Source organism: Poecile atricapillus, chromosome 18 (assembly GCF_030490865.1).
Source record: "Poecile atricapillus isolate bPoeAtr1 chromosome 18, bPoeAtr1.hap1, whole genome shotgun sequence".
Lineage (NCBI taxonomy): Eukaryota > Metazoa > Chordata > Aves > Passeriformes > Paridae > Poecile > Poecile atricapillus.
In genome coordinates, this window is record NC_081266.1 from 10,668,569 (window position 1) to 10,804,108 (window position 135,540).

General features: G+C 39.2%; 2 protein-coding genes across 2 annotated transcripts; both read left to right on the top strand.

The window, feature by feature from the left end:
* Window positions 1-28,674: 28,674 nt before the first annotated feature.
* Window positions 28,675-30,753, top strand: LOC131586212 (uncharacterized). Its single transcript, XM_058853101.1, has 2 exons — window positions 28,675-29,391; window positions 29,656-30,753. Exon 2 carries the CDS (start codon window positions 29,721-29,723, stop codon window positions 30,672-30,674), a length of 954 nt encoding a protein of 317 aa, XP_058709084.1. The 5' UTR covers window positions 28,675-29,391; window positions 29,656-29,720; the 3' UTR covers window positions 30,675-30,753.
* Window positions 30,754-47,180: 16,427 nt separating this feature from the next.
* On the top strand, window positions 47,181-106,668 carry LOC131586215 (pleckstrin homology domain-containing family A member 5-like). Its single transcript, XM_058853104.1, is given in 4 exon segments — window positions 47,181-47,303; window positions 47,306-47,399; window positions 50,246-50,303; window positions 106,427-106,668. Coding segments are annotated over 4 exon segments (369 nt in total). The 5' UTR covers window positions 47,181-47,216; the 3' UTR covers window positions 106,557-106,668.
* Window positions 106,669-135,540: the final 28,872 nt, after the last annotated feature.

Consider the following 135,540-nt stretch of genomic DNA (forward strand, 5'->3'; position numbering starts at 1 on the left):
AGGAGAGGACAAGAGCAGGACAGGGAGTGCCCAGGTGTCAGCTGAGGATGAAAGGGACAGGCGGGAACCCTCCTGCTACCCTGGGGAACAGTCCTGGTACTCCCTGAAAAGCCTCCTGTGGCAGTGCATGACCCTGGCGCGTGGTGGCTCTTCTTACGTTCTCATCATCCTTTCCCACTGCCTCTGCTTCTCAGAAGATGTGATTCTATTTAAAGAATTAATTACCACTCTATTGTCTTGTCTTGTGTTGTTATGTCACCCTGCAGCAGGTTCAGGGCTGCTGTGTCAGTGACAGATCCCAAGGTGCAGGATGGAGAGCAGCACTTCTCTGTCTCAGGTCTCTGTTTTAACAGGGAGCAGGGAGAGCAGAGCCCAGCTCATGAGACATCCTTGTTGTGTTGTAAGCCTTGCAGGATTGAGTTACTTTTTTGGGTAAATTGTGGTTGTAATACAGCTTTGGTCTAGTTAAATGTAGCCCTATTTGCCTGAATAAAACCAGGCAACTTCACACGGGCAGTGTCTGGGCTGTCCTCGCTGACCAGGTGGTGCAAAATGGCTCAAGCCCAGCTCCTCATCCCCTGCTCAGGTGAAACACCACAAAATAAGGAGGTCAGATGGATATTGAGGAGAGGTTTTGCTCACCATTACCTGATTTACAGTGGTAAAAGGCATCTTTTCCCTGCTGTGATTCCCTGCTGTCTCTGCAGGGCAGGTAAACCACATTACCAGCTTCAAGGACACACCTTTCTGGCACTGAAGACAGCTGCCTCAGTGCCTCCAGCAGAAAGATGGAGCAGGATTTGCTTAGTCATTTCTTCCACGTTATGAGACTGATTCTTCTTGCTTGGAAAATGAAAAATAGCTTTTTTTCAGTGGGAATTGTATCAGACTCCTAAAGTGCATCTTAGTAGAAAAATCTATGAAAGCAATGGGTTGCATGAAAACCAACTTGGAATACATAAAGTAGAGAAAGAGGAAGAGGGAATTTATATGTGATGTTGTTTCTCTAACTTGTTTTGGAGCTGGTCAGGAAACTTGCTCTTTTTTCCCTTTGTTATTTTTCCCTTTCTCTTGGAAACTGGAGGAAAAAAAAAATAAAATCCAGTGTTTTTGACCAGACAGAACTGCAACAATAGTGAATAGTGTCATCAGTGACTGCCAAAAAAAAAACACCCCAATTATTTGTCACTCAAGCATTAATTTGCCACTGAATTTCAGACTGATGGCAATTAGTAAACAGAAAATCTCACTGGCAGTTAACAAACAGGAAGGAAAATGAGCACTGCATGTCAGACCACTTTCTTCCATCACACTCCTTATCCGTGTTTTTTAATTTCATCCCTGATTTAAGCATGGAGCAGGTTTTAATATGTTAGCTAACATGTATTTCAATATTTTACAGATCTGCTTCCTCTAAGTTGTTAACTAAAAATAATCAAGCTGTCTGGCTTTTTTTAGGTCCTCAGTCAGCTGGTCACAATCCTGGAGTACAATTGGTCATATCCTACGAGAACAGCCGTCTGACAATAATGCTGAAACACATGAGGAACCTTGTGAGTATTTTTATCAGAATGTGTAACCTGTAAGTCCTTGCATTTGCAGAGTACTGTGAAAACATTAATCTTCAAACAGCCTTTCTGGGAGAACTAATTTCAACTCAAAGTAGTGATAGTGCTGCTCTGTCATGATTTAACAATTGGTTTTTCCCTTTGAGATCACTCAGTATGGTTACAGGTGTGAGACAGATACAGAAACTGGGTTTCCTTAATGGCTGGTAATGGCCTTTTCCAAGAAAACCAATTTTGATACTGTTTTGGCCCTCTCAGCAGACACATTTTGTCAGACATAAGGCATGGTGCAGCAGCATGACTTTTTGCAGCACCTCAGCCTGGAGCTCTGGGTTGATTATCCAGACATTGCTTTCTAGTCCAGCCTGTCTATGAAGAGGGAAGAGCTCAGCAGAGGGAGCAGTGGTGAATTTTAAGGAGCAATGTCATTTGGAGGTGTGATGCTCAGCTTTGTAACACTGTCAGGAGGCTGAGAGGTAAATGTTGAGTGCTCCTGGAGCCAGGCTACGGGAGGGGAAGCTGGCAGTGCTCCTGCAGCACAGAATTCCTGCAGGTGGAATTGGCTGCTGAGGGTGACTTCAGAGATGGAGCTGGGGCTGTGTGTGAAGTGTGATCTCTCGGTGCAGGAGCGTGTCAGCTGCTCCATAATGAATTCCCTGCCTAGATGTGCTCTCGAATTCCCATGGCTCACGTCTCCAGCAATATCTGTGGCAAGAGAGCCTTTACTTGTCTAGCCTGGGGATTAGAGCAGTTATGAGCTATTGTGGGTTCTCAGTGCATACTCTATTCCACCTCCATCCCAAACTGGATTACAATCCTTTTCCTAAATGGGGCCAGATTGAGGGGCTTATGTGGGCACCAGCCAGAAATAAAACGAGGCTGATGGTTTAATTAGTGGGATGAAGCACATGAGGCTTACATAGCTCTGACTGTTTTCTGCTGGCCACTCTGGCTTCTCATTTGCAATTCAAGCATCTCCATTCTGGTCTGTAACATTCAATACTTCTCTGTCCTGAGGCTTGTTTTCTGTGTCCTGTGTGTCACTTTGACAGGTGAGATCAGCCTCTGCTGACAGGCCCAATTTATACAAACTTTACCTTCAGGATGTAGCATAAGACCCTCTTTATTTTTTGTGTTGAGCTTTCTAAATCTAAGTGACTTTGATAAACTTCTGATAAAGTTCTAATTGGTGAGAGGGGCATATCAAAGTGATTGCCATGCTGATGATATCATTGAGATTTCAAGCAGGTGGTGTGGAGATGCACACAATTTGCAGGTGTTGGAATTAGTCTTTGTTTCTCCTTGTTTCCATCTTTGTAAATGTGTAGGTTCCTAACTGTGTTCTTAGGAAGTTCTGGTCATTTAATTAAATGAAAGTAAATTACAGCATAGATAGCTGTGTAGTGCAAACATAAAATCCAGGGTTCAGTTCACTTCATTATGGAAAGGGTGCTGTGGATAGACAGGGAAAGCCGATCGGAAGATCTCGCGTTGTACGCGAAGATAGGGCCCCTCCTTCTACAATGTTCTATAACCCATAATACTACGGTGATTACGTCATCATATCTCGGTGCTATAAAAACCTAGCTCACCGGAAATAACGGCTTTTTCACCGTCCACCAGATTGGTGTTAGCGCGTGATTTGCCAGACAGGCCTGTAAGTTCAGCCGTCGTGTCACCCACGAACCGGGTCGCTACGCCTCACCCCGAGGCGACAAGTGCTGCCGAAACCCGGGACCGCTCCCCGATACACGCGGGTTCGAGCGGCCGGAGTTCAGGAGTCTCGCCGGACGCTGAGTGACGGCTGGAGCGGCAGGACCGACTCCAGCGGGGAGGACGCTCCCGTACCGCCGAGATGCAGTCGATCAGCAAGGTAGATTCGCAGCTGCATAAGCAGAGCGGTATAGACTGCAAAAAATCAAGGAATTTTGAATGCGTGGTTGTCAGATTGTTAGAATCGTGTTACCGATGATCCCGTAGATATTATTCTCCCAGATTGCTGGGATAGGTGTTCCGAGGCGCTCACAAATGACGTCTTGCGCATTAAGTCCAGCAAGTGCCTTAAAAGCTGGGTGAGAGTTACGCAAGCGCTGAGAAAAGCGCTTCACGAGCAGAAAGTTTGCAAGGCAGCTCAAAGCTGTTTAAGGGTTACACCACGGGTGGGGGTAGGAGCTGCCACTCAGACCACGTGTATTGATTACCCCACCGATTTTAACGAGCCATCTAATGATGACGGCCGACCCAAGTCGCCGTCCCGCCTGCCCGGTCCTAATGCAGGTTTGGCCGCGGAACACACTTTGCCGCCGGGGCGTACCGATGCCACGGAGCCACGGGGCGCACCCGACACCGCGGGCCCTGGAGATGTCGGGGAAAGGCCCCCGCCATATGCGCCGCGAAATGGCGCCGGGGACACGAGCAAGGGGCGGAGCGAAGGGTGCGTAACACACGCGGACATACGCGATCGGGAGTCTAAGGGGAGGCGGGCGGACAGCGCCGAGAGTGAAGGGGAGGAGAGCTCACGGTCCAACCGGAGAGCATGCTCTAGAGTGTCTCCTAGTAAGGAAAAGAGCCCGCTGGAAGGAAGGCGGAGAAAGGGAGGGGACAAACCCGTCCCTGGAAAAGGGAGAGGGCGAAGCCCAACAAAAAGGCACCGCAGCCTGGAAACCTCGAGTCAGTCAACTTCCGGCACTGATCCAGACACCGGTCAGAGCAAGCGGTCAAGTGACGAGCCCACAGCGCAGGCTTGCAACCGCAGTAAACTAAGCCCTTGTATTTACACCCAAGGCTTTGGCTCCTCTGCTGACTCTGTTGGGAGATCCACGTCCCTTGTAGAGGGAATTCCCTGAAGGGAATTTGCCCATTCACGTGGGGTGTCCTAGAGAAAAAGCCTTTGGATCCGTCACATCCACACGTGCCAGATTTGCTGCTGATGCACAACTCTCACCCCTGGATCAGCTTCAGAGTGTCCTCTCCCTCACTGCTGCAACATTTCAGTCATGTGTGAAAAAAGCCAGTCCTGACTGAGGGAAACTCTACCAAAATTTCTGCAAAGACAAACAACGGAGAACAGCCCTATGGATTTTGTGACTGGAAAGGACCATTAATCTGATCTAACCCTCTGCAAAGTAAGAGCTGTATTTTTTCACTAAGGCAATACTTGCAGCCAAGGAAACTGTTTGAACACAGAGATGTTAAGACTGGTTGGTAATGTTTGCCTACAGTTTAAGGCTGTGGGTGCACAATGAAGACAAGTTCTGTTAAACAGATATTTAGAAGATACTAAAAATGTTTCAGTCTCAAGATTTCCCTCAGCAATTCATAGGTTCATTTGAATCCTGAGATTCTGTAAGTCAGATGGCTCACTGCTTCTGCTTATGATTTGAATGGCATCACCACGATTGCTGAGGAAAATAACTTTAAATTCCATTTTCAAATATAGAAAAGCCATGATGCCAATAAAATGCAATTTTCCAAGCGTGTATTACATAACTTGAAGTCAGCTTATTGGGGCACTGCTCGCTCCTCTCAAATACAAACAGTGCAACACTGGGCACTTTATGCATAGGGTTTACAGTCAATATTGCCTTAATAAAGTGAGGCTGGGCTAGAAGGAAACATTTGTGTAGGGGTGAAAACCCTGGAGGCCTGGAGATTTTGCCTCTGGAGTCATGGAGGATGTGGCAGGTGGAGGGGTGAGACAGGGCAGGTTTATTTTTTAAAGACAATAGCACAGTACCTGGCAAAGTGCACTGAATGGTCTTAGGAGGAATATAAAGGAGCCCCAGAGGAGGTTTTTTTTTGCCTCTGAAAGAATTTGTTAGCTTAGAACAAGAATAGTCCGACTGTGGCAGCACAATACCCAGAAAAGCAGCAGTAGGCAGGAACAGAACACAGGGGGAATGCTGCTCTACTGTAAAAATGTAGGCTTGTGCAGATGTGGAGATGAATTTATGAACACTGAAATACATGTAGGTTTTGAACTTGAACAAGTCCAGTTCTGTTCACCTTCATTAACCAACACAGAGAGTGGGAGCTATCCAGAGCCCACCAGGTCTCACACAGGGCTGGCTATGGGCTGGTTTAGCTCCTCACAGGCAGAAACAGCCAGGCTTCCTACTGCTGGGCTTGCTCACTCCTCAAAAAATACCAGAGACAAGAGAAACAGCCATTGCTGACATCCAGAGAGAGGTTTCTAGCATATTTCCTTGCCTGCTTCACGGAGAAGAAAAGGGAACAGTGGCTCAGCATTGGCTCAGGAGGAAGCCTGTTTTTGCCACTGACTTCATTGCCATGACTTCAGGCATGCCCTGTTTTCCTAGATAAGCAGCTAAACTTTCAGTCCTCACTGATAAACATTTTTGCCCATTACTTCTTGTGGACAGAGTAACTCCTCAGGGGTAGAGGGGAGGAGAAACAAAGCCAAGTTATCCTGAACGTCATGCCAGTAAATGTAAAATATTACTAGAATTCAGGAAAGCGTGCGTGGGCGATGAATTCAGAACCAATTTTACAGGGGGAAAATTTGCTGCAAGAAAAAGAAACTCCTACAGTTCTGTGCAAAAGTACTTCCAGCTTTCCTTTTATAAAAGCTCTGAAGCTGTCATGTACCACTCCTGGTGATTAATGATTCTGGGATAGCTGATATGTGGGTGACAAATGAGTAATCAGCTTTAGGCTTACACAGACATCCAGCCTCTTTCCATTTCGTGTCCTATGCCGTGAGAGTACAAATTGCTTTCAAAAATGTTTGTGAGATGCGATGGTTTAAATGTGCTGGGACGAAAGGTGGAAGCCAATCTTTCCCCAATCCAAAGGGATGAAGTCTAAGCCTGCAGCACAGGGCTATAGGGATGTTCCCACCTACAGTACAGGTGGATTCTCTGCTGCCTTTTCTGGGATTTCTTTCAGCTTGAGCTGGGAAAGGGTTGGAGATCGTTGTTCAGTCTTAGCTGGTTCCCATCGTTCCTCTCATGGGCTCCCTAACTTTTACACTTTATGATTATCCTGATATAGATTTAAATGGAAAATATAGAATACCTGCCAACAACGCAGTGCCTGCCAGTGAAATAAAAAGCCACATTATCCTTTCAGAATATTATGAATGTGTACTGCTTTCCTTACTGCAGCCAACAGGGATGGGAATGGAGGTGCACAGGTAGGCAAGGCAGGGATGGAAAACAAGTGGGAAAAATATCACTTTGAGCTGAACAAAGTTATCCAGAGAGTATCAGTAGCAGAATTAAATCAGCAGCTTGGCTGACAGAGGGGAGGTAACATTCAGGTGAAGTTCTCCTTAGTCTGGCACAGGAAAACAAAACAAAAAGCCATAGGAAAAAAGCTCTCATACTAACTATAGCTTATAAAGCATTTGTATTTAATTTTATATTCATAGAAAATTCTTTTGAAGTGAAAGGAAATTAGCTCTGATAAGCTATGTTCTCCTTGAGACTCAAAATTAGCTGAACACCTCTAAACAAAGGGTACTACAACTCAGCAGTAGTTTAAATTGGAAAGAGATGAGGTCTGTTCTTGTGGCACAGGGATTACTGTTGGATTCAAACATATTTGTTTTGAAAGGTGTTTGACAAATATGTTGTACAGAAAGTTCTGTTATTATTTCTTGTTAAACACTTTAATCTGTCACAGTCACAGTACTGCCTCAGCTCTAAATTCTAACTGCTCATTTTTAAATAAGTAATTCCCTACATAGTTGATATGTGTTGAATAAGAAAAAAAAAAAAAAAAAAGACAAGACAACAAACAGTGAGTTCTGTTTAATGATAGGAGTGATCTGGGAGATGAAGGTGAACAAAAATTAGATTTGCCACTGGTTGCAAATGAAGAAAACATTAAAAATAATAGTGCAGACAGAGCAAGATCAAGAGAATAAAAATAATTTCCAGAACCCTACGACCGGCTTAGACAAATGAAAAATATTTCCTCAGGGAGGGAGAGATCTATATCCCAGAGAAATGGGAAGATAAAACAAGCCCATGGTGAGACATGAGGTTGCTACAAGAGATGCCAATGAGAAAGGCCAGATCCTGGTGTCATGGGGCAGAAATGAAGTAGTTCATCTTTATAAGGCTTTGATAATAAACTATTTCTCTCAGGATGTTTTCTTAACTAGAATACAAGTTCAAAGAACAGTTCTCAGTAGGGTTGCTGGGGAGTGATTGATTCTTCAGGAGTGATTTATTGTTACTAAAACTTAGTTAAGGACAGACTAACAAGGACACGAGTCAATTGTGCAAATATTTAAGGGAGAAGACAGGAAGGTTCAAGAGGAATTATTTAGAACATTGAGCAAGAGTGTAAGTAGAAGTAATGAGAGCTAATTAAGGAGCAGAAATTGCAAGCCTCATATAATGAAATGCTTTCTTACACAGGGAGATGGCATGCTGTAGAATAATTGAAGGAAAAGTGCAGAGAGATTGTACAGTTGGAGAAATTAAAGATAGGCACATACAGACTTTAGTAACTAATTAAGAAATTGAGAAGAAAAATAGTGCAGAATGAAGACACAGATCACAATCTCACTGTTTCTTTACACATTTTTATATTCACTTACTATCTGGGCCCAGGCAAGGAGAGAAAAGAATTTGTATGTGGCAGAGAGATAGAAACAGAACAACAGCCTCTGCTTGTGTTTCTTTTCTCAAAGGCTAATTTATTTTCATGCCCTCTAACAGGCAGCAGTGCTCTTAATCCTGAGTGATTTCAAAAAGAAAGTGAAACGGGGATTTGTCTAAAGTATTTGTTCTCCTTTGTGTTTTATTCAAAAGAAGAAATTCTGGGATCTATGTTTCTAAGGGTCAAAACAAGATCATTCTTATCTCAGCCAGTGTCATAGACTTTGTGACTAAATGTTCATCTGAAAGTAACATGTTCCAAGCACAGCAGTAATACAAGGCTGAAAGCAGTGGAATTTAGTTTCCTTATGGGCTTGGTGGTGATTCTGAAATAAAAGCTTCTAAGACTTCTTTATGAAATCTACTCTCTGCATTCTTCACCCTGCACCAACATTGCTGATCCACAGGATAATAGAGCATGACTGAGCCTTGATTCTTGATTTCTCTCACCTATTAGAAAAAAACCCAAACCAGTGGAGTTAATTGTCTCAAAGATAGCAATGCAAACACATTGCCTTTTCTTTCAGGAAAAAAAAAATCTATGTGATTCTCACTCAGCTCTTTCACTGGGAGTTGTACGTTTATTCCATACATTCCCACTTCTGTTTTATATTCTTTTTTTCAGCCTTGGTAACTTTTTTATGCCCTCATGGTGCCACGTGGAGCACACAGTGATCGAGTCCCAGGCATCAGTGAAGATCCTGTGGATGTACAGACTCTTCCCCATTCCATTCCATTCTATTATTATATATATATATATATATATATATATATATATATATATATTTATATATTTATATTTATATTTATATTTATATTTTATTGACATTATATCAAGTTGGGGTTGTGTCTCTCCTTATCTCTTTGTGGATCATCAGGACAATAAATTATTCTTTTTAAATGGGTCATCAGAGATACATTTCAGTGCATTTCTTCAACTTTCTGGTTTCAGAGCACCATAGAAATAAAGGCTTGAATAAAGGGAGAGAAACCCATGTGAGCTTCTGGGTATCCTAGGCCAGCTTTCATTTTATATAATTCATTTAAGCAGAGGTAGATGGGCTGTCCTCTATAAATGACTGAAGCAGATGAGAAGCATTTTGCATAATTCTTATAAAACTCTGGGTCTTTTGGGATCCAGTCCATTTTCCAGAACCATCTCCTTTAAAAAAATTAAAAAAACAAAACCAAAAATTTGTTTTTTTAAAATATTTAACAAATAATTCCTGCTCATTTTGAAAATCCCAGTATCTCTGTGCCTTGGGCTCAGTTTGAAACTGAGATGCGCTGGAATCACATTTCCATCTCATTGTGATGGATCACCTGCCTGACCACGGCTGTTTTGAACACCATGAATTATCTTGCCTAACCTCCAGTGGTCACCCCAGAATGGACCATTTTCCCTCCAGTTTCTGGTTCCATACACACATTTTGTCACTGGTGATGATACAAAGCAGCAGGATCAGCACAAACCAGCTGGGGCCAGGCACCAATGTGGGGGCAATTCAACCAAGCCAAGCCAGGAGATGTCCCCAATATGACAGAGTGAACCTCTTGCTGGTTTCCCCCTTGACAGGGCTACTTTTTCCCCATTTGACAGCCAGGACCCCTTGGAAATTGTTGGTTGACTTTTTAGAAATTTTGTGTCTCAGGACAGCTCTAACCCTATTTTTGCCAGCACAATTGTTCCCCCTCAGGAATGCTGCATAAGCAGCTGTTCCAGCCAGGCTGCTCCAGTCCTGGCCACTCTGCTACAGGCAGGTTGATGAGGATGCTGAAGGTATTGGACATAAGCTATATTTGGATATTCACATCAATAACGTGCATAGAGCATCTTTACATTTTTAGCATGGTAAATGACAAAGCCATCTGGAGGCTCGCTCCACAGACGCTGTCAGATTTCTGAAAGGTAGAAAATGCCTGCTCAAAAAAATGCTCTCCAGAATTTCCCTGACAGCAAAATATTTCTATTGTCCTGCATTAAGTTGAGATAAATGCAATTTCTTCTTTGGTTGCCTTGCCACTGACCTCCATGGCAGTGATCTCTGTCAGTGTGTCTTCTGTCTTCATGCACATACCCAGATAACCCAAAAAAAATTGGATCAGGAAATGTAACAAAAAAAGAAACTGCTGCTGAAGAGAAGCAGTTAAATATTTTCAAATTTTAGGTAAAAAAGGCAGTTGTTTGGGGGAAGAAAAATGCCATATTTCTGCAATCACTTTTGGCCAGTTGTCTTCCAGTTTTGTCTTGCCGATAGCAGACAGTGCAGGGTGTACCGTAGTGACAGAGTGGGTTATCTTCTTTTGTAATTATTATTGAATTACTGCGATTGGGATTTTATTTTTAATTTTCTTCGAAGCAATTTGGGTCTATTCTGCAAGAGGAAAATGAAAGTAGCAGGGTTGAAGAGAGGTGTTCATGCCTTGGTATATGCTCAAAGGAAGAAGAAGGAAGGGTCTTGGTACCACATTAATATTTGGGAAGCAACCATAACCACCCATTTTTCCTAAAGTTTATATATCCTGCTTTTGAAGGAGCCTCTTGCTTTGTAATACTAATTTCTCAGCTCTGCAAGCTTAGAAGTAGCCCAGAGGATGTTCTCTTTTTCCTGAGGCAGAGGCTGTATTTGCTAATTAAGCTGCAGCTTTGACAGACAGGGTTTAGCCTTCCTCTGCTCAGTTACACAGGGACTCAGAGGAAGTGAAAAGCAGCAGCAGTGATGGCTCTTCCACGTTCCTTACTGGTTTTAATTTAGTCTAGAGGCAGCCAGTAATTTACAGAGGTTGCTGCAGTGCAAGGATGATTTCTTCTGTGGATTTTTTTTCCTAATCCTCCTTTATTGGATAATAATCAAATCCAACTAATGTCTGTATATAATATATAGATATTTTGTCTTGTTGAAGGTTTTTTCCTAACCACTTACTATATTGATTTGCTTTCAAAAGGTGTATGAATATCTTGATATTAAAAATTAAGAAATATTTTGTAGTCCTTTCTTCGCTATGTAAATAAAGTCTTACAGCAGTGTATGTAAGAGAAGAACATAAGGATGGTAAAGGATAGGAAGACTAAGAGAACTACTGAACAAAGTGAATTATTTTTATTTGAGGACAGGAGCTGAAATGGGAGTCTTTCTAATGTCTGGATATATATATCCATATATATATATCTATCTTTATATAGATATATATTATTTCTTTTTCCATTGAAGAAAAGGAAGAGAGAAACTGAGATTTAAAAATGTCAGGGAAATTAATTTTTCAGGGAAGAAAAGTAGTTATTTATAGAGGAGGAAAGATGTCATTGGTTAATACAAGTTGATCATTTGTTTTTACTGTCAAAATTGTTGAAAATGAAAAATGGGAAAAAGAGAACAGCAGCTGGAACTATCAAATGTTCAGGAGCCACCAATCTCTAGGACAAAAGGTGATCTGCATGTCTAACACTAACAGAAACTGATGACATGATTTAAATTTGAGGCAAAAGTCTCCTAAAAAGAAAATTTTACGTTGCTTAGGAAGACGTGAGTTTTAAAAAGTTTTACAATAAATAATCCTTAAAATGCATATTTTAAAAATCATGTGAGTATGGCTCAATATTCATATTGGGTGCTAAATCACTTAATAGTTGAATATGTGGCAAATTTTTCAGTAGTTATGCCTATAGTAATGCTAACAAAGAATGCTTATGTTAGGAGAGCTGAGGATCATTAGTAATGATCATGGGAGAAAAGTCATTAGGATAAAATATTTCTTGTGGAAAAATTAATTGAATTTCATCCATTATATCCCAGCCACAGCTACTATTTTTAAAATTAAGTTATATAGGATGTAACCTATCTGTGTGGATTTCTGTAAGCAAATATCAACATTTTTTGGTTTTGGAAAATAAAACTGGAGTGGAAAATGGAACAGTCATAACAGATGCAGGCTCTGTATTTTAGGTTTTCAGTATTGAATTAGACATATGAAAAGAAGCAAATCCAGAGTATTATTTTCTCTCCCTCATTCTCCCTCATTCTTAAAGATTTTCAGCACCTTCTGCCTGACTTTAGAAGAAAATAATGTTTCCAAAGTAAATTCGTTTTTTCACATAAATACAGGCAGTTGTAACTGAGTTCCTTAAAAAACATCTGTCATTATCAAGGTCAAGTAGGCTGGTCATTCTCTGAGAAGACAGTTCAATCATCACCTGGCTGTTGAAGAAAGAAAATACAGTCAGTTTCTAAATTCAATTTGAGCCAACTTCTAAATTCAGGTTTTTTTATTGGCAGATCAAAATCATCAGTTTTGTGGGAGTTTTGTCCCTAAGCATATCAAGAGAACCTATGGCATTTTTGGTGGGAGCTTGGTGTTACACCTTTACAGTCTTGCAGATTTTTATAGCTTGGATTTATTTGCAAACTAACACAATGAAAGTTTTAAGACAGTAATTTAAATTGGGAATAACTTCTCCTTAAGGAAGTAAAAGCCTTTATTTTTGGGTTAATGAAATTACTTCAGAATTAAACACAAATAGAATTCATTTTAAAACTTTAGGATTTTTCTGTTACCTTGATCACAAGTCCATTCAAGCCATAAAGGTTTTGTAAAGTGCAAAATTACTTTCCCAAGGTACCCTTTGATTTTCCATCTGCCCTGGACTATGGACAAAAATAATTGATTTTTTAAAAACTTTTAATAAGAGGGAATTTGCTGGATTTCAGAACTACTTATGAGTCTGCTAGAAATCTTACTCTGTTTCTGTCATGAACTATCAGAGCAGGTACTCTTTGCTGCAAAGAGAGAAGTTCCACCTGAATATGAGGAAGAATTTCTTTCCTGTGTGGGTGACCAGAGTCTGGAACAGATTGCCCAGAGAGGGTGTGGAGAATCCCTCACTGGAGATGTTCCAGAACCATCTGGATGCAATGCTGTGCCATATGCTCTGGGATGACCCTGCTGGAGCAGGGAAGTGGGGCCAGATGACCGCTGTGGGCCCTTCCAGCCTGACCCCATCTGGGATTCTGTGGTTTTGGTCAGGTATTCCTCATGTTAACCTAAATTTATAAATAAGCCAGGGCAGACTGAGTTAGAAGTGATCACTAAATGTGATACTGTAATATGACAGAAGTCATAATCCTTAGTAAGAAAAATATTTCTGATGTTTCCTCCATTTTTCCTTTATTCTCCATTCTCCTTTATTTATAACTCAGAAACCCTAGGAGAGGATTCGTTTGCCCAAAACTTGGGGGTTTTTTGCCTGCTATGTCTGTTGTCTTAATAAAGCAGTTTACTTCAAATTCCACCTACTCATGATTTTAAAAGAGATTTTTTTGCCACGTTAATCCAAGCCTTGTTTTTGCACTATTACAGTCAAACTGCCACTATCACTCCTTGTTCCTGCTAGGAAGTGTCTAGCAAAGTACAACTCTTTCCATTGCAAGTCTTGCCTCAAGAAATCCTATGGTTAAACAGGCTTTTCACAAGAAAAGAAATTCAGCTCTTGTGCCAATCAAAAGAGAAACCGACATAAACTCATCATATGAGCTTTTTTGATTGTTTGGTGGCATAACAGTGCCTCTGCAGATGGAAAACTGGGACAATAGTGGGATTTGGAGCAGCCTGTTTGCCTTTCCTCAGCAAGGGAGGAGGAAGGGGGGAAATGTCACCTTTAAAGTGGGGGAGAAAAAAACCAATAATCAGAACTACAATGTCTACTTGGAATTCAGGTGGCTGGACATCAAATTACCTCTAACAGTCTGACTGCTGATTGCTACTATTCATGAAAAGGGGCTTTATTTTAGTTCTGAAATAATCCAGAGCAACAGCTCCCCCGTCGAGTTTTCCCGTCTGAATCTCTAAAATGTTCTCTTTTTTAATTTTCTCTCTTGACCCTCTCCTCCCACTCACCTCTTTGAACACAGATTTAAATACATTCAAAGAGATAGTGAGGAAGTAGTTTTCAGTCCTGTAGGAGACCCTTTCTGGGGACGGTGTGAGACACGACAAAGACCTCTATAAGCGAGTTAGGGGTTAGAAGTTTATTTCAGGGCGTGGGATAGGGAGAGAGAGGGAGCCTGCTATGAGCCAGCAGATAGAGCTCAAAGCGGGCTCAGAGAGAGCAATACAAAATAGGGTAAGATACGAATACATGAGTTTAAGACTTAAGATTGCTAAGAAATAGAGTAACAGAACAGAACAGGAGTGAGAGAGCCGGGAAAAAGAGAGAGCTAAGAAAGACCAAGAGCTAAGAGAACAAAGAGTTAAGAGTTACCAAGAGAGGCCAAGAGAGAGACTAAAAGTTAAGAGTGAAGAGTGAAGAGTTACCAAGAGAGAGACTAAAAGTTAAGAGTGAAGAGTTACCAAGAGAGAGCGAACTCTCTTTTACAATTACTTATATAACCTATACATATGAATATTCTATTCCTTTACCAACCAATCTTTCTAAGTATACTAACACAGTAACATTTGTGTGCAACCTATAGAAATTGCTATTTTTGCATATTTTTAGTTATCTCAGGGTCCTTCAGACCTTTCCTTATAAGGCTAGGAAGAGGGGTCTCAGCTTGGTTTTATTGCAGGAAAGAATGTGTTCTGGCATACCAGCCCGGTTTCTTTGAATTATTCAAACCATGCTATCATTTGTATTTCTTCCTTAGCCTTTCTGGCTACAGAGTCATATTTATAATTTCTTTCTAATTCTACCTTCCCAACAAGTCCATCTCATACAGCCAAAACACTGCTGCAAAGTGCCTCCCTTAAATTTTGGGAGGAATCAGCTGACAGAGGAAGGTTAGTTGGCTGAAGGCAAGGTAACATGAGAAAGAGCAGTTCAAAAGCACAGTGACAGTTTTACCTGACTCCTTTTCAGTTAATCACATCCACTTCTGGACACCCATGTCCTGTTAAACCACATTACCTTTGGAGCCTGTCACCTCAGCCTGGTTCCTTCCTTTGTCTGAAACAACTAAAATCAGTTGACCTTCAAGTTACAGTGATGTTTACCTATTCATTGAGAAGTGGAGATCTAGATTGCACTTAGGATCCTGGTTCCTTGGACTGGGACTTAGGGCTGCATTTCATTCTCCCTCCTGATTTTTAAGAGATGCTCTGTTTACTGTTACTTGTAATCCTCAATTGAAGTTTTAGTACAGTCCTAAATCAACAGAGGTGGGTTTTCAAGTGGACAGTGTAAATTATAAATCCTGCATTAACAATGTGGCCACATTGGAAAATACCCTTTAGTTCCATTGCCCTTTAATGGCTCTCTTATGTTGGCTATTGAATCCCATCTATCTAAATCCCATGGGAATTTTAAATCAGATGTGCTTTGGGGAACTTAGCAATAGCAATATTAATCACTCCCATAGTGCTGACAATATGTAATGGTTTGAGTGGGGCATCCTTTGATGCTGTATGATGTTAATGGTAGCAAGAATCAGCTTTGCAGTAGACCACATCATTTGCCTTGAAGGATCACTTCAGATAACAAAAACCAGAGGTTTGTTGTGCAAGAACTGGTTGTTCACACACACAAGCACTGTTTTCCTTCCCAACAGAGAAATTATTTATTGCTAGGAGACAGCAGTTTCTTCTATCCCAGGGATATGATGTTGGTAATGCTGTAGAAAGCCCCACATTTCCAGACACATACTGTGAATAATCAAAATCTGAGAAATTTCTTCATCCTGAGCCAGGTGTAAAACTACAACAGGAGATAGAAATGCAAGTGCCTGTATAATCCTTTGGGTTCATTGGCTCCAAATGTTTTAAGTTCTCTTCTTTTTGCCTGTATTCTCATTTGCATCATGTCACTGCATTGCTTGGGTGCTGACAGGCAAACTTCCTGTCTAAAATGCTGATCATATGATCAAAATTACTGATATTTTGATACACTCCATTTTGTGCTTTCTGACTGTATACTGTGTAACCAACACAAGGGTTTGTATTTAATTATAAGCCAAGCATTAAATGGCACGTGCTTGCTCCGTAGTTTTTAATTTTTATGTTTCTTGTGTGTTCTTTTGAAGCCTCAAGTAATATCATGTGTTTCCTGAGTAATTGTAATCTGCTTTAGGAATGACTTTACAGCTCCTCAGAAGTTATCAGAAAATTCTCCACCCACCAGCACTGGCTGGTGTTGATGACTGAGCCTGGTTAATAGATTGTCTCTGATCTCGAGTTGCTGCCGTATAAGATGGAATATCTGGAATATCATTCAGTAACCTGAACTGGAAAATTAGAGATTGCAGCTGTGTGATGGGCGAGATCAGAAAGGCTGCTGTAAGAATCCTGTTCTGCCCATATTGCTGCAGGAAATGCTCCTGGCTCTTCTATAGCAATATGTTTTACAAAACACCCTTAGAAACCATCGGTCTCCCCAATATCAGCACAGATACTTGGGGGTTAAAATCAGTAGGAGCTTGCCATCTAAAATCCAGTTCCTATGCCTTGCTCTGGAAAGTGGAAAGGCCAGACTTTGTATCAGATTAAGATGAGTTAGAGTAGATTGAGGCTTAAGGATTTTTTCCATCAGAATGAAAATATTAAAGACAGATAATTTTACCTTGTCTTTGTGTTATTTAATTTTTATTTTCCTGATTCCATTTTAAGCTGAATTCTACTAATGCTTGTTATTCCACTGGCGCTCCAGTGGAATACTGAATACTGAAAATGCAACATGTTTTTATGTCTGCTAAAAACACAGATTTCATTTGGTACTTTTTATTTGTTTTCTTTGCTAGAACATGGACACTCATATTTATGACCTTCTTGTTTTCCAGCACCTCCCAGATGGCTCTGCCCCAAGTGCACACGCTGAATTTTATCTTCTGCCAGATCCTTATGAGGTCAGTCGAAGGAAAACAAGAACAGCTCCAAGAGGCTCTGACCCTACTTACAATGAACTTGTGAGTACCATTCACTTTCTTCCACCCCTTCTTGTTTCATGGAATCATGGAAGGGGTCAGGCTGGAAGGGCCCACAGTGGTCATCTGGTGCCACCTCCCAGCTCCAGCAGGGCCATCCCAGAGCACGTGGCACAGGATTGTGTCCAGATGGTTCTGGGATATCACCGGTGAGGGATTCTCCACAGCCTCTCTGGGCAATCTGCTCCAGTGCTCAATCACTGCACAAGGAAGTTCTTCCTCCCATTCAGGTGGAACTTCCTGGGTATCTGTTCCTCCTGTTGCCTCTTGTCCCATTTCTGGGCCTCATGGAGCAGATCCTGGTACATTCCCTGACCTCTTCCTGCAGATGCTGACAGACATGGATGAGGTCCCCTCTCAGCTGTCTCTTTTCCAGGGTGAGCCCAGCTCACTCAGAGTTTTCTCATGAGAGGGATGCCCCAGTCTCCTCACCATCTCCATAGCCCTTCACTGGACTCACTCCAGTGGTTCCCTGCTTTTCTTCATCTGCTGAGCTTGGAACTGAACACAGCACTCCAGATGTGCCTCACTAGGGCTGAGTAAAAAGGCAGGGTCACCTCCCTCAACCTCCTCTCAGTGCTTTTCTTGATGCACCCCAGGATCCCTTTTTGGCCATGAGGGCACACTGCAGGCTCATATTGTCCACCAGAACCCCCAGGTCCTTCTCTGCAGAGCTCCTTCCCAGCAGGTCACCTACAACCCACACAGGTGCAATTTGTTCTATTTGCTTTGCCCTCTCTTGAAACAAAACAACAATACAACATTTTTAGAGCCGTTGCAATGAGGGTGACCAAGAAGAAGGAATGTACCATAAGGAGAACCACAAATGGTGATGACTGTCTGCTTTGCATCTTTCTCAGAAGTGAAACAGTGTCTTTTATGTCTCTCTGTTCAGGAAAACAGTTGGATTTTTCACAGTGCCCTGTCTTACCCCATAACCACAGTTACACGTTAGCCAAATGAGATCAAGCATCATTGCACCATAACCCAGCAGTTCTGAATGAAGATATGCACAATAGCATGAAAAGTATTAATTGAATGGATGCTGTTATTCAAATTAACATTTGAAAATTGGCTGTCACTGTCCTAAATGATAACACAAGAATGAATAGCCAGGTTCTTTTCATGTTAAAATGCCATTAGTTCACAGCTATATATGATTCTTTCACACACCACTGAAGTGCTCATGCCTCTGGGGTGAAAGGAAACATTTGTATGGAGAAGCATTTATGGCAGAATGGGAAGTGGTATAAACTGTGTTCATTTGTAAGGGCAGATGAGATTGAAACAGTAGGTGGGATTGGAGATTATAATTATTACATGTAACAAATCTCCTAAAGATCTCAAAGCAATTTACAAATGCTCTTTCAGCAGGCTATAAAGTAGAAGGTGTGGAAAATATTACCACTCCACCCTGTTCCATAGATAAGATATGATGAAGGTTAGGTTAGTCAGCAGAGTCTCAGTGCTTATCTCTTCGTTTCTCAGTCCTGGAGTTGTAATATTTCTCTTTTCCCACATCTGTTAATTACAAAAGTTGCCTGCTTACACTGATGACTTCCAGCGTTCTGTAAGAAGGCTCCCTGAGTAGTATTGCTGCTCACAGCTGAGACAAATTTCCCTCCCTACAGTACTGCAGTGGAATAACAAGAAACTAGGCTTTATTTTTTCTGTTCTTTCCTTCTTTTTTCGCTATCAGAGTGGAATAAATCTAATTAATCTGTCTAAAGAAATTCCTTTACATTTGAAAGATATTTAAAGCAAACGAACATAATATGATTATATCATTACATTCATTGTAAGGTATCCAAAACGGACAACAGATAAGAGCCAGCCAGCAACACTGGAAGACAATTATCTTTCAAATTGCTCTTAGAAACCTTTGAATGCAAGGAAATCCAAAATCCCGTCTGCAGTTAGTCACTAGTCACTGGGAGGAGATTTAATTGTGGTTCACGAGTATTCCGCTGCCGTTAAAAGAAATCCCGTGAAAGCTTTAATGTCCTTAATCAAAACGGAGAGCCTTCTTCCCAGATGCTCAATCTTTTTCACTGGGAAGTGCTAATCACAGTGGGGACATATGGTTCCACTGAACTTGGCCCCTTCCAACCCGATGCCTGTGCTTTAGCAGCTCTGCTCCTCCATATGTGATGTCATTCTGGATGCATTTTTTTGTCCAAGGCTGGTAGACTGAGGCAGAAGCCGCCCCAGGGAAGCAAAACTACTAAAAATATAAGTCAGCTGTCTCTTAAGTTAGTTGCTGTCCAAAACACTGTGTACAGAAATGTAGTAGCCTTTTTTATGAGTTCATAAGTTTTTATTAAAGCCAAATGGCTGGAAGGAAGCTGTATATTAATTTCCTTCTTTGTTCCAGACTGAGAAAAATCTGAAATGTGCTTCTCTTGGGTATTTTTGATTCTAGTTTTGTACTTCTATTGCTTATGACTGCCTACAGCAAATTATCAACCTTGCAAAACTGCTTTTTATGTTTGATTTTTACTCGGGTGTGAGAGTGAAGATGTGAAAGTCCAGGAGGGCTGACAATAAAATGAGTTACAGCAAATGTTGTGGAGCTGCTTTTAGCAAACAAATCCTTCTTTTCTCTTGTGCCTGTGTTTGGATTTTGGAATTTGTGGCACTCATAGCAGTTAATGTTATATTGCATTAAGAAATGGTGGTAGAGAAGAGGAGAAGGAACACAGAAAAGTGGAATGCAGTGTAAAGAGAAAAGGAAGGCAGAGCAGCCCCAGCCAGTCTGATGAAAGGGGAGGAGGGGAACTGCACCAGGAGCCACGGCTGCTCCCTCCAGCACCATGCATCAAAACTGCCTTGGATTAATTACCAAATCTAGGAACTGTGCCATGGCTACCTATGGAGAAGCAACTGTCCCTCATTTGTGATTAAAATGTCATTAGACTCCTGTAGGTCAACAGTGTTTCTCTTTTTGCAGCCAGCAATAGTTGAATTCCAGCCCTAACTGTCCCACTGATTTGCTGCATGGCCACATATAACTCACCTCCATCGGATCTGTCTGTGTAAAAGGCAGGCAAATATTCTCACAGCACAATCATTTCAGGATTTAACTGTTCCCAAATTCTGGAACGTGTCATTTGTTTTATCCACACCCTTATTCAGCTTTCTCCAGACCTTTCTTCTGTCCCTACATCCTGATAATAATCCTTACTCCAGCTGAATTTGCAATACCATTTTAGAAACAGTTTACTGGGAGAATTTGAAAACCACCTACCCTGCACTGCAAAAGTCTGTCATTGCTCAAAGATGAAAGCCTATTTTTGGCCAAAGATTGAAAGTTGCTCATTACCCCAGTTCAGTTTCTTAACATTTACAGCTGATATGTGTAGGTTTTGGTGATTTAAAGCAACAGCTGGTACCTTTAATACATTGGCAAAGAAACAAGGCAGCTTTCTTTGATAGCATTAGCATCACCTCAGCATCAGATCACAGACTTACTCTAAATTATATTCTGCTTACTGTGCCTGTCCTTGCTTTTCAGATTTTCTTCATCATCTCACTTTTATTTTGGTGAGGAAAAGAGAAGCTGTGGAATCTGTAATTCATGGGCAATCTGGCAAATTAGGCACAGTAAACATGAAAACCAAAAAGCACCAGGTGCAAATTTCATGACAGCCATCGCAATCTATTATTTCCAAAGGCTTCTAAATGGAAAAGGGAATTTTAACCCCCTGGTAAGACCTTTCTTGGTGTCCTGTTGGTGCTTTCTGTGAGGGTCACCTGATGTCCTGTCCATTCCATGAATGCAATTGCAAGTGGAAATACAGAGAGGGTTTATCAGTCCAGCCCACAGAGGTCCAAGCCAGAGGGGCTCAGTCTGCCTCTCCTTTCCCTCAGCAGTGCCATAGGTAACAGCCTGCATTCAGATTCCATGGAAAATCCAAGCAGGCAAATGACTTTAAGGCAGTTTCAGTTTTCCATTCTCCTGAAGTGAGAGAATGTCGCCACGTTTGCTTTTTAAATGGCATAGAGAGATTAAAATTTAAAGCATTTTTCCACTGCAAGTGAAATAGCAAAAACATTTCCAGCCATACAAATTTTAGATCAAATGAGCTTCTCTTAAGCAAACTTACCTTTCAGGCCCGCTCTGAGAGCATTTTCCTTCATATTTTTATCAGCCCACATGCAGTTTGCTCAACAGTTTTTGATTAATGCAGGGACTGAAGCATGGGAATTTGTTCTAAGTGCAATTTATTCTTGTTAGGCTATTGCTCCAGATTATTTGGGGTTTTTTTAAAATTCAGAAACTACACCATTATAATTTCATACTTTATCCCTGTGTGTTCTCACAATATTAAGGTAATTTAAAAGCTATTTTAAATCTATAGACATTAATAATTGTTTAAGACATGCTAAACTACCATCTCATTTATTTGGAGAAGTATCAACAGCACATCTGGAGTATCAGATATATCTAAATTTAGTAACTTCCATTTGCTCAACTGGGTCCAATCTTTCCCAGTTTTCACAGGGAAAATTATGAATACTGTTTTGTTTTTTTCCTCAAGCATTGTTCAAGACAGGTTTCAAATTTATTTTAAAATGGTAATCAGATTTCACGAGCTTAAGCTCATGATTCTAAGATAGAATCTCTTTATATAAACTAGATAAGGTCAAATGTATTTCTGAGGTAAATTCACTAAGTTAAGTGAATTTGGCTCATGGTTAATAGCTTACTATTCTGGATGGAAGTTTAAAGCAATTATCACAAAGTTGGATTAATCATCATCCTATTTGAAGTGCTTTGCCTGTCAAATAGATTAACAAACTTGTATTTTTTTTTTCTATTTCACTATATATTATTGCAGATTGTATATGACAGAGTCCCAGAGCTCCAAGGCCGTGTACTGAAGCTTGTTGTGAAAAGCAAAGGAACATTTGTGGGAGCTGTTAACATTCAGCTGAGCAGTGTCCAGTTCAATGAAGAAAAGTGGTACTCCCTGGGAAACAGTGTAATTTAAATGCTCTCCGAGATGATTCAATTATTTGCCCACTCACTAATGTTTCTTTATCCCATTTCCCACGGTACATTTTGTCTCAGTTGCCCTTGAGAATAGGCAGTCATCTGCTGAGCACATATCCTAACATTTCATAATGCTGTTGTCTTAAATGTGCTACCATGTTCCTGCCACAGATTCCTGACAGCGTGAGTTTAAGGAATCACGTGCTAAGGACTTGTAGCAATATGCAGAAGTTCTTATGACAGCAATGAAGGGCTTGGTTTTGTTAATATTAAATAGTACAGTAAAAATACTAAATTCTCAGTGTGTGGGGCCGCATTCTTTGCCCATTAATTCCACTGATGGTGTTGAAACAATGCTGGTAATGATGTAATTTATCATCATTGCATGTGATGAGTTCACCAGAGGACCACGGGATGGTTCCCTGACAATACATTTCCCTACAGATGTCCAGCAAATTTCACATTAAATCTTATCCAATCAATACTTTGGGTTTTTTAAAGAATGTTAGAAGTTTTGATACAATGTCACATTTAATCCAGGACATTAATTTGTCAACAATATGTATCATTGTTTCTTTTATTCTGACATCCAAGAGGCAGATATAACTGGTCATTTGTGTGAAGAGAGGAGGGAGAAGCTGATGTTCATGAATAAAGAGAATATATTGAGTGTGAGCTTTCAGGGGGGATTTATTTAAGCTCATGATGCCACAGATATTTGTTCAGCAGTCTTCCCACATTGCACTCCTATGCTGCATAAGGGGTTCAAGTCAATACATGCATTGAATAGACTTAGAGCTATAAATATATATTTATATATTAAATAATTAACATGAGTGGTTCCTTTAAGTTCACAGATGCTAATTATGATCATTTTCATGACCCTCCTCTAGACTCTCTCCAAAAGATCAACCTCTTTCTTGTGTTGGAGGCCCCAAAGCTAAATGCAACTTCCCAAGTGGGACCTCCTGAGAGCAGACTAGGAGGGTAAAATCACCTCCCTCAACGCTGATTTTGATAGCAGATGTGGGCTATGTTTCCACTTTTTCCATCAGTGGGAACTTCCCCAACCTGCCCTGACTTCCCAAGTGAGGGATCGCGGCTCAGGCCAGTTTCCTCAGGACCTGTGGATGTTTCTCATCACGTCCCATGGACCTGTGCACCTCAAGGCTCCTTAGGTTTTCTCAGACCCAGTCTTCTCCTACAGAAAAACAGCAGTAGGGCCAAGGACAGCAGCCCTTATTTGGGATACCCCCTCCATAATATTCCCTCTGGCTTCACAAAATCATTGTGAATGTGCCTCTCTGGGAATCAGGCCACTGGGGCTGTTGCAAAGCCACAGATGTTATTTTATTGGAGCAGGGGGCAATCCTCCAGAATTTTGCAGAACATCACTGATAATATGAAATATGAATAAAGAGTGATGCAGGTTCCAGCTTGGTGCCTTCTTTGGATATCAACGGAATGTTACGGTAACCTGTAAATATAATGACACCTTTATTAGTGTATTAACCACAAGCACAAATATTATGATGGAGTGTTTTTATGATCACCAATGCAAACAAGGCATAATTTATGATTCTGTAAGTAGCTCTTTAAAATAAAATGAAATTATACTAGAACTGAATATCATTTGTGCTGGTTTTTCTCATTTATATATATATAGTATTTCAATTCTGGTATTTTTGGTGTCAGAGTGAAAAAGCCCAGTGTTTTGCAGGATGTGATATTTTTTCAAATGGAAGACTTTCAGCCCAGTGATATTTAAACATGGGCAAACTTACATTGTAACATCCCAGGTTATGTGCTGCACACATTGTTTTGAGAGCAAATGAAAGAACTTGTGAATCAGCAGTGATAGCACCTACAGAACGGTGCTGCAGCAGCCATGCACTGTGCAGCTGAGGCAGAAAAAAGTGAAGTGTAAGACTTCCTACCATGACTTCTTAAATGTTAATTTCATATGAGTAATTCACTTTATCAGAGATAAGTCATGCCATCATGAAACTATGTGTTCATCTGGTTGTTGAAGCATTTGGAAAAGCCATAGTTCTCAATTTCAAACATAATTCACTTACCTGCTTAGAAAACAAAACAACTTTTTCTTAAAAATCCCGGCCTGTACTGCTTTATATGACTAAATGTCCCTTATTTAATAACAAGTGACAATGTCACTTATGGTTAAAAAAAATTCTGTATTTTTTCTATGTATATATGTAAATAATTCCAGCTATTTAAGTAAGTCTGTTTTGTAGAAGTATCCATGTTCTGAACAGTAGTTTTCAAAATCCCTCTTTAGGTGTGTGTGGATGCCTGTGGAGTCTTTGGGAGCCACATTTACCTGGGTTTGGAATTTCTTGCTTCTTTCATACAGAATCATAGAATTGTTTAGATTGGAAAAGAGCTCTAAGATCATCAAGTCCAGCCTTTGACTGAACACCTCCTTGTGAACCAGGGCATGGCACTGAGTGCCACATCCAATTGTTTCTTGAGCACCTTCAGAGATGGTGGTTCCACCTCCTGTCTGAGCAGCTCTTTCTAATAATGGACAACCCTACCAGTGACAAAATTCTCCCTGATGTCCAACTGAACCTTCCCTGGCACAGCTTGAGCCATTTCCCCTTGTTCTGTCACACTACACATAAGTTCCTCTGGTATTTAAGGTTCAGATTCTAGGCAGCAAATATTAAAGCTGGTTGTAGGCAATTTACATTTGAGATCAGTTTTTAAGGCATGCACACAATATGTGGAAGGCTTGGTTGATTTCCTATCCAAAGATACACTTCAAAGACTAAGACTAATTTCTGAAGACTTGTGTTCTAGCCCCTACCTACTGAAGATTCTACAAAGTTTCCTGAGAGAAGTAAAACTTCTTTTTTGTTATTGAAATTGCCCCAATTTGCATTAAATGATTAACTACTCTTGGATCCCATGATAATAGAGTTAAAAATTGAATTCCTGTCCTGTATTAGTATTCACCATGGCAGATTCATTGGCACAGGGACTGTAAGAGAGGACTCCCCCCTCCTATTTGCCTTTAACCACCCAGGTAGAGAATTTTTCTCAATTTCAGCCCCTCTGAGTATAGCTACAGAATCACTACATGGAAAATCAAATTCTGCTGCAGCTGGACAGCGAGCATTCCTCCCCAGTGGAGTCTACAGGTAGTTGGGAGTCTGCTGCTGGGGAAAGGAAGGCAGTGTGGATATAGATTTGAATCCTTTCAAAAGAAAATGCAGAGGAGGGAGGAAATGGCACAACTTTGCCCCTCTGGCTGTCAAAGAAAATAAAAGATGTAAGCACTGCTCAGCTTTTGGAAGCAACTTGCCCTCAGGGATATGAATCCTAGGGACCTGGGGACAGTCCTGTAGTACAGATTTAAGCAATTGGAATGCTGAAGACTAAGACTGAAATCCATGCTCACTCTCCAGCATATTAGGCAGTTCTTGCCTTGTCTTCTGCTTGTTGTGGCTCCCTCTGCAAGAACATTATTTTCCTATTTCACTGTTTAGAGAGTACTTGGGTACCTAAAGCAAAACCATCGTTCCAGACCTGCTTTCAGAGATCTCAATGTTAAGCATTGCAATGAATGCTTGTAATAAATTTTGAAATTATTTATCACTTTACCTCTTAGAAGCATTTTATTTATGGCCTCTGGGCATTCTGTCAGCAAATTACTTTTTTTATATTGTGTTAAGTGGGGATTGGGGTAATTTGTTTGGCATCATTTATAATTTTTGTACCTAGACTCACTCCCTAGAATTTTAATTATTGCACTGAAAATGTTTCCTCAGAAATCTACTGCTCTTACTTTTCCAAAATATGAATCCCTCATTTGTAACCAAAATTATAATATATATAATATATATATATAATATATAATATATAATATATACATTAAGCCTCACTGAAAATTTGTATCTAAAAAAGCCTCAATCAATAATTTTGCAAGTACTTGTAAGCAGCAGTGCCTGATATTTGAATTTGTCTCAGATATTGCGAATTGTTAGGTTGAGTGTTCTTTCATTATCCTGAAGTATACAAATAAAAGGAAACGAAAAGGTTATCAGTGTAAAAATTCATGTTGTAGAAAAACAACTGAGCTCTAAGAGTAATGTCATTTTTTTGTATAACTCCTCAGCCTCAACTAAGAATCACAAGCAGCTTTATGACTTCCAAACATGAGGGAAAAAAAATGCACCATTTCAAATCCTGTTAAGCTTAATAAAAAAGGTGTGGTGCCTGTTGCCAGCTCCAGTGTTTTGCCTTGCCGTCTTTATTCACTAATAAAAGCTGTTTGTTTTGTCAGAAATGGCTTTGGAAAGCCAGTGTAGTAAACAGCCATTTTACATAAGCCTTTCTCCTTGGCCTATTGGCTTCTGTGTCTGCTCTTTATGAGCAGCCTTTTCATTACAAAAGTTCCAGGAACTCTACTGGCTTAACAAAAGAAACTCCAGCAAGAAAAATACCATGAATATTTTGCCCTATTTTTAACCATTGTGCTCCACTCTGAAAAGCTGCAGATAGGTTACCTGAGGGGGTTTTGGTGGTTGATTTTGTTTTAATTTGGTATTGGGTTTTGAACTTATCTAAGTGCACAAAACCACTGTCTTCATAGCAGCTCTGACTAGTCTCACTTCTTGCAATGAATTAAAATACCACCTGAGCAGTTTCCATCTAGAATGGAACACTGCAGTGGGAAGAATCACCTGCCATTAATATTGTTCTGATTTCAACATCATGGATTTGCATTCAGAGAATATGTTTATTTCAAAAACAGAGAGTGCCATTTATTCATTTTGTTACAAAATCGTGCTCTAGAAAATAAACATAGTGCTGAAGTCTCTCAATGCTACAGTAACAAAAAAAGCCTGGAATGTTGCAGATTTTTTTGAGCTGTTATAGGTGGTTGACATAAAAATATTACCTGTATTGAGGCTCGTCACAGGTAAAGTGTATTGGCCAAGGAATTCGTTGTTACACAGAGAAATCTCATCCTGAACGCAGAAGCGTATCATTGCCAGTTCTGGAACTTGGATGTTAAAAGAGAATGTTTCATTCCATTTAGGGCTCAAAGCTAATTAAAGGAGAAAAGAAACAGGATTAAAATATGATTTCTTTTTTTTCTACTCTATAACTAAGCTGCTATCACTAGTTTGAACTGGTAAAGAGTTTCTTTTATCCTAGGTATCTGTGCCCATTTAAACAAATAACTAAACTCCCACTGACTGTAGTGGGGCAAAAGCCTAAGATAGTTGGTGTCATCCCTTAAAAGAGAGAAAAATGAGACAAGGATAGCCAGGTTAAGAACTTCTGCTCAGCTTAAATTTTCCTATAGCCATACCAGTTTCATGCTTTTGTCAAAGTTTCTCCTTTCACAGTGTTGGAAATGAATAAGTTCAGGTAGTAGAACGTTCACTTGACTAGAAATACAAAAAGAGAATGTGGAACAGGAGGGGTTTCCCTGGTCTTTAGCAATGTTCATACCGGGAAAAGAAATTCAGGGGCTGATTTTAAACAGCAGCTATCTATAAAAAAGAAAAAGGAAGCATAGAAGACAGAGGCACAGACAAAATGAGATCACAGAAAGCTTGTAGTCTGAGACATCAAGAAGATCTGTATTATAAAGATAAGGGAGTGCTCACAGACAGCTACAAAGAGTACACACTTCACCTGTCAAGCAATTAAGGGATTACTCCTACCAGAGACTTCAAATGAGACGAGTGATGAAGTTACAGCAATTTCTTAAGAAAACCTCGTCATTAAGTTAAGTGGTTAAGGCTGGGATAGGGTTAACTTTCTTCATGTCAACCCCTATGGTGCTGCATTTTGGATTTTTGACTCAAACAGCACTGACTACACCCCAGTGTTTGAGCTATTGCTGAACAGGGCTTCCACAGTGTCGAGATTTCTGTCTTTCTCACTGCAGAGCAGCCTCCCCATCCCAGTGAGGGGGCTGGGGGTACCCAGGAAGTTGGGAGGAGGCACAAGTGGTACAGCTGACCCCAGCTGGCCAAGGGGATGTTCCTTACAAATGGTGTCATGCTCACAGCTGGGGGGAAGGAGGAAGGGAGGGCATTCAGAATTGCAGTGTCTGTCTTCCCAAGTAACCTCAGAGCTCCAAAATGAAGCCTTGTTTCCCTGGGAATGGCTCTACACCTGCCTGCCCATGGGAAGTGGTGAATGAATTCCTTATTTTGCTTTGCTTGTGTGGGCAGCTTTTGCTTTATCTATCAAACTGTCTTCTTCTCTACCCGAGGGTTTTCTCATTTTGGCCTTTCCAGCCCTCTTCCCATCCAACTAGAGGAGAACAAGCAAGCAGCTCTTTGGAGCTGAGCTGCTGTCCAGGATGAGCCCACAGCAGTGTGAAAAAAAAAACAATTCCACCTTCCTTTATGTTGGAGTCTGAGATACAGACTGTGTGCCCTTGCTTTTAATATTTAGTTCCAGGATTCAAAGAAACACTGAATTTCATATAATATGAAATTCATGTGCATGTTTTCATGGTGATACATGAAAACAAATGTTAAAGTTAGATAGGAAATGTGTAAATGTGTAGATTAGAAAGTTTCTTAAATCACTGGGTGAAAAAGTAGTTTAGAGAACAGGAGACAAGATGGAGGATTTAGGGTGTTGTCTCTTGTCCTTCTTCTTCCTTCTTCATGTTCTTCTCCTAGGGGTTTTTGGGTAGTAGTAAGTGATTGGGTAGAAAATGTCACAGTGCAGCACACAGGTGTTGGGTCATTGGGTCACTAAGAAAAATAGCTTAGTTGGCATCTGTTAATTGGGTAAATGGACATATAAAAGACCTTGAAGAAGATCTTTGTTAGCCATTTTACCCCTTTTCTATCATAGTGCACATAGCTCCTTGTACCTTGTAATGCTGATAAGAAAAAATAAACAACTGAGACCGAACGAGAGAAAAAAAAACCGCCTCCCTCTCATCAATCTTCAGTTCAAAGGGAAAAAGAACCCAAATCTAAAAGTCCCCTAAACAGACAAATGGCTCCCAAACTTGGGGCTCTTTGAACTGAAGGCTCCAGTAAAAAAAGAAAAAAAAAGAGAGAAGAAGAGAAGACAGCGAAAAGCTGGAAAAAAGGAGAAGACAGCGAAAAGCTGGAAAAAAGGAGAAGACAGCGGAAAGCTGGAAAACTCCCTGGAAAGGGGAAAAAGAAGATCTCAGTAATCCCGGTGCTGGTGAGAGCGGACAAGCCAAGCCAGACGTCTGTGAGCTGTGGAACGGATCACGGATAGAGGAGCTGAGAGAAAGCTGACCCTGAGGTCAGGTAAGCCGTCAAAAGGGAGCAAAAATATGAAAAACATGTCCCAACCTGAGGGGGAGGTTTTGGCTACCTTGGAAGCTATGGTAAAAGAGCACCCACTCTCTGTATCCACGGATGAGTTTAAAAGCCTTATATCCTGGGTACGAGTAGAATTCCCTAATGTGAATTCAGAGAATATTTTTACCCCAAGCCTGTGGGAGAAGATAAACGTAACAGTATATGAAAGAACCACTCTTAGAGACGAGGTAGCAGCTGAACTTCTAACAGCTTCTGCAGTGACTTATGAAGTCATCGCCTGTAAATGGGAGTTTGAAACTCAGGCAAAGGACACTATGGGTCCAGAAAAACAGAAGGGTTTGTTTCAGCCAGATCCGGAATGCTTATTACCGCATGCTGTAAAGTCTGTATTAGACTTCCTGAAATCTACCTCAGGAATGTCTAAGCCTGTTGAAAGCCCAGAGAAACAACTATACAGAGACGAGGAGGAGATTCAAAAATGCGGGCAGAATTTGCAAAAAGGGGTCTTAGAGCTTTCGCAAGAGTGTCTGGGTTCTCTTGGAGCTGTTCCAGCAGCCGGTATGCTGGTGCCGGCAGAAGAGGGAGGGGAAACTTCCTTGGCCGCCTGCGTGCCGGCAGCCGAGTCCCTTTCCGGCCCTAGGGGGGTGGAGGGGACAGCCCTGTCCCCCCTGGGAGGGTACGGGAGGGTTCGGCCCGACCCAGAGCGGTCCGGGACCTCCACGGGCACGGCGGCCCTTGCGCCCCGCCTTCCAGGGGTGGGCTTGGAGCCACAGCTGTCAGTCAACGTGACGTCAGCAGTGACGCAACCACAGCCGCAGCTCCAGACCCCGCCTGCGGCACCGCCCCCAGGCCAGCCCTCATCAGGGGCGCCCGTGACGTCACAGGGAGGCGTGGTCCCGTCCCTCCATGCCCAGCCCGGAGCCAGGGGACAGGCGGGGGGAGAAACCGAGCCTTGGCCTGCACCGAGCGCTGCGGCGGCACTTTTAAAATTGAATTCGCTTTGCAATACAGCTGCGGCAGAGCAACAACAGCCTGAAAAAACAACGGCTTCACCACCGCAGATAGATTTACTGGACACCACACAAAGCCAAGAGTCTTTTGAGCATAGCCGTGGTAATGCACAGTTCTGTCAATCTACAAATCCTCCCACAGACATGGACACAGGGTTACGAGACATATCAGTACAAAGTCCAACATCTCTGGAATGGTTTCAGAAAAATAGCCGAAAAGCAAAAATCAAAAGCATTGTAAGATGCATTGCTAGCTGATCTGCAAATTAGAGCAGTCACAAGCTTCAGAAAGAAGCCCTTATTAAAGTGCCTTCAAAAATGGATCAAAAAGTTTAAAAATGTTGCATAATAGAATGCATATGGATGTTGTATTTCTAATGATATCTGTTGATTTTGTTTTTACAGAATAACGTAGAAAAACATGATATTTATACATCCCAAGAAATTTAAAAGATTTTTCTTCAGATTCAGTATTCTCAATACATGAAGGTTTTGAAAATGTTATCTTCTCTATATATCTACTGATAATGTAGTATTGTATGATATAGAGTGATCAAGCAGTATTACTGAAATTACAGTTAATTTCTGCAAGATGCATTTCTTTAAAATTAAGTTGAAAAATCATATGATTAATCCTACAGAAAAAGGATTTAATGACAGGTTTCTTTCATTTTTAACATTTCATTTGAATAAGTGTATTGTAGATTTAGTTCAATACAGTTTTCAGTAATCTGAAAGTCATATTAACCATACAATACCCATTTGCTTGGTATTTTTTTTTTACAGTTTTAATAAAGAAATTTTAATGTGAGTCTTTTTGTTATAATAAAAAACCTGTATAACAGCATATATACCAATTTAGATTTTAGTTAAAAAAGTTAATGTTTCTGAAAAATACTGCAAAAGCTAAATTGCAAATTATCAAATCTGTAGTGTTGTATTTTTTCTCTAGTAAAACTGCATTCTAAAAATCCTAACAAATTTAAGCATATACCAAGCAAATTCTTGTTACAAATGGTATTTTTAATAACATCTACAGTTATTATAAGTTATTCTCAAAACCAGATAGCATAGAATGGTGATAAATTTGTTGCATCCCTATAATCTCTATAGTGAATCAATATTCCCGTTATATTGTGTTCAAAGAAGTGTATACCAAACTTTTAATTGCCTTTTTTTATAGTAACAGAGTAAGATTAAGTTGTATTTTCATCTAATATAGATTGTGTTAATAAGATTAATCAAAGTTAAATTTCACTATGTTTAAGTTTAAGTGTTTTTTACTTAAGTTATAACTTTAGTACTTTTTAATTTTAGGTTTTATTACTTCCTTTTATCATAATTAATTTCTAACAGGTTTAAATTTAAATTGCTTCATGTCTTATTGAAGACATTTGTTTAAACTACATAGTTATTTTCCTATAAAGATGAAGATAATTACAAATATTTTTAATTTATTATCCTGATTTCCTCAGACATTCACTGATGACATATTCATTCTATAATGTAAATTTATAGATTTCTATGATGAGCATTATCTATGGAGTGTCATTGTGTTTGCAGCCGGTGTTGTGCATATTTTGATGTGTCTTTGTGTAATTACCTTTTAAACACGTGTCATTTGAGATTTTTTTGTTTTCTCACTACAGATGCATCTTGGTAAATAAGTTATGCAGCTGCTCTATACAGAGTTTTTTTGTCTTGGTTTTTACTCTTTTCCTTGTTTAAAAAGATTTGCATTTGCCTAATCCAATGTATCTTTATTATTTTAGTTTCCAAAATTCTAAGAAAATGTATCATGGTTGAAAGTCAAGGGTTAAGAAAGAAACTTCAGATTGAATTGACTACTGAATGGTTTAATTAGTCAATTGCCTAAGACATCTGATCATTGTTTTATACAAATGCTTTTTAAAAGTTTGCTGTGTTTTAAGCATCTTATAGTTGTTATTTTTAAACCCCTTGCTTTGAAAATGAGTTAGGAGACATCTTTCCAGATGAAGCCTAAGGCTCTGGCCAAGCCTTGACTTTACCTGGATGGAGAATTTACCAATAAACCCAGAAGTTTTCTGCATCAAAACAATATTCAGGTCAATTTGACTTAGCAATTAGTGACTTAATATAGCAGCTGGATTTTACAGTGAGCTTGGAAAATTGTTATCCGGACATGATTTTCCAATCTTCCATTGATTTATCAGCTGTGGCAGACTCTGGGATGAGAGTATATATTTAGTACATTCAGCAATTCATACTATAGATTATTTAGATAAATTTAATCTCGCATAATATTAATTATGCATCTTCTTAATAAGTTTTTGATTTCTGTAAAAGTGTTAATTCCTATGTGTATACATGTGCAAGTGTTTTAATTTGATGGTTTTTCATTTTCATAACAAAAAAACAAATACCTTACTTAATTATATAAAGAAAAAGGGGGGGACCAAGGCTATGCCTCGGAAGTATAAAAACCTTATATATCTTAAATTTTTGAAAAAAGTATAAAGATCTTATATCTATTGCAAATAATTCTTAAACAGTCCTTTTTAGACAAGTCTTTTACAAAGCCAATTCCATCAATTACCAGGTATTGTTCTAACAAGTACTCAAGCAAAGTTAAGAGAGAATTCTTTGCGTCTAGTCAAAGGTTCAAAAACAAGATTAAAAAATTCATTTCAATTAATAATTTGGAGGAAAGTCTATGTTTGTGTATTCACAGGTTTAAAGCAGAAGTAACTTCCTAGAGAAGAACATGGAAACTCATCAGCTGCAGAGACAAGCAGACAGCCTAAAGAGCAGAAGAGCGAGCATGCTGATGTGAACTGTATCAAAACCACAGTTGACAGCAGAACAGCTTGAATCCAACATGCAAGAACAATGGACTTTGGGTTTCAAGTGAAAAAGTGGGAAAATTAATATTGTAAAGCCTCATTTGTTAAAACATGAGTGAAAGAAAAATAACCTTTCTTGAAAAGTAATCCAAGAAAAGATTTAGGTTGATTTTTTTTTAATTTTTTTTTAAAAAAGAGAGGGGCAGATGTTGGAGTCTGAGATACAGACTGTGTGCCCTTGCTTTTAATATTTAGTTCCAGGATTCAAAGAAACACTGAATTTCATATAATATGAAATTCATGTGCATGTTTTCATGGTGATACATGAAAACAAATGTTAAAGTTAAATAGGAAATGTGTAAATGTGTAGATTAGAAAGTTTCTTAAATCACTGGGTGAAAAAGTAGTTTAGAGAACAGGAGACAAGATGGAGGATTTAGGGTGTTGTCTCTTGTCCTTCTTCTTTCTCCTTCATGTTCCTCTCCTAGGGGTTTTTGGGTAGTAGTAAGTGATTGGGTAGAAAATGTCACAGTGCAGCACACAGGTGTTGGGTCATTGGGTCACTAAGAAAAATAGCTTAGTTGGCATCTGTTAATTGGGTAAATAGACATATAAAAGACCTTGAAGAAGATCTTTGTTAGCCATTTTACCCCTTTTCTATCATAGTGCACATAGCTCCTTGTACCTTGTAATGCTGATAAGAAAAAATAAACAACTGAGACCGAACGAGAGAAAAAACCGCCTCCCTCTCATCAATCTTCAGTTCAAAGGGAAAAAGAACCCAAATCTAAAAGTCCCTAAACAGACAGGCAAACAGCTTCAGGAGAATCAGTTTCCACCCATGAGGGGAATAAAATTGTGCCAGGTCATAGCTCAGTCTTAGGTGGGAGAGGAATGAAGCCTGCCCAGATGGACGAGGTGGAGTTCATAGTGGAGAACTTAATGGTCACAGTCCCACAAGTGCTGGCCAGGGGGGAGGTCTTCAGACACTCCACCAATACTGAGCAGATTGTTTCCAGCTTTAGGAAGAATATCCCCTGAAATTGCATCTACATGACACTGAGCAGGCAGAAAACCTCTCCTTTTTTTTCTTTTTGGTACTCCTTTGACAGCGAGCTGCACAGCCTAGAGAAGCGGGAATTAAGTGAATTATGGTGCACAGGGGTAAAAAGCTTGTGAAGGATAAAAGAGGGATGACTAGAGACCAGAAGTTAAAACAAGGGGAGATGGAAAAGGACTGGAAGAAAATGGATTTTGTAGAAGCAGACTTGCCCATAGCTCTGGAAGAGTACTCTGCATTTTGCTGTGGTTCAGCTTTGAATTTATTCTGCTGATTCTATATAATTCTAAAATTCAATTCATAATAACCTCCTATTCACTATAACCACCTTTCTTATGGGTATCTCCTTGTGTCAATACTATCTCCATATGTCAATTTGCTATGACATTTTCCTTGGTTTATCAAAGCGACAGACATTGCACTCTGCTTCAAAATGATCTACTCTTATGAATAAAGAAATACCGATATTTTCCAAGGTTTCAGAATTCTTGTTTTGATCCATTGCTCTTTAAAAATTGTGTCTAAATTTTCTATTCAACGAAAAATATGTTGAAAGCAAAGCAGTGAGATGTTTACCTTTATGTATTTCTACTTTCTGATACACTCTTTAACTGCTCAATCACACATTAGTTATTTTCTGCTTGCTTGGCTGGTGTGTTGCTTAGCTTGGTTTGCACAAATGTTCTCTTTTTTCATTAACTTATTTCATTCACATGGATGAATTTGGGATACAGTTTACACTTTCTCTTCCTTTTGACATGTTAAGAAAAAGAAGAAATAACTTCGTTTTGAGGTGGGCCACTTTTAAAATAGATTAAAGAGATTGTTATTGCTGTACAGCACAACAGAATAGCACAACTTCGCATCTCTGACTTCATCAGCAGACTATCCACCCCAATTCACTACATGTGACTGTTTATGTCGTTGTGTATTTGAATGGTCACTGCAAATTTTCATTTCTGTCATCAATTAAATGGAATATTGCAGATGGAAAAGAAATGAAGTTAAACCACTAGACTTTCAGAAGCTCACACTCTCAGCTTTTAAGTTATTGGATGTTGGTTTCCAGTCTCAAGAAGATGGACTATGTTTCAGGAAATCGATTTTGTTCTCATTTAAGCCAAAGGACCTTGCTATTGCTGCATATCCTGCTCCTTCTTCAGAAAGATTTATTACAAAAGATGTAGAAATTCTGATGAGTTTCCCTGAAAATCTAGATTATTTGAAGGCAAACTCTGTAGTGTATAACCTCACTGTTGTGCCAGTGTCTTATCACAGAAATCCCTAAATGTTGCTGCATGTCTCCTCTGTATTAGTGGGGTCTGTATTAGGGCATTCACAGAATTGTGGAATCTTCTGCTGTACTGACTGTGGCTTTGGCTAAACTAGAAAAATCTATATTCCCTCTAGAGATTAAAATCTAAAACCTGTAAAGACTGAAACATCTATTTTACACAGTGTTAAAAACCACACATAAACTTCACAGATTGTTAGGTCATGCACTACAGCAGAGAAGCAATAAGTTCCCTCTTCTCTTTTAAACAGGTGAGCTAAGTAAAACAAATTTTATCACCACTATATGCCTTGCTATGCTGCCAAATATATCCATTTAGGGACATGGAGGGAAGGAACTAGAGGTGAAGCTACACTCTTTACACAGAATAGCACGGAGGCAAAAGTTATCACAAAGAAAGCAGGGGTGCAGCCCCTGGCCCCAGGTCATGCTCTGAATTGCTGTGAAGCTCACTCTGAACTGATCAGCAAGCTGCACATGTCCACCCTGTGCACCTCTCCTGCTTTGCCAGCTCCTAAAGGGGGAAGCAAATGCATGAACTCTGACCCCAGCATCGCTTTCTGCTGCTGTTTCTCTGCCCAGAAAGTAAACAAGGAGTAGGAGTGCTCACAGAACCTGTCCATGGGATTTGATTATATACTGGAGGTACAGCTGAGAAGTCTCCATTACTGTTTGGGAAAGGTCAGCAGTAATCAAAGCTCAGAACTCTTAAGGTAGGAATATATTAAAATTTTTCCTCCCCTTTTCCCTCCCCTTTTCCTTCCCTTCTTTCCTCATACTGGATACAGCCTATAACCACAACCTCTTCTACAGTTCATTATTTCATTTCCTTCATAAAGGTATTCTGCTGTGGGCATTTCTACTGCACTATAATTATTATTACACTGGCAATCTGACTTTCTCTTTTTTTTTTTTTTTCACTTTTATTTTTACCTCATAGTGTTACTGGAAATGTTTTATCTTCTGCTGGTTTACATGATCTTTTCAGCAGTGGTCAACAACACGGAAGAACTTTTTCCCTGGGATAGCTGAACTGGTAAAACTTTTCTTCACCACCACATAAACAGCACTGAACAACTCTTGTTAAAAAAATAATATATCCTTTCTTCTGCTTGTTTTTCTGTTGCAGCAGGCAATCTTTGTAAGTGGTGCTAGACACAAACTCTGTCTGTCATCGAGAAGAAATCAAGCACATCCCTTTCCTTGCAAACCTTCTCCTTTCCTCACATTAGCACAGGGACACACAGATGGTAACAATTGCATTGTCCCATCTCCTACCACACACATTAGGGCATTTATCTGACGAGTCTTGTGGCTCCTTGGCAGGCAGGTTAACACACCCAGGAGGGTTTGCACAACTCCTCGAGCAGGGTGGCCATGTGGCCTCTGCTGCAGCTTGTCGTGAAGCACCAGCAGCCTTTGGGCCTCTGGCGTGCTGCTGCTCACTCCTGCTTTTGATTGAGCAGGGTTGCTTCATTTGTCAGAGCTTTTGCAATCCCCTCTGCAGTTGTCTTTGTTACAGGCTCTGTTTAAAAGCCCTCCCCCTGCTCTTGCTGAAGAATTCTGGTTTTCTTTTTTTCATTTCAAAGATTCAGGATTACTTAATTTCTTTTAGTTCCAGAGAGCTCCTGGTTTTCTTTCAAGCTTTTCCCAGCAGCCTGATCTCACAGAGATTTTTCTTACTCTCTTCCTAGTACGACAGTAGTATCCTTTCTTTTTTGCTTCAAGATGTTTTAAGAATAATGGCAAAGCTTGGATGTTAACCTCTTCAAGCTGCAAGGCTGACACATGCCTCCTTGACCTCTCGAAAACCTGAAAAATTAAAAGAGTTACATGTTTAACGATGTCAGTAGCTTGGTTGATGAAATTACCATGAGCATACTGAAATGTCATGAAGAAAGCAAAACAAACAGGGCTTATCTGGAGAAATAAAGCAGCTGATCTAGCAGAGCAGCAGAGATTTCAGTCCAGAAAATGAAATCATCAGCTCTGGGAAGCAAAAATGGAACGCCAGGAGCCAGTTGTAACGGAAGGCTGAGTACAAGAGAGAGAAGAATGGTGTCACATGGGCATTAAACATAGAAAATGAGTGGGCAGGGAGGAAAAAACAGAAGTGATAGTCAGAACAGACTGGAGGGAGGGAAGCCTCGTTATTCACAGCACGAATCTGGGTCCTCTGGGGACCAGCTGGAGGAGCAGAGTTCTGCAGAAATTATCACAAGAGAGGACAGGTGCGCAGCCAGCCTTGGAGAGAAGATGCAGCCTTCGGGGAAAGGCAGGCGCAGGGGACAGGTCACCCTGTCACAGCTTTTACCTGTTTCTGTCCTCTGGAGAAGGAGCAGAAGTGTAAATGGAGGAAGAGAGTGGATGAGTTAAAGGGGAACGCCAGGAAATGCAAAGATAAGGAGGAGGAAGTAGGGTTCAAGGTGGAATATGGGGAGCGCCATTTCAGAGGAAGATAAAGAAGAAGTTGAGAAAGGAAAGCAAAATGGGAAGGTAAAAGCTGGTGGGAGCAGCAGAAGAAGGTAGAAAGGAAATAGAATCAGAAAATCATACAATTGTTTAGATTGGGAAAGACAAGATATTCTCCATATGCAGAAATCTGTATAAAAAATTTGAGATGAAAGTTCCTCAGTACAGAAAATATAATTTCAGAAAATTAAAAGCATAAAGATTAAAGGCAACTACTACAAATCAAGCTGGCTTAACCTTTGCTACAAGCTGGGACAAATGGAAATAGCTGGGGAAAAAAAGAGATGCATTAACAGCAATATTTAACCAGGGAATTACAGCCTGTGTGTGATGTGTGAACCACAAAGTGTTTAATGAAAGATAACCTTGTTTTCAGCTAATACAACCCTGCCACACAGGGCTCCTGCTTCTCCTGGAGAAGAGAAATCCACAAAAATAAAAATGAAGATTGGAAACCATTTGAATGACAATAGGATATGAGAAAATAAAATGTATGACAGAACTATACAAGCATAAAACCAAGCACAGATGAGCAGCTGAGATTATGGCAAGACAAATGACAGTGGGTTTCTGGCTATAACAAAGTGACCCATTGCCTTAGAGGCTGGAACACTCCCCAGTTCAGCAACTGCTGTCAGTGATACTTGGTGACAGAAACTGGCTCAGTGGAACATTTTTAGTTTCTCCTTCACAAGTTCTTTCCTCTCTTGTATGTTTATTACTTATATATATATATATACATTTGCATGTGTCCCTTTTTTTCTATGAGAAATGCCTTTTTTATCACTAATCTGGCATTTTCTTTGATGTAACTTAACATGTGGCAGAGTACAAACAAAAGATGACATGGAGCAATAAAAAAGACCAGAAGGAGTGGTAAGGGGAGAACACTGGAGCAGAAACTAAAAAAATTCAAAGCATATTAAATTCTCCTGAAATGGGGGATATGGTTGAAGTAGGTTCAATAAAGTAACACAATTTTTCTTTAAAAAGGAGACAGGGCTGATGAAAAGAAAGATGAATTAAGGTAACTCTGAGTACTGCAGGACCAGAAGCACCAGATTGCTAATGAGAAATCCTGTGCTATAGCTTTGAGAAAATATTGTGCTCTTGGAAATACTGAAATATTTGAGACATGGCCACTGTATAACTGAAACCAAGAAGAAATCTTTCCAAATACTTATAATGTTTGAAAGCACTGATGATTGTGTAATTTTCAAAATCAAATCTGAGATCAGAATACTATAGGGACCAAGAGACCCTCAGAAGTTGGTTGCTAGAAGTGCACAGCTTTAGCTTGCTAAAGGTTGTCAGAATTGGCTGCAGAACAGAGCTAGATCTGATTACAAGTCTTGAAAATGAAACCAGCTGATGCTACAGAACCTCATCACAAAATGAAGAAGCAGAACAGGTCTGAATAGTCAGAGATGAAGTCTAAAAACTGCAGTCAACCAGCGTGAAGTTTCATGAAGCAATGGAAGAAACTGGTTGGAAGAAAATGCACAGTTAAATTAAATAAGAATAAAAACATCTTGTAAAAGCTTTCCAAGAGTGACTACAGTTGTCTTTGAAAGAAATACTCTGTATGGGAGGCTCTTTGTGGGGACTGTCCAAATGGCAGCTGTGTTTCAGGTGGGATTTGTCTCCTCTGACTACAGCAGTTTACAGTAAAGGTCTCTGCTCCTGCCTGGGAAGGAATCCCACCACTGTTAACAGAGTCAGTGTAGCCAGAACAGCTCAAGGTGTGATTCAAGTGAGTGGATATAGGTCCCTACATCAGAATAAGAACTGCTCCATAGTCTACATTAACTGTATTGACTATCTAGACCAGCCCACTGCTGCTGTAAAAGAGGCCTTGGAAGACACCTTCCTTTTCTCAGGAAAATCCAGCCCCAGTACCTGAAATCCAAAGAGTTTGAGCTGGACACAATTTTGCAAGCCAAGTTGCAGAAACTTTTTTTTTTTTTTTTCAGTTAAATAACTATTCAGCACGAGTAGGTAAAAGTCATGTCATGCAGTGAACAAAATATTCTTACTGTGAGTAAAATGTAAATCAGATGTAAGGGAAACAAATGTGAAAGAACAAAACTATGTCTTACCTCCCGTTGGGAGAGCTGAAACTATGGAAGAACAGCAGTTCATGAAGATAAAATGAAAAAGATGTGCACAGAAAAGCTGAAGTATACAAAAAATACAACAAAAAAAAAGAATAGAACTTCTAGTAAATAGATTAGGCCAGATAGAACCTGCTGAGATGATAAAAGGTGAGTGCTGTTAACAACAAAACAAGCCTTGAAACAGATACCAGCCCATATCTAAATATAGCCAAGGAAATTTTAGATCAACAAGTTAAGATATGGCTTGGATTTGCTTATGTTGCAGGGAAAATTACAGGCTAAAAATAGATTACTTTTCTTGTTCTGCTGTAACACTATTAAAGAACATCACTGGTAATCTTATGTCTAGTCCATAAAGACTGACACACGTATTACACCAACTGTGGTAATTACAGAAAATGGCCCATGATTTGATTAAGATGTTAAATGGCTTGCAAAAATAGTATCACTTAAAGCACTTCATGGCCAAGGTATCCACAACATCATGATTTTATGGAAAATGTCATCCAGATTGCAACAAGGGTGCCTACCAAAATCTCAAGGGTGAAACACAGTATTATTTCACCCTGCTCTGGAAACTGCTGAAAGTTGAATGGGAATAGCTTAAAATTCATTATATAGTTGGTATTAAACACAAACATACTTCAAGTTCTTACTAGCCCCACTGAAAAAAAAAAAAAAAAGAGGGAGGGGGAGAATGAATGCATATGAGGAAAGGTATGAAAAAAGACCACATAAAAGACCACATAAATAAAACCTTTGCAGCCACAGGGCCCTGTATATCTCACATAATGCAAACCACAGGTGAAGCTCTTCCAGATATTCCACATGAAGCTCATTCTTATTTGTTCAAGCAATTACTGAACAAACAAAGGCAATTCTTTGGCAGAAACTCAGGTCATCTTCTTCTAGAGCAGAGAAAGCTTCTTCATCTCCTACTGTTTGAAACAGAGCAGGTTTTTGTGCAACTGGACAGCAGCAGTGAAAAGAACTGTGTGAAGAAAAGCAGATGCTGAAGTCTACCAGATACTGAAGAGATCTGTGAAACAGAGAAGCCAGCTGAGAGACAGGGAATTTATTTGTGTTGCACTGTATATGATTTCCATCTAGATGATTCAAGTGAGAGGGTTATTTGAGAGATGAAATACCCTGGCTTAAGTCAAATGGAGCTAGCAATGGCCAGTTGGAGGAAAAGTAACATATTGAGATCACCTCACTTCCCTCACAAATTATTTCCTTCTTAATACTATTTTAAACTAATCCTGGCAATAAACATGATATTAAAATGTCATTTTTAACACTCTGTGAACATCACAGGCAACTATTGTTATAGTAGGCTTGAGGGCTTCCTAAGCAAGAAGGCTGTGAAATGGTGTGAAAATAATGAAGAAGGTTCCAGAAAAGTAGCTGCTCATCTTGAAAAGTAGCATCTTCAATCCTTTTTGAAACACTGAATATCATAGCATCAGTAAAAGAAACCTGAATGTCCCAAAGAGGGCATCCATCATTTCAGGCTGGAAGATTCTCATGTAACCTCACACATGACATGGACCATACAGTGAATGAGTCTCTGAAAAAAGGCTTGCAACAAAAAAGTGTATAGACTTTTTTCAAAATTACACTGAACAGGCAAGATGATTCTGGCAAGATGGTGCTGGTTCAGAGAATAATAACCCCTTTTTCTTTTCTGGTGTTGTCTGCCAGGGAAAGGCAAAATTCACACTTTGGCTTTGGAGTTTGTTTTGTATTAGTCTGACTGAATGTTTCAAAGAAAATGGCCTCATATTAGGATTCACTGCCATGAAGGAAACAAAAATTCTACACAGCACAGCTAGACCTGGAAATCATTAGTTGCAGATAAAAAAAAAATAGTTTTGAGATGAGAACAACTGCTTTTCCTGTCAAGCACAGATTGCAAAACTTATGAAGCTGTAAGATACCACTCGTTTCTACTGCCTGAGTGTGCACAGGCTTTGGTTGTGCATCTCCCAGTGTGTGAGGATATCTGGTGCTGATGGCAGGCAGGCTAATGACCCAATGCTTGTTCAGTCACATTGATGCTTTAACCCAGAGGAGGACTCCTGTGCCACTGGTACCAATGACCCCCCGAAAAACTTTCAGCCTCCAGAGCAACCAGACAGGAGCCCTGGACAGTCGTCAGGCTCTTTATTTGGAGTAAAAGAGAGGATCCATTCTAGCAACAGAGCTGTCTGCAGAGGCTGTGTTCAACAGCTTTTTTCCTCTTTCTTATTTCCTCTGACCTAGGCTAATTGCTTCTTTCATCTGCACAGAGATATCCTGACTCCAGAGAACGTTAATTAGCAGATTGTTGATTTTTTTCCCCCCTCCTCATCACTGAAGAATGTAGCCTAAAGGAGTGGTTCTTCTCTTCTCACCCCATGTGTTGGATCTAGTTATCAAGTGACCTCAGGATGTGTTAGATCAGCTTATTGATCTGATAGGAAACTAATTATTTGAGAGGATTTGTGATTTATTTTCTAACAGATCAGCAAACTGATGTAATTCACCATGGTCTGCAGTATTGCTACAAAGGCAAGAAAAACTAATGTTTGGGGATGGGGTAAAAGGGAACCCACCCTTCAGAAGTAGAGCAGTGCACATTCCCTCGTGAGAATGTGTAATATAAAACTGCACCTCCAGCAATGGCCTTTCCTCACATTTAAAGGGTTATATTGTCTCACTAGTTAAACAACATAAAAAATGTAAAGTCACAGACTCCATGAAATAACCTCATCCAGTTTGATTCACGTTGACAGAACACACAGAATCAATCGTGATGAACACAGTTCTGCAGAGAGGTTTTAGGTGGAGTGTCTGCACTGGGATGGGGCAGCCCTGGCTGTATGGACAGACTGGGGTCTGGAGTGCTGGAAATGGACCAGCAATGGAATTCTATGGAATGCTGGGGTCTGGAGTGCCAGGGAAAGGGACCTGGGGGTGCTGGTCGAGGGCAAGCTGGACATGAGGCAGCAGTGTCCTGGCAGCCAGGAGGGACATCCCTGTCCTGGGGGTATCAGGGACAGCATCTCCAGCTGGGCAAGGGAGGGGATTGTCCTGCTCTGCTCGGGGCTGGGATGGCCTCACCTCGAGTTTTGGGGGCAGTTCTGGGTGCCACAATATAAAAAGGACATGAAGCTGTTAGACAGTGTCCAAAGGAGGCCACAAGGAAGGTGAAGGGCCTTGAGGGGAAGCCGTGTGAGGAGCAGCTGAGGGCACTGGGTCTGCTCAGGCTGGAGGAGACTGAGGGGACACCTCACTGCAGTCACAGCATCCTTGTGAGGGGAAGAGGAGGGGCAGGCACTGCTCTCTTCGCTCTCATGACCAGTGGCAGGACCCAAGGGAATGGCCTGAAGTTCCATCAGGGGAGGGTTAGGTTGGATGTTAGGATAAGGTGTTTCCCCCAGAGGGTGGTGGGGCACTGGAACAGGCTCCCCAGGGAAGTGGTCATGGCCCCAAGCCTGGCAGAGTTTAAGAAAGGTTTGGAAAACTCCCTCAGGCACGTGGTGTGACTGTGCAGGGCCAGGAGTTGGACTTTGATGACCCTTGTGGGTCTCTTCCAGCTCAGGATGTTCTGTGATTCTCTGACTGCAGTCCACTCCCTGCTTCAGAGGCTTTGTCAGATGCTATGCTTAGGGTCTAGCCCTCTCTACTCAGCTCATTGTGTTTGTTGTCACCTCAGACCTGTTGGGAGAGGTGTGGATGGAATTCTCTGAGTCTTATTCAATGAATGTTCTCTCAACACTGTTTTTAATTAATCTCATTTAAAGGGATTCATTGTTTTGTGGGCAGGGTTCCTTTGCCCCAGGAATTTTAAGTATTTTGATTATGAATACATTATTGAACCAAAATTATTTTCTTAAAACATCAATAGTCTTACTTCTCCCTTAGTACTCCCTGGCCTGGAGGGATTTGCTAGGAAAGGTTCTGTCGTGTGGAGGTGAAAGAGGAAGAGAAGAAGCCTGGATCAAGATGGAGAAACACGGGAAAAGTCTCAGTGGAGCTGGGTTTTTGCTTCATCCCATGCTCCCAGGGCTGGGGGTACTGATGGGAGGGCTCTGTCTCACAGATTAACATCCTGCTCCACATCCTCTTCCCGTCGGTGACAGGAGCAGCAGATAAATAAGGCCATACATGCAGAGAGCAGAGAACAGCTGTGCCAGTGGTGGTCACCACTCCAACAGTCTGTCTTCAACTCTTCTGGGAAAAAAAATAAACCAAAAAAACCCCATTGGGCAGATGGGAACATTCTGATGGATTTCTCTGAGCTTTACAAATCACACTGACCAGTTTCACATTTGGAATCATTAGCTCTTTTTTATAGTAAAAGGAATGATGTGAAAGGTACAATATGTAGTGTCTTGAATTATGCATGCAGTTTTTATAGTGATATAAACCCTTTTCAAAGACAAGTTTTACTCCCCCTAGAGATAAATCTTTTTTTTCCCTGAATGTTGTTCTCGAGTCCCTCTTTTAAGAGCATTCATGCACTTATCTGACTGTAGAAAAAAATGTATCATTACTGAACCTTGCAAAAAAACTCCATGTGTGATTTGTTTTGATCAAACTTTTAGACCAACTTTGAAGCCAAAGTTTTAACTGTGGAACCTACAGCAGCCTTCAGAAAGACAAGCTGCCAGCACCAGCCTGCACAAGTGGTGCAGATGTGCTTTCCCCCATACCCTTTGCTCCACAAAATGGCAACATTTCGGGCTCCCAGGAATCACTGTGAGTTCAGGGTGCATAGCACCTGGCAGGATAAGCATCTGCAAATACATTTTATTTGATGGCTACTTAACATAAAATACTTGAGTCCCTGAACCCAATGTCCCTGGGTGAAGTAGAACCAGGGTCTTCCATCACTCCCTGGCTGAGCTTCCTACTCATGAAACCAGCAAGTCATGCCACCACCCTATAACCCAATAATTACATTTGCAAAATAATGTGAGGGGGAGGAGGAGCACCTTCAGTATCCTCATAGAATAGTCTCAGCTTCAGAACACCGTATAGCTTGGAGCAAAAACATTTTCCTGGGAATAGAGTGGCATGGTTTTGAATGCCCTTCATCCTTGAGGCTGAATATGCTCCCCGTAGTGCTCATGGTGATGACTCTGCTGCCAGCCTGTTTGCTGTGAGTTATTCAGAAATGAAACTTGTCTTTCTTAGGTGTGGCCTGAACACGGCCGATTTATCCAGCCTCTGTGGCATCTGGGGCAGTAATGTCTTGCCTGAGAATTTGGGCATATTTTAAGTACCATGATCCTGGTTTTACCAAGATGGCAGCAATTCTAAGCACAAGCAAAACAGAAAGAGGCTGCAAAGCAAGGGACTGGCAGAACCTGGTGGCCTGAGGAAGCCATTTGGCAAAGCACATGCTGGGACTGGGCAGGATTTATGCACCTAAATTCTACCTAAATACCTAATTTATGGATCTAGGCCAATATAAGTCTAGCTGTGCTGCATGCATTTCTCTGCTTGTGAAAAAAATTGATTCTGCATACTGGAAGGTATCCACTGTTCGGGGGATTAAGAGCACTTGCTCTACGCTTTACTTAGGCTGTGTGGGGAAATATTAGGGCATGAGCACCTCAGGAGCCCCAAATGCACAGGATTCCCACCTTGCTGTTGTCAGGCAGCTTTCCACAGCCCTTCACAGGAAGAGCCATTACTCACTTCACTCATCATCTAAGGGCTCTTTCTCTTAGGAGAGAAGGGAACTGTTTATAGAATAACTTGTGTTTTCCCCAGAGTATTGTTCCTCTGGTAGTCTATAAATCTCAGGTGCTGTCAGTGCTGAGTGGAAATGAAAGGTATTGCTGGACAGGGAGGAATTCTTATCTTGCATCCAGTTACTTAAAGATAACTCCAGATCTTCTCATATGGCTGCTCTTCGTATCTGGAATATCTTGTGTGGGACAACAGGGATTTAAAGTTTTGACCACATGGCACGATGGGGACCAAACAACAAAACACAATTTTAGTTTTCCTAAGGTGTTCAAAATGGGAAAGGGGGCAAAACTGCCTGTGCAAAATACCGTGAATTACAGATGTGGACATGGGAATGCTGCAAGACTTCCCAGCTTTAGTGCTTATTCAGAAAGTGGTATTGCAAGGCAAGGTTCCCTTAGAAATATCATGGCCAGGGCACAGTGTTTTTTTAATTTACATTTGTCATGTATAAGTTAAATCGAAGGGGTGCATGGCTATAATACACGTGCAGTAGGGTAATTTACGTGCATTAAACTATACACAAGGGCACAGAGAGTCATTTCTGCAGTGGGTTTTACCTGAATTACTGCCACTTCCCTGAAGCACTGAAAACACGCACCCATGCCATATCCCAGAGCTCTTTCGCAAGTGGGGCACAAAGCACAGATAGCACGGTTTGCGTGAAGGAAAAATATGCCACTTCTTTATACTTTGAGCCTTTACGTAAGAAATTTCAAAAACGCCTGAAGCGGAGGGTGTGAGAAGAGCGCGTTCACCCGGGGAGGAAATAGGACAAAACTTTCAATTTCCTTTGTCCTTACGGACCCGATGAGGGGCTGCCAGGGGCGCAGCCACGATTCTGGAGTTGGCAGCGCTGGGGTGCGAACGAGCGGAGCCGGGCCCGAGGAGCCGTGCCCTCCTCTGGCAGCCGCGCTCCGACCGGCCGCAGCTCCCTCCCTCCCTCCCTCCGTCCGTCCGTCCGTCCGTCCGTCCCTCCTCCCCGGCTGCCGGCCGCACATCGCCTCCCGGCCCCGCGGGACGGCCCCGGCCGCCTCCCGGCGCTCCGTCCATCCCCGCGGCTCCCTCCCCACACGCCGGAACCCGCCCCCGCCGGCCGGGCGCGCCCCCGCGGCCAGCGCGCCCCCGCGGCGGGCGGGGCGGGGCGGGGCGGGGCGGGGCGGGGCGGGCGCTGCTCCCGCCCCTCCCCAAGGTGTTGGCGGCGGCGGGGACGCGCTCGCTGCTCGTGCCCGCGCCGCCCCCCCGCCCGCGCTCCCCTCGGCTCTCCCCGGCTGCGGCTGCTCGGCCATGGCGGAGCTGAGCACGGAGCGGCTGCGGGCGCTGCCCGGCAGCTGGAGTTACGGGATCAGCCAGGGCGGCCGCGTCTTCTGTGTCCGTGTGTCCGTCCCCGCAGCGAGGAGGCGAAGAGCACGACCTGGCTGCACCCGCTCACCGGCGAGGCCGTGATCACCGGGCACCGCCGCAGCGCAGGTAGGACCCTGCCCGGAGCCCTGCCCGGAGCCCTGCCCGGGGCCCCCGGCCCTGCCCCGGCTCGGCCGCCCCCGCCCGCCCCTGGCCCGGGCGGGCTCAGCCCGGGGTCCCCGCGGAGCCGCCGCAGCCCCCCGGGACAAGTCCCGATCCCGCTTTCCCCGCACTTCGCGCAGTTGTTCCCCCGGGGTGAGCAGCGCTGCAGCCGCCGGGCGCTCCTGCGTGTCCAGCCTGCTCGCCAGTTTCTTCGAGCGCCTTCTCCCCCTGCCCCCGAGTTGTGCCTGTGTAATGTATCTGTCTCCGCTTTCCCTCCGTTGCCTTGTATCACCCCTGCGAGGCTGTGTAGTTACCATTAGAGACCGCCTCGTTCCTCTCGTGCTCCTTGCTGGCTACCCCGGTTATCCACCTGCATAGCATCCTTCCTCACTTGAGCACGAAACCTTTCGCCGTATTTCTGTTTCCAGCGGTACCTAGATTGAACCACGATAGGTGTACTAGAAATGGAGAGGCTGATTTCGCTAGTCACCTAGAAACCCTTTTTCTCCCTGCGCTTCCATCTAGGCTGAGAGTCTGTGTGGTTTCCAAGTGACTGTGAGAGGTGGAATAGGTAGGAGGAAAAGGGACTTGAAACATTAGAAATAACTTGGAGGGAGGAGGGTGGAATCAAGTCTTTGCTTCTGCTGTTTGCTCCACTCTGGAGAAGTAGCAGCAGGAGGTGCTGGAGGAGGAGGATTTACAGCAGACACTCTGGAGACCCGGAGCCAACTCTTGACTGCTGGAATTGCACACAGGCTGCATATGCCACTGGGAGGTGGTGGAGTGTAGTAATACGTGCAGTTGTTTTTATGTGTATAATCACTTGGATAATCACGGGGAAATAATCTGCAAGTGAATTGGTCTGTATCAGATTATCTGCTTTCATGTTTGGTTAATACTTATGCATTAAGGAATCAGAAACAGCCTTTTAGAAAACTGTGGACAGCCTTTCTTTTTTTTTTCTTTTTTTTTTTGTAGTTTTTGAGTTGGGAATAGTTTAAAAACCACAGGGTTCTGTTTATTAGAACTCTACAGTTTGATTTGCAGCAAAGGTTCTGTTGTTTAAAAGAAGTCATTTAATGCTTGGGAGTAGAACTACTGATTGCTGTCAGGCTCCTCTTCCTCCTGCTCTCAGTGCTCAGAGAGAGTGGCCTTCATCTACAGCAATATGCATGGGGGCAGATGTGTGTGAAGTGCTTTTCTCATTCAACACTGGCATTAGCTGAGTATTAATTCTTTTTTTAAACTATTCCCACTGTCTCTGTTGACTGATGATGATTTCCCGGTAATTTTCCAAGTGTCTCATTTGTTTCTGCTGTTAAGTGCCTTCGAAAGGAAATGCAGTTTGCTTTTGAGTGTCTGGAGTATTGTGTATAACAGAGTAGAGTTATCATCAGGTAAATTAAACTTATTTTTGAACACAAGACTGAGACATGACCTTGGATACATTGGCCATAATTCATCAATCAGATACCAAAGTGTCTAAAAACCAGATCTGTTCCTAATGTTTTCCTCATTCACAAGTATGTAAATGAATCTCTCCATACACAGATATAATCAAACAGAATTATTCTGAGGTTTATCTCTTCTTTTGCTCTGACCATTGTTTTGGAACCTAGTCAAAATATGTTCAAAATGCATCTATCTTCTCTTAAACAATTTTTGAGTGAATGGCACTTCTTTTGCAGATGTATATTATTGCAAAGCTCTCTGTTAAATAATTCTGTGAGGCATGTTCTAGACGGTGAGGAGAGCTTTGTCCTCCATTATGAATTGAAGTGCTTTTTATTCTTGCAGCTATTCAGCACTGGAAGGGTATTTTTTGCAAAGTTCTTATAGCAACCATAAATACTTCTGCTGGAGAGACTTCCTGTTTGCTGTACTTTGCCCCATTGTCGAAATACACCTTGATTTTTTGTTCTGCAGAAGACGGGAGCGAAAAAAAAAAAGCAGCCAGAGCAAATAAATAATAAGGAGGATGAAAACCACCACATAACCCAGACTGATTGCTTTCTTTTTCTTTAGGAATGCATTCTTGCTTTTATAATTCAATGAGAGAGCTCTATGTATCAATCATTATTTTTATTGACAGGGGCAAGCTTTTAAGGGTGGTGGTGCATCTAGAGGTGCAATATCTCCAGAGCTTCAATCACACCAGGAAACTGTTAGTTGAGAGATTTTGACCATTAGTGGTATGGGTTTTTTTTATATCTGGACTCCTGACTCCAAAGAGTGGTAAAAGAAAGGAAGAGATATGCCCACATTCTCTACTAGATTTACATGGAAAATGATTTTCATGTAAAATGCAATAGAGTTGTAAACACTGCAGGAACACTTGTTAGTCACAAGAGCGGTGGAATTATGCTAATACAATGCTAATGCTCTGGTATAGTTGATATCGTGCCTCTTCAGGAGCTTCTGACTTGCATGGAACTCAGTTAGGTGGATTTTTGTTTAGATCTCTGCCTGCCAGGTAATCTGATGCTGCTCAAGTTCAAGGCAGGGAGATGTGGCGATGACCCCGAGTTGCTGGGCAAAGGGACCTTAAACAAGGGCACACTGAAGCCATCCTTGGTATTATTTGAGAACAAGAAAGCCCAATCAGATTTTCAGGTGTGCAGCTTCTCTTGGCTCACAGAATTCACACTTAGGCAGTTTTGTGAGTCAATTCTGAAATACTTGTTTCTGGGACTAAAGGTTTCGACGTGTGGAATCAGACACCGTATTTCAACTCCCTCAGTGTTAGGGAGTAGACCAGTATGGCTAGCATCATTTCAGAAGGTAATTGGAATGTTTTGCTGCTTGTTTTCCAGACTTGCCCACAGGTTGGGAGGAAGCATATACTTTTGAAGGTGCAAGATATTATGTAAAGTAAGTTGAATGTTTGTCACATTACTATAATTTTCAATTAGTTTGTCTAAATGTCACTGTAATTTTGAATGCGTTCCCAACTGAACTTGAGTGTTGTGCTGTCAATCCAAAAGGTGCATTTAAATTTGTCATAGGGTATGTAGCCCTTTTTTTACTGAATTCTGCACAGCTAAAACAATTTCTTGACTTTTTGTGTTTATTAAAGCTGTTTGAGGATGCAGATTCAAATGCAGTTTCTGCTATGAATGTAACCATCTGACAACAAATGTCCTTGCAATTCAAGAATACCTGGAATTTGTCTGTTTGCTTGACATTTGTGTGCGTACCCTCTTGTGCCATAAATGCTTTCACAAAGGCAAGATTTTACTTCATCACTGGGAGAAGAGTTGATTTCAGCCCTGTTGGCTAATTACATTGTTTAAAGCCACACTGAAGGTTTAATTTGGCCATTTTCTTTGCAGACCTCCTGCTTCTGCTTCTAGCATTGATTTCCATTATTTCTTTCTTTTTTCTTCTGGTTTCAGTATGTTTTGAGGAGCACGTTCACTGTGGTAGCCTTGCTGTGTGTATTGTCTTCTTGGATGAGAGACATGAAAATCAAGCTCTTGTGTAGAAATCCAGGGGGTGTATTGGTTGGATCTGTACAAATTTCTTACAAGCTTTTCCCCTCCAGATAGTTAGTCCATTATTCCTTATCTGGAAAATTTTTAAGTGGCTAAAAATACACTATGTATATTTGGTTAATATGCTTCTTTTTCTTCTATTTAACAATTCACAGGCTTTTCTCAAATCATTCAGGAGTTTTTGCTCACTGCACTGTGTTTGGTTTGCTGTCTTTAAGTTAGTAATGTCATTAGTGGGGTAACTTTTATGAGTGAACTTTACAGATAGAGTTTATAGGCTGCAGGTAGGTTTTTCCTGTGTTGTAGTGTTGAGCACAAGGTTGCTGCTCTGTGTAAGAGGCATTGTAGGCAGCGTGAGGTGGCTGTTACATGTGTGTTTCATGGTTGATTTTATATGAGTGTGTTTGATTTGGTCCTAAACAAAAGTTAAAATAGAGAGCATACAATAGAGCATAATGCTCCCAAAAATCTGACCAGAATAGGCACTGTGCTGTCTACGAGGGCAGATTATTTGTTAATAAGCAAGTTGTTTTTCTGTTCTATTCCGCCTTCTTGCAATTTACATTGCAGGAGTGTTGTGTAGCAGTTGACAAGAAATACACCAATCTGAGGACAAGGATCCATTAAAAATTTCACCTCAGGAGTACTGTGCAGATTGTTAAATGATGACAAGTGAGAATTAAAGAAAGCTGTGTTTGTGTGTGTATACAATATGAAAAAAAAAATATTCTTCTGGACTTTGAGATGGAACCTTTTCTTGTAGAATAAACCCATGAACAGAGTGTTGGCTAGCTGTAGTAACTGGAAAATAGCAACTTGAGTTTTCCTGAATAAACAAGTGTGTGAACAGCTGTTGTACAGTAACTGATGCTCTTCTGGCCAGATTTACTGAGTGCTGAGTTGGTTGTGCACCCTTGTCCTTCCAAGATCTTGTGTTCAAGGTGCTGCCATAACTGTGAGGATGTGCATGGAGCTGATTGTCTTGCTGACAGCCAACAGAAAATAGCTCTGTTTGTGTTTGGAAGTTGTGCTGCCTTTGAAAACATGTTGCACAAACACTTCTGTGTGGTTTGAGAGCTGTAGGAGGATAGCAGGGATGGTGCTGTCAGGCCTGCTGAAAGGTTCACGTGGTCTGACCAGTTTGGCATCCTAAGTTAAATACTGGTTTGTTGTGTAGTGTCTCAGGCTGAATTTGAATTCCTGCCCGGTGATAGCTTCTTCTAAAGCTGTCTCGCATTCCCTCTCTGTGCTGGTGCTAGAGAGGATGTGAGAGCTAACGAAGACAGGGTGACAACGTTATAATCACTGTCTTCTAATCCCAGGCACTGTAACTCTGGGTGATGTGTTGATTATAATAATTCTGGTTGTCTGAATTTTAACTACTGTGGGGCTTCTGCATGAGGGGCAAACAGCACGGGCTGTTGTGACCTTCTGCTATACAAACACCCCCACATGTGGATTTTTAACCATAACCTGCTGATTTGTGTGTACTGATTTGCTGAATGTTATTAATACCCAATTACGGCGTAATAAAGCTATGTTAAAAACTAAAAATATTGAAATCTTGTTTGTGGTTCTGGAAGAAACAGATCGTTTTATGTTCCATATGAGTTACAAAGTTACAATGAAATGAATTTTAATGTCATGCTTTTGGTGCTTCATCCGCTGAAACCTGTCTGTTGGATTGCTGCAATGTTTCCAGTCAGAGTTAGACAAGAAGGATAGTCAAGTTTCCTGATCACATAAATAATTTGACCTAAGTTCTGAGGCACAGCTTCAAATATGTGGGTTGAATAGAAATGTTTAACAACCTTCCTTTGTGGTAAGTTCTTATGCTAGACTGTGTTTGAAAATAAAAACCTTTTGAAAATTATTCCTCTGGTTCTTTAATAATAGGTCTTCAGTGTTCCAAGTGGGTGTGTTGCTGAATCTATTACTGTGCTTTTTTTGGCTTTGATGTAGTAAACACTGTATAATCAAATTGGGATAATGTCGAGGAGATAATCGTCAGCTAAATCTTAGCATTCCTTGGACTGGCATTTCAAACAAATGACTCAGTTTACAGACTGCATTGAAATGTGATTATTTTTAAAGGACACTCTATTTTTCTTGGGATGTGTGCACTCGGTTTCAGAATAAGTAAATACCAAACGGTGACTATTTGACACTTTTTTTTTCCTCTCCCATGGCATTGAATTTGTTCTAGTTTTAAGCTGGAAAGATACACTATAACAGGGAGAGATAAGGGGTTTTTCCCTTTGTATACTGTGGTTTTCTTTTGGTGTAGGGTTGTCTTAATAAGTTGATGCTAGCTAGGACTTTGACCTTTTTTGCATGTTATTTTTTGGGTTTTTTCGAGTAGTAGAATATTTGCTAATGACAGAACCATTTCCCCACATCCTCCTCACCTCTAGTAAACCTGAATGACAAAAGGTGTAGTTTGCTATTTGGAGTTAAAAAGAATGTGCAATGTGGTGATACCTTGTGTATGTTCTCAGGAGAGTGGTTGTATTGTTTAGGGGTTTTGTCCCTTTCAGAGTGAGAAGTCTGGGTTTGTTTAATTTACATTAGACCTGTGCACTGACAGCCCTTCACTGGCACTTGGTGGGAACTCCAGCAATAAATTTTGCTGAAGTAGTGCTTGGTTTGGTATTTATACAACTAAACTTTTACCCAGAATATAGGTCCCCTGACTGTAGAACCAAGACATTCAATTACAACATTTGTTGTTTTCAGTTAAGTATTGAATCTTCTGAAGTAAAACTCATGTGTCTCTTTAGGGGACTTTTAGATTTGGGTTCTTTTTCCCTTTGAACTGAAGATTGATGAGAGGGAGGCGATTTTTTTTTCTCGTTCGGTCTCAGTTGTTTATTTTTTCTTATCAGCATTACAAGGTACAAGGAGCTATGTGCACTATGATAGAAAAGGGGTAAAATGGCTAACAAAGATCTTCTTCAAGGTCTTTTATATGTCCATTTACCCAATTAACAGATGCCAACTAAGCTATTTTTCTTAGTGACCCAATGACCCAACACCTGTGTGCTGCACTGTGACATTTTCTACCCAATCACTTACTACTACCCAAAAACCCCTAGGAGAAGAACATGAAGAAGGAAGAAGAAGGACAAGAGACAACACCCTAAATCCTCCATCTTGTCTCCTGTTCTCTAAACTACTTTTTCACCCAGTGATTTAAGAAACTTTCTAATCTACACATTTACACATTTCCTATCTAACTTTAACATTTGTTTTCATGTATCACCATGAAAACATGCACATGAATTTCATATTATATGAAATTCAGTGTTTCTTTGAATCTTGGAACTAAATATTAAAAGCAAGGGCACACAGTCTGTATCTCAGACTCCAACACTCATGGGGCTTGAAAATTGTGATGCAGCAAACTTGATATTCCTTTTGTCCTGCTTTGGGTCTCTCACTGGCCTGGTTAATTGTGCTGAGTGTATTGTGCACTTTGAGCTCTGGAAAGTTAAGGGCTTTACTCCCAAAACACATCTAAGCTGGAGAGTAGTATGGGGAGCTTAAGTTACTTATGTTATTTATAAGTGCCTAAGGAAAAGGACCCCATGGGACAATCCCATTGTGATCCTTCCCAGTGGAGAAGACAGACCTGGTCACGGGCCACAGACTCCTCATCTAGTAAGATCATTGAGAATTTCCAGCTTGATCTTTTTAGGATTTTGTGATGACTTCATAATCTTTAGGCACCGAAGCACTGGGTTTGAGTACTATAAAATTACATAACTGTGTATGTGCATTTATGTATTTGCATAAGAAACCCCTTTTGGTGGTTAAAACGACCCAATGATCTAAACTCAGGCACTTGCTTCCTGTTCTTGCAGTTTTGGTTCTCATTGCAATAGTTCTGAATACATGTTCAATATTTATGTAATTTTTTGTTTTCCTTTCCAAACAAGGGTTATATTATATTATTTAAATTGCTAATTTGTCAAATAAGGTTGTTCTAAAAATCAATCCAAATACAATATTTGTGGAATTTTGCATCAGTTTGCCTAGGTTGGCTTGTACAGAAGTACTATTAGGTAAGCTGTTTGGATGTTAGAATTTGATTTTTCTCAACTTTGCTGTAGGACTGACACTTTTTGGGCAGTAAAAAAGCTGACTGCAGAAGTTCTTAAAAACTCAAAGAATTAAGAGGGTTGAAGTTTCATTTTTAGGGTTTGCTCTTGAAGTTTACCTTTTTCTGTATTCATCAGAACAGTTTTTTCCTGTTGCTAGCTGAATCAAGGCATTGGCAAACCCTGGCCACAGCCAAGGTGAATGCACTGTTGCATCAAACAGAGGTTTTGTGTGCTTTTATAGAGGCTTTTTGTCAGTGCAGGTTTGTTTATTGTAGACATGTAGCTTGAAAATTGGGAAGGCAAGAAAAATTTATTAAGTGATTAAAAGGGATAAGATCTCGTTCAGCTCTGAGTTTCTATTGTTTACTAAAATAAACCTATGCTCATTGAGAATTCAGCTTTCATTTGAACCTTTGTCTTTTATGTGCATTCTAAAGACCCTTTCCCATTCAGATGAGACTTTCTCCAGAAAAATCAAAGAACAACCAGTAGTGTTTGCAGAAAAGCCCTTTCTTGAAAGGAAATTGGACTTTGAGAAAAATATGAACAGATCAAAGAGTTTTTCTCCAGGACTAAAAAATCGCAGTGTTCCTCCTGGAAATTTAGTTCTTGTTACCTCTAACCTTTATTTTACTAAAATGAAGAATAAACTCAATTCTTTTTCTTACATGGTATGATCTGTAGGTCAAATAATGGTGTGTGGGTGAACTGGGACGTAGCTACAAGCTATCCTGTGCCTTTTGTAGTGAGCAAAGCTGTTCAGATAAGGAGAACTTTTTTGGGAATGCCTGCACATTTATTATCTGTTTTAACATTTGCTTCTTTCTTCCACTGAAATATTTTGAGAACCAAAAATACTGCAAAGCTCAAGCTGGGTGTGGAGGTGGAAGGATTCTAGGCACAGGAAGAGATGGGTGTGGGTCAGAGGAGAGGTGGGACTGCATCCAAAAAGCAGCTTCTTATGGGTTGGATGTGGAAGGACAAGGCTGTAGGTAGTGCTGTAGTGCAGGGGAAGGCTAAAAGGGTGGGAGAAGTTGCAGAAAGGGAAAGAGTGGAGAGACAAGCAGGCAGGAAGGAGCGGTGGCAAGTCAGGAAAAGGAGTGGGAGCTGATTTCCTAGGAGCAAACTTAATGGGATTTCTCCCAGAGGGAAGGGTGGCAAAAGTTCACCCTGCAAAAACAGGTTGTCTGACTCGTGTGCAGGTCTGGAAGGGCCCATTATCCCTGGCTTAGGAGTCTGTTTCAAAGTTAGTCTGGGAGGTGGAATACCAAATGTGAACGTTAGGAATTGCTGTGCTTCTAAAGGATCTTTTTGCCTATGACGTCTGTGGTTGATATTTGGAGCTGTCTCTTTCCTGCAGTGTGTTTCTAAATTGGGCAATACCTTAAATGCTTCAGTTTCACTGAGAAAGACTTGAAAGCATAAGAAAACTTACTGATTTTTTTAAAATCTTTACCAAGTTTTTCAACACTTGTAAGAATTGACAAGTAATTATTTAAAAATACAAAAATACCTATACATGAGTAGTCACATGAGATACTGAAGTCCATGAGAAAGATATTGAAGACACTCAAACTTTTTTGATATTTGTTAACAAATTAGTAAATTGGTCTCTAGCTTTAGATCCTTGTTTTTGAAGTGGAAAGATCTTTTCCCTAGCTTTGGTCTTTTTTTGGTGATTAAGTACTACTGGCAGATAAAGTGGATATACTCTACATTTATTACAGTGAAGTGAATTCTTGCATGGTCTTTCATGTGTGAAGGATGGCAAAAAGCAGAGGAAATGCTCATCAGTCAAAACTTTCATGTAGGTGGTTGCTGCAGTGTTTAATAAATACAGTAGTACATTTTTTTTCCCCAAGCCCTCCCCCCTTTGCAAAAAAAAAAAAGATAACTGATGTGCCTTCTTCAGACTGATTTTGGGGCACATACCTGTATTTCATCTTCCTGTTGTGTCTGGGTGCTGCACAGGTTCTTTTTCTCTTCCTCACCTTGGTACCATATCCTGCAGCACCCGGAGCTGAGGGACACTTCCATAAACCTCACCTGGTGCCTTGTGAACTACTCGTTGTAGCTCTGTTTGCTAGAGCTTTTACAGGTCCAAATTTTACCTGGTGCCTTTTATGTTCTGCTTTTGCTTTAAAGGAGTTGCGCCCACTTTTCTTTTTTAACCCTGTGGTCTGACGGAGTTTTGTTGTGCTGATCAAACCCGGTGTCTGTTGTGGTGTTGCGCCAAGCCTGTTTTTCCTGCACATGTTTATGTTACCCCAGCTCTTATTCTAATGAATTAGACTTCATGAAACCTGAGATACACTCGGGCTGGCAGTGCAGAGCACTCCTCAGTTCGCTTCTGTGTGCTTGTGAGAGGGGGAGAAGGCTCTTGTGGAGCTTCAGGCAAAGAAATCCTTGCTGGAAGCAAAGCTCCACAGCCCTGACTGCTGGGATTCCTGCCAGCGTGGTGCCTGGATATGTGTTCTTTTCTGTGTTTCAGTAAGTAAATACCTAAATTTAAACTCTTTCCCCTTCTCTCTCTCCCTCCTCCCTTGCCTTCTTTCTTTGGAATGTGTGAGATAACCATGCCTTGCAGCTCTCTCCTTGCATTTGCTTGAAGGTGAGGTGTTCTCTGACAGTGATGGTGAGGAGGGAAGAAGCTGCATCAGTGGTGGCCATCAGAAGTAGAAATTTGGGGATGGGAACTTGACAGCAGAGGCACTCCAGTAAAACTCTGCTTCCCAGTGCTGGGTAGGACAGGGAGGTCTGGTTAAATGCTTGGTTGAGAAGTTTCATCTCTTCTTCATCTCTGCTCCAGACCTATGAAACTTGAATACTTATTTGAAATCTATGGGATGGGGAAAAAAGGGTTTTTAAGACAGTATTTTGAATTTCTGTGCGGCCTGTGATTGTCTTGAAGCTTTATAGAAGCAATTAAAAAAATACTTGCATATTCAGGAGGTTCCACAAACTTAATTCTTCATGGCTTTCTCCACTGTGATTTAGTAAGAACAATTATTTGTAAGGAAAGGTACATTGCCAAGCAACCTAACCTTTAAAATTGGCTCTCTGTTTTTACTTCTTCCAGAATCTATAAAAAATCATGTTTAATAGAAACAAGTGCTTTAAAAATAAATCTTGTGTTTTATTAACTGGAAATGTTTCAGTGTGTCAGACCATGCAAGAGAGGTCCTACTAGGAAAAGGTATTTGGAAGCAAAATGCCTGGTGAAAGCTCCAATTTTTAAATGTCATCTTTGCCATCTTTCCACTCCAGTATTTCCTGGAAGCTTTTATCATCTACTCCCTGAATAAGTAGGATACCGTAATTGCACAAATCCTGCAAAAATACAGCTTTGGATTTTGTTCTGAGCTGTACTACTAGCAAAATTCTGTCATTTTGGATTTTTTTTTATTCCCTATTTTTTTATTTAATCCTGAAGATTATGCAGCTCCTGACCAACGTCTGTAAGATTTATCATTTTTGAGACTATTTTTGAGATGAGTAAAAACATGTGATGTATAATCTAAAAATTTTTTTCAGTGAACTTGGTTTATAAAAAGGACAGAAATCTCTCTTTTAAATAAAATTTTGTGAGCAACAAGAATAAACACGTGATGCTCTCAAATGCTTACAGTGAAAAACAAAACCTTTTAATCTTATTTACTTGAATGCCTGAAAGAGTAACTTGGTTTCCTCTTGGCTAAGACTGTGAGGTGGAGGGTTTTGTTGTGGATTTTAAATTTTGTTCGCACCATTTTGTAGGGTTACTTTTGTCTTTTTTGATGTATAAGGAAAATCCTCTAGATGAATATAAAACTCTTTGGTTGGAATTTTTTGTAAGGTTTGATGCAAAGGTTGACAAAGAAAGTTGCAAACAAAAATACATGTTTGAGCAATCAATGTCGTAAGATCAAGTGTTCATTTAATGATGAATTTTAATCAGAAGAATGATGCAAGCTAAACCTCATTAGATATTCATATCATCTGTTCTGATCTGAAATCTCTCTTGTGGTACAAACTCATCTTCTCTGCTTGATGTGGGGATCCGTTGCTTACATGGTCTGAAACACTGAAATATTTTCAGTTGGTAAAGCACCCAAATGTTACTATTTTTTTTTTTCAATTAATAGCATTTCAGCTTGTGCTGATTGATCCATCTTCTTTGTTGTATCAGCAGAGTTAAAATAATTTGATTTTTGAATCAATAAAATTTTAACTTGTTTAATTGAAACCTGAAAATATCCCTATTACAGTGAATTTTGGAGGAATATGGCACTAAAGTTACCCTAACCCACCTCAACCTTGCCTTGAAATGCTGTGAGGATGAGGCTGGAAGGAGGCAGAGTGTGAATTTTGCTAACCCTGCTGCAAAAAGTGTTTTATTTCCTTGGTACTCCTCTTCCTCTTGTATTTCTTCATCTGCAGCTCCTGTCTGTCTGACGATTCAATAACTAAATGAAAGGGTTTTTTCCTGTAAACTGAATTTAAAAGTTTCCCAGGTTTAGGATTGCCACATTAGTGATTGCCACAAGGAGGAGGGTTAAAGGAAAGTTTTTTGTTCTTTAGAGCAGATAAAGTGACAACAAAACCATTAAATTTGCCTACTTTCCTAGCTGAATATACTGCACAGTGCATAGTACACAGCATAAAAAGTGTCATTTTAGCATTATTTAGATGAGTGATGCCTAGTAGTATGGTAAAGTGACTTCTGTTTAAATGCAAATCTAATGAAAGGGTATCCTTTTGGTCTTCCTGTTACCACTAGTGTTTATATCTTACATCTATATGTATATATATACACACATATATATATACAGAACACATTGTTCTTTATGCCTCTTTTACAGATCACCCACTCCCAAGTTTCTTACCTGGAACATTTGCATTTTACTTCACTTTCAAGGTATAATAAATATCTGAACCTTTTCCTGAAGTGCTCTTTATTCTTGCATTCGAAGCTACACACTTTGCAATGTGCTTCAGAACTGAGCTCACCCTGTGGTTTTCATCCAACTTCAGGTGAAAAGTGCCAAACCTGTCTAACAAGAAATTCGGGATTTCTGGTGCCTCTGATTGCTCATTTTGTGGTTCAAAACAACAAAAAGTGCTATCAAATTCAGCAATTCAAATACCAGTCTTTTATCCTGTTCATTATAATCTTTTGTTTGGGTGACTGCTGCCTCAAAACATTTTTGAGTTCAGATATGTAAGTTCCTTGAAAATCTTGCTGTTTGGTTGCTGAAAGAGAACTAGAAGTGAGACATAAATAGAAAACAGTCTGTTGATTAAAGTGGTGATGTCCTATTAGGCTCTAAGTGGGGTTTCGCAGCCCTCGATGATTTAAGCAAAGATTGCATCAGGCTGAGGAGTTGGAATTATCAGCATCCTGGTTTTAAATAAGAGGGGGAGGAAGTCTTTTGCTCAGTAATGGAGTTGTTTTTTCTTTCTGACTTTTAGTGATGCTGTTTTTATGTCATTAGTGCAGACAGAGACTTCTCAAACTTTTAATGAGGATTGAAGGTACCATCATTTTTGTCAAGTATTGCAACCATTAACTTACACAAGAGCTCTTGCTTTTATTATTTTCCGTGAAAAACTGCATTGTGCAATTTGAAACAGGGTTTTAAAAGGCGTTCTGGTAACTTAAGGCTTTTATTTATTTTTTCAAGGAGCTGAAGAACTGAATCTGGCTCTGGTTCAGGACCTGTGTGTCTCATACACTTTCACCAGGCCTGATATACAGGAGATTATGTTGCTGGCAGAGTGAATCTGTAAAGAACAAACAAAATTTTTCACTTGTTTGAAGATGGGTTAAGCACCTCTAAGAAATATTGGAGTAGAATTTGTGGAAAATTGGCTCCTGTATTCCTGTCTAATTTCTTTGCAGCAGTAGGAACCTGAATTGCAGTGAATGGAGGTGAGCAGGTTTTGGATTTAACAGCTGGGTTCACCACGTGTCTCTGTTAGGAGTGGAGAGGGGATGGTCAAAAGCAGAGCTTATGGAGGATTTTATGGTCTGGGTTGTTTTTTTCTGTCCAAATTTGACATAGACATGTCAACCACAACAAAAAATTCAACACAATGCAGACAAAGCTACAGTTGGCAGCTGTTAATTTGTTTTGATCAGAGGCAAATATTTCAAGTCTTCTGATCAGTTTATTTTCCTTGAGCTAAAGTAATTTGGTTTTTTAGTAGTCTGAAAGCCTCTCTGCACCATTGGTTTGGAAAAAAAAATAAGGATTTATTTATATCAGAAAAACAACTGTCTCCAAGTCTTTGTCTCTTCAGTTCTTCTCCTCTTCTGCTGTTTGACCTTCTCTTTCTCTTCCTTTTTATTTTATTTCTGTGTACATGCCCTTACTGTTCACCCTACTATTTTCACTGTTACTCTGCTTGCTTCTAGCACTGGTAGCTCAAGTAGTGTTAGACATGATCTTCCCCAGTTGGACTGCATGCCAGATTTTCCTGAGGGGAATGTAAATACTGCGAGGTCAGTGCAGTATCAAATGCCTGCAGCCTGAAATGAACCCAGCAAGATTTTCTGCTGTTCAGTCAAAATTAAAGCCTGCTCAGGATACGCTGCTAAATGTTGAAGAGTTGAGACTTTGAATTGTATATTCAACTTTACAGATTTTTAATTTTATTTTTTTTTATTTTAATTAAGCTTACTTTTTTCCCCTAAAGTAAGTGTGCACTAGGGACTACTCACTAGAATTGTGGTAATTAACAGATATGTTTAGAAATCTCTCTCTGTAAATTGATGGATTAGATTACTTGATTTATTTCTGAAAATGAGGAAGAGGTGTATGTATGTGCATGCTCACCTGCAACATATTTAATACAGTGACACTTAAACATTCAACTAATGTGCTGTTAATAGCAAATAAAATCTTCAGCCCATCTATTCCTCTGTTTTTCCCCTCACCTCCTTCACTCTTCCCTTTCTCCCTGGACAAGGATGGAGAGGGGTAAACTCACGTGGCAGAGCAAAAACAAATCGTTCTTTATGACTTTCTCCTGTACTTCAAACAACCTGCTGGTCATTCTTTCCAGGGAGAATTGCACCCTGTGATTCCTTCAGATCAGTGATGCTCTTTAATTTGCCATATGATAGTTTGAATTGCTTGCTAGGGGCCAGTACTTCTCGTTTTACAAGGAGTGGAAGTGGAGATTAACAATTGAACTTGAGGGGTTTTTGCTTTGTAGGGCTGCTGTCATTAGACTGACATACTTTAATTCTATTTGTCTTCCAGACTGTTGTCTGTGAAAGACTGGCTGCTATGAGTTTGGGGAAGAATCTGTCTAATTGAAGAAATTAGAAGAAAATAACCTCTGAAGGTTAATAGACAAGCCAGGGGTTGAGTTGTGTTTTGGTATTTTCTGTTGGCACACCATGGCAAGACTGATTCTTTCTCCATTTCTCTCCAGGTCTCTTAGATGTCTTGGTAATGTCACTGTGATAACAGAAAAATACGATTTGTGGTCAGGGAATTTTTGTTGTTTTTTTTTTAAATCAAAGCTGTTTTCTTTTTGGGAGGAGATAAATAGTGTTGTAGTCATTAGATAAGTCCTTACTGCTTCACAATGTTTTTGTTATGTTCCTGGTAGAGTTTCATGTTTTTGTCTTGGAGACTTCATGATGCTCAGATGAAGGAATATTTGGTTATTAAATACAACACTTTGATTTTCTCAGTGGATTGAAGTGGGTATTGAAAATAACTGTTAGAGGTATTGATGAAAAACTACAGTGCTGAACACAGAATAAAACAGATTTTAAAATGAAAAGCATTAGTAGCTGTCATGTAAGCAAAGTAGTGTTAAGTTCAAATGAATACATTAGGAAATACTCCTTCTGAAGCAAAGATGAATGCATTATGGAGTGTAAAACTATCTTTCAAGAATAGCACTAAAATACGTTCCTTGAACAGCTTTATTAATACTTAGTTTTGTGCCATTGGACAGCAGCATTTTTTCCTAGAAATGATTTACTTGGGAGATCAACATTTCATACCTTTTCTCTCTAAAAATTAAAAGATAAAACACCTGTGTGCTGATAGACCCTTGCTTAAAATATTCAAGTGAAAACTCAGGCTATTAGATGTGAAGGAGTAGGAACAGCTCATCTATCAGTTCTTTCTTTTAAAATAAAATTAAAAGCTATTGATGGTGCTTAATAGAAGAATATATATGTGGTGTTTTTGTTGTTGTTTATGTAATGATATAATAGGAATTCCCAATGTCCATTTGAAAACGATGGGAATTTCATCAGCAGGATGACAAGAAGTCTGGCATGTGGCTGGCTGGGATTTGTGAGGTTGGTTGGTTTGTTTTTTACAACACTGTTGAATTGGGTTTTGGAAACACCAGTAAGTGCCTGACTTCACTATCTGGATTGGCTGAGGTTTGGGTTTTGCCTGAGTGAACACCACGATGTCCCTTCAGCTCATCACTGCATCACTGATTTCCCTGGTCTGATTCTGTAACCCCAGCGTTTCTTTTGGGAAAGATCCAATATTGTTGGCTGAGATGTCTACAAGGGAATGTAGTTTCCAATGTTTGTTTGGTTTTTTGGGTTTTTTTTTCAATCAAGTAGAACATTGATCTTTTTTAGAGGCTTCTTTTGAAGTGTTTAATGATTCCTCCTCATGAGGTGTGATGATTAAACATAGCATCCCTGTGCATCATTAAAACTTGAAAAAAAAGTGCTGATACTTGTTTTTCATTTCAGTAGGAAAGGGTGGTTGCATCTGCTGTCTTTTGTACAGCTCTGTGCCATGCAAGGCACGGTTTCTTCTCATTGCTGAGTGAAAAATACCTGGTGAAAGGCTCTGAGAACAACAGGGGTTCCGTCAGCGCGTCCACTGAGCGGGCTTTGGGATGACTTTGGAGCATCACCTCTGTGGTTTTGCCTCTCTGCAAACCACTGGCAGCTCTGAATGCTCTGAAATCTGTGTTTAAGCAATTTGTCTGCACCCCTTTTCTGTAGGTTAAGCTTTTCCTGGTCAGTGAAGATGAATTCTGAGAGTTTTGGGAGGAAATTCTCATTCTCGAGAAGGTGGCTGCAGCACCTCTACTCCAGGTGCACTTTCAAGTTGCATCTGTTAGATTTTGTCATCTTAAATAATTGAATCCAAAAGGAGAAGAGTTCTTTAGCATCCCTAAAATTATCTGGAGCTTATTGGCAAGTACTTTCCTCATATACAGTTTTTTAATAACTATAAACCCAGCTTTTTCTTTGGATGGGGAGAGTAAACTGAAAGCAGATAATTGTTTCAAATCCTGATCACACCGCAGGCAGTAAAATCTTATGTCTAAGCAACCACTAGAATATCATCATGGAAAAATTAAAGTTACAGGAAATTATGTTGCTGTGGAAAAAATAATTTACTTTATTCCCACAGGCACTAATTATCAGGGCTCTAAACTGAAACTTGTACTTTTCTGCAAAGGATCATTGTAAGGAAAACATAATCGAGAGCCACTAAAATCTCTGGTCTTGTTTTAAGAGATAAGTTGTGCCATTTCACTGGTTGCTTTCCAAGTTATGTATTGAAATGGTAAAACAAAGCAAAAAATTTTTGCTTGACTGAATTCCACATAATGGTACATTCTTAACACCCAGCACTCAAATAAAAGAGGTGGAAATGGAGAAGAATGTAATTTCATAATAATTTCCATAATTTAGCAACTTGAGTTTACTATGTTTTTAAATATTTGATTTTTTTTTTTAATTTGCATACGAAACCACTGCTCGTGTTTGCTCACTTATCAAAGCATCTCAGCTTTTCATGCTCTTTAGGCCATGTTTTGTATTGCACAAAATACCATGGAAATGTTAGTTCTAGAGTTCTCTGGTGACACTGCTTTGAGCTATTTCTGATTGCTGTTCTGGTGATTCTTTGGACCACCAAAAATTATGTAAGACCATTGCTAGTTTGTAAGTTATCCTTGGATGTTTAATAAATTTATATATATATATATATTTATTTATTTATTTACTTGCTTGAGGCGTAATAAAGAAGAGTATATAAATATTGTGTGTGGAATGAATGATCTTTGAAGCTAGGATTTTGTTTTCAGTAATTTGCTATACTCTTCCAGTGCTCTTACTTTGATTCACCTGGTGCTAATGGCCAGGGTAATAATTTGGGGAGAGCTGACTCATGTAAAGCTGAGGAGGTGCAGCTCCCAAAAAAAAAGAGAATGGTATAGAGTAGGAGCTGATGTGCATTGGTAACTTTAGAGATGTAAATATTTTGTGAGTTACAGCAGTAAACAGGGAGCTCTTGGGGAAGAGGCAGCATCCCTCTGAATGGAGACATTTCTTCAAAATAAAACTTATAATGGAGGAAAGAAAATATCTACAAGAAAGATTGTTTCTCCAAATGCTCAGGAGTAGGATTGATGAGCAGTCCTGGCAGCTGAGGAGAGAGTGATGAACACCCTACATGAAATTAGGACAGGAATTTACATACAGGAGCTGTTTCCTTTAAGCTGAGAAGAACAGCAGTGTTTTCAAGATATGACCTGTCTTGGCAGTAGATGAACTAAATAGTGTGAATTCATCAAAAGTTTATGTATCTTTGTAACCTGTTTTGAGGCTGCTGAAGTGGTTGATGTTAAATATTTTACATGGCTCAGCTCTCCCTTTTAAAGGATTTTATTTTTATCTAACCAAAATTAACCATCTGCTTGTCAGAGATTGTTTTGCCACAAAAACAGATTAAAGCTTTTCATTGTGGTGCAAGATTAATAGGTGGAAGAATATGAAGTTAGAGGCCAATTAAAATATTTTCTTGGTTACCCTGTATAGGTAGTCAGCATTAAAAAAAAAATAAAAAGAGATGTGTAATGACATTCTAGAGAGAATTTATTTTGGTAAATGTTTTTTCCTCTTTATATACTTGTTCATTTTGACTACTTAATTGATTTTCTTCTATTTTCTTTATTTTTATTTTATTTTCCCATTTGCCTGGGGGGAGGGACTTTTTGAAATTAAAATAATAGCCAAAAAAAGCACATCTATGTAGTGTTAATACTGGTTCAAGGTTTTTCTCTATAGCTGACACGTAGGGTTCATTCTTTAGGTACTGACTTGAACACTGAAATCCCTTTCTTTGCAGATTTTACCACTGGTTTCTTTAGAAAAAGAATTAAAAAAATATAAGAATCTGTTTCTTATTTAAGATAACTAGGAAGAAAACTGGCCTCTCACTTTAAATGTGTCAAGGTGAATACTGAGTTCAGCAGTAACACAGAGTACAGAGGAGTATCAGCTCCATATTCTTTCAGACTTTCAAATTTTTCAAATATATCCCAACTGTTGTCAATTGTGGTACAGATTTTTTTGTGAAGCAGGCACTAAAATTAAAATTTAATTTTGAGTTAAACAACAGCTTGTGCTTGTTTTTGGGTTTTTTTGGGTTTTTTTTTGTTTGTTTTTGCCTGATGTGATTTGAACCTCTTGAAAGGCAACCTGCAGATAATAGATGCTATTTTATCACTTCAGCTTATGGAGCCACCAGGTCTTAAATTTTAGTGATGACTTTCCAAAGGTGGATGAGTTGGAGTTTGTGTTTTTCTTTTCTTCTTTATGTCTCCTTTTGAGCCGGTATCTTAATTGAATCTTTCATTTCTACTTTGCTAAAATTAACTTGGAGCAAATGTTGCTTCTTTAATGGCTACTCCTCTGGTTTGAGCGAGGAAATTCTGCATGCATTTAAAAAAAAACTTTACATGCAATTATATCAATTTGTTGCCTTATTGGTATTTCTAGTTCTTAGAGAGTCCTAAGCTATTCAGATGAGTGGGGATTTTTAATAATTTCATTTGAGAAGTAAAAAGTGCTTTTTGATTCTTAGGTGTGCTCTTTTTTGTCACAATGCCACTGCTTTTCACTGACCTTTTCAAGCAAGGATTTCTGGCTCTTTTTAACAAGATTTCCTTTTCCTATTTGAAAGGCAGCACTACTTGCTCAAATTCGATTGATATCTTCGTGATGCTAAGCTTATGAATTGACAGAATTGCATGCCCTCAGGATAGGAAAAAATGTAATCTATTGATATTTGGATGATATTTTATCACTTTCATTTAGGAGAAGAAGCAGAAGCTATGGCCTTCATCCACAGTGCAGAGAGAAAACAGGCTTCTTAAAATCAGACTCCAGCTGGAAAAGCCATGTGGCTGTAAAGGCCTGACATCTGAAATAATATTGTTCCAGTTCAGCGAGCTTAGTTTTATGCTAAAGTAGTACTGGTTTAACAGGAAAATGATATAACAGGACTGGAGACCCAGAGGAGTTTGACAAGGGTGATCAAAGATGGAAGAGCTTCATTTGAGGAATGCCTGCAATTCCTCACTGAGGGCTGATGTGGAGAGTGCAGGTCTTCAAAGTTAGAAATAGTAAAGTGAAGAACAAGTAAAGAACATGTTTGCTGTGTGTTCCACTAAGAGAGCTACCAGGAGGAATCACAAATCAAGAAGAGCTGGCCCTTGTGGCTGGTGTTCCAAAGGTCTGAAAGAAATGCCTGTCATTCAGGAAAGTGGCTGAAAACACGTGGAAAGTGTAGCTGGGGATGGTGTAGGCTGGAAGTCTTCAGTCATGGAATCCTGTGGTCACTCCTTTCGTTTGGTGTCCCACTTGTGAACATTGGAATTGCCAAAACAAGGCATCCCTGTGCATCCCTCCCATCCTGATGGGCTGTCCCAGGTGTTTGCTGCTGATCACAGCACTGCTGTGTGGATCTAACCTAGTTCAGCAGCTCTGGAGAGCAGTGTTAATTACCAGGGTATAAATATTAATTTACTAGGAGTAAATGAGAGGAATGTTGTTTTAATTATGGCGCTGCAGGTACTTAGAAATGGTCTTGCAGAGTATCTCTGGCTGGTATCTTATCACTAAAGCTTTGATGGATGCTGTGTGTGCACAAAGCATGGCTGCATGCTTAATAGTTTGCTTATAGTAATGTTTTGGCTTTAACTTGTTTTGAAAATAAACTGTGTAAACATGAAAACCTTACTGATCTTCCTACTGAAGCTTTACTACACACACAGATTTAATGAGAGAAACATAAAAGTTATGAAATCATTAGATACTGTCTGCTGGCTGAGTATTGATTCAGACTGGTGTAATTGACTTTTTGCACAAAGGGGTTTGGGTGAATGAGTTGGAACCTGGCAAAAAGGTTTTAAAGCTGAATTGTTTTTCAGATTATAAATGGATTTGAAGTATTAAACTTGTACCTGCTTTCAGAAATCCTATGAGATCATTTTAGAGATAGTAGGAGATTAATTTAGATGATACAAGCTTGGGGTGTGTAGAGTAAGATGCTTACAACAGTCTAAATGATGAAATATTTACTTACTTGAAAAGAAAATCTTCTCTTTTTCTCTCCCTTTCTTCCCAAAAGATCCATTTTATCAAAGCACATGGGCATCTGAAGAATGATTTTTCTTCAACTCTAGATCAGTACTTGGATTATTAGGAAGTAACTATCTTTTCTATATTATTCTCTAAAGAAATAAATTGTTTGGAAAATGTAACAAGTGGGATATAAATGTTGTAGAGGTTTAATCATAATTTAGACAACATTTTTCTCTGAAGTTATGGATTTGGATTTTTTTCCTTATAGCTAGTGAAGCTATGAATTTATTTGAGTAATGAATCCAGAAGCTTTTTTACATATGGATCTCAATGTTGGTCAGCTCTGAAAATGAATTTCTGTTTTCCTAAGAAAATAGTGTCAGAATACAAAGTTGCATATTCCTAAAATCTGACAGCCAAATACTTACCTTAGTATTGCTAATAGTAAATCACTGTGGGTTGTATACACACAACTCCAAAAGGGTTTGGAGGACAAGAACCCTCTGTTAGAAGGTTCTGTGAAAGGTTTGATGCTTTGGGCTCAATATTATTTCATGTTATCAAACAGAACAGAAAACCTGTGGTGTTTTTTCCTATTTAGATGTTTGGAAGAGTGGAAATACAGATTACTGGTCTGACACAGATTATGGGTTTTGTTGTTAAACTGTATTTGTGGGGATAGACTTGTAAACTTTCTCAAAGGATGGGAATCAATTCCTAAATTTGCTGGATGTGCCACTGGAATATCTTTAAAATATGAAGAAAATGCTATGAAGAGAATTTAGCTGGTAAAAGCTGCTTAGTGTACCACCAGCTGGATTCCCACTGTAGGGTTTATGTGCTTTTAATGATTTCTCATTTGGGTTGGGAGGAGCAAGATTAGGAGCAAGTATCTAAGAGTACTGGAAACCTGGGTTCTCATGTGATCTAGTAAACGAGAGAACTGAGTAACAAGAATATTGGAAACGAATACTTTTTAATTCAAGTTTGTTTCTTTAAGTTGTTCATCAGCAGAAATTAGGTTGTGAAGCTTCTACCAACACTGCCTGAATTAAATCCTACCAGGTATTCAGCAAAGCTTTTAAAGCCATTTGGTGGCTTTTTTTGCATGGTTGTCCATTTCTGAAGAGAGAATAAGAAAATAACAAAACTGAAGAATAGCCGAGTGAGTTTCCAAATGCTGATAAAGATCTTGCCATGCTTTCCCAATTTTCAGGCTCTTTAATTTGGACTGGTTTGTGACTACTCCTTATCCAAAAAGAAGCCTGTTTAAATCCTGAGGAACAACAGAAGAATTGTTTGGCAGAGAAGCCAGCAGCCAGTATCTTGGCACTACCTTCAGCTTTTTAAGCCAGGTTGCTGACAGCAAAAGCACGAACAGAACTTTGAAAAAAAAAGTTAAAAGATCTCCAGTCTTCCAGAAGCAAGTCTAAATGGAAAATGGACTCCACTCTAGAGAGACTACAGCTTTCTATGCAGTTACTTTAAAATTCTTCTGCATAAAATAATGACACTTGAAAAGTATTTTTATCTAAAAATAGTTTTTGTTTTATGTGCAAGCTTTTCAGCTCACATAATTGCTTGCACCTAATCTAATGTGATGGCCTGTCTGCATCAAAAATTATTGGGGTGCGGCTTTCTAATTTTCATTCTCTACAAAAAACTCTTGGGACCTAACTCTTTCAGAACTCTTTGTAATAGCTGAAGAAATTGGAATGCAGGAAACAACACAAGGAATTTGACATAACTTAGAAGTTATGTCAAGAGCTGCATTTGTCAAAGCAGCATTTGCTTTCTGCCACTGTTTGATGTGTAATTTTTGAGCAAGCTTGAAGCAATGGTGAATTGAGGCCACTTTAATTGCTGACAGTATGAAATGTATAATCATATTGAAAGACCCCCGAGCTGTTCACCAGTCTTCACAGAAGTAATTGTGAATGCCGTTTATTTCTGTCTTTAGCACACCTTTTATAGGGTTCTACAGGGTCTGCAGGCAGAGCAAGCTACTATTGGCTAACACACACAGTTTACATTTTTTCTCTTACACACAGGGATATTGTTTTGCTTTACTCTCTCTTCTGCATGAAGGTTTCAAGGACTTTAGCCCTTAATATCACGACTTATTTCAAAGGCTGGTTTGTGCATACAGGCCTTTACTAATATATAAAATATAGCAACATAATCAGAATAGGGGAAAGATGATAATGGATCTTCTTCAGGCTCTGCTGTACAATTATGTATTGTAGAATGGCTTGGGTTGGGAGGGACCTTAAAGACCATCCATGGCAGGGACACCTTCCACTGTCCCAGGTAGCTCAGGACTCCATCCAACCTGGCCTTGGACACTTCCAGGGATGGGGCAGCCACAGCTTCTCTGGGAACCCTGTGCCAGGGCCTCACCACCCTCATAGTAGAGAATTTTTTCCTAATATCCAATCTAAACCTACTCTCTGTCAGTCTGAAGCCATTCCCTCTTGTCCTGTCCCTCCAGGCCCTCCATCTTTCCTGTGGGCTCCCTTCCTGTACTGGAAGGCCACAATTCGGTCACACCTAAGCCTTCTCTTTTCCAGGCTGAACACTTCAAACTGCAGTCAGAGAAATAAATAGAGTGGATGTGGCTTTGCCAGGCTCAGGGTTAATGGCTCAGTCCAAGGGTAAAAGGTGTTCAGGGGTTTTTATTTGCTTGTATTTTCACTGTACCTTTGGAGCACTTTGCCAGGATTGGTTCATCTTGGCTGAGATTGGCTTGAAGCTATAAAAGTTATCAGTGCCACAGATTCCTTTTCCTGTGGTCATGAAGTCTTTCCTCTCTTGCAATAATTTTTGCAATCATGCAGCCACAGGGCAAGTCTCATCAAAATGAAAATGTGTCATTTGTAGTTTACAGTGAGATATGAGCTGATGTGGACCTGTATCACTTTCCAGAAGAGCTGCTGCAAATACCAGCTCCTCAGACAGTTTCAGCTATTCAGGGAAAAGACTTTTGTGCTGGCATAGGCTCCATCTGCCTAAAGAAGGTTTGTTAATGCTGAAATGTTTCTCACCAAATATCATGCTGCCTGGTAATGCTCTATGGGGGGAAAAAAATCTGACATGTAGATTTGCTTATAGTTTTTATACAGTATTTTTATGTGCATACTTAAGTGATGCCAGCTCAGTATTTCCCTGCAGTTCACTGGTGTTTCTATTTATGCTTACAGTTTTCTTTGATTAACTAAAACAGTAAGTAGGTGCTATTTCTAGCATAGAAGGCATATTGAAATAAAGATGTGGAGATATTCTTTGAAGTCTGCCTCCAAAATCAGCAGAAACTTTAGAACCCAGCAAAATTGCTAATACTGCTTATTGGGTTGAGCGACTTGCCTGTCCACAGAAGTTTGAAAAAGAATGTTGTTGGGTACAGCTGAAATGGAAGCTGAATCAAGTTAAAAAGTAACTGTACTGACAGGAATGAATCAGAACTGTAGAATTAGCTGCTCTGGCTTAGCAGTGTGTGTTGAGATCTTAAATAACTAGAACTCTCTGAAACGAGTGTAAAACCTGTGGATTACACTTGCCAGGTGCAAGTCTAAACTTCTAGGTGCTTTCAAAAGTGAACTTTGGCACTGGGGGAAGGCTGATTCCCCTGTGTGTTTTCTCTTGGCTGTCACGTGTGTGCACGTGTGTTTGTATGCACATGAAACAAACTTTGGTATTTAGTATAGTTTCCTGCCAGTTTCAATATCAAAAATTCAGGTCCTCTCTTGGACTTACAGATCATATCTAGAGACTAAACTATTGAAGTTAACATAGGAAAATGAGTGCCAAGCTGACTGAGCAGGTAAAGATTTGTTTTTCAATCAAGGAGGGAAGCACCAAATATAAAATAATGGCAAAAGGAGTGTTTACCTTGGCAACAAGTTTCAGGGGGAATTTGAATCTTTAAGTTGTCTTTGATTCATTACTATATTTGATTAAAACTAAACAAAACAAAACCCCAAAATAACAAAAGAAGTTGACTTCAGAAGTGATTCAGCAAGTCATTTATCATGTTGATAAAATAAGGGAAAAGACCATTCATTTAGCTGACTTGTTCGTAAGCACTGTGTTTTCTCCATGGATTATTTGATGTGTCTGCTGCTTTTAAAGGCAGAAAACGTATTCTGCATTTGACCCACCTGTTATCGCAGCATAGCAGTAAATATATGGACCTCTATGCCATGAAATAGAGGAGGTATTTCTGACCGAATACCCAGAGTTCTGTCAGTTTTGGCAAGATGACTTCAGGAAATGGTTGTGCTTTGAAAAATACTGTCAGAAACAGTTTTCAGTGCAGAAACTCTGTTATTGGGCATTGACAGCTGCTGCTGCTGTTGCTGCTAACTCTTCCAGTGCTATTTGACATAGTAATATTAATATCATTTTGTCAGCAATGGCAGGGGCTTTTGCCAGCTCTTGATGATAAGGAAATGTAATTATCCTTGAGAGGAGCATAATCTGTGACCTGCTTCATCTCAGCTTTAGACCAGAGGGGCCGTGGGGTCTCTGTCTTTGAAGATTGTTGAAACTTGACTGCACAAGGTTCTAATTAACCTGAACGAGGTTTGAGGCTGTTCCTGCTTGGAGCACGGGGTCAGAATAAATGAGCTCCAGAGGTGGCTCCCAGCCTAAATCATTGGGTGATGTTTTGTCAGTGAAGCAGTGGCTCTTCCATAAGATGATAACATTACAGTATTTTTTCCCCATGGACATCAGCTTGTGGCTGAGATATGGAAGCACTAAGAATAAATGTGAGTGCAAACACAGATCTCAGTTCTGAGAAGTGAGTGATATCAGGGTGAGCAGAGATGGGGATTTTTGATGCTTTTGTGGTCGCCAGTATAGTTGTAGGTTACAGAGAGCTGGAAATGTCTCTGAAATTGCAGTTTGTTCAGTAATGATAAAAACTGAGCACCTTTGTGGATCTCACTACCAATGAGAGGTGACTTTCAGTTTAGCCCCCTGAACTAAAAAATCAAGACACACCTTAAATGTAGACTTTAAAGTCTTGGCTGTGTGTACCTGGGAGGGAACTGAAGCTCAAACTGAGGTGGTTGACTCAGTTCTGAGCTGCCTGATGTGATGCAGTCTGGACTGGGATGAATACTGGGAGCAAGCACCATGCCCAGGCTTCTCACAAAAGCTGCATTTTGACTTTGTTTGCAGTGTTGGGGTTGGCTGTGATGTTAAGAGAAAGCTTAAAGACCCCCCCTCATATCCCAGTGGATGCAATGAAAGATTAATATTTGAAATACAGAATAAAAGTTAATGGAAGTGGGTTAAGGCACCGGCTTGTCCTGAGCTTGGTGAACTGTGAAGGAGAAATTTATGGTGCTTTTACTGTGTTTAGTGTTTTTAGTGGGTTTTATTATGCTTGTGGATTTTCTTTTATTTTTTTTTTGGTAGCAAGGATTATTTCTACTTCATATTAATTTGTATATTTTGTTTGGAAGGGCTACAGTAATTATTAAGGAAAATCTTCTCTATATCACATTGAATTTGGAACGTAGCACTTTTCAGTTTATAAAAAAATGTTGAAATGAGTCTTAGTAATCAAATTACCTCTTCTTCCAGGATGCAGATGTGTCTAGGACAAGGCATTTTTCCTGCCTTGTGCTTTAATGGCATCTCAGGAATAAATAAAACAGTAGAGGGAGCTTGGTAGTGTCTTTGAATTGTCTAAAAACAGCAGCAGCCAAACAAAACAATCCAACACTTGTGTACCTTCTTGGGATAGCTTTGTGGTACACAAATGAAAATATGCAGGAAGATTGCAGAGCAGTGTTGTAAGTTGCTTCATTTCTGGTTTGGTCCAGTAAAATATTACTTCATAAGAGAGAGGAAAATCTCTTTTCAATCCCATGGATGATGATAATGATAAAGTGTTTCTCAGTTTGGTTCATGTTGTTTTTTTTACTTCTGGGTAGACAGCAAAAGAACTCAAATATTAAAGTTTGTTCTTTTACGTGTTTTTTTTTAAACTTGTAATTTGTTTCTGTGCTTTTATATGGGCTTGTCCATGAAGAATTTGATGCTAAATCATTTAAAATTAAATTGGAGGATAATTGAGTGTGACAGCATTTCTGGGTGTTATCACACAAAATAAGTTTGATTTGATAAAGCATAAATCAAATAAGTTGTTTGATATTTGTTGTTCTTGTTTGGTTGTTATTTTTAGTTTTGTTTTAAATTCAGTGGCAATTGAATATTTACTTGTAATTGTTATAGGCACAATGCTTGCCTAGACGTTTCTGGTTTGCTATGTGTAAAATAAGTAGCACTGCTAGTAAGAGTAGGGCTCCAAGCACAAGTGCAGATGTAAGCTACCATTATATGTTTATTTTTTGAATTGACTCTTGATAGAGTACATTCAAACAAACTGTATGTTATGAAGTCTCAGGAATGTGTAGGTTTTTAGGTACCAAACATCTCTCTCCATAATATGATTGTACTATATATCTGTATTTATATATATATATTTATATATATATACACCTATAGATGTGATACATAGGTGCTTTCATTTTTTTTCTTTCTTTTCTTTATTTTCTAGACCAAGAAGTCTAGAAACCAGGACAGTCTTATTTTTTACATTTTGCATGCCTGTTTTTGCATTAGTTTTAATTTATGTAGTGTAACTGTGAATGTTACTTGTAAATATGATAAAAAGAGGCAGAACTTCCTTAAATTTGGGGAGCCTAAATTTATAAATAACAACTAAAGTTGTTAGTACTTGCACTATTGAGGGGTTTTTTGGTGGTTTGAGTCTGTTGCAGTGTGTTACAAATAATCCTGGTTTAATTTATGCTTCAAATCTAATTTAAAAATTTTACAATTCCCTCTATTAAGTGGGAATCCAAAATGGGAAGAGAGAAACAGGGACTTTTGTAGAAATTACAGACTCATCTTTATTTTTTTTTTGTTTGTTCTAGAGCATCTGTTGTGGAAATTTGATAACAAATGTGCTTATTTGGGGAGTTTTGGGGTTTTTTTTAATTTTTGCTGTCTTTTGTAACTACTGCCTTTTCATGCCAGTAGATGAATTTCCTAATCTTATTTCACTGGGACGTGTTTCTTGAAGAAATAATTGCAGGGAGAAGCTTTGGCCTTGTGACTGTGATCCCACACAGACTTGTAACTCGGTTGAGGTCACTTTTTTGGATTGACTGGGTTTATGCACTCTCTGGAAGCATCAATTAGTGCAACTTTGCCGTGGCAAATGCAGATGACCTGAGAGAAAAACAGCTTTGCCTCTTTATGTGGGAGAAAAGCACCAAGTATGGGGTACAGCTACCCTCGGAAACTTTTGTCCTCTCATTGTCTCTGTTTTCCTTGGTGGTCTCTCTTGCCACTGCGTTTAAAACCTCAAACCTTGTAGCTGTTGTCACCTGGGCAAGGTCATTGTGTCAGCTTGAGAGCACTGTGGGGTTCTTAGTGGGATGTTGATTTAGGTGGTGTTATCCTCATCCTTGATTTTCAGCCCAGGGGAAGCCAAGCTAACAGGCACAGGGTTCAAATGTGACTGTGAAGAGATGAATTTCTACATGTTTATAAAGGCATTTATCTACTGTAAGTAATTTCAAACATGCCTGGTGTGGGTTAGAGCTCAAACATGATTAATCCCTACAAGGTTTTGTGTAAACAGATAGAAGCATTTATTCTGTGTGGAGAAAATATAATGGAGAACTTCAGAAATTAATTTCTGTGTGATACGCTATAGAATCCACTACTTAAATCAAGAAATCTTTCCTGAGTGAATTTTCTGGAGCATAAAAAGATTTTCAGATTGTTTGTTTTTCATCTCTGGCATACTTCTGTGCTAGTTCCAGACCAAAGCAGCATTGCTGCATAGTTCTGTGTTGTGTGCAAGTATTTCCAGTTTGATGGCTGTTAGAGATTTCCACTGTGCTTTCACATCTTTAACGTGTCCTACATTTCTTGACATTCCCTGGTAGAGCAGAGAGAAGGCTGCCTAACCAGATGCCTTCCAAAGTGTGGTGTTTTCCAGCCTTCAGAAAATAGAGCAAGCATGAACTTTGGGCACCTCCTTGAGTGAGTCTGTGTTGGTGAGATCATCGCTGCAGTTAATTTTAGTTCATGTGTCTGGAAAAAAAAAACAAAACTTGGAAGCAGGGATGAAGAAGTGGTACAATGAGGAGCAGACTGGAGGAAATGATAACTTTTAGGGTGCATGGAGTGAAGCTTCATGTTTTTGTGCAGGCAACCCCCAACTTCCTACCCCATCATGGCAGTGTAGGGGGAAATAAGTTGTAAAAGACACTGGGAAGATTCTATTTGACTGCTGTGGTTTCATCTGGACAGGAGAAACTATTTGCAAGAGTAACAAGGATTCTGTAAGCAGCTCATTTGTGGAGCAGGATATTGAGAACACCCTACCTGTTGAGTCTGCAACTTCTTCACTCAGTCAAACCTGTTTCTTTAAGAAGCAGAATGAATGTGAGTCATGGCTGCAGTTGTGTCACCTCATATGAGAAGCTTTGATCTTTTATCTAAATCATGCTAATTTCTTTGACAGTGGTTTTTAAAGCCAAATCAGTGTACATTTGTTGTGGGGTTTAGGGATAGGTGTTTCTCGTGGTGGGTTTTTTTTGAGTATTCAAATAGTGCCTTTCTATTAGAAATATTATTTAGGAAGAAAACTGCAGTAGTTAAAGCAGAGGGCAAGGAACCACTAATACTGTACTTAAAGGCTGTAAATGATGCAGGGTTATTGAGGCTTAATGGGCTCAGAACCTTTCTTCTAGACACAGAGATTGTAAAATGAGGTTGCAGCCGCCTGTTCCTGGTGTGAGTGATGTCCCTGTACTAAAATAATGATCCAGTTCTGACTGTATTGGTTTGGGTTTGCTTACCTAGAGACTACTCTTAACTTTGCAGCTTGACTGCTCAGGAGGGCACTAATTGCCAGGATCAGAACTCTGAGCAAGAGTAATTTGGGAATTTAGGACACAGATTGTTTTTTGACTCGTAGAAGCAGAAGAGAAACAGAACTCGAGCTTCTTGTTGAAGTGACCCACATGTTAAACTATAGCCCTCACCTTTTCTCTCCTAGGGCTGACATAGGTTAAAAGGAAGTGGAATAAACACTTGTATTTTAGACTAATAATATGCTTCAAAGCATAAAGCAAGACTTTTCATCTACGGGAGAAGGAGTCCTGTTATTAAGTCTGTTGTGGCAATGTGTGAAAGTGCCTAATTTTTTTGAGCTTCAGAGAGCTATCTTGTAATATTTTCCTCTATTTTTTTATAGCATCTGGATGTTTAATCACTTTCCCAAATTAAGAGAAATTCCCCCAGATATCATTCTTAGACACCTCTCAAAAATGAGCAATCCTGTGTCCAAAACCTCAGTATCTTTCTCATCTGACATCATGAAATAGCAAGTGCCTGTAAAACGTCTTCCATAGGTGCTTAGCATCCCTTTGGATCCCTTATTTGCTCCAACATGAAAACCTCATCTTTGGGAGCAAGAAAAGAAGTCAGTTGCTTCTGTGGGAGTCCTTTTGCCAGAACCACATCAAACAATGGACAACATTCATCAGCAAAGTTAATTTATTGCTTTTAAGACCCACAATATTGTAGCTATCAGAAATTACCCAATGCAAGCTGTGGTGAACGTGGGGTTGAGTGAGTTTTGTATGAAGTTTATTAAGTGTGTTGCACAACGTTGTCCATGTGATTTTGGCTCTCCTGGGCGGTGGTGCAGGTGATGAACTTAGAGTTTACAACAGTTTACAACCAGTTTAGGACCTCGTCTTTCAAGTGTAGTTGAACAGGTAATAGCAATAAAATGCTGGCTTAGGTGTTTGTGTTGCTTTGATTTGAACACAGTGTCTCTTAAGCTTTTCACTGTTTTGTTCCACTTCTAGCTTGAAACACATGAGTAATGCTGGGGTGGAGGAGCTTTGGCAATTAATTATCTTACCTCGATTATAAATGATCAAGGACTAACACAGAAGGAAAAAAAAAACATCCTTTCTGTGCACCACTGCTTAATTGGAGTGTGTTCTTCCATGTTAAACTATGAACTTTATGGTTGGTGTGGTCAACAAGAAAAACTTGTTTTAGGCCCCAGGGTGAGTAACTGATGAGTGCTGTGAAGCTCTTGAGGGTTTTCTTTTCTTATTTCTTTATTTTTTTTTTCTCCATTTTCAAATAATTTAGGATTACACAAACTTTAATGCTGGTGTTGACTTTTTTGCTTCATTGAGAAATAGTGTGTTATGCCAGTATGAAAGAGTAAAAATCTGTAGGACTTCACAAACACAGCTTTGTATAAGTGGGATTTATAATTTTCAGGCCAAAATATTTAAATAAATTTGGCTTAGGGAGATTAAAGTTTAATCTTTTAGGAAGAAGATTCAACAGTAAGATATAACAAAAATCCCTCAAGGCAGGAAGTAGTTTCATGAATGTGAATGTGTGTTGATTTTTAACATGGAAAATGGTGTATCACATTGGTACCTACCAAAAAAATTATAAGTTGAATTTATTGCATGACAACTCATAAATTAAACTAAATGAAAACAGCAACAACAAAACTAAGAGAAGAGCAAGAGCAGAAGGAATGACTCAATACAGTGCTAATAAAAGTTGTTCAGCATTAAGGATTTTTAGATTTTGAGTTTGTTGCCTGGGCAATGGGGCAGAGTCAAGCATCTCCCAAGGCTTTTGGTGGTTAGAATTCACCAGCAGCAGTGATAAGAACATCAGAACTTCTGAACTAATGAAGTTGAATAGCTGTCACAAGTGGTAGGTACTTCAGGACTATTTGAAGTCGTTCTTCTGGGTGAGAAGGTGCTTGAAGTGGCAGATGCATCCTGAAACCCTCAGTGCAATCTGAATATGGCAGAAAATGGACTACACTATATATGTTACATAAATAAGTGTAAAGAACCAAGGTAGGGGAATAATGATTGGAAACTTGCAAGATGTGGAAGCTGAGCTGATCCTTTAATGAGTCTACTTTCATATAGACTTCAGCATTTTACAGTGGTTTAAGCGGTTTCCTTGCTTAGATGTTAAATTTAAGAGGCTGCTTTACTTCTACACTTTTACCAAAGGTATTTTTGTGTCATTCTCTTAGGAGAGTCAATGCAGCAAGAGATGTTCCTGTTATTTATAGCACATCATAAAGAAAATCTATAGCTTACAGTCCACAAATTAGCATGTATTTTAATGTGTCTTAGTTCTTGAATTGCCAGAGTGCATCCCTGAGCTGTCAGGTTATCAATTTTTAGATATTTTGGGAGGAGGGGATGCACAGAAGTGTATTTGAAAGTCTTCCCATAACCTCAAGTAACCCTATGGAACTAATAGTTTCTTTTTTTTCCAAAAGTAGACAGGCATTAATTGTGTATATAATATATGAGAGGATTTTTCTCATTTGTATTTTATCTTTAGTAGATATCAACTGGCATCTTAATCAATTAGTTACAGATCCTTATCAGCCCTTGATTCAAGTAGCTCTTACATGTGAAAATACTGAAGTGTCTCGCTTTTTCTTCTGAGAAATGTTAGGAACATAATTTTGCTTCTGCAAGAATTTCAAGTGCTAAAAAAATATAAAATCCTGGTAATTTTAAAACTGGTAGCTGCAATATGCATGCATGTTATGGATATGATTAACAGCCACCTTCTTCTTATCTTCCCATCGACTTGAAAGAGAATCTCTTGGAAGTCTTCTGTCTGTCAAAAAGTAATTTATAAATGAAGCCAGGATACTGAAGTCTGCATTTGAATTTTACTGCACCTTGGGGGCAAGAGGAAGAGCCCTTTTAATTTAAATCCACATCAAAGAGTTCTTTCACAAATTGTCCGGAGTCAGGATGGTCACAGCTTGACATTCACACTTGTGACAATGAATAATTCGCTCGTGTGGTTTCATATGGAATTATGGAAAAGGATAAGATTTAGCAGTGCTGTGGATTTTTAGCAGCTTTTAAACCCAGAAAAAAATTATCTTTTTTTCTTTTTTTTTTTTTCCAAATTAGTGGAATCACTGTGAGATGATTTTCAGCTTCTCTGCCTGCTGGGCAATAAGGGTGTCCCCTCTGCTGGTCTGTTCATGACCTGTAAGCAGCCTACTAATTGGAATAGATTACAAATTTTTTTTAATTTTTTTTTTTTTAAGTGATCATATTCAACTGAAATGTCTCAAATAAAACCAAACATCTTGCCACTTGCTTGCCTTAGAATCTTCTGTTTGTTGGATTTTTTATGAGATAATGTGACATTCCCCCATTTTTATATAGCCTGGCTGCTGGCATGTTTAAATTCTGCTTCCTACAGAAGTGAGAATAAGTTATTCCGTGTGGTTGGTTTACCTCTGAGTTTTATTTTGAGACCAGCAAGACTACCATGCAAGTTTGGCCAGCTCCCTCTGTTGGAAACTGGGGAGATTTCTGTGCTGAGCATCTCTGTGAGCATCCTTTCTTCCACAGATCATCCCTCCAGGAAAATGTGGGCCTGCAGCTCTACTCTGTCAGCCAAGAGAGGCCATGGAAGCAGAAATAGTAGCTTAAATTTTCCTTTTCCTGTGCTCTGTTTCAGGTGATAACCTATGGGAGTAATTTGTAGCTCCTCAGGAGTGTTTGAAACCAAAACCAAACCTAATGTGTAGTGTCCTTGGCACCAAGGGTTTTGCTTTTAAAGTTCTGTTCCTGTTTCTTCTACTTGTTTCTGTAGTCAATGACTGTAAAATGTGCTTGTTATGATCTGTTAATTGCTCACATGGTTTTAAAACAGGCTATTACTTATTTATCAGCAGGAAATGGACAATATTCAAAATAGTATAATCAGTTTCTGATGTATTTCCCTGCTTGTTTTCCCATCTGTTGAAAAGTTTTTATGGATTGTGTCTGCTCAGGATTTTAAACGTTTTGTGATGTGCCTTCTATCAATTAGTGAATCTTTTAATTGACACTTCTTTCCTTTTAGAAAAATCTGATAGTCTTTGGTCTTGGAAGAGTGCCTTCCATTATGTAATCCTTTGCTGCTGCTTTCTGCTCAGAAATCTCCAAGTTTTGAAATGCCAATTAAGGCAGCAAAGTAAAAATTCTTAGTTTTTTAAACGTTTACCTTGCACACCATTAAAAATGGTCATGAAGGCCTATTTTTCTTGCCTTTCCTGTTTTAATGAATCCTAGAAACCTTTTCAGCAAAGAGAGTCACACAGGATGCATTGCAGTTATACAATTGTTATATTAAACACTTAATATCCGTAATCTATAAATTTTATGCAACCTCTGGCTGAGCATAGGTGCTTAATTTGTACGGGCTTCATTTGAATATTTCATGTAGAAATGGAAAAATAATTCACTATCTTTTATTTTAGCGCATAAAGACTGCCAACATTAGTTTTAATTGTAACTTTTACAGCAAAAGTGACTATTGTGGCACAGACAGCTGTAAAAATACAGAACAAAAATATGAAATACGTCATATTTTTCTCACTTCATTATGAAGCAAATTGCTATGTCCATGGTATAGTCCATAATATCTGTGTTTTCACAAAGCAAACTGACTTTTCTTTAAGGAAGAATTTACTGCAGGCAGAGGAGTTGTATTTAAACAGAGATGCAACCAAACTTTGGCTGCTGAGTTCCTTAAAAGATTGTGATGTGAGCCCCAAGGTACTGGCAGGAAGGGCTTAGCTGAATTACTGTGTAGGAAAAGGGGTCCCTGCAGGTGTGAAATACAAGTTCCAGCTGTCACACAGGCAGGTGTTGGTTTGAATTTGCAGTGTCTGCGTTCTGCTGCAGCAGAATCACTGAACTGAAATGATTTGGACCCTGGACACAAACTCCCTGGCCAGTTAGATATTACTGGGAAACTCGCAGAGGCAAGAGGAATACACAGTTGTGTTTTGCAGGAAGCACATGGAACGTGTTTCACAGTAGAAAATATTTCTTTGAACCTTTCAATTTTGTAAATGGGAAAATGGTTCTGGTTTCAACTTCCTCAGTACAGGAACTGAACTGAAATAAATCCAGAAGGGAAACTTGTACATTATAGCCCAACTAATGCATTTCCACCAAAAAGTTGCTTGTACTGTGTGCTTAGCAATTACTCTGTGTTTAAGTTTTCCTTGGAAACATTTGGATTCAGTAACTCTTCTGATGGGAGCAGTATTTTGATCTCATCAGAAGTCCAAAACAGCTTAAAAATAACAATACTGTTAAAAAGAAATCTGTTTTGCTAAAGGTATAGTCAAGGTGCGTAATCCTGAGATCACGAGAACTGATTGAAGCTGCATTGTTCTCTGGGGATATTATTCTTTTCTTTTTTTCTGCACAGGAATTAAAACAGGTCTGAAACAGCTTAAATATGAAGAGTTTCTTAAGAAAAGTACTAATGCATTGAGATCTCTTCTTGCCTAAAGCATGCAGAAAGTTGATCGCTATGGATCCTATAACTTGTGGAAATTTACAATTTTACTGAAAAAATGGTTCCCTCTAAAGAAAAATAAGAAGCGCCTTTGTTTGTACTTCTGATCTTCATCTTCAGATGTATTTCATGTGCAGATTTTAACATTTTAGACTTGGAAGGTAGTCGTAAATGGAAATGTAAAGACATTCTGCAACCACATGTAGAATACTTCGATTTTTTTTTAAAGCTTGAATATTCCTGCCAGGTGTTCATCTCTACTTTATATCCTCAGTTATCCTCCTATGGTTTCCTATTCCCATTCTAAGCATTTCTCACATTTCCTTACCTCATGTGAGTGCATTCATTTCCCTACGACCCCCCACATCTCCATATGAAAAGACTGGCAAGAATGTTAATAGTTGTTTAAGCAATAAGCAATTTATGAGGGTCACCCCATCCCTCAGTATTTCAGTTTTTATTCTTGCCAGTAAAATGTTTTTTGTTAACTTCTTTTCCTTTTTTGTTTGTTGAGAAACAAATGATGGAGAATCACACATGAAAATGTCATTGTTTGGAGGGTTGGACTGTCAGTGTGTTTGAGTGTTAAACAACTCTGGTTTGTTATAAATGGAAATTCAAAAGAAGTGATAAACTTAAAATGCATAGCAACTCGTAGTTGCCATGGTGCTTCAACTTGAAGTAATTTTCTTCAATATTAAAATGCTTTTGGGGTATCGCTTTTGCTTTTAAGTAGTCACTCTTTAAGAAGGAAATGGCTCTGGGGAGAAGTAACGGGAAATTATTTCGGAATATTTGATGTGACAACCAATGAAGAAGTGTCAAGAAAATTCCTCAGTGTTCTAGAATGTTTGGGACCTGTGTTTTTTTGGCAATGGAGGCTTTTATGGCACAACTTCACAAAACTAAAGACATTAGTTCTAGACATTAGGTGGGTTAGCGCATTCTTGCTCCCAGTTAGGGAGAGGGTCATGAGTCAGTTCTTCACGAAACAAATACGAAGTTGAGTTTGTCAAATTCAGGAACCTCAGTCCCCAGTGTGTCCTGTCCCTTTGTGTCAGTCAGTGGATGAGCGCTTGTCCTTCTCCTCCCTTCCATCCGCGATGTTCGCCTACCTGCAGCGCTTCCTTCTGCGGTAATCAGAAAGATGATTTGTCTGGATGTGCCACTTTGGAAAGACTTTAAACTTCTCCCAGAGCTGTGATGATGTCTCACCTCGGGAATATTCGGTGCCAGAGCTATTGAAGTGTTAGGCTTGGGTCCCCCATGTGGACCCGAGCTGCACTACGGCTCCAGCTGCTGGATTTACTCTTTATTTTTCCTGCCTCTCTTTGTTTCAAATGAGCACCTTCCATATGTTCTTCTTGCACGAGACCTTTGACTTCTTAACAAGATATAAATAATGAAGAATTCTATCAGTTACTAATCATTTTATTGTGTTCTTGGAAACAACAAAGGCGTGCAAAAGCCTCCAAAGTGGTGCATGACTTTGATACATAAGTAGTTATAATCCCAAACTGGCAGTGTAGAAACTGGCTGTAAATGAATTTGCATTGAATTTCATTTAAGGAGTTCTAATACTGAGCATTTCTCTCTGACTCTTTAGCTTCATTGCATGTAAAAATCAGTAAAAGTGTCTCAGGAAATAACTGCAGGAAGTTGTTGGTTTTCATCTTTCTTCCATAAAATACTTTCTATTTTAAAGGCATAACATTTGATTTTTAAAAAATAGAGTTTAAATCTGCTCCTTTGCTGTAGTCACACAAAGACTGCAGCTGGTGGAATCTTCCTGTACAGTGAACAGGCCAATTAATACAAGTTGCATAATATAAACTTCAGATTGCAGCACTGGCTTCTTTAAAGAGCTTGCATCATGTTCATTCAAATGATCAATGCTGTGTGAACCAAACATGTCAGTTAACTCAACATGACCATGTTCAGAGTTAATTTGGGCCTCTGTATTTTGACTCCTGCTGTATAGCTTGGAAACTCAAGAAAAAAAAAAACCACTGCAGCTTGTAGCTTAAAAGTCTTTAGTTAGGGTTCACTCTGCTTCTTAGGGAACCATCAGTAGAGAAGTAAAATAACTTGTTTTTCTAGGAGTAAAAAAAAATGTTGCCTTGGGTGTATTTTAGAGTATTTTGGTTTTTGGTTGGGGTTTTATTGGCTTGTAAACAACAAGCATCTTTCTTTTCTAATTAGTCACTGAAAACATAACAAACTAAATATAAACAGAACAAACTAAATATAGCATGTTTTGAATGCCATTATTTCAGGCTGAGGCATAACAGGGCAGTGATTTTCTTAACACTAAAAGATGACCTCTCCAAAAAAAGCAGCATTCTGCAGCTGTTCAAAGCAACCTAATGGGTAAAGCTGAAATTCGTATGCAGCTTTATCCAGGACAGTAGGGCAGTGAGTGGTTATTTACTCTTGCTAGAAAGCTCTGTGCGTTCCAGCAAGGTTTTAAACAATTTCCTCTCAAAAACAAGCAATAAAATTTTGCATATTTTACATCTCCACGTTGGGTTCAGAGCTGAGAAATTATCTGGGAAGCAGTCAGAAAAGCCGTAGTGCACACTGCCTTCTAAAGAATGCCTTTCTGACCCTGTCACATCCCTGCAGCGGCTTGTGATGAGAACCAGAATGTTTACGTTCTGCTTCTCAGTCTAATGCTCCACCAGCTCAGGAGCTCTGTCCTCGTTTCCAGAGTCAGGAATAAATCACATCACTTCAGAGAGCAGGTCGGTTTTTGAAATGTGCCTTCAGATTAGTCTTTCTGTCTGTCAGCAGTCAGCACAACTTAAGTTGCTTTTTACTCAATTAAGGTGACGTAACCCAGCAGTGCGGTGGACGTAGCTGAGCAGTCTGAGAAGTTTGAGGTAATTTGCCTGCCAGCAAATCCTGCTGGAACCTCCACATCAACAATACTCGAGTTGTTATTGTGAATGGGATAGTGTTTTGAGTTAGAATTCCTAAGGGATTTAATCTTGTAGCTTCAGGCACCTCAGAAGTTATTTCAAAAAGGTTGCCTGTGTTGGCACTTACACTGTGTCCTAGTGATTTCTGGGCTGACTTTTTAGACTTTCCTTACACACCAAAAGTGGTTAAACCAGAGAGAAAGATAGAACTTGACATGTTTTTGAAGCTTTCTTCCCAATGCCTCTGCTCTGCTTTCACCTCAAAATTCCCTCTGCAGTTCCTCACTGGTAATTCCTATGCTTTTATAGTTTCAAGTGTGTTACCTCTATTGTGTCAGATTTTAGGAAAGGGAATACAAGGCTCTTCTGTGCTGCTGCTGTTCCAGTGAAGCTCATAGTTATAAGAACATTTAGCAGCTCCTTCATTACCCATCTGAAGTTGTGTATTCTGTCCTGTTCAATTCCAAATGCTTCCATAGCTTTTAGCAAGACGGCTTTGTGTTTTGTGCAGTAGAACTGTAAATTAAATAATCTCATTCATGTAGCTTCTCTAGTCGAATACCAGATGCTTCCAAAAGGTGCTGTTGCTCAAGGAGCTTCTTACAATGAGAATTTTTCAATTTATCTCTTGTTCCTGCTTGCCAGCAGATATCAGTGATGACAAACACAACCTAAAACTGTGAGAGTTGCTACCAGATTGACACCACCGGAAAGCAGTAGATTTTTACCTAAAGAAATGTCAGCTAGGACATTAAATCCTGTGACTTCACTGTAGCTGCTGTGTGGAGCCCGTGGATCTCATTGTCCTAACAGCTGAGTCTGTAATACCCTCATGATTGGGTGTTCTTTACCAAAACAATCTGCAGTGTTAAGTGCAGCATGTGGTTGTGTTGCTGCTTTAAAAACAGGCAGAATTCAGTTCAGGACATCTTCACATCAGCATCAGAATCACCATCAGTTTCAGGCTTCTGTTTTTATCTGCTCTGTGGATCCCTGTGGCACTCTGGTGTAACTTTGTGCAGACAGAAGCCTGTTTCCACATCTCCTAAGTGTGTTCCAGCTGGCTTTTGAAATAAAACTGATGCCTTGAGGAAGCTGCTACCAGTGCCTTTAGGCTGTCACCTTGGATTCGTTCCATATGAAGTAAGACCTTGTGTCTTGACTTTGGTTGGTTTTTGTTTGGTGTTTGTGTGTTTTTGAGGTCCCACTGAGAAAAGATGCCAGAGACTTCTTAATGTCAGGGGAGGGGTGGGGGATGGTGTTTATGAAAGGAGTTTCATTTCTCAAGTCAGAAGTAATCATGATCTCTTAAGAAGTGTGTGAGGAGTAATAAATCTTAATTTGTGTGAGATGAGAGGCAGTTTTGGATGTACTCCAAGGAAAAATGGTACCTTTAAAATGAAATATTTACTTCTAATCTTTATTTTCTTTGCAAGGAACCTGTAGAGGTTGTTTGGATTCTTAATTTTTAATATTAGGGTGGTATCAAGAGGACTGAACCTGCTCTAAAAGGGGGTGAAGTGAGAAGAGGCAAGTTAATACAACTGTTTGTCTGACACAAAAAGGGATGCCCTAACTAGGAGAGTTAAAACAGTCGTAGAGACATGAAATGAAAAGTGAGAATTCAGCATATAAGAAGAGAGAGTGGAGAAATCCAGAAGGGAAATAGGAATACATGTTATTTTGTTAAGGTGACTCTTACAGGATATGTATAACAAGCATTTAATATCTAATGTAGTATTGGTAGGGGAACCCTGGACAAGGAAGTCTCTAAGTCTGGGAAAGGTCTTTGAAGCGTGAAATAATTGGGTAGTTTGGCTGGGGGAGCTCCAGAGTGTTTTGACAGCCTAATGCAGTCTGAACTAATTGGTAGTTTATGAGCTTGATCCTTGTTCCATTTGAGAGGAGGGACTGGCATTGAGTGAATTGTCTTTGGTAGTGCTTTGAACTGCCTCTATGACTTGTTGGAGTTCTTCCAAGTTATCTCCAGCTTATTTCTTTATAAATACGGCTCATTTTGTCATACTTGATGTCCTCCTCTGAGAGTGTATGCATTCTTGTTATGAGATTTGGTGCCTCAACTTGGAATTAGTGGCAAGGCCAGATTTGCCACTGGTGTAGTCTGGCACATAACCCATTCTTCTTTCTTTGTATTCATTTTATTCTTCTCTTGCTCTCCCTGCCTGGCATGTCAGGCAGGAGAAGGGCAGGAAAGCTTTCAGATGCAATGGATTGCTTCAACTCCAGTAGGGCCATAATGTTTGGTCTTTTGGAAGACTTTTGAGTCTGTTTCCTTGCTGAAGCTGCTCCTCTGTCATTCTTAGGAGCATCCTGGAAATGGACTTCTCTGGTCAGCCTTGGTTGCTGTAGAAGCTCATATCCAGTCAATTGATACTCAAGTCCTATTAAAACCAGTCCTGTCTGAAGTGCTTTTGGCAGCAAAGAATCTCTGAGTGCTGCAGGGGTTGGTACTGAAGATTTCTGTGTCTAATTTTTCCCTGTATTCTGGAATTATGAAGCACTCACATAAATATGCAAGTATACATAGGTAAGCTGTAAAATATTCCAGTAAAGAGGAAATAACTCCTTATTTAAATTGCAACATTATCTTATTAATAATTTATTCATTACATGTAAATTGATCCTATATTATAACTCTCTCCATGGACAAACTGTTCTCTTCCTTTTTGTTCCAAAATTAATTTTTTTTTTTCAATACTGAGGCACTGGTAAAATGGACAAGTTGGATCAGTACCCCTGTTGCTCCTTTCCAAAAATACTATGCCTACAAATTAATATTGGAAAAGCTTTTTTTGTCTAGTGCTCATTACAGTTACTTAGTTCAGGATTGACAGTGGTTATATGGGGGAAATTATTTGGTATTAAAATGTGCAATTACTGTAAGTTCTTATTAAAAATATACACAGGATGAGTAAAGAAATAGATATAATTAGATATTCAATCCAGTTAATGTTTTTGATGCCACAGTTATGAAGCAAAGCCCATTTGGGTATGGACCATTCCCAGTCCATCACGGTGGCTTGTTTTCAGTTCTCCTACAGTTTTATGGTTTCTTCATTCTCAGAAAACAGCAAGGAAGGAACCTCAAAAAACACTCTATCTGCCTCATTAATGGAAAGATTTGAGCCGTGACAAAAGTGGTGCAGATGAGGAGGCTGTTTTAGATGTTCATGCAACGATTGTTGCTTTGGAAGGAAACTCTGAGGCAGATTTTTGGGGCTTGAAGGATAAAGTAAGTATTTCTGTACAAAAGGGAAGTTTATTCCCAAGTTGTAAGTACTGTGGTGACATGTTTGCTTTGTTTAAAAGAAAGTGTTGGTATTATTCTAAGATCAACATGAGATTTCTCTGTAATACTCTATCCAGTAAGATTTCCTTGTTGCAAGATCACTTTCAAGCCCACATGTAATTAACTGGCTTACAAAAGCATCTTGATTTCCCTGTCAGCAATGCAGTAGTTTTATGATAAGAGCTTGCTAATTCTTATGTCCTTGCTGGAGGACAATCTTGTTCTTGCATTCTCTCTTGCCAGGATTTGGTCATCCTGGATAGAACTGGTAACTGAATCTTAGGGGTTGCTCTACAATTGATCTGTTTTATTGTGAGAGTGCTGCAGAGGTGCATCCTCAGCCATAGAGATCAACTAAAAATACCCCCAAATACTTAAATACTGAAGATATGGAGTGTGCCTGTTGAGGATGAGCAGGGCTGGTGATTTCATCCATACTAGGAATTTTGGATTGTGAAAGCCCGGTGTCCCCAGTTCCATTTATTAGAGTGGAAACCTGGTTAGGGTGAATGAGCCCCTGTTAAAAGCAGTAGTGGATTTCAGAACATGCACATTTCCACTTTCTTCAACTGTCACACATCAAATGTACTGCAAAAAATAGTGAAAAGGTTGTAAATCCATGGGTGTACCACATTTAAGCAATAATCCGGTAAAATCACATCCAGCGGGTGCAGACTTTGAGATAACAAAAACTGTGCAAAGCGATCAGAGAGTCAGGGAAACACAACCTGTAAGGAGAGATTATGTAGCCTACAGAAGAGGGAGCTGGAAGGAACTCCAGAAATACACTAATAATAGCTGCAGCAAAGTGAGAGCAATTGGTTTTCTGTGTCTGGTAGCTGGGACAAGTACTAATGCTCTGAAGCTGGAGCTGGGAAATAAACAACGTAAAAAGAAGAATATTCCTGATAGTTTCAAAAGCCTTGGTGGGACAAATTACAGTTGCAGTCTGTGTTTGTAGTCATGGTGTTAACACACATCCAAATGATTGTTTTGTTTATTAAGCATGTGATCAAAGCATTCAAATATCTAGCTATAGCCTAGATTTATTGGCTAAGAATGTGCTCTGCATGAGCATTTTTGTTTTTATTTTGAAATTATTATGTCACTAATAAGTTGACATGTGTTAAACTTTCACATTTATTTTTGAATCAGTGTTTGTTCAGTCTTGAGATTTTTTTTTTGTTTGTTTGTTTTTTTGGTGCTGCAGTCTGCATTGTGAAAGACTTTACAGACGCGTATTACTTTTAGGATGGATTTATTAGCTTTCCAGTAGTAATTAATCAGGTACATTCTGTTGCATATTGTCTGCATTTTTTGGTCTATTTTTCCCCTCTCTGAATGTAAATCTCATTGAAGTTTCATTCTGTGCTTATATGGATGATAAGATATTAATCCTTGACTGAGTTTTCCTTTATCATGTGTAGCGCACAAATCAAAATACCACTTGGTTTCTGGGCTAAGAAGGGGATTTTCTCAGGTAAAGCTGAGGCAGCTGTATGTGTTTATAATGGTACCAGGTATCAGAGCAGCTGTATTATGTGGTAGCTGTGTTCTGTGGTATCTATTCAATGGTTATTAAAGTGGTTATTATATAAATACTGGAACCAGTATTATGTACTATAACCCACTGTCTGTTACCTTTAGGAATCTGCCTTGCTTTGCATGCTAAACCAAGTGCTTTCTTTGGGGAGCCAAATTTTTTTTATTTTCCTTTGTTCATCTAGTTACCAAGATTTTACAAGTAAATGCTCCTGCAGGGAAATTAATTTTGTCTTTTGGGAGTTAATGCTGTGTTTCTTAAAAATATGTGTGTAGCAATGGCTGAATGGACTGCCTGGGAAACGAGTAAAGAGTCTTTTAGTGCTTTAGCACTCAAGAGTTGTTTTCTGTGATTGCTGGCAAAATTCTTGATGGAAGGTGAAGTCAGTTCACCTGAGTTAGGATGTTAACCTTGCTGTGATGTAATGTGGGGATAAAAGGGTTAGGCTTGAAGTTTGGGTTGATGCCTGAAGTGCCATTAGTAATTAAATTTGTGGTGCAGTGTGAAAATATTGTTGTTGGGAACAATAGATTTTTTTTTATTTGTTAATAAACTAGTTAACTGGGAGTGCAGGTTCTGTGCTCTGGCATTAATATTGATTAAACATATTATTTTCTAATAAGTGGAGGGGAGAAAAGCCCCACAAGCATCAGTTTGTTCTCATAAAGGATTATATACCTGTTTCAGAACAATTCTAATGCATTCCCTAAGTGCATATTCAGGGTAGGATTTTATTGTAATCTTAAATGTTCTATTTTGTTATTACGCTGATACCCATGTTCCTATGCAAAAAAGCATTAAGGCTGCCTTTGGGATGTTTTGTCAAAGTGGTTGAATTTTATAGCTCAGTTTTAATTGTCTAGGAAATGGGGGGTTGCTTTTGTTTTTGTTTTAATCAATGGTCATCTAGAGTATAACCTCAGAATGGTTGTACTAGGCAGACAGACCTAAAAGACCTGTGTGTGATGAATGTTAAGACCTTGAGGAAAAAATACAATGAAAATAGGGTATCTACTGGGTGTGTGGGTGTAGCTAAATGCTGCACCAAAGCATGTTGTGGTATTTTAGTACTTTTAGTCTGCATATGCATGTGGGTTTTTTTGCTCTCTAGGATACTTTATGATGGAAGATAAAGAATGTGTTCCATTTGTTTCTTTTGATGAGCAAAACTTGCTTTTCAGTGAAGCTGCTCATCCGTCCCATCCGTCCCATCCGTCCCATCCGTCCCATCCATCCATCCATCCATCCCTCCCTCCATCCCTCCATCCCTCCATCCATCCCTCCATCCATCCCTCCATCCATCCCTCCATCCATCCATCCATCCATCCATCCATCCATCCATCCATCCATCCATCCATCCATCCATCCATCCATCCATCATGATGAATGATGATGAGTGCAGAAGGAATTTTCAGTATCACTTTTCAGTGTGGCTCCCCAGTTTGTCTTTCTGCTTTGTCTGTGCCATTTCTCTCGTGTGCCTCCTCCCCATTCTCTGTGCTTGAGTGCAGGTGACCGCGGGCTCTCAGAGACCCTCCGTGTTCATTGCTGTCCCTGGGGCTGGAGTAGGGCACAATGCTGCATCTCCATGGCCCCTGGAGTTCCATGGTGACAGGGTTGGCTGCTGTTCCATGTTTGCTTTTTGACTGCCTCTGGGCTTTTCTTTTCCAGCCCTTTTCTGAGAGGCAGCACCTAATCCAAGCCTGATGCCTGGCTGCGCTTCTGTTCCCTGTAAGAATCCCTTTTCAATTAATGCACCCCTTTCAATTGCTATCTTGTATCTCAGGCACAGGCTATTGTGGGTTTTCTCAGCAGCCCTCTTCAATCAAATTTCCCTGTCCTGAATAATTTTATATCAAGTGCAAGTTATTCCTGTGCACTTCACTTGCTTTTTCAGGGAGTTTATGAATATCTTGAGTATAATGGGTCCCGTATTCTGCATATTCCTACCTGTACATACACGGGGCTCAGGTTTTGTTTCATTACTGTGAGACTTCTTTAAGAGATCTGAGTGAAGGACTTAAAAAAAATAAAAATCACATTTTTACAGATAACCATGTGGCTCTGATTAATATGATTCCATTACAATAAATGTGAGAGGCTTTCCCCTGCAGAGGTGATACTAATTTTCTTCACGGTATACTCTATACATTGAAATTTCTATTAATTATGTTCTTCTCTGAATACCTGATAATTATATTCTTCTTAATACCCGATAACCACCCAATAGAGGCTGAACTGGGAAAAAAGCAGAGAAGTGAATAAGCAGACAGGATCACCCTTTGGTATCCACATTCTTTGGATAAAACCATCCTCTTACATGTGAAGAGCAGCCATTATGTCATATTACTAATTCTTCTCCTTATTTCCTTAGAATAATTAATATTACTTTAAAGTAATATTTTTTTTTAAAATACTAATTTAACCAGGTGGTTTTATTGCAGTTCACTTATGAGTTCTCCAAAATAAAACTTCCTTAGTGACATGCTTTGGGACGCTTTATAACTCTCTTGCCTATAAAGAAATGCTTCAGTGCTTCTAAGGGGAACTTGGTTTCTCCAGTGAGAAAAACGTGTTTTACTGTGGTTTTGCCTGTCTTAAATGTATTTTCTGCCTCCTCAGATCAAACCTCTTCTTAAGATTCTAAGAGAATTTTGTCTGTTTGGAGCAAGCCTCTGTTCGATTTTTGTGCCATATGCCAGAGGCAATTTTTCTTGGCCTGCTGAAATGCAGCTTTACGTTTTTGCTTTCCATACTTGGACCGGGTTCCACCTTTTGGAGGGTCTTTTTTTTCTTGTGGATTTTATTTAGTGGCTTTTATGTTTTAAAGATTACGACTGAATAAGAATTGGCTGCTGTGTTTACCCAGCAGCTCCTCTGCCTTCCCCCCAGCTCCCTGCTTTCTTACTTGCAGCTGAAACAGAAAACTCCTGACTTTCTGGTAGATGGCAGCATTTACTGCCTGTTCTCCTGCCCATCCCAGTGCTTGCTGGAGGAGCTGGATTCACTTAATATGTGGGCAAACACGTTAAAGCCAAGAGGGAGGAGGGGGGGAGATTCTTGTCAGCTTTTTCCCAGACTTGGAGCAAGGATGCCATCCATACCTTTTGGAACGTGGCTTATGCTGAGCAGCTTGGCTCAGGAGAGGTTTTTCTTTTTCAGATCCTGGTTGTGTGGAATTTCTCAGAGGAGATTGAGTAGCTCAGCCTCTGAGTAAGAGGTGATGCTTCTCTGTTGCACAAGTCTGAGTACTGGATGCACAACCTATAAATACAGGGTATATAAATAGTATATGTTAAAGATTACTTAAGGTGAATTTGAACATAAAGACTAGGATTATTCTAGAAAGAAATCTGTCATTAATGTTGCCTGGCTTTAATAGCAGAGATTATTCAGGCTGTTTAAATCAGGTGGTATTTCCAGTCTTTCTTTCAAGCTCTCAATATTCTCTTCTCTTTGCAAATTTTCTGTGAGAACACACTTGATGTCCAGTTTAACATTTTACTTTGGCATAAATTTAGAAGTGAACTGAGAGGACAAAAAAGCAGTGTTGGAGTAGGATGTGGAATAAAATGCAATGGGGACACAAATGAGGATGATGTGGGAAAAGTAGGTATGTCAGGGGTAAATAGAATTGCAATATTTGGTGTTTTCATCCTTCCTGTGGAAAAAAAAAGCATGACTGGCTTCATTGGGTAACTGTGCTTTCAACCAGTTAGTGTATATATATCTAAAGGGGAGGCAAGTGTCAAAATATTTTTAAATCTTGCTTTTTATGTCCTTGAAATGATTGAATGTAGGGGAGGGAATGGAAATAGTTCATTGCATTATGGAAGTGTTGACTTTTGTGTCCAAACCAATTCAAGGAACATATTGAAAATGCAGTTATAATCTGTTTATCATGTTCCTCCTGTTAACAAAAACATTTGGATATTTTTTGCCAATCATATCAGACACTTTAAAATCATCAGAGTATAGATGGAAATATCTTCTGAAGAATATGTAACTCACAGACTGGTAAAAATATTAGCCTTTATGGAAGAACTTCATAATACCTGTGCTGTGAATGTTAAATAATATAGCACTTTTCTAATGAAATCTCTAACTCACTGCATTTTTGGGCTGTAAATCTGCTGGAGCTGACTAAATCCTTATGTGTCTTGAAGGCCCAGGTCACTGGTGGGTTACAGGTGTATCAGTGTGACTAAATCAAATTATTGATTCAGAAGAAGAAAGAATGACTTTTGTAATGATACAAGATTTAAAAGGTAGAGTAATTCTGTTATTGCTAGGAACAGAAATTTTTGACTGTTTAATCCATTCTGGCTCTTTCCTTCTCCCTCCTTTCTGTCCCAGACTGAGTAGATAGCCCAGAGGAAAGAAGTCTCTTTCTCCAGGAAACCTACTATTTTTATTTTCCATGCTCTGAAGGCGAATTCTGTTCTTCGTATAAAAATTTATGTAAAGGATTTTTGGGGATAAACCACAGCAGTCCTTTCTCAGCATCTTTGAAACTTGAGATGAAGTCTAAACCAAACAAACGTGAGACTGTTTGGGGGGTTTGGTTTTTGGTTTGTTTTTTTTTTTCTGAAGGAATTTACCTCATGTCTCTTTTACTACTTAAAAGGCTTTTGCTTAGGGTAAGACCCATTCTTGTAGCAACCTTCCTGCTCTTGCTGTTCAAGCCAGGAAGAACATTTGAGGCTCATTTTAATAAATGTAGACTGTCTTATGTTGTGAGATTCATTTTGTTGGGACAAGCTAAATACTTGGATAGGATTTAGTTTTTATTTGGTGGGGTATTGTTATTTTTTTTAAAGTTGCATTTGTATATTAGCTTATGCTGCAGATCAGGTTACTTCTTTCACATGCTTCTGTGAATAAGCTGTGCATGTTCCACATTAAAATATTAATGCAGGACATATTTGACTCCTTGGCACAAGAATAAGATTTTCCAGGTGAAGTGACTTGAGGTTGTAAAAACCATGCCAAGTACTGCAGTGCCAAAGAGCACTAGTTTATATGTAATTATTCTCAGATGTACTTCATACAATTAATAATTATATTGTACTTAGCATCATGAATAAAACCTGTTTTTCCAACTGTTTAGGTTATTCATATCTGAATCACTTCAACATGGGTTATTCTGGGGAAGGAAGTTGGCACTAAGTAGAATTTCTTAATGTTTCCAAGAGTGAAGAGGAATTTGGGACTGATTTTTAGAATGGACCTGTTGCCACACTAACCTGTGTTCATCCACAAACAGGCATAAATGTTCTGTACACAATTTAAACCAGAAAGCTGCTGTGAGAGGATACCAGTCAGGTCATCTTTCTAAAGCTGCTTCCAAACTTTAAAACTTGGATGAAGTATTTGAGGGTTAATGCTACTTTTGAGTTAATAAAATCAAAAGCTTTGGAGGAAATATGTGTTACAGGCAAGCATAAATGCTGACACTTTGTTTGGAGGATCTCTTACCAGGTCTTAAAAGAGCAGAAATGCTTGGTCTGGTCTTTAAAATAAAAATTTAGGGTTTAAAATTCATATCCAGAAGGAATAAATGTGATAATCATCAAAGGTAACTTCTGTCTTCACACTCAAAAGGAAATTCAAATGCCTCTAAGTCAACTTGCACTCAAGTCAAATTTCTCAAGCACACAAAATCTAAAACAGTTTGTCTAAAGAGAATAAAAAGGAAAAATGTAGTAGGCCACAATGTAGCTCTAAAGAATCAAAATACCCCTGTATGAAAGTAAAACAAGTCACTTTGACATTCTTTAATACACTCAGGACATTCTTTATCACATTTGAAATGTGAAGTGGTGATGTAATTTTGATTGATCATACAATAATGACACTGAAAATATCTCTATGTGTGCAGTTCAGATATTGGTATTTCTAAGAAGCTTTTGGTAGCATTTTTTATCTGAATGTGCTCTTTGGACGGTTCCTATTTCCGTGGGTTGGCAGTGGAGTACTAGATTATTGCTTGTGGAGATTGATTTTTTTTTTTTTTTTACCTCCTGATATAAAAACTAAAGGAAATTGTAACTCTAAAATCTGGGAGCAGTAAGTAAAGGATTTCTTTGAATATTAACTTATTACAAGCTATAAAAAAAATAAATAAAAACCCAACCAAACAAAACCAACCCAGAAAACAAAGCAACAAAACCCCAGCACAAACACACCCTGCAATTCCTATATTTAACAGAATTTAGTAATACAATGTGTAATACTTACCTGAACAAAAAGTTACTTTCAGACTATGGTAGTATTTTCCCTTAAATACATTTAGTAGGAGCACCTGTTTTAAAACTTACAGCAGAATTAACTTTTTTAATACTGTTCATAGATTGTTTTTGATGTTTTGGTGCAGTAAGAACACTGTATCTTATTTAATTTAATCTTAAAAAATAATACAAGTGTGAGGACACCTTGTGTCAGAGAGAGAGAGAGATTAGGGTTTTAGCACATTAATTGAAACCTACTTTTTGGGAAAGCACTTTTTTCTTTGTCTGTCAAACTTCCAGTTCTAAACAAATTACTGAACTTCAGACCCTGGGTTTTCTTGAGCAGGGAGTGTTTGGGTGAGGAGTTTAGAACAGGAGTTGTGTTTTATTTGTTTGCTTTACACATTGAATGAATTATTCAAAACAGGGGAAAGATGTCAGTGAATCTTCAAGTACTGCTGTGCAATCCTGTGTATCCCAGCACATCCTGATGGGCTGTGGTGTGACTTCCTGGGAGCTGGAAGCTGCAAGTATGTGCCTCAGGAGCTGTCCTGGTGTAGGTGGACAAATAAAAAAATCCTGTCATACTCAATTAATAATCCTCAATTAATAGCTGGGGGTTAGTTGATGCTGCTGTCTCATTAGCCCTTGCAAGTACAAGATTTGGCAGATGTCAACACCTGTAAGGCACCCTTTGCTATGGAAATACAACAAATTCTTGTTTTTCTCTAGTGGCAGGATGTTGCCAACCTATTTCAGCTCTGTTGGCATCGCTCTGCAGTTGAGAGCACAATGATTCATTTGGTAGTACTATAATATCTCAGCATTATAGTCTCAGCAGCTAAGGATTTACCAAGAAACAGTATTAATCCATAATTAATGCTCTTTTATAATTATTCTGCAATGCTACATGTTTATATACAGAGTAAATTAGATTATTATTTCGAAGGTTTTCAGATATAATTTGCTATTTGAACTGCAGCATAGGATATTGCCTTGTAGCTCTATGTAAATTGTTTAAAGGCACCTAACACAATAGATATTTTTTCAGATGAAGGAATTAATGTGATAAAAATGTTAAACTTTTATTTGTCTGGAGATGGTTGCTGGAGAGTTTTGTAGCTGACAATAAAGATGGTCCAGGAGGGTTTGCTCTGTGCATGGTTGAGTTGTGTAGGTCAAACGTGGTGATTTTTGTCTACAGAATCATTGTCTGTCAAACTGCACATTGCAGTTACAGATTTCTTTGGGTACAATCCACTGCAGAAGACAGAGCTGCTGTTGGGCGGAGAAACTTGGAGACAAGTTGGAATAAACACATTTACAGGTTTTGTCCGTTTATGCTGTTTGCACACTCACAATGTGCCTGAACTTGAACTGTACAAACTTCTCTTTTTCAAACTGGATTACTGAAAGTAATTCAGTCTTTTTATATATATCTTTTATATATATATCTTTTTATATATATTTTCTTCCTTTTCAGTTAAGAACAAAACCAGTTTGTCATATTTTCTTATTTTATTTGAATTTATGCAATTGTTTAGGGATTTTTTTCTGAGTTTCAAGCAGTTTGCTTTGAAATCTTGGGTCACAAATGGCTTAAAAGGTGCAGAATCAGCAGCAGTTTCGAAACACATGCAAATTTTGATTTGTTCTTTTCATCTCTTCAGCAGAGGATTAAAGTAATCATGTTCTCATGTAATAATCAGTGTATAATAAAGCATTTGATCTTTCTTTTATTTTTCTGGTTTTCGAGTAGGATGTCAGAACATTTTTTTTAAATTTTCACTTTCAGTGCTGCTTTATGACTGTTTGTATTTCAGTGTTTGTGTGGATATTTCTAAGTAATACCTTAGCCTTAAGAAAAGCCCATCAGAGGCTGATGAAAAGAACAAGTAAAGCTGTGAATGAATTGCCTCTGGCTTTCACTGAAGGCTGTCTTGCTCATTAATTTTTCTCTTTTCTTTTTTGGGCTAACTGGGTTTTTGTACTTTGGTTTCAGCATGTAATATACCGTACAGTTTACCTCTCAAATTTCCTGTGATTTTTCTTTTTTTTAAGTTCTTTGGATGATAAGGAGCTTTTTTACTTACAGGAAGCCAAAACTCCAGTATTTACTATTCTATTCTTAAAGGTATTGTAAATACACATCAATGTACATCAGTGTTAGTAATTTTAAAGATGGGTATTCTAAGAAAATATAATCACTAAATATTCTTGGTGTATACTACCTTAAAAGAATTTGTACTGGAAGATTCAAAGCTGAAGAGACTTTTATTAGTCATGTAAATCCAATTGAATTGTTGATTTTCTTGTGGTTTTGTTTTTAGTTTATTTCCTGTGAATCATGTTTGAATAGTATCCTGAGAATAAATTGTGTACTTTTTGAAGGACATGAAATATTGGAGTGGTAATGAAACTTCGTCCCTGGGCTGTTGTCCTGAAAGCAAAAGTCAATTAAAAAAAGCATTTTCAAGTGTTGCTCCCTCTAGTTTTTATTGATGTATGTAGGCTTTTTCCTATTGAGGAGAGTATAAAGCTCATTAAATCAGTTAAATCTGTTTTAACGAGAGGGAAAGGCAGAATGTGATGATTTTCATCTGTGCTGGTTTTATTTGAACTGTCACTGAGATTAGATTTGCTTGCAGCAGCTTTAGGAGGTTGGTGTCTGACGTGGAGTTCTTGGGGAGGGTAATGCTGAGCTGGTGGCAGCTTGGACAGAAGGAAAGCCTGTGCTATTAGGGGCTAATCCACTCTGCTGGATCCTGTGATTCAGCTGACAACAAAATTAAACAGCTACACCCTGGCTGGTGAATTTTGTTGTCTGAATATAATAAATAGTATCCCTGTTTCAGGCATCTGTCTGTGAAACCCCCCTAACACAGACTCGTATCAAGTATCTGATGGAAATTTATAATTACAGACCTGTGTTGTGTAGGGAAGTTCAACTGCAAATTAGCTGTGGATCGTTCAGAGTTTAATTATCCTGTTCACTGGTTTCATAATCTTTCAGTGTCTGTGGCTTGAGAATTACTCTACTCTCCCTTCCACAATCCATGCTGCATCAGTTTCCAGGGAAACAGGGAACAGAGGGTAAAGCTCTGGCCTGCTGGAGGGAGATGTTCTTATTTGGCAGGCTTGTGTAATAGGCAGTGAAAGTCAACTCTGTGTCACAAGTGGGTGGATCACGTCCTGCCTTGTTGAAAAGGTGAAGAAGCCAGGGGAATAGAAAAAACTGTTGGAAGTTAGTTTTAAAGTTTGAAAATACAAAACCCTGGTTTCTAATCCATTGATGCTGTATCATCATTCCCACTGGGCTTCATGTAACTGTGAAAAGCAGCCAAATGTAGGAGAGATTATCTCCCCTACATTTATTATTATATTATATTATTATCCAGCAGTTTGGCATGTGCTGTGTTCAAGGTTTTTTGAACAGTGTATTTAGTGGTTTTTGCAGCATTTGACAGAAACAGATTGCCAGAGGTGAGGATTTGTTTTGGAGGTTTTTTGGAGAACCTGCACAAGAATTCCTGGCCAGCAGCTGTCTGTGGTTCAGTGACTTCAAGAGTCAGAGCTGATATCTTTGTGTTTAACTGCACCTGATGGGTTTCTGTGTTCACCCCTGACCCCACACCAACTCTCCACAAGTTGTTTTAAAAACTAATTAAAAGCTCTGTGTTGTTTCATACATGCACACAAAACTTTCAGTGAATTCTCTGAGATGACCAGTCTATGAAATGGTATCTATTACTAGATTATATTACTGTTACTGCTAAGGTTTTATTCCATAGTAGAAATGGTCGTCTCAGAGCCCCCTCTTGGATTTTTCAGAATCATGGAATGGTTTGGCTTGGAAGGGGATTTAAAGATCATCTTGCTGCCATGGGCAGGGACACCTTCCACAGGACCAGGTTGTTCAAAGCCCCATCCAACCTGGCCTTGAACACCTCCAGGGAAGGGATGTCCAAAGCTTCTCTTGTCTGTCTTGTTCCAGTGTCTCACCACTCTCATAGTAAAGATTTTTTTCCAATATCTAATGTAACTCTACACTCTTTCAGTTGGCAGCCATTCCCTCTTGTCCTGTGTAAAATAGAGAGGGTTTTTTTTCATTAGTACCACTATGAAATACCACTTGCTATTTTACTGCTTGTGTTCCTAATCTTGTGTAAATCTTCTGTGATCCTTCAGCTGGGCCCTTCTTGTCATCCTGAATGGCACCCATGGTTCTGGGAATACTGCTAAGGTTTAACTTGTGTATTCACTCCCTCTTTGAAATCAGGGTGAAGAGTTTGTGAGCTCAAGTCCTTGCAGGTTTGTTAATTTGCATCCTTTCATTGTTGTGAACCACTACCATCTCTTCATTTCTGGCACCTTAGTTTCTTTCAGCAGCTTTAACAAGTGACCTTATAGGGTACTTTCAGGAGAACCAGATTCTCTGTGAGCTGAAAGGCCTGTTAGATGTTTTTATTATTATTTTTTGGTTTTGTTCATTTTTTCCCTTATTTGGTTTATGGGGTTCTTTTTGTTGTTGTTAGCTTGTTTTACCCAATAGTTCTCTGTGCTATGGCATTCATTTTCAAAAGCTGTTGTGAATGTTTTTATTTCTTTTTTAATTCATTGGGGCTTTTTTTTGGTTGAAAAGCTTTCTGATTTTGAAGTTTGAAATATGAGCTGTGTTAGGTTTGAGATATAGGCCTGTCTCTCCCCTTTTTACTCTACACATTTGCAAGTGATTCCTCAGAGCCTGCAATGTATTTATATTTAGACTTGTGACTTTTCATTGAATTTTGTATTCCTTTTTCCATTTGATCACTTTGAGAATTTTTCTTTGTTCAGTACTTCTCTTACTTTGCTATTAGTGATGCTGATCTCTGTTTTGTTTTAATTAATTTGGAGTGCTAGTCACGTTTCCCTTGCAATATATTAAACTTCCTCTAATGCAGACGAGTTTTGCTGCCACTGTTTTATCACTGTTATTTCATCAACTTAATTTTTGCATATTGAGAGACTTGAGAGATGAGGCAGAGATCTTGTGCTTCTTCAGATTGGTTCAGCCAGTGCTCATGGTTGTAATTCTGCACTGGCTACACAGTCAGCAAGTTGTCAGAATAGCATGTTCTTCTAAGTAGTTAATTTTAAATTCATTAAATTTGTTTTTATAAACTGATAACTCTACAAAAGGGTATTGTAATTTCTCTTTCTTTGCCTCCCTTGGGCTCTATTCTCTGTGTCTACAACTTTTCTCTAGTCTCCCAGCCTTCTTTGGGCTGAATTCTTTTGGGATCCTCCCTTGTGGGGAGTTCCACTTATCTCAGTCTTTATGATTCGAAGAAAACTCCTGAGCTTGTTAGAATCTTGTTTCTCGTGTTTATTGAAGGATCCTTACAAAACTTAACAGGTCTCTCCAGGCTGGTTACAAGGTTAATCTTTGCAATCTGGTACATTTCTTTCTTCTGATGGTACAAACAAGGCCTTGTGGCACACTTCGTGTCTGATACACAAAATGGCCCCGAACTCCGCAGTTCTTTTATCTTTATACCTATTTTTACCCAATTAACAATAGACACGTATATTATTTTTCTTAATGACCCAATGACCCATCACCTCTGTGATGCACTGCGGCATTTTCTATCCAATCACTAACTATTACCCAAAAACCTCCAGGAGCAGAACATGAAGAAGAAAGAAGAAAGGACAAGGGACAACACCCTAAATCCTCCATCTTGTCTCCTGTTCTCTAAACTATTTTTTTTCACCCAGTGATTTAAGAAACTTTCTAATCTACACACCTACACTTTTAGCTTTTTTCATCTAACTTTATCATTTGTTTTCATGTATCACCATGAAAACATGCTCATGAATTTCATATAATATGAAATTCAGTATTCTCTTGAATCCCAGAACTAAAAATTAAAAACAAGGGCACACAGTCTGTATCTCAGACTCCAACATTGGTGTTACACCTTTACAGTCTTGCAGATTTTTATAGCTTGGATTTATTTGCAAACAAACACAATGAAAGATTTAAGACAGTAATTTAAATTGGGAGTAGCTTCTTCTTAAGGAAGTAAAAGCCTTTATTTTTGGGTTAATAAAATTACTTCAGAATTAAACACAAATAGAATTCATTTTAAAACTTTAGGATTTTTCTGTTACCTTGATCACAAGTCCATTCAAGCCATAAAGGTTTTGTAAAGTGCAAAATGACTTTCCCAAGGTACCCTTTGATTTTCCTTCTGCCCTGGACTATGGACAAAAATAATTGATTTTTTAAAAACTTTTAATAAGAATAAAGAGGGAGTTTGCTGGATTTCAGAACTACTTATGAGTCTGCTAGAAATCTTACTCTGTTTCTATCCTGAACTATCAGAGCAGGTACTCTTTGCTGCAAAGAGAGAAGTTCCACCTGAATATGAGGAAGAATTTCTTTCCTGTGTGGGTGACCAGAGTCTGGAACAGATTGCCCAGAGAGGGTGTGGAGAATCCCTCACTGGAGATGTTCCAGAACCATCTGGATGCAATGCTGTGCCATATGCTCTGGGATGACCCTGCTGGAGCAGGGAAGTGGGGCCAGATGACCGCTGTGGGCCCTTCCAGCCTGACCCCATCTGGGATTCTGTGGTTTTGGTCAGGTATTCCTCATGTTAACCTAAATTTATAAATAAGCCAGGGCAGACTGAGTTAGAAGTGATCACTAAATGTGATACTGTAATATGACAGAAGTCATAATCCTTAGTAAGAAAAATATTTCTGATGTTTCCTCCATTCTTTATTTCAGTGCTCAACTCAGAAACCCTAGGAGAGGATTCGTTTGCCCAAAACTTGGGGGTTTTTTGCCTGCTATGTCTGTTGTCTTAATAAAACAGTTTACTTCAAATTCCACCTACTCATGATTTTAAAAGAGATTTTTTGCCACGTTAATCCAAGCCTTGTTTTTGCACTATTACAGTCAAACTGCCACTATCACTCCTTGTTCCTGCTAGGAAGTGTCTAGCAAAGTACAACTCTTTCCATTGCAAGTCTTGCCTCAAGAAATCCTATGGTTAAACAGGCTTTTCACAAGAAAAGAAATTCAGCTCTTGTGCCAATCAAAAGAGAAACCGACATAAACTCATCATATGAGCTTTTTTGATTGTTTGGTGGCATAACAGTGCCTCTGCAGATGGAAAACTGGGACAATAGTGGGATTTGGAGCAGCCTGTTTGCCTTTCCTCAGCAAGGGAGGAGGAAGGAGGGAAATGTCACCTCTAAAGTGGGGGAGAAAAAAACCAATAATCAGAACTACAATGTCTACTTGGAATTCAGGTGGCTGGACATCAAATTACCTCTAACAGTCTGACTGCTGATTGCTACTATTCATGAAAAGGGGCTTTATTTTAGTTCTGAAATAATCCAGAGCAACAGCTCCCCCGTCGAGTTTTCCCGTCTGAATCTCTAAAATGTTCTCTTTTTTAATTTTCTCTCTTGACCCTCTCCTCCCACTCACCTCTTTGAACACAGATTTAAATACATTCAAAGAGATAGTGAGGAAGTAGTTTTCAGTCCATCTCATACAGCCAAAACACTGCTGCAAAGTGCCTCCCTTAAATTTTGAGAGGAATCAGCTGACAGAGGAAGGTTAGTTGGCTGAAGGCAAGGTAACATGAGAAAGAGCAGTCCAAAAGCACAGTGACAGTTTTACCTGACTCCTTTTCAGTTAATCACATCCACTTCTGGACACCCATGTCCTGTTAAACTACATTACCTTTGGAGCCTGTCACCTCAGCCTGGTTCCTTCCTTTGTCTGAAACAACTAAAATCAGTTGACCTTCAAGTTACAGTGATGTTTACCTATTCATTGAGAAGTGGAGATCTAGATTGCACTTAGGATCCTGGTTCCTTGGACTGGGACTTAGGGCTGCATTTCATTCTCCCTCCTGATTTTTAAGAGATGCTCTGTTTACTGTTACTTGTAATCCTCAATGAAGTTTTAGTACAGTCCTAAATCAACAGAGGTGGGTTTTCAAGTGGACAGTGTAAATTATAAATCCTGCATTAACAATGTGGCCACATTGGAAAATACCCTTTAGTTCCATTGCCCTTTAATGGCTCTCTTATGTTGGCTATTGAATCCCATCTATCTAAATCCCATGGGAATTTTAAATCAGATGTGCTTTGGGGAACTTAGCAATAGCAATATTAATCACTCCCATAGTGCTGACAATATGTAATGGTTTGAGTGGGGCATCCTTTGATGCTGTATGATGTTAATGGTAGCAAGAATCAGCTTTGCAGTAGACCACATCATTTGCCTTGAAGGATCATTTCAGATAACAAAAACCAGAGGTTTGTTGTGCAAGAACTGGTTGTTCACACACACAAGCACTGTTTTCCTTCCCAACAGAGAAATTATTTATTGCTAGGAGACAGCAGTTTCTTCTATCCCAGGGATATGTTGTTGATAATGCTGTAGAAAGCCCCACATTTCCAGACACATACTGTGAATAATCAAAATCTGAGAAATTTCTTCATCCTGAGCCAGGTGTAAAACTACAACAGGAGATAGAAATGCAAGTGCCTGTATAATCCTTTGGGTTCATTGGCTCCAAATGTTTTAAGTTCTCTTCTTTTTGCCTGTATTCTCATTTGCATCATGTCACTGCATTGCTTGGGTGCTGACAGGCAAACTTCCTGTCTAAAATGCTGATTATATGATCAAAATTATTGATATTTTGATACACTCCATTTTGTGCTTTCTGACTGTATACTGTGTAACCAACACAAGGGTTTGTATTTAATTATAAGCCAAGCATTAAGTGACACGTGCCTGCTCCGTAGTTTTTAATTTTTATGTTTCTTGTGTGTTCTTTTGAAGCCTCAAGTAATAGAATGTGTTTCCTGAGTAATTGTAATCTGCTTTAGGAATGACTTTACAGCTCCTCAGAAGTTATCAGAAAATTCTCCACCCACCAGCACTGGCTGGTGTTGATGACTGAGCCTGGTTAATAGATTGTCTCTGATCTCGAGTTGCTGCCGTATAAGATGGAATATCTGGAATATCATTCAGTAACCTGAACTGGAAAATTAGAGATTGCAGCTGTGTGATGGGCGAGATCAGAAAGGCTGCTGTAAGAATCCTGTTCTGCCCATATTGCTGCAGGAAATGCTCCTGGCTCTTCTATAGCAATATGTTTTACAAAACACCCTTAGAAACCATCGGTCTCCCCAATATCAGCACAGATACTTGGGGGTTAAAATCAGTAGGAGCTTGCCATCTAAAATCCAGTTCCTATGCCTTGCTCTGGAAAGTGGAAAGGCCAGACTTTGTATCAGATTAAGATGAGTTAGAGTAGATTGAGGCTTAAGGATTTTTTCCATCAGAATGAAAATATTAAAGACAGATAATTTTACCTTGTCTCTGTGTTATTTAATTTTTATTTTCCTGATTCCATTTTAAGCTGAATTCTACTAATGCTTGTTATTCCACTGGCACTCCAGTTTAGCCCAGAGAATACTGAAAATGCAACATGTTTTTATGTCTGCTAAAAACACAGATTTCATTTGGTACTTTTTATTTGTTTTCTTTGCTAGAACATGGACACTCATATTTATGACCTTCTTGTTTTCCAGCACCTCCCAGATGGCTCTGCCCCAAGTGCACACGCTGAATTTTATCTTCTGCCAGATCCTTATGAGGTCAGTCGAAGGAAAACAAGAACAGCTCCAAGAGGCTCTGACCCTACTTACAATGAACTTGTGAGTACCATTCACTTTCTTCCACCCCTTCTTGTTTCATGGAATCATGGAATGGGTCAGGCTGGAAGGGCCCACAGTGGTCATCTGGTGCCACCTCCCAGCTCCAGCAGGGCCATCCCAGAGCACGTGGCACAGGATTGTGTCCAGATGGTTCTGGGATATCACCGGTGAGGGATGCTCCACAGCCTCTCTGGGCAATCTGCTCCAGTGCTCAATCACTGCACAAGGAAGTTCTTCCTCCCATTCAGGTGGAGCTTCCTGGGTATCTGTTCCTCCTGTTGCCTCTTGTCCCATTTCTGGGCCTCACGGAGCAGATCCTGGTACATTCCCTGACCTCTTCCTGCAGATGCTGACAGACATGGATGAGGTCCCCTCTCAGCTGTCTCTTTTCCAGGGTGAGCCCAGCTCACTCAAAGTTTTCTCATGAGAGGGATGCCCCAGTCTCCTCACCATCTCCATAGCCCTTCACTGGACTCACTCCAGTGGTTCCCTGCTTTTCTTCATCTGCTGAGCTTGGAACTGAACACAGCACTCCAGATGTGCCTCACTAGGGCTGAGTAAAAAGGCAGGGTCACCTCCCTCAACCTCCTGTCAATACTTTTCTTGATGCACCCCAGGGTCCCTTTTTGGCCATGAGGGCACACTGCAGGCTCATATTGTCCACCAGAACCCCCAGGTCCTTCTCTGCAGAGCTCCTTCCCAGCAGGTCACCTACAACCCACACAGGTGCAATTTGTTCTATTTGCTTTGCCCTCTCTTGAAACAAAACAACAATACAACATTTTTAGAGCCGTTGCAATGAGGGTGACCAAGAAGAAGGAATGTACCATAAGGAGAACCACAAATGGTGATGACTGTCTGCTTTGCATCTTTCTCAGAAGTGAAACAGCGTCTTTTATGTCTCTCTGTTCAGGAAAACAGTTGGATTTTTCACAGTGCCCTGTCTTACCCCATAACCACAGTTACACGTTAGCCAAATGAGATCAAGCATCATTGCACCATAACCCAGCAGTTCTGAATGAAGTTATGCACAGTAGCATGAAAAGTATTAATTGAATGGATGCTGTTATTCAAATTAACATTTGAAAATTGGCTGTCACTGTCCTAAATGATAACACAAGAATGAATAGCCAGGTTCTTTTCATGTTAAAATGCCATTAGTTCACAGCTATATATGATTATTTCACACACCACTGAAGTGCTCATGCCTCTGGGGTGAAAGGAAACATTTGTATGGAGAAGCATTTATGGCAGAATGGGAAGTGGTATAAGCTGTGTTCGTTTGTAAGGGCAGGTGAGATTGAAACAGTAGGTGGGATTGGAGATTATAATTATTACATGTAACAAATCTCCTAAAGATCTCAAAGCAATTTACAAATGCTCTTTCAGCAGGCTATAAAGTAGAAGGTGTGGAAAATATTACCACTCCACCCTGTTCCATAGATAAGATATGATGAAGGTTAGGTTAGTCAGCAGAGTCTCAGTGCTTATCTCTTCGTTTCTCAGTCCTGGAGTTGTAATATTTCTCTTTTCCCACATCTGTTAATTACAAAAGTTGCCTGCTTACACTGATGACTTCCAGCGTTCTGTAAGAAGGCTCCCTGAGTAGTATTGCTGCTCACAGCTGAGACAAATTTCCCTCCCTACAGTACTGCAGTGGAATAACAAGAAACTAGGCTTTATTTTTTCTGTTCTTTCCTTCTTTTTTCGCTATCAGAGTGGAATAAATCTAATTAATCTGTCTAAAGAAATTCCTTTACATTTGAAAGATATTTAAAGCAAACAAACATAATATGATTATATCATTACATTCATTGTAAGGTATCCAAAATGGACAACAGATAAGAGCCAGCCAGCAACACTGGAAGACAATTACCTTTCAAATTGCTCTTAGAAACCTTTGAATGCAAGGAAATCCAAAATCCCGTCTGCAGTTAGTCACTAGTCACTGGGAGGAGATTTAATTGTGGTTCACGAGTATTCCGCTGCTGTTAAAAGAAATCCCGTGAAAGCTTTAATGTCCTTAATCAAAACGGAGAGCCTTCTTCCCAGATGCTCAATCTTTTTCACTGGGAAGTGCTAATCACAGTGGGGACATATGGTTCCACTGAACTTGGCCCCTTCCAACCCGATGCCTGTGCTTTAGCAGCTCTGCTCCTCCATATGTGATGTCATTCTGGATGCATTTTTTTGTCCAAGGCTGGTAGACTGAGGCAGAAGCCGCCCCAGGGAAGCAAAACTACTAAAAATATAAGTCAGCTGTCTCTTAAGTTAGTTGCTGTCCAAAACACCGTGTACAGAAAAGTAGTAGCCTTTTTTATGAGTTCATAAGTTTTTATTAAAGCCAAATGGCTGGAAGGAAGCTGTATATTAATTTCCTTCTTTGTTCCAGACTGAGAAAAATCTGAAATGTGCTTCTCTTGGGTATTTTTGATTCTAGTTTTGTACTTCTATTGCTTATGACTGCCTACAGCAAATTATCAACCTTGCAAAACTGCTTTTTATGTTTGATTTTTACTCGGGTGTGAGAGTGAAGATGTGAAAGTCCAGGAGGGCTGACAATAAAATGAGTTACAGCAAATGTTGTGGAGCTGCTTTTAGCAAACAAATCCTTCTTTTCTCTTGTGCCTGTGTTTGGATTTTGGAATTTGTGGCACTCATAGCAGTTAATGTTATATTGCATTAAGAAATGGTGGTAGAGAAGAGGAGAAGGAACACAGAAAAGTGGAATGCAGTGTAAAGAGAAAAGGAAGGCAGAGCAGCCCCAGCCAGTCTGATGAAAGGGGAGGAGGGGAACTGCACCAGGAGCCACGGCTGCTCCCTCCAGCACCATGCATCAAAACTGCCTTGGATTAATTACCAAATCTAGGAACTGTGCCATGGCTACCTATGGAGAAGCAACTGTCCCTCATTTGTGATTAAAATGTCATTAGACTCCTGTAGGTCAACAGTGTTTCTCTTTTTGCAGCCAGCAATAGTTGAATTCCAGCCCTAACTGTCCCACTGATTTGCTGCATGGCCACATATAACTCACCTCCATCGGATCTGTCTGTGTAAAAGGCAGGCAAATATTCTCACAGCACAATCATTTCAGGATTTAACTGTTCCCAAATTCTGGAACGTGTCATTTGTTTTATCCACACCCTTATTCAGCTTTCTCCAGACCTTTCTTCTGTCCCTACATCCTGATAATAATCCTTACTCCAGCTGAATTTGCAATACCATTTTAGAAACAGTTTACTGGGAGAATTTGAAAACCACCTACCCTGCACTGCAAAAGTCTGTCATTGCTCAAAGACGAAAGCCTATTTTTGGCCAAAGATTGAAAGTTGCTCATTACCCCAGTTCAGTTGCTTAACATTTACAGCTGATATGTGTAGGTTTTGGTGATTTAAAGCAACAGCTGGTACCTTTAATACATTGGCAAAGAAACAAGGCAGCTTTCTTTGATAGCATTAGCATCACCTCAGCATCAGATCACAGACTTACTCTAAATTATATTCTGCTTACTGTGCCTGTCCTTGCTTTTCAGATTTTCTTCATCATCTCACTTTTATTTTGGTGAGGAAAAGAGAAGCTGTGGAATCTGTAATTCATGGGCAATCTGGCAAATTAGGCACAGTAAACATGAAAACCAAAAAGCACCAGGTGCAAATTTCATGACAGCCATCCCAATCTATTATTTCCAAAGGCTTCTAAATGGAAAAGGGAATTTTAACCCCCTGGTAAGACCTTTCTTGGTGTCCTGTTGGTGCTTTCTGTGAGGGTCACCTGATGTCCTGTCCATTCCATGAATGCAATTGCAAGTGGAAATACAGAGAGGGTTTATCAGTCCAGCCCACAGAGGTCCAAGCCAGAGGGGCTCAGTCTGCCTCTCCTTTCCCTCAGCAGTGCCATAGGTAACAGCCTGCATTCAGATTCCATGGAAAATCCAAGCAGGCAAATGACTTTAAGGCAGTTTCAGTTTTCCATTCTCCTGAAGTGAGAGAATGTCGCCACGTTTGCTTTTTAAATGGCATAGAGAGATTAAAATTTAAAGCATTTTTCCACTGCAAGTGAAATAGCAAAAACATTTCCAGCCATACCAATTTTAGATTAAATGAGCTTCTCTTAAGCAAACTTACCTTTCAGGCCCGCTCTGAGAGCATTTTCCTTCATATTTTTATCAGCCCACATGCAGTTTGCTCAACAGTTTTTGATTAATGCAGGGACTGAAGCATGGGAATTTGTTCTAAGTGCAATTTATTCTTGTTAGGCTATTGCTCCAGATTATTTGGGGTTTTTTTAAAATTCAGAAACTACACCATTATAATTTCATACTTTATCCCTGTGTGTTCTCACAATATTAAGGTAATTTAAAAGCTATTTTAAATCTATAGACATTAATAATTGTTTAAGACATGCTAAACTACCATCTCATTTATTTGGAGAAGTATCAACAGCACATCTGGAGTATCAGATATATCTAAATTTAGTAACTTCCATTTGCTCAACTGGGTCCAATCTTTCCCAGTTTTCACAGGGAAAATTATGAATACTGGTTTTTTTTTTTCTCAAGCATTGTTCAAGACAGGTTTCAAATTTATTTTAAAATGGTAATCAGATTTCACGAGCTTAAGCTCGTGATTCTAAGGTAGAATCTCTTTATATAAACTAGATAAGGTCAAATGTATTTCTGAGGTAAATTCACTAAGTTAAGTGAATTTGGCTCATGGTTAATAGCTTACTATTCTGGATGGAAGTTTAAAGCAATTATCACAAAGTTGGATTAATCATCATCCTATTTGAAGTGCTTTGCCTGTCAAATAGATTAACAAACTTGTATTTTTTTTTTCTATTTCACTAGATATTATTGCAGATTGTATATGACAGAGTCCCAGAGCTCCAAGGCCCTGTACTGAAGCTTGTTGTGAAAAGCAAAGGAACATTTGTGGGAGCTGTTAACATTCAGCTGAGCAGTGTCCAGTTCAATGAAGAAAAGTGGTACTCCCTGGGAAACAGTGTAATTTAAATGCTCTCCGAGATGATTCAATTATTTGCCCACTCACTAATGTTTCTTTATCCCATTTCCCACGGTACATTTTGTCTCAGTTGCCCTTGAGAATAGGCAGTCATCTGCTGAGCACATATCCTAACATTTCATAATGCTATTGTCTTAAATGTGCTACCATGTTCCTGCCACAGATTCCTGACAGCGTGAGTTTAAGGAATCACGTGCTAAGGACTTGTAGCAATATGCAGAAGTTCTTATGACAGCAATGAAGAGCTTGGTTTTGTTAATATTAAATAGTACAGTAAAAATACTAAATTCTCAGTGTTTGGGGCCGCATTCTTTGCCCATTAATTCCACTGATGGTGTTGAAACAATGCTGGTAATGATGTAATTTATCATCATTGCATGTGATGAGTTCACCAGAGGACCATGGGATGGTTCCCTGCCAATACATTTCCCTGCAGATGTCCAGCAAATTTCATATTAAATCTTATCCAATCAATACTTTGGGTTTTTTAAAGAATGTTAGAAGTTTTGATACAATGTCACATTTAATCCAGGACATTAATTTGTCAACAATATGTATCATTGTTTTTTTATTCTGACATCCAAGAGGCAGATATAACTGGTCATTTGTGTGAAGAGAGGAGGGAGAAGCTGATGTTCATGAATAAAGAGATTATACTGAGTGTGAGCTTTCAGGGGGGATTTATTTAAGCTCATGATGCCACAGATATTTGTTCAGCAGTCTTCCCACATTGCACTCCTATGCTGCATAAGGGGTTCAAGTCAATACATGCATTGAATAGATTTAGAGTATTTATATATTAAATAATGAACATGAGTGGTTCCTTTAAGTTCACAGATGCTAATTATGGGCCCTGTTTTTCTCTAATTTGAGGAAGCACTTAAACACCTCTTTAAGCATTTGGCATATGAGCAGCCACAATGAGCTGTCCATTACTGCCAGACTCTTGCACACACCCACTGACCATGTAAATAAACCTTTCCAGGGCCAGGGGCACAGTTTTAAGGCACAGGAGATGTGTTGATTTGTGGTCTGATCTGCTGTAAATTTTAAGTTCCCTTATACTGGGCAGATCTGACATTTGTCCTACCAGGTGGAAAAGTGGTCAACAGAGGGGTAATAATCCCAGAAGTGAAGATAATTGCCTTCTTCTCCCAAAGGACACCCACAGCAGTCGTCAGAATAGAAAGTTGTATAAAGCTCCTGAAGTGGGACTTGGAGTGTTAGGAAATAAAATAAGCTGGAGTTTTTCTCAGCATCAAACAAATGGACTTGATCAGGTTTTATCTAAAAATACTTTCCCTAGTCAAACTGATGTACTAAGCTCCTCCTCAGTAAGGGGAGGTCAGGGGAACTCTGTTTGGATATTAATATTATTCATCTATTCAGAGCTGTGAGAAACTGTAAAATATTCGCCACATGCAAAGGATATTGGCTGGCACACAGAATATCATCACTACAAAGATCAGGACACCAAACATTTTTGTACTATAGGGTCTCATGGGAGACAAATCAAGTGCCTTGTCATTCAAGCACAGAAAACACACTGAGACCAGCTTACAAAGTTATGGAATCACCTGACCTTACATTCCAATATTGATTTTAGATTCCTCTTAGTCTACTGTCTCAGTTTCCTTATTAAAACTATAATGCAATTTTCTAACAGTGTTATTTCCTGTGACATTTTCTAACACTTGTTTACCACATGCCCTGATTTTCCATCTTAGAGCAACATTTAATGAAACAGCATTAGAATAACAATAAAGAAAAAGAGCATTAAAATCTATCATCAGAACTGTCTGTAAACTTAAGCAATATTATTTGCTATTAAAGAAACTTGTTGATATAACATCCTTTTTTAAAAAAAAATCATATTTGAGTGACAAATCTGCCATTAGTTGTGTAACTGTAGTCCTGTGGAAGGTCAACAATGCTTCAGTTCTGAAAGGAAGATGGGAAAATTGTGTCTTATGGGTAAGATCTACACTGATGTTAAGCAAGTAGTTGTCCTCCTAGATTTCACACACATAATCAACCCTTGATTTTTCTAAAACTCTCCAGTTCTCCTCGGAATACTGTGTTTCCAACTTCCTGAGTTCCCGGTAAGATGTATCCTGAGCTCCCTGCTCCTATGAGGAATATGGTTCTTTACAAACTCTCCATGAATTTTTTTATCTTGCTTTAGCAGCAGAACATTCAAGACTAAGCTAAGGAAAGGTACCAATACTAGCATATGATTTTTTTATGATTTTAATTTTTTTCTGAAAACTGTTTTTTCAGGTAAGAAAATGACAGTGGGCACTAAAGAGGAATAATTCAGTCAGAGCCCACTTTTTCCAAATTTAAAGGGAACATTGTATGTATAATTTTTCCTGTCCCCTTGAAAAGCTACAATGGTAAGAGATGTTGTTCAATACAAATAAAAAGGCCAAATTCACATGCTTATATCCTAAAAAATTAGCATGATCTCTTATATGTATTGGATTATTATTCTCACTCAATAATTAATCATAAATTTGAAATTAGCTTCAACTGACATTAACTCAATTTTTAAAATATTCAAAAGCATTCAGTGTTTATTAATTGTTTCTAAACATTCATAGAATAATTGAATCACAGAATGTCTTGGGTTGGAAGGGATTTTAAAGATCATCTCATTCCAACCCCATGCCATGGCCAGAGACACTTTGTAGGTTGCTCAGAGCCCCATCCTACTGGTTTTGAACTCTTCCAGGGATGAGGAGTCCACAACTTCTCTGGAAACCTGTGCCAGTGCCTCACCACCCTCACAGTAAATAATTTCTTCCTTATACCCAGTTAAACTTACAGTTTAATTTACAGTTAAATGTAAATTACAGTTTAATCTTTCAGTTTAAAGCCATCCACCCTTTTCCAATCGCTACATACCCTTCTACTGGAAGGTTCTATAAAGTTTCCCTGGAGCCTTTTCTTCTCTAGGCTGAACAGCTCCAACTCTCTCAACCTTTCCTCACAGCAGAGGTGCTCCACACCTCTGATCATTTTCATGACCCTCCTCTAGACTCTCTCCAAAAGATCAACCTCTTTCTTGTGTTGGAGGCCCCAAAGCTAAATGCAACTTCCCAAGTGGGACCTCCTGAGAGCAGACTAGGAGGGTAAAATCACCTCCCTCAACGCTGATTTTGATAGCAGATGTGGGCTATGTTTCCACTTTTTCCATCAGTGGGAACTTCCCCAACCTGCCCTGACTTCCCAAGTGAGGGATCGCGGCTCAGGCCAGTTTCCTCAGGACCTGTGGATGTTTCTCATCACGTCCCATGGACCTGTGCACCTCAAGGCTCCTTAGGTTTTCTCAGACCCAGTCTTCTCCTACAGAAAAACAGCAGTAGGGCCAAGGACAGCAGCCCTTATTTGGGATACCCCCTCCATAATATTCCCTCTGGCTTCACAAAATCATTGTGAATGTGCCTCTCTGGGAATCAGGCCACTGGGGCTGTTGCGAAGTTAGAGATGTTATTTTATTGGAGCAGGGGGCAATCCTCCAGAATGATTTCTTGTGCAGAAAGATATCACTAATAGTACCAGATATGAACAAACAAAGAAGCAGGTTCCAGCTTGATGCCTTCTTTGGATATCAATGGAATGTTACGGTAACCTGTAAATATAATGACACCTTTATTAGCGTATAAACCACAAGCACAAATATTATGATGGAGTGTTTTTATGATCACCAATGCAAACAAGGCATAATTTATGATTCTGTAAGTAGCTCTTTAAAATAAAATGAAATTATACTAGAACTGAATATCATTTGTGCTGGTTTTTCTCATTTATATATATATAGTATTTCAATTCTGGTATCTTTGGTGTCAGAGTGAAAAAGCCCAGTGTTTTGCAGGATGTGATATTTTTTCAAATGGAAGACTTTCAGCCCAGTGATATTTAAACATGGGCAAACTTACATTGTAACATCCCAGGTTATGTGCTGCACACATTGTTTTGAGAGCAAATGAAAGAACTTGTGAATCAGCAGTGATAGCACCTACAGAACAGTGCTGCAGCAGCCATGCACTGTGCAGCTGAGGCAGAAAAAAGTGAAGTGTAAGACTTTCTACCATGACTTCTTAAAAAGTTAATTCACTTTGAGTAATTCACTTTATCAGAGATAGGTCATGCCATCATGAAGCTACGTGTTCATCTGGTTATTGAAGCATTTGGAAAAGCCATAGTTCTCAATTTCAAACATAATTCACTTACCTGCTTAGAAAACAAAACAACTTTTTCTTAAAAATCCCGGCCTGTACTGCTTTATATGACTAAATGTCCCTTATTTAATAACAAGTGACAATGTCACTTATGGTTAAAAAAAATTCTGTGTTTTTTCTATGTATATATGTAAATAATTCCAGCTATTTAAGTAAGTCTGTTTTGTAGAAGTATCCATGTTCTGAACTGCAGTTTTCAAAATCCCTCTTTAGCTGTGTGTGGATGCCTGTGGAGTCTTTGGGAGCCACATTTACCTGGGTTTGGAATTTCTTGCTTCTTTCATACAGAATCATAGAATTGTTTAGATTGGAAAAGAGCTCTAAGATCATCAAGTCCAGCCTTTGACTGAACACCTCCTTATGAACCAGGGCATGGCACTGAGTGCCACATCCAATTGTTTCTTGAACACCTTCAGAGATGGTGGTTCCACCTCCTGTCTGAGCAGCTCTTTCTAATAATGGACAACCCTACCAGTGACAAAATTCTCCCTGATGTCCAACTGAACCTTCCCTGGCACAGCTTGAGCCATTTCCCCTTGTTCTGTCACACTACACATAAGTTCCTCTGGTATTTAAGGTTCAGATTCTAGGCAGCAAATATTAAAGCTGGTTGTAGGCAATTTACATTTGAGATCAGTTTTTAAGGCATGCACACAATATGTGGAAGGCTTGGTTGATTTCTTATCCGAAGATACACTTCAAAGACTAAGACTAATTTCTGAAGACTTGTGTTCTAGCCCCTACCTACAGAAGATTCTACAAAGTTTCCTGAGAGAAGTAAAACTTCTTTTTTGTTATTGAAATTGCCCCAATTTGCATTAAATGATTAACTACTCTTGGATCCCATGATAATAGAGTTAAAAATTGAGTTCCTGTCCTGTATTAGTATTCACCATGGCAGATTCATTGGCACAGGGACTGTAAGAGAGGACTCCCCCCTCCTATTTGCCTTTAACCACCCAGGTAGAGAATTTTTCTCAATTTCAGCCCCTCTGAGTATAGCTACAGAATCACTACATGGAAAATCAAATTCTGCTGCAGCTGGACAGCGAGCATTCCTCCCCAGTGGAGTCTACAGGTAGTTGGGAGTCTGCTGCTGGGGAAAGGAAGGCAGTGTGGATATAGATTTGAATCCTTTCAAAAGAAAATGCAGAGGAGGGAGGAAATGGCACAACTTTGCCCCTCTGGCTGTCAAAGAAAATAAAAGATGTAAGCACTGCTCAGCTTTTGGAAGCAACTTGCCCTCAGGGAAACCTCAGGCATATGAATCCTAGGGACCTGGGGACAGTCCTGTAGTACAGATTTAAGCAATTGGAATGCTGAAGACTAAGACTGAAATCCATGCTCACTCTCCAGCATATTAGGCAGTTCTTGCCTTGTCTTCTGCTTGTTGTGACTCCCTCTGCAAGAACATTATTTTCCTATTTCACTGTTTAGAGAGTACTTGGGTACCTAAAGCAAAACCATCGTTCCAGACCTGCTTTCAGAGATCTCAATGTTAAGCATTGCAATGAATGCTTGTAATAAATTTTGAAATGATTTATCACTTTACCTCTTAGAAGCATTTTATTTATGGCCTCTGGGCATTCTGATAGCAAATTACTTTTTTTATATTGTGTTAAGTGGGGATTGGGGTAATTTGTTTGGCATCATTTATAATTTTTGTACCTAGACTGACTCCCTAGAATTTTAATTATTGCACTGAAAATGTTTCCTCAGAAATCTACTGCTCTTACTTTTCCAAAATATGAATCCCTCATTTGTAACCAAAATTATAATATATATAATATATATATATAATATATAATATATACACTAAGCCTCACTGAAAATTTGTATCTAAAAAAGCCTCAATAATTTTGCAAGTACTTGTAAGCAGCAGTGCCTGATATTTGAATTTGTCTCAGATATTGCGAATTGTTAGGTTGAGTGTTCTTTCATTATCCTGAAGTATACAAATAAAAGGAAACGAAAAGGTTATCAGTGTAAAAATTCATGTTGTAGAAAAACAACTGAGCTCTAAGAGTAATGTCATTTTTCTTGTATAACTCCTCAGCCTCAACTAAGAATCACAAGCAGCTTTATGACTTCCAAACATGAGGGAAAAAAAATGCACCATTTCAAATCCTGTTAAGCTTAATAAAAAAGGTGTGGTGCCTGTTGCCAGCTCCAGTGTTTTGCCTTGCCGTCTTTATTCACTAATAAAAGCTGTTTGTTTTGTCAGAAATGGCTTTGGAAAGCCAGTGTAGTAAACAGCCATTTTACATAAGCCTTTCTCCTTGGCCTATTGGCTTCTGTGTCTGCTCTTTATGAGCAGCCTTTTCATTACAAAAGTTCCAGGAACTCTACTGGCTTAACAAAAGAAACTCCAGCAAGAAAAATACCATGAATATTTTGCCCTATTTTTAACCATTGTGCTCCACTCTGAAAAGTTGCAGATAGGTTACCTGAGGGGGTTTTGGTGGTTGATTTTGTTTTAATTTGGTATTGGGTTTTGAACTTATCTAAGTGCACAAAACCACTGTCTTCATAGCAGCTCTGACTAGTCTCACTTCTTGCAATGAATTAAAATACCACCTGGGCAGTTTCCATCTAGAATGGAACACTGCAGTGGGAAGAATCACCTGCCATTAATATTGTTCTGATTTCAACATCATGGATTTGCATTCAGAGAATATGTTTATTTCAAAAACAGAGAGTGCCATTTATTCATTTTGTTACAAAATCGTGCTCTAGAAAATAAACATAGTGCTGAAGTCTCTCAATGCTACAGTAACAAAAAAAGCCTGGAATGTTGCAGATTTTTTTGAGCTGTTATAGGTGGTTGACATAAAAATATTACCTGTATTCAGGCTCATCACAGGTAAAGTGTACTGGCCAAGGAATTCGTTGTTACACAGAGAAATCTCATCCTGAACGCAGAAGCGTATCATTGCCAGTTCTGGAACTTGGATGTTAAAAGAGAATGTTTCATTCCATTTAGGGCTCAAAGCTAATTAAAGGAGAAAAGAAACAGGATTAAAATATGATTTCTTTTTTTTCTACTCTATAACTAAGCTGCTATCACTAGTCTGAACTGGTAAAGAGTTTCTTTTACCCTAGGTATCTGTGCCCATTTAAACAAATAACTAAACTCCCACTGATTGTAGTGGGGCAAAAGCCTAAGATAGTTGGTGTCATCCCTTAAAAGAGAGAAAAATCAGACAAGGATAGCCAGGTTAAGAACTTCTGCTCAGCTTAAATTTTCCTATAGCCATACCAGTTTCATGCTTTTGCCAAAGTTTCTCCTTTCACAGTGTTGGAAATGAATAAATTCAGGTAGTAAAACGTTCACTTGACTAGAAATACAAAAAGAGAATGTAGAACAGGAGGGGTTTGCCTGGTCTTTAGCAATGTTCATACAGGGAAAAGAAATTCAGGGGCTGATTTAAAACAGCAGCTATCTATAAAAAAGAAAAAGGAAGCATAGAAGACAGAGGCACAGACAAAATGAGATCACAGAAAGCTTGTAGTCTGAGACATCAAGAAGATCTGTATTATAAAGATAAGGGAGTGCTCACAGACAGCTACAAAGAGTACACACTTCACCTGTCAAGCAATTAAGGGATTACTCCTACCAGAGACTTCAAATGAGACGAGTGATGAAGTTACAGCAATTTCTTAAGAAAACCTCGTAATTAAGTTAAGTTAAGTGGTTAAGGCTGGGATAGGGTTAACTTTCTTCATGCCAACCCCTATGGTGCTGCATTTTGGATTTTTGACTCAAACAGCACTGATTACACCCCAGTGTTTGAGCTATTGCTGAACAGGGCTTCCACAGTGTCGAGATTTCTGTCTTTCTCACTGCAGAGCAGCCTCCCCATCCCAGTGAGGGGGCTGGGGGTACCCAGGAAGTTGGGAGGAGGCACAAGTGGTACAGCTGACCCCAGCTGGCCAAGGGGATGTTCCTTACAAATGGTGTCATGCTCACAGCTGGGGAGAAGGAGGAAGGGAGGGCATTCAGAATTGCAGTGTCTGTCTTCCCAAGTAACCTCAGAGCTCCAAAATGAAGCCTTGTTTCCCTGGGAATGGCTCTACACCTGCCTGCCCATGGGAAGTGGTGAATGAATTCCTTATTTTGCTTTGCTTGTGTGGGCAGCTTTTGCTTTATCTATCAAACTGTCTTCTTCTCTACCCGAGGGTTTTCTCATTTTGGCCTTTCCAGCCCTCTTCCCATCCAACTAGAGGACAACAAGCAAGCAGCTCTTTGGAGCTGAGCTGCTGTCCAGGATGAGCCCACAGCAGTGTGCAAAAAAAACAATTCCACCTTCCTTTAGAAAGGGGGAGTGCTCCCAGCTGTGTGTTTGTGCTTCCTTAATCTATCAGTCTAGAAAAATGGCACACACAGCATGAACTTCTGCTACAGATTTTGTGCCAGGAAATCCTAGTCTAGAGAGAAATAATTGCATTTTCTATAACTCCTTGGGATGCAAAGTTGGTGTTTCCTTATAAAATGTTGTTGTGCTTTGTTCACAGCCTCGAGGAGCAGACTGATGCTCACCATTGCTTCTTACAATACTAGATTTCTTTCTTGTTTGGTCCTCTGGTACACCATAGATTTCTATCTGCACTGTGGGGTCAGCTTTGTTGGTCCTAGAGATGCTGCTGGGTGGTAACTGATGGCCACTGATCAGCTGGAAAATTAAAGTTATATTGAAATAACTGTAAGAACGAACTAATTCACCACAGCCATATAGTCACCATAATAGAAATAGCTTTCAAAAGAAATTACTTTAAGTATATGCCAGTCATAAACTGGTGTAATAAACACAGTGGAATCAAGAATATGGTGCTTCCTATCTAATTTACTTATATATATATATATTTTTTTTTTTTAGAAATATTGTGGTTTAGGAGCATGTTTTAACTAGATCAGATTGGTCTGAGCCCAGTCCAAACTGACCTTGAATGGTTAGAGGGATGGGATACACATAACCTCTCTGGGCTGCCTGTGCCAGTGTTTCACCACCCTCTTTATAAATAAATAAATATATAGATAAATAAATAACTGAAATAATATTTTAAACAATAATTTTCAGGTTTTTTTATTCAATAGCTATACATAAAAATTATATTTTGCTACTGTACAAAATAATCCTATTGGAATCAGCCTACAGTGATTTTTACACTTTCTGCTATCGAGCTCATGAATTCCAATCTGTGTGGAGAGGATCAGCATCAAGACCCACCGTGACATCAGCATTGTGCTACAGGGTATGTAGCAGACTGCCTCACCTGTGCCTCATCTCTTGCACAGTGTTCCTTAGTATTAGACAAAAACTCTTCATTCAGTGAGCTTCCTGATGTGTTTTGACCAAAATTTCCAAAAACAGGAAATTTTGTCTCAGACTGCCCTGTAATCTGGCACCCAGACTAAGACAGGATTTATGAAAGTCACAACTTTGTCTGCTTTTTATCTATATTTCAGGGTAGCTAGGAAAGAGTCAACATCTGTGCAGTAATCAGCCTTTTAGGAATCAGTATATAACATGTATTGAGAGAGATATACAAGCCTGAAAGTCCAGGTGAAAGATATGAGTCCTGACCCTGGTCTCAGGCCTAAGCATCATAAGAGATTCTTATTCCCCTGTCAACCACCCCAAAAATCAAAACCCACAAATCCCACACTTTGCTTTGATATTTTCCAGTGCTTGTAGCACCTTGCCCCCAGAGAAGTTCTAGCCTGAAATACTGAAGAGCAGTGGCTTGGCAAACACTGATGCTCTTTCTTCCTAAGGAATTGCTGCTGCCTTCACCAGGAATCTTTGCAATCACTGATGGGCTGCCCACTAAGGACATGGGAGATTCCTTGCCATTTCCTGAGGGCCATTGCCAAGGCCTGCATGACCCACTGCTAGACCTAGCCTAAGCCTCCCCTGGCATGGGAAAAGAGTGAGTTCTTTCAAGCACACCATGACCCAAATCCATAAATCAAATCAATTTCTGACATCCAAGGTGAAGCAGACATACAGAGTGATGTAAAAATTTAGGAAGCACCTTGAACATCCCTATTTCTGCTTCAAAGGCTCTATGCCTCTTGATGGGAATTGTGGCACATTGGGTTAAGGATAAGGAATTCAGTAACATCAGGCCCTATGTGATTTTTCTATTCTTCATTTGTTCATTCATTCATTCAGAGAGATTTGCCCTTTAGATGTTTTCTATCTTTGCTTTCTGTTGTCATTTCTGCATTCATCTGGTTAGTAACTTTTTCAGCAGAAGCTGCTTTTCCTTTGACTCCTGCTCCAAATTGCTTTTGTCTTCAACCACAATTTCCTGGTTTTTGCTGCTGGCTATGAATGGGGCTCTCTGTGCCCTTCATTCCCTCAGCCAGTGGGATGCCATTGCCTCTCTGCAGCCCGCACTATCCAGCCTGAAGTCTCAGTCTAAAGTCCTCAATCTTAAACACAGCCTTTCTCTTCTCCAGCTCCTTCCAAACTCAGACACTTCCTCTGCATTGACAATGGTTTTGTCTGTCTCCTGCATTACAATTCAGGGTTTCTCCTCATCCTAATTCATGCTTCATACAAATTAGGGCTAAAATAAGTGATGTATTTGCCTGGCTGCCTGAAATCATCCAGCAATGTCTATTCACAATTGGTATGCTCACTGTCAGGACACTAGAATGTTCTTGATTAGGTGCGTGCATTATGTAAGTATTTTATAATTGTCACTAACTATTGTTTTATCTCTGCTATTTATTACTCTGAAAGAAACAAAATAGCAATTACACACTAATTATATGCTAATTAAATAGCATTTATGCAAGTGGTATTCTGTGTAATCAGAAATATTACTTTTTCATTGGGAAAAGGGACTTTTCTAATTAGTGAACAATTATAACAAATCTACTTGACCTCAAAATAAAGGCCTTATCTAATCATTTATTTGTAAATGGCATGCATTTCAAGTATTTTTGGGAAGTCAATCACATTATAATTTGGGAGAAGTAGAAATAATTCAAAGACTTATTAATTCATCCCTCCTTTCACCCTTATTTATACCATTTAAGGATTATAAATAGTCTTTTATATATGCCTAGAAAGATAATGAGACTTAAAAGAAGCATAAAGCTTCCTATCTTATCTTTAAAAATTTCCATTTGTCAATTAACATTATAATAGTACAGGTGGTATTATTGATAGTGAAAGAAATAACACCCAAAGTGCACATTTGAATTCTGTGTTTTCAGTTCAGCTTCCACATGCACAATTGTCTGGCCCCTTTTTCAGCTACATTATTTATATTTATTTGTACAGCATCATTAAAAATCATGTATTTTTACAGTCTCCTGGAGGCTCTGAACCCCTACATATTTTTAGCAAACATAAGTGAAATACAGATGGGAAAGCACCCAAGCAGCAGTTGATACTCTGTGAGAGTTTTACCATCTTGTTGAAAACATTAGTTCCCAACAAACAGGAATAGGAATAAAATGGGGAAAAAAATTAGATAATAATTGCATCTGAAATACATAAAATTTGCTTTCCCATTTTCATGGAACAAAACAACACTTCAGTCATCTTACCCTTATTGACAGAGACATTGGTTTGCTGTATCCTCCCACATTTCGGGGTGTAAATGTGGTATTGCAATCCCTCAAGAATACAGGTTTCAGCACATAGCCACAACCACCATTGTCCAGGAATTTTCCATCTTGCAATTCCATTTCTGTTCCCGGTGTTTGGAAGTTTAAGGCCACTGTAAAATTATATCAGTATTGATTTTAGTGAATTTGATTTGATAACATTTTATAAAAAAAATGTTAAAAAAAATTTCAAATGAGCTTAAGATATCTACATCTTTCAATTCATATGTAGGATCCTGTTATTTCCCTTAAATTAAGTGATACTCAATAACGAATTATTTGTGCACAAAAACAGTACACTCTTTAGAACTGCACCCTCTTTTAAGAACTAATCTATAGATCTTTTTTACATTGCTATACCTCTCTTCCCTTTTCTTTCTAAATTAGACCTTGGAGAATATGAAATAAGAGATCCTTCTCTCTGCAAGAACTGAATTCACATCCTAGTTTCTCTACAGCAGCAAGACCCTGCACTCCAAACCTGCTATCAAAGATCTGGTGCAGAAGTCAAAACCTCAGGATTGTATCTAACCTTAGTTATGGTGCAGAATTCATCACAAAAACATCTCACCCAGAAGATTAAGAAGCTTTAGTTTAGTTAGAATACTCAGTGAAAATACATATAAATTTATAGAACTAGAAGCAATTTTAAAAGTGTTCTTAAATTTATGTGAGCACACACTCTCTTGGAGCTTAATCCTCAAGTACTGGTGATTATTCTAAGAATACACCTGACAGATTTTTTCCTTTCCTTGGCAGTTCAAAACATTTTCAGTTTGCTGCAGCACCAATAATAAAATATCACACTTCTCATCAACAGGATATTGTAATTCATGAGATAAAGCCAACATTGAAATAGACCTGTTTAATGAAATTTCCCCCTATTCCAGTGCATTGGAGCTTCTTGTCACATTCCAAATAGAAAATGCAGAAGTCAAATCAGCAATGAATTATGACATTATGAACCCATGACATGTGTTAAACAGAGAATGATAAGAAGTCATTTACTTAAAAGGATGGTTTGGTAGGAATGAAAAAAGAAGACTTTAAGCAGTTCAAGTGACCCAAAATAATTCATAAAGAGGACCTTATTACATTTTCCTGGGAGATAATATGAATGTATTGAATGAACATTTGACATAATGCAAAAATCCTTATTGCAAGTGGAAAACACACAAAATTGTTTTCACTGCAAAAATTACTCATTCCTTCACTGCTTTGATGATCATTTTAAAATATTCTGAAGCAAACAACACAAATAGGAATGAAGCAGCTGGTACAATGGACCTGATATTTATAATATGATATATAAACACATGTTTTTGGTGGGGTTACTTCTGAAGAGCTCTGGTTCCGTAGTCTCAAAACCAATGAATGGGTGGAATACATGAAGTGCTCCCAGAGTGCATCATCTGTTTAATCTGAAAGGAATCCCATCTGTGCTAGCTAAAATTGCTCTGCATCATGAACCAACATGCAGCAAGTAGGAATAACTGGAAACCTTGTCTAGAAAAACCTCAAACAAAACAAAAAAAGCCTCCAAAACAAAACACAACATGCACTCCTGCTTTGATCTAAGTGTTAATGTAAAGACATGATTTTATGTTAATATACACAGGAATTTTGTTTTACCTTTAACAACAGAAACCAAACTTCAGAGTGTTCATATTGCCCATTGCCCACCATTGCCTTTTTTAAACAGGGTTGGTATTTTCTTGGTATGGTTTTGGCAGCGGTTCAAAATTTTCTCTTTATGACTCAACCCATCATCCAGAAACAGCCCCAAATTTGGTGCTATATGATGCTTGTATATTTTAATGCACTGAATCAAGCTGTGCAGAGGATGCTACAGGAGCTGCAACCCTGTGGCCCCTGGAAGTCTGAACTACAGATAAGCCAGGATCTCTCACTCCTCAGGTGAGTCCTAGGCCACACTTTCAGGATACGTGGATTTAAAAGTGCAACTGAAATTAGGCACATCGAACAGTCAGCTTCAAATAGCAGCTTCCACATGATGAACCAAATTACATGATTGCACATAATGAGACTATTGCTAAATTTACCAAGCTTTATAGGCGACTAAGCAGGAAAATCTGATGTAACAGCAGCAACAAGCAAACGAGAATACTTTATATTTTATCACATTAGGAAAATTACTTTTGCAACACAAGTGAAGGGCAATGTTATTATGGGTTGATATCTCTAAACATCAGCACTGTGTTTTCACTTAATTTAATTTGACCTTAAGAACAAGTTAAGAAACGCATGGAACAGTAGTTTTAATTTACTTACTGGTTTCTTTGTATTGCAAGTTTTAAGGTGATTAAGCAAATGTGAGATTTTGTGTCATATTCTCTGAGATGCAAACCTCTACTAAAACTGTTTACAGGGCTCATAGCTGCTTGGAGCCTCCCAGGGCACTACTTTATGGTGCATTGATGTACAATTTTTCTTTTTAATCAGGTGCAGTATAGCCCTAACACTTCTTGAGAAATGGCAAGGATCATAAACTAAAAGCTATGCCCAGCAGCTTGGGCTGAGCAATATCTTTCTGCAAACAATCCTGAACTTCTACCCAGTGTTTCATTTTAGCTTTGGTGAATTCAAGAGCAGAACTGTTCAATAATATTCTTTGTACTTTTGTTTTATGAAACAGTATAAATTTAATGCATGTATGAAGAGAGATTTAAACTGACAGTTTATTTTGGAAACAAACCCAAATGAGCTTGCAATGAAACCATCTGAGCAGTACATAATCTTAATGCATGGTTTTCATGGGGAAGTAAAGGCATCTGAAGTTGAACACGGTGTACATTAAATTTTCTCCTCAGTCCTTTCATTAAGCACCAGAAGAATTTTAATATTGACATCAAAATCAAAGCAGCACAGCAAAACATGGGCTTGGGGAACAACCTGAGCAAAGTAATTCTTCACTGTGATTCCTGCACCTAAAACAGATTTAACTATTCCTAGAACCATGAGGCTAAATCCCCTTCAGATCAGAGTATTGAATACTCAAATCATCTTGCAAAGTACCAAAGCTGCCATGGCAGTCCCAGTAAGCCCCAGGTGTAAATAACTTCATATGGCAAATTGAGGTTAGGAAATAGACTAGCTCCAAAAAATGAGCCAATCCATAATACACAGAAGAATATTATTTTTGACCCCAAACCTCTGTATCACAAGCAGTTAACTGAAGTCAGTTCCACCACTAATTGCAGAACTAAAGACACTCTAAATATTCATACACAGCACCTTCTATAGGTGCCACCATTCAAGACATAATTGATTTGTGGACTAAAAGCAAAAGCTTTGTAAAACCAAAATGAGAATTGTGACTGTGATTTGAAGGCATTGAGGAAAACTGCACATCTTTTGATCCTGCCTCTCATTAATATTCCCAGTGGGACTTTTAAATTGTAATTTTTTATTTTTTGTTCTTTGCTTCCTGGTTCTATCAGCTACATCACAACCATAAGGTTTAATGCATTTTCCCATTTAAATGGGAAGATTTTAAAATAGATAAGGACACATTTGTCACCATTTTTTCTTGAAATGAGTTACTTAATTGCATTTTATGCCATTTAAAAATGCATCTCAAAATGTATCAATTTTATGCCCTCTCAAAAAAACTCATATTCAGAAAGCACTCACAGTGCCAATGTTCCTATCCCCATGGTTTACCTCACTCATTTGAATCTAAAGAGATGTAATAGATCACACTTTTATCAGCCTTCTTGTCTTGCTCTCAGCTCTTTCCAGTTGTCTGTGCTCTTAAAGTGGGCCACTCACAATGAATGCAACGAAAATCTGTGCCTCAGATATCCTAAATCTGAGCTGAATTCCACACAGCCTGGGAAATGCTATTGCAAACAGGAGCGTATCCTAATGCTCTGGAATGTTGCCATTGGTTATGAGATGATCAATGTGATTGGATTTGAAGCCACTGCTTTCATTCCACACCAGCACTCCAAGCTGGGCACAGACTGTCTAGGCTTTCTTCTCACATGCAGGTCACAGCTGCACTCAATCCATTACTGCCCAAATTTACAGAAATATTTCAGAAGTCCAGGAAAGATGGAGCGAGACTATTTACAGGGGCATAACAGGACAGGGGGGAAGAGCTTCAAAGTGAAAGAGAATAAACCCGTGAAGAGGTGAGACCCCACACAAACTTTATGAGCAAGGACTTTGGTCTACTAGACCAAAAATAAAGAAAAAAAACTCTTTTTTTTCTACCATAAACAAAATAAAATATATAATGATTGATTTTCCTACAACACAGAGCAAGCTTATATGGACAATATACATTTTGGCATAAAAAGTATCACCTCTCTTCCTGGCAAAAAAAAAAAAAATCAGTAAAACTGTATTTTTTCTCTTCCCTAACAGACTCCAAATTGTATTAATCTTAATGATAACTTCTGGCTTCATTTTTCACCTGCACATTTTGAAATGGTTGTTTTCACTCTACAGAAGCTTGATTTATGGCTTACAATGTGAGGGATTCTGCCGTAGGAAGAGGGACTGCTCCTCTGAGAGCTGAATAAATGCATAACTGCGTGACATAACATCCTTAAAATGTGCAGTCAGTCTTTTTTGTATGGTCTTTGGGCCAGTTTAATACTGTGGCTCTAAAGACACTGTCATTAGAAATGTGAAGAATCCAGTCACACAGTTCATAACTGCTGACATTGCTCCTACTTCATTACAAGTGGTCCTACTGGAAAAGAGATGTCAGGTGATTAAGAGTCCTCCATTGTCCAAGTAAATCTGCAAAGGGTTTAAGTAGAGATTCTCTCTTGTGAGATTCTCATGGGAAAAGTACCTAAAGCATTTCTGATAAATTATCAGATCTAAAAATCTAAATTGATTTTTGCTGTCTAATTAATGTGTCAGTCTGAAAGTCACACTTCAGTGTAAGTCTGAGTATTTTTGGTTGTCATTTGACCAATTTTACACCTGAAACGTTTCCAAAATAATTTTTAAAATTTACTTAACTTGTGATTCTTGGCAGAAAAGTGAATATTATCAGCTTCCCTCTCCTGTTTTAGTCTGGAGTCACTGACAGGTTTTAGAACAAGATCAGCAACTACTTCAGAAACAATTGTGTTCCTGCGATTTTTTCCCATCTTCCTTTAAAATTTATTAGACTTCACATAAATTATTTACTATTCTATTGGTTGTCTGCAGTGAAGACAGCTGGAAAAACTGATAAAATGGAATTTCAGTGTTTCTTTGCTTTAAAGTGAAATTCCAGTATCTATGACACACACCAAAAACTGCCTAAAAAGAAGCAGAATAGCCCAAGAGCTTTTTCATAAACCTGGCAGTAGAAGCATTTCTGCAGAAGAGACATAAAACCTTCATTCAAAACCACTCTCAGCATTTGGAGCCATTCCAAAGGAAAGTTGAGTGCATTTGGAGAGCTTCAGATGTTGAATCATATTATCCCACCTATCTTGCAGGTGTCTACACCTGAATTAGCAGTACCACTTCACTCTTTGTGAAGACTAAATCAGTGAAATTCAAGGGAAAACATTAAAAAAAAAATTAGTCCTCTAGGTTTCACTTCCTAAGGAGGCATTTCTGGACTATTAAAACCAGTAGAAGAGAGCAATAATATAGTTATTGACACAGAACCCAAGCAGGGTCAGGTTTGAGTCATTTTAATTTCCACAGGTGAGGCATACCAAGATCAAAATTAGTTGGTTTCTTTTCCCTTGGTTGCTTCAGAGATTAAAATCAGAACTAGTTAGAGAGCTCCTTATCACTCCTCTTTTCATGCATCATTTTTTACCATATTTTGTCATATTATTGCACACAAGACTGAACCACAAAACAGATGTGACAAAATTGCCAAGCTGCATTTCAGTGTCACAGTCCAAAATAAAACCTACAGAAAGTAAAAAACCCATCATACAAGTACAACTTTCACAGCAGCATATAAATTTATGCACACCCCAAAAAGCACATATGAGATATTCTGAAATAAAATTCTCTACCTACAACACCATGGTTTTCTCCTGTAAGTTATGGCATGTTTTGGTCATTCCTGCAGAGTGCTTTGGTACATATAGAACATTTCCAAATGCCACATTCAAAAGGTTATTTAAGTCTTTTTTTATTATGATTTTCACCAAGGCTTTCTTTCATTTTGGATTTTTGTTGTTTTTTTCAGTCTATATAAAACAACTGATATCAATTTATTTAAATAAATGTCCTGAATTTTATTTCCCTGCATAAATCTTTCCATTTCATTTTATTTCCTAAATAAAAAGGAGACATGGATACATCAAACCAGTTCTTTCCAGTGCCTCACTGCAGTTGTATGCAGGAGGCATACTAATTTTCACAGACTATGAAAAGTGAGGGTTTTTCTCCATAAGACCTCTTTTTTCCCAAAACCTCCTGTTCTTATGAGTCTCAATTTTCAGAGAATGGACAGGGAGTACACAGTGATATCCAAAAGCTATTTTGTGGAAACTGTACTTTTTACTGAGCTTTTTAACTTGCCTTCCTCTGGAAATTAGGTTTACACAATTACATGTCTTGTCCTCAGCCCCAAAAAGTCTTGAGCCTGTTGGACCATTTCATCCTGCTTTAGCTGAGTGCCAGGCTGCTCCAAGTTAATATGTTCCAAGCAATTCAGAGAAAATTGCTGGCAAGGTACAGAAGAAAGCACTGTTTTGAGTCAATCACTAAGGGAAGTGAAGGAGTAACTCAGTTCTCATAATTACAAGATGCAGAGGCCTGGAAGGCAGTGTTATGTGTAGGTTTGAACAAAACCTAATATATTTTCTTTGCCCAGCCAGAAAGGTTATGGATGTTAAAGGAATGTAAGCTTGCAGGTGTGGGGAGGAGAAGGGAGTTAAGAAGGGGAATAGGTGGCAAAGAGAAATCCAAGAGTCCTTTGAAGAGTTTCAGGGAATTGCAAAAGGGATCTAGAGGATTCACTTCTGTGCATGGGGTGTAAAGCACAAAGGCAGGCAGACAGGAGGGGTGTGTGAATTATACAGACATGGGACAGATATAAAAATCAAAAGTCTGTGTTAAATCAGTGAAAGGACATCAGCAGAAGATTCACTGAGATACCCTCACTTTGGGAGTTGCATTGTGAAGAGCTGCTATATTTCTGCCAAACAGCTATCTAAAGCAGATTAGGGAATTAATAGATCTAACATAGCTTGGAAATAATGTATGTGGAGAATTGTTTTTAATCAGCCTATTCCCATGTGAAAAATAGAGGGGTTTTTAAGTGAAGATGCAAATGAAGTGACCAAGAGGGCAAATCTAACCACTTCCTGCATATTTTTAATTCTTCCAGGAAGGGGCCCAAACCCCCTATGCACCAAAAGTCATATGTTTTGCATATTAATGTTAGACTGACTTCTCATTAAGGCACACTCTGAGTAAACAGCCAGTGTAGTAATTTTGAAAGATTTTGGCGCTGTCTGTGATCTAACAAATGGTTATCCTTTGCAGAGATAAGTGTGGAGATTCACAGGCTAGAAAGAAAACTAGTAAATTGCAGTATGATAAGACTGGGAGATTAATTCAATTTTAAATTAAGGACCTCTGGCGAATGCTTTCTCTAAGAATGAAACAAACTTCCTAGTTTTTAATGGCAATGTATAGTTTAGATAGCAATGATAGCACACAGGGAGGGCAGCACCCCAGGTAAATAATCCAGACATGGCACTAAGTGGGGATGAACCACAAGGACACAACATAATCAAACCAATTTCACACAGTATGGTGATGAGAAGATACTTGGATAGTCCAGCACAAGTCCAAATCTGTACTGCAAATAAGCATTTATGAGGACATAGAAGCAAGTCAAATTTATACTAAATAGTAATTTTTGTACTCCTTATGTAGTTATGTAAAATAACAGTCAGGATGGAGAAAGTAACTTGTCACAGAAGATATATGGAGAGCTGAGAAAGGAAACAAGTGGAAAAGGAAGCCTGGAACAAGGGTGACATAAGCACCAGGGCCCTACAGACAGAATGAAATCTGTGCCTGTCCTTGGATGAGTGTGTATTTCAACATAACAAGGTGAATCCACACCTCTCACCTCTCAAAACCGAGAGCCTAAGGCAAAGTGCCCTGCTCACCCCACAGTCTCCCTCAGGTGGCCTTGGCAAAGACTCAAAGACAGAATATATACCTGGGTACAAAAACTATTCTGCTCTACTTTACCTAGGGCTGAAGAAAATTTAGCAGGCAAACATAGAAATATGTTCTGGAACTGAGAATCTTTTAAACTGAAGAATAAACACGTGAAGGTAAAATTGTCTCTAAAGCCATTAAAAAGGACAAAATGCTTACAGGTGAGAGGTTTTCCAAAGCCTGCTGGGTACAGAAGTCATGCCATGCTTATTTTGAAAAAATTCAAATAAATAACTTTCAATGAAGAAGCAGAAGTTACCACTTTTTTTGTTGCCCAGGAAACGAATATGTTTTGTACTGGAAATTAAAATTCTACATGTATGTTCATCTGAATAAAGACTGGAGACTCCCAGCAGCTCCCAGCTGTCTCTGGATGTTGTGCTGACCAGGAATGTTTGAGTGCTGCCTTGTGTAGCATATCCTGTTCTGGGAATTTTTGGCACTACTATCAATTGTTGTGCTCACATCTGCACCTAAGCAAGTCACAGAGTGCCACTGAAAACCCACAGACCCTTCAGAAGAAACTTGCATTGCTGAGTAATGGAAACTTAAAAATGCTGAGCTTGTTATTAGTGATTTTCTTAATATCCAATTCAAAGAGGTAGTTTAAAGAGATTAATAAAATAGAATAAATGGAATATCTGGGATAGGAAACAGCTATTTAACACAAAGTGATATTTACAATTACTAGTGAGAAAAAACTGGTGGAATATGTGGGTTGAAGGAAAATTTTATACAACAAAAATTAAAATAATGCCACTGGGGGAAAATACATAACCTACATAACACCAAAATACTATAGGAAGCAAGAAACTCCTTTATCTGTAAAGCCTAGAATGCAATAGTTTCTGCAAGGATACATACCCATCTGACACCCTACATTCCAGAACTCCTGAGGATTATAATTTGACGAGCTCATTCTTGTTCCCTTGGGGTAAATTCTTGTAATAAATCTTGTAGTATGTGAAATAAACTCTTTAGCTGATAAACAGAAGGATAAAATCTTGGTAAGAAAACCTTTGTTATTAAAGAAATCCTATTTGAACAAATAATAAAAATACAGTAATTTGATCCAGCAATTTTTTTACACAATATTATGCCAATTTATTCTATTTTAACATCATTTTATTTTGAAATATATTCATTTGTTCATTTAATAATTAATTTTTAAACCTTAATATTTTGTGTGTATTTGAATCTGACAGTATTCCTGTATAAAGAAATATATATTCCTTTGTAAGAAGTTCATTATCCAAAAACCATCCCTTCACTGAAATATTCTGTTTCTTCACCTTTTTGCAGGGTAACCTTATGATTTCTACACTAAAGCCTACTGTATTCTCATGGGAAACTGAGACACAGGAAACTGCACAAAAGTTTCCCCCTTCTATAATAGCTCAAAATGAAAAAAAAAGGGAAAAAAAATCATCTTTAGATGATCTTGGCTTGTTTGTTGTTTGGAGGTTTAAATAAAATGGCTAAATAATATTAGGACCAGGGAAGAGCACGTTTTCAAAAGCCACTGAAATTCTTGTTATATAAGCCTCAGAAGATAACTATCATGTACATTGTTTTTCCTTCTGCTGGCAGTGTTCCCTCCTTTCTCATATGTAAGCATTGACTGCAGGGATGTGGGAAACTTCAGATGACTTCTATCTGCACGATTCCTTTTTAGTGATTAAACAAAAATCTACATTTCCAGGGTCATCTCTCTGATCTCCATTTTCCTCTCACCTCATTTTTTGTTTGTTTAGCGGTTTTATTTGGTAGAGTTTGGTTTGCTTTGTTGTTTGGGGGTGGTTTTATTGAGGGGGAGGAGAGGTTCTAGAGCTACTTTTCTATCTCCTAGAGTGCTGGAGGAACCAGAGAGAGGACTCAGTGGCTGGAAAATCCTACTTTGTGACACTGTTCAGCATCATTCACCTCGCCAGCTGTTGCCCTGAAAACTAAAACCTGATAATGTTTTCATAGCTTTAGTTACTTTCCCATGGAAGTTCTATAAACAGAAGTTGTTTATCACATTCCTTCTAAGAAACATCTTTTGATGGACGTTTCACACGACCAGTGTGCTTGGGAAGGTGTAACTTAATTATCCAATCCCTGGTCATTGTTGAGAATCTATAAATACTGGGGTCAGAAAATAAAGTTCCTTCTTTCCTGTTCTACCACTGGAAAGTGTTCATGTGAATCATTTTGTGTCCTTTAGCAACAGCCAGCCACTGAATCACCTCCACAAAGTGAGTGGGCATGTGGCAGCCTTCATTGTCATTGTCACTGTCATGCTCGGTGATCTCTGCTTTTAACGCTCCCTCGGGGCTCTCTGCAGGCAGCTGGAGCTCAAACAGCAGAGGCTGCACCAAATGGAGCTGCTCCAGCCCAGAATGGTTTGGATAATTCAGTTTGGCTGGGATGGAAGGTCTGCTCCAGTGGAGCAAGCTGCCTGCTCTGGGGTTTATCCATCCCATTAATGAGGACTCTCTTATCTGCACTTGTCACCAAAGCCAGGCGACTGCCGAGCCAACTCCGCTCAGTTCTCAGCCCAGACATGGGGGTGGGGAGGGAGGTGGTGAAATTTATTCCACGCTTTTTCAAGTGCTGACTGCAATTCCTAAATTACTTGATGCAGAAAACAATGAATCGAAAGGCAGACGTACATTTTTTAGACTGTGTTAATATTTGTTCTTACAAAAATACACGGAATTAAAGCAAAGTTGAATTTCAGTTTTCCTCCCAAAGCCAACAGAAATAAAAATATTATGCAAAGGACATATCTAAAACAGTGTTATACAAAGAACCAAATAAAATCAGACAGCAGGTGTTTCATGAAATTTTAACCCTTCAATGCCTAAGCAGTGAAGCAATCATAGCACCAATGTAACTTTTAACTGATTGACTCCAAAGAAATTACCTGAAGATCTTAAAAGTTTTCGTGCTGCACTCTCTCCAATTGAATTATTTTCATAACACTGCTGATGCTGCAGGGAATGCTCAAAGCTCACAAACTTCTGAGATTTGGTATAAACCACGAGGTCTGACAATGCAAGGGCAATCTTTCCCTTTCTCACCTAAACATCATCAGATGAATAATGGAATAAAAAAGTCACAATGATGAGTATTTCATTATTATTAATATTAATAATTCAGAGAAACAATCATTTTGGATGCATAAAGCATGAAAAAACGTCTCAGTTAATGAATCTAATAAATATGACCTTTAATAGTGAGATCTGATCTGCTGAGAGAAAATTGAGGTTATTGTGCCCACGTTTATCACAGCAATCATAGGGTGAGTGGAGAGATCCTTCCTAGCAGAATGTTCTTCTCGATAGCTTTACAGTTTTCCTGCTCCTAAGAGTGGTTTGCAAATAATATAATTTTTCATGGCTTTTAATGTTGCTCCTTAAAAATATACCTCCAACTTTCTATTCATAAATATATAAAGTACTAGAAAAGACCAACAGAATAAACTCATCTATAAAATGTAGAATAACAGGAAAATATTACATTGCGCCAAGAAAATTAATCAAAGGCCTATTCCTTTAAGCATTGCCCTGAAGTTAGGAAAACTCTTTTCTTCTTGATTAAGGTTGAAAGTTCTCTCACCAAAATCTTAATTTAGTCTTGCTCAATTACCAAAATAAGCCAAAGTGACTGAAATTTTACCAGGATCTTCTCTCTTACAGAGAAGCACTGTGTGACCACTTCATTTTCCTCAGCATAACTTCTGAGCTAATTGGGGGCAGTAGCCAGCAGAGAGCTGCTGATGCTAATCATGTTTACATTCCATTAAAGCTTTTGAAGGCAAATTCTCATCCCACAAAATAATAGAGATTGCCTGCTCATGGCTCTTAAACTATGCAACGTTCAAGTGCATTAATTATTCTGGGGCTATGTCCCATGAGGACACCAGGAGTCTACTGC

What these genes read in the sequence shown, in the direction of transcription:
- LOC131586212 (XM_058853101.1), top strand. Translation starts at nt 29,721, where the DNA reads ATGGGTCCAGAAAAACAGAAGGGTTTGTTTCAGCCAGATCCGGAATGC.